Source organism: Ovis canadensis, chromosome 10 (genome assembly GCF_042477335.2).
Source record: "Ovis canadensis isolate MfBH-ARS-UI-01 breed Bighorn chromosome 10, ARS-UI_OviCan_v2, whole genome shotgun sequence".
NCBI classification, from domain to species: domain Eukaryota; kingdom Metazoa; phylum Chordata; class Mammalia; order Artiodactyla; family Bovidae; genus Ovis; species Ovis canadensis.
In genome coordinates this window covers 31,165,865-31,310,043 of record NC_091254.1, presented here as the reverse complement: position 1 = coordinate 31,310,043, position 144,179 = coordinate 31,165,865, and the positions used below count along the sequence as shown (strand labels likewise).

Here is a 144,179-nt window from a genome sequence, read left to right as displayed (position 1 = left end):
TTTATTTAGTAAAAAAAAAAAAAAAAGAAAGAAAGAAAATGCATGTAAGTGACTTATGCTGAACATGCTTTTCTAGAAATGTTGAGCCAAAGCAATCAATCAGACACGGACTATTGCATGGTGTGACAGTCACTATTCAGGTGGCTACTGCAATATACAACTTAAATTTAGTATACTCTACGTCACTTTTGGAATATTTTCCTCAGCTCATCTCCTTTCCTTTTAGCAGTTAGCTTTGAGAGTCACTCCTAAAGCAACATGGTAAGTATTGATATAATATCATTCAATTAGAATAATAATAGAACAGGTGCACCCAGTTCTGAATGAGTGGTGATTTAATCCAGGGGTCCCCATCCTTTTTGGCACCAGGGACAGGTTTCATGGAAGACAATTGTTTTTCCACAGACCAGGGAAGGAGAATGGTTTGAGGATGATTCAAGTGCATTACATCTAATGTGCACTTTATTTCTGTTATCATTACATCAGCTCCACCTCAGATCATTAGACATTAGGTCCTAGAAGTTGGGGACCCCTGATTTAATCCACAGAGAAAATATATGATGGAAATCTGAGATGCTATGAGGCTATCTTAGGAAGAATCATCATTTTGAAATCTGCTAAGGAAAAGTATCCCCGCAAAAGTGAGGGTAGGAAAGATATGATGCTCTTAGAAGAAAGATGGCAGCACTGGGCCAGCTCACACTCAACCCTATGCTTCCAATTATGCATTCAATTTAGTTGAGACAGAATTATGCTCCAGAATAAGGCTTCCTACTTTGGATTTCTTTTTTAATGACTATACTGTGGCCTGCCCAGGAAGACTTCTCTTTGACAAGTTGAAATAGAAAACAAATAAAGGAAAATAAATATAATCCCAGTCCCTAAAATGAGGTATCTACACGTACATACTTGAAGCAGAAAAAGAATGGCAATAGCAATCCAAGTTGACTAATAAATTTTAGAAAAAGTGATAAAAATCCGTAAGAGTCATCATAACAAAAAATAGTGATAAAATTGGTGGTTAAATAGAAAATAGAGTTCTTGGTGAATGTTCTGAGTTTAATCTCATAAAACATCAGCTTACTATGAAGATACCATGTGGATTAATGCAATTTAAGTACCAGAACGATTTTTTAACTATTGGATCAAATATCATTCAATTTACAAGAAAGCAAAATAGACGGGAAAGCAATAGGTCCATGTCTTCTGTATATTAAAAAATTCAAGAATTTGCAACAGCAGTGATGCTATATATCTAACAACCAGTTTTACAGAAAAGAAACTGATCTGTAGTGCTTGCCTATTTCCATGGTGTAAATATCATTGCCGTGGCAGATTTCAGCCTGCTGACACAAGTCACCAATTAGATTTGGAAAAAGATGGGCACAGTTGGTTCCTGCAAACTGGTGCAAGCTATCTCTGGCACACCACTGAAACAGAGGGCAATGGGCAATATATCATGTGAGTTCTAGTCATAAAAATAGCTCTATTACGTATTTATAGTCTGTGGAAACAGTACAGCTTAGTCTCTGCTGTTTATATATTTGGGTGATAAACCCTCCCCATTTACTATTGCATGGTCATACGCACACAACAAAGTTACAGTGGTCCCCTGAGCCGCAGCTTCATTTTTCAGTTTCCCAGTTACCCACGGTCAACCACAATGGGAAAATATTAAATGGAAAACTGCAAAAATAAATAATTCATAAGACTTCAATTGTGCACCACTCAGAGTAGCAAGATGAAAGCCTGCACTGTCCTGTTCTGTCCCACCGGGGATGTGAATTATCCACTCGTCCTGCTTATCCCACCCATTAGTCACTCATTAGCCATCTGGCTCTCAGACGGACTCTAGGTACTGCAGCTCTCATGTTCAAGTAACAATTATTTTACTTAGTGATGGCCCCAAAGTCCAAGAATAGTGATGCCGGGACTCCAAGCATGCCAGAGAAAAGCTATAAAAGTGCTTCCTATCAGTGAACAGGTGAAAGTTCTAGACTTAAAAAGAATCCTGTACTGAGGTTGCTAAGATCTATGGTAAGAATGAAGCTTCTGTGAAACTGTGAAAAAGGAAACAAAAATTCAAGCTGGTTTTGCTGACATACCTCAGACTGCTAAGTTACACCTGTGATGTGTGACAAGTGCCCAGTTAAGATGGAAAATGCATTAAATTTGTACAAGAAGATACTTTGACAGAGATAAACACCACATTCGCGTAACTTTACTATACCATATTATTGTAATTGTTCTGTTTGTAATTACTGTTGTTAATCTCTTACGGTGCCTAATTCAGAAGTTAAACTTTATCACAAGTATGTACACAGAGGAATAAACAAGTATATATACATATATGTCCATGGAATTCTCCAGGCAAGAATACTGGAGTGGGTTGCCATTCCCTTCTTCAGAGCATCTGCTTGACCCAGGGACTGAACCCAGGTCTCCTGCATTGCAGGCGGATTCTGGACCAGCTGACCCATCAGGGAAGCCCTAAAACTACTTAAATGAATTTTTATAATTGTTCTATTTTATAACTAGTTACTGTTGTTAATCTCTCAACGTGCCTAATTTAGAAATTAAACTTTATCACAGGTATGCAGATATAGGAAAAAAAAAGTGTGTGTATATATATATACACGTGTGTATACACACACACTCACACACACACACGTGCCATGTGTGCTGTCACTTCAGTCATATCCAACTCTTTGTGACCCTATGGACTACAGCCTGCCAGGCTCCTATGTCCATAGGAGTCTCCGGGCAAGAACACTGGAATGGGTTGCCATACCTTCCTCCATAAATACTCTCACTGTCTGTGGTTTTAGGCATCCCCTGCCGGCATTCTTGGAATGTATCCCCTGTGGATGGGAGGAACAATTGTATTTCAATGTACCTAGATTTACTTTTCTATACACACAATGTGCATAAGATTAGTATTCGCTCTATACTACATAAGAATATAGCAATGCATGTAATCACTTGGCACAGGGCCTAGTACATGTGCACTGTGTGTGCTTAGTCGCTCAGTGGTGTCTGACTCTCTGTGACCCCGTGGACTGTTACCCCCCCTCCAGGCTCCTCTGTCCATGGGGATTCTCCAGGCAAGAATACTGCAGTGGGCTGCCAGGCCCTCCTCCAGGGGATCTTCCCGACCCAGGGATCAAACCCAGGTCTCCCGCACTGTAGGCAGATTCTCTGCTGTCTGAGTCACCAGGGAAGCCCCAGGTACATAGCATAAAGGAAAAACTTACATATTCAGCTATGGATAGAATACACTCAAACTCCTTAATATAACCAACATGTTCCTTTCCTAGCTACCTGGAAAACCACATCCCTCAGCTTTCTTCTCTTACACCCGCTTATAGCCAATGACCAACTTTAGTTCCCTGAACAGGCTCAGCAAGTCCAGACCTTGGTTTGTGTTATCCCCCTTCCACTTTCCTCCTGAGTAAATACGTATTCATCCTTTTGCTGCTAAGTCACTTCAGTCGTGTCCAACTCTGTGCGACCCCCTAGACAGCAGCCCACCAGGCTGCCCCGTCCCTGGGATTCTCCAGGCAAGAACATTGGAGTGGGTTGCCATTTCCTTCTCCAATGCATGACAGTGAAAAGTGAAAGTGAAGTCGCTCAGTCCTGTCCTACTCTTTGTGACCCCATGGACTGCAGCGCACTAGGCTCCTCCGTCCATGGGATTTTCCAGGCAAGAGTACTAGAGTGGGGTGCCATTGCCTTCATCCTTTAAGTTCCTGCAAAAATCTTTGACTCCTCTGCCAATCTTTCCTTGACCACTTAGTTCCTCGATCTTTATCTTTATAATTGGAATATAACTGTTTTACAATGAAATAAACCAACTATGCGCATACCTATCCCCTCCCTCTGGAGCCTCCCTCCCACTCCCCACCCCACCCTCTAGGCCATCACAGAGCACTGAGCTGAACTCCCTGTGCTAAACAGCAGCTTCCCACTAGCTGTTTATTTTACACATGGTAATGTGTACATGTCAATACTACTTGCCCAATTTGTCCCACCACTCTCTTCCCATCTAGTGTCCACATGCCCATTCCTCCTGTAAAATTAATCACTCCTTTCCCCATGCTTCTTCATCCCTTGCTCATATCTTCAACACTTATCATATTGTATCTTAATCATTTGTTTATGTATGTGTCCACCCAATACCATAATTATTTCGTAAATGACAGTCTAGTGTCTTGATAATAGGTTAGCATACTCCTCTTTATACCCCAAGCCCCTGATAGAGTGCTTGGCCTAGTGCCTCACATATTTTTTGATGAGTTATTGAATAGAGTCCAAACAATAACTGAAGAACAAGAGAAGAAACACAAATTGAATTCCCTTAAGCAAAACTAGTATTTATTAGAAAGTAATAAATTCAGACAGCTTGCTATATTCATTGGGGTCTAATTAGAAAAAAACCCAGTAATTTGAATAAGGACAATACCAATACCAAGAATTGTTACCTGTGTAATAGGTAGTTAATTACTGAAAGAAGTAAAAGAAAATGTTAAGATATAAAAGGGTAGCCACTTCAGAAAGCTGTTGCCACTATTAAGCTCAAAGAAGTGAATAGGGAACCTAGAAACTTAAAGGAGGGGTCTTCTCCCTGCAAGAGAGCGATTCTGACATTTGAGAAGGAACTGGCGGCTGCAGAAACACATAGGCACTAACCAAGGTGAAGAAACAGGCTCCAGGCTACTTGCCAGAACCATAGGCAAGCGACCCACTGAGCTCTGATCTGCTTGACGTCACAGGAGAAAAAGAAGAAACAGAAGGAAAAAGGTCCATCTCACAGTATCTTGCTGTCCTTTCCACAGCACCATCTATTGGCAGAGCTTAACATCAAGAAAGTTGGTAAAGGATAAATGCAGCCATATAGTCAAAGCTATAGTTTTTCCAGTCTGCATGTATAGATGTGAGAGTTGGACCACAAAGAAGGCTCAGTAGCAAAGAATTGGTGCCTTTGAATTGTGGTGCTGGAGAAGACTCTTGAGAGTTCTTTGGACCACAAAGTGATCAAACCAGTCCACCCTAAAGGAAATCAACCCTGAATATTCATTGGAAGGACTGGTGCTGGAGCTCCAATACTTTGGCCACTTGATGCAAAAAAGCAACTCACTGGAAAAGACCCTGATGCTGGGAAAGATTGAAGGTAAAAGGAGAAGAGGGAAGCAGAGGATGAGATGATCAGATAGTATCACTAACTCAAAGGACGTGAATCTGAGCAAACTCTGGAAGAGAGAGGAGGACAGGGAAGACTGGTGTGCTACAGTCCATAGGATCACAAAGAGTTGGACATGACTTAGTGACTGAACAACAAATGCAGTTGACAAAGCCTATATCCATTACCAAAAGTTAGGACAAACAAAGAGTAGCTTTAGGGCTGAGAAGTAACTGATAGCCAGCACATCCCTGCAACTGTAATAAGTGCAACAAAAACCAAGGACCGCTGCTCAGGTGCTAGGAGCAGGGACTCAAACCATAGCATCTTGCCTCTCCAAGGCCCATCTTGCTCTTCTCTTAGCAAAACCCTCATTCTACCTTTCAACCACAGATGGGCTCTTTCATGAGTCAGAGATCATGAACACCATCACCAGCCAGAACATCCTTCCCACATCAAGACCAAAGTGGAGGCTAAGGATTAGAAAGGATCCTGAAGAATTTCTGCCGCATTATAAGTAAACTCTGAAGGAATTCTGAATCATGGTCCCAGACCCGTTGCCTTCTTTAACGAGTTTCTGTGCCCAAGAGTGTGTACAACTCCAGTGTCTTAAATAACACGTGCTCATTTCTATAGGGAGGAGATAATGGGCTCTAACTGTAGAAGCACATAGGGAGGACAGAGAAAAAGGAAGAGCTCCCCCAAAACAAGGTGCAGAAGACAAAGTAACAAACACCTGCTTCAAATACTTCAACAGCATCATCGTATGCCTCACTTCTCTCTCCTTCAGGCTGTTATTTAAGATCCTGCTGCAAAGCTCAGTCTGCAGATCTACTACTCAGCAAGTCAGTTCTGCTTCTACACAACCTACTTGTTCACTGTGTTTGATCTCTTCTGCTTCCATTTCAGCAATGACAGAAATAGATGGCCAAGGGCTGGTGGTGGACACCATGATCAATCACCGTGGAGTGAGTCATAATGCTGCTCTCGTTTCCTTGCTGCAGCTTCTTAATTCAGGGTGAAAAGAATTTGAAAGGCAAGTTAAAGTTTCATAGACAAGAGATAATATGTTTAAAATTAAAAACCTCCTTTATAGAGAACCAATCATGATTATGACCAAGGGGGTTTTTATTTAAGGAGAGGAATACCCACTTAGACAGTACCTCATTTAGTGAGTCCAATTTATTCATCTCATATATGATTTTAAAAACTTTCAAAATTGTTTTACTGAGCACTTGGACGTCAGTTAGAAATGTGATTAATTAAATTCCCTTAAACTATAATTATAGATTAAATATGGTTGATTCCTTTGAAGGTATTAAAGTATCTAAAATAGCAAATAACTGAAATTCAGTGATTCCAAAATTTATAATACCTGAACATTAAAGCTAGTTATCAAAATGCTGAAAAAAATATTTAACTTCGTTTCTTCTTGCCCCGTACTCTGACACATTGCTAGTGCTATTTTCAGATGCTCTTAAGAGTTTTGGTAATCTAACCAGACACAAAAGAAAAAGATCATAGCCACACAAATCAAGGTTGCAGATTCTAGTTGTTGGCTAGGAAACTCTGCCTTGGGACCTTGATCTGACTGTAATGATCACAGTGATTCAAAGAAGTGACACTGAGCATCATAAGCTGAGTCTTTTTATATAGCCATGTTTTAAGTTTCATTTATTTTAAGTTGGTGCCTTTTCTGAAAATGATGTATTCTTCAACTTTTGGATTTCTTGGTCCCTAATCCCTTGGCCTGTCTCTATGATATATGAATCTAGTCTATTTGCATTATTATCAAAATATATTTTTTCTAGAATCTTTAAAATTTTAATTACTAGAGCTATCTAGGGATTAATCTCTATGAATATTTCACCTCTTGAGCTGTTAGACTCAAGAGATTGGGCTACTAGAGATTAGGCTACTTTACTAGAAATGAATTTTTGAAATTTCCATCTTCATGATCAACAAGTCAGATTAACTTTTATATTTAATTTGCTGGTTATTTCATATGATCACAGTTCAGTTCAGTTCAGTCACTCAGTTATGTCTGACTCTTTGTGACCCCGTGAATCACAGCACAACAGGCCTCCCTGTTCATCACCATCTCCCAGAGTTCACTCAGACTCACGTCCATCGAGTCAGTGATGCCAGCCAGCCATCTCATCCTCAGTCATCCCCTTCTCCTCCTGCCCCCAATCCCTCCCAGCATCAGAGTCTTTTCCAATGAGTCAACTCTTCGCATGAGGTGGCCAAAGTACTGGAGTTTCAGCTTTAGCATCATTCCTTCCAAAGAAATCCCAGGGTTGATCTCCTTCAGAATGGACTGGTTGGATCTCCTTGCAGTCCGAGGGACTCACAAGAGTCTTTTCCAACATCACAGTTCAAAAGCATCAATTCTTCGGCACTCAGCCTTCTTCACAGTCCAATTCTCACATCCATACATGACCACAGGAAAAACCATAGCCTTGACTAGACGGACCTTCGTTGGCAAAGTAATGTCTCTGCTTTTCAATATGCTATCTAGGTTGGTCATAATTTTTCTTCCAAGGAGTAAGTGTCTTTTAATTTCATGGCTGCAGTCACCATCTGCAGTGATTTTGGAGCCCAAAAAAATCAAGTCTGACACTGTTTCCACTGTTTCCCCATCTATTTCCCATGAAGTGATGGGACCAGATGCCATGATCTTTGTTTTCTGAATGCTGAGCTTTAAGCCAACCTTTTTGCTCTCCTCTTTCACTTTCATCAAGAGGCTTTTTAGTCCCTCTTCACTTTCTGCCATAATGGTGGTGTCATCTGCATATCTGAGGTTATTGATATTTCTCCTGGCAATCTTGATTCCAGCTTGTGTTTCTTCCAGTCCAGCATTTCTCATGAGGTACTCTCCATATAAGTTCAATATGCAGGGTGACAATATACAGCCTTGATGTACTCCTTTTCCTATTTGGAACCAGTCTGTTGTTCCATGTTCAGTTCTAACTGTTGCTTCCTGACCTGCATGCAGATTTCTCAAGAGGCAGGTCAGGTGGTCTGGTATTCCCATCTCTCTCAGAATTTTCCAGTTTATTGTGATCCACACAGTCAAAGGATTTGGTATAGTCAATAAAGCAGAAATAGATGTTTTTCTGGAACTCTCTTGCTTTTTCCATGATCCAGCAGATGTTGGCAATTTGATCTCTGGTTCCTCTGCCTTTTCTAAAACCAGCTTGAACATCAGGGAATTCACGGTTCACGTATTGCTGAAGACTGGCTTGGAGAATTTTGAGCATTACTTTACTCGCATGTGAGATGAGTGCAATTGTGCAGTAGTTTGAGCATTCTTTGGCATTGCCTTTCTTTGGGATTGGAATGAAAACTGACATTTTCCAGTCCTGTGGCCACTGCTGAGTTTTCCAAATTTGCTGGCATATTGAGTGCAGCACTTTCACAGCATCATCTTTCAGTATTTGAAACAGCTCAATTGGAATTCCATCACCTCCACTAGCTTTGTTTGTAGTGATGCTTTCTAAGGCCCACTTGACTTCACATTCCAAGATGTCTGGTTCTAGATTAGTGATTACATCATCATGATTATCTGGGTCGTGAAGATCTTTTTTGTACAGTTCTTCCGTGTATTCTTGCCACCTCTTCTTAATATCTTCTGCTTCTGTTAGGTCCATACCATTTCTGTCCTTTATCAAGCCCATCTTTGCATGAAATATTCCCTTGGTATATTTAATTTTCTTGAAGAGATCTCTAATTTTTCCCATTCTGTTGTTTTCCTCTATTTCTTTGCAATGATTGCTGAAGAAGGCTTTCTTATCTCTTCTTGCTATTCTTTGGAACTCTGCATTCAGATGCTTATATCTTTCCTTTTCTCCTTTTGCTTTTCACCTCTCTTCTCTTCACAGCTATTTGTAAGGCCTCCCCAGACAGCCATTTTGCTTTTTTGCATTTCTTTTCCATGGGGACGGTCTTGATCCCTGTCTCCTGCACAATGTCACGAACCTTATTCCATAGTTCATCAGGCACTCTATCTATCAGATCTAGGCCCTTAAATCTATTTCTCACTTCCACTGTATAATCATAAGGGATTTGATTTAGGTCATACCTGAATGGTCTAGTGATTTTCCCTCCTTTCTTCAATTTAAGTCTGAATTTGGTAATAAGGAGTTCATGATCTGAGACCACAGCTCCTGGTCTTCTTTTTGTTGACTCTATAGAGCTTCTCCATCTTTGGCTGCAAAGAATATAATCAATCTGATTTCAGTGTTGACCATCTGGTGATGTCCATGTCTAGTCTTCTCCTGTGTTGTTGGAAGAGGGTGTTTGCTATGACCAGTGCATTTTCTTAGCAAAACTCTATTAGTCTTTGCCCTGCTTCATTCCGCATTCCAAGGCCAAATTTGCCTGTTACTCCAGGTGTTTCTTGACTTCCTACTTTTGCATTCCAGTCCCCTATAATGAAAAGGACATCTTTTTGGGGTGTTAGTTCTAAAAGGTCTTGTAGGTCTTCATAAAACCATTCAACTTCAGCTTCTTCAGCATTACTGGTTGGGGCATAGACTTGGATAACTGTGATATTGAATGGTTTGCCTTGGAGATGAACAGAAATCATTCTGTCATTTTTGAGACTGCATCCAAGTACTGCATTTCGGACTCTTTCGTTGACCATGATGGCTACTCCATTTCTTCTGAGGGATTCCTGCCTGCAGTAGTAGATATAATGGTCATCTGAGTTAAATACACCCATTCCAGTCCATTTTAGTTCACTGATTCCTAGAATGTTGACATTCACCCTTGCCATCTCTTGTTTGACCACTTCCAATTTGCCTTGATTCATGGACCTGACATTTCAGGTTCCTATGCAATATTGCTCTTTATAGCATCGGGTCTTGCTTCTATCACCAGTCACATCCACCACTGGGTATTGTTTTTGCTTTGGCTCCATCCCTTCGTTCTTTCTGTAGTTATTTCTCCTCTGATCTCCAGTAGCATATGGGGCACCTAATGACCTGGGGAGTTCCTCTTTTGATATCCTATCATTTTGCCTTTTCACATTGTTCATGGGGTTCTCAAGGCAAGAACACTGAAGTGGTTTGCCATTTCCTTCTCCAGTGGACCACGTTCTGTCAGACCTCTCCACCATGACCACCCGTCTTGGGTGGCCCCACAGGGCATGGCTTAGTTTCATTGAGTTAGACAAGGCTGTGGTCCTAGTGTGATTAGATTGACTAGTTTTCTGTGAGTATGGTTTCAGTGTGTCTGCCCTCTGGTGCCCTCTTGCAACACCTACCATCTTACTTGTGTTTCTCTTACATTGGGCGTGGGGTATCTCTTCAAGGCTGCTCCAGCAAAGCACAGCCGCTGCTCCTTACCTTCGACGAGGGGTATCTCCTACTGCCGCCGTTCCTGCCCTTCAACGTGGGATAGCTCCTCTAGGCCCTCCTGCACCTGTGCAGCCACTGCTCCTCAGGTTGCTCCTTCCGCTGCAGCCCTGGCCTCGGGCGTGTGTGGCTCCTTCCAGCTGCTGTCCCTAGCCTCGGGCTCGGGGTGGCTCCTCAGGGTCACCGCCCCTGGCCTCAAGCGCAAGGTGGCCGCCCCTGTAGAGCTCCTACTTTACACTGGATTCCTTTCCTCCTTACACAGAAACGTGTGTGTGTGTGTGTGTGTGTGTGTGTGTGTGTGCCCGTGCACAAAAACTTTAAAACTATCCAAATATATCCCTGCTCCTTTTATATGATAACTATTCTTCGCACACTTAACATCAACCTTTTTTACTCCGGGTATTAGAAATTAGCATCTGTAAAAAGCCATAAATTTATAACTATTATTATTATTTGATGCAAATTTCTAAGGGTTACTGTTGCTGAGTCCTCTTAAGTAGATCTCCTCACTCTTTCACTGCCCCTTACATCTCCAAAAGCATTTTTGCTTTCTGACAAGAGACTATTCCACACATAGATTGATTATTTTCCTGGCTTAAGGAGGAAATCAAACACCTCCACGAGATCTGGTCCCTTCCATGCAGAGGACAAAATTGGATATCAAACAAAATCTGGACACTAGGGGTACAGTATAGAAATGATGATGGGCAAAAGAAACACTATTGGACTTTTTTTTTAAATGTCTGAGCAGGAATATGTATTTATCTTAAAAGTATGACTTCAAGTTAATTTTTGCAATTTAATGTATTGTATTTTCATTCCCACCTTTCCTTATAATACGCTTTTTCATCAACCACTAGGATTTGTTTCTACATTGACTTAAGATCTCAATAGTTCAAAAAAACAAAAAAATAAACCTCGGAAAGGATAAAAGTTTAAGATTCTGCATTGCTTATATATCCAGAGGATATTTTTATGTAACAAACTGAAAGTAGAGTTATATGAGTAATTTTTTAAGCAAAGTATAACTCAGAAGTAAAGAGAATTAGGAAATAGAGTATGGTTCAAGATTTTGGAAAGCAGGATTACAATATAAGAGTGGGAAATCCATGTCTGTGGTTCTAGACAAAGAATTATCATTCTTCATCTTTCTTCTTTGTAAAAATATAGAGCAGCAGAGGTTGGAGGACTAACTGAAGAGAAAAATATGAAACATGTTCACAAAATAATTCAGTCAATTTCATGAGTCCATGGATAATGATGGTAGATAAATCATTCTTACTCAAAGGAAAATTTTACTTATTTTTGTCACAAAAATATTTATTTCAAAATCATCTATTTGTTGAAAGTAATGCCATGGATGATGCTGTACTACTTCATTTTGTATTCATGAATGTAATAAAATTTGATTCAGGGAAGATGGTGGCAGTGGCAATTTAGTTTTTCTTAAATTCTTCTTAAGAAGAATAATCCTACCATTCAGAAGACTGAGATCACGGCATACAGTCCCATAACTTCATGGTGGATATATGGGGAAACAATGGAAACAGTGAGAGACTTTATTTGGGGGGGGGGGCTCCAAAATCACTGCAGATGGTGACTGTAGCCATGAACTTAAAAGAGGCTTGATCCTTGGAAGAAAGGCTATGACCAATCTAGAGAGCATATAAAAGAGCAGAGACATTGCTTTGCCAACAAGGGTCTGTCTAGTCAAGGCTGTGGTTTTCCCAGTGGTCATGTACAGATGTGAGAGTTGGACTATGGAGAGGGCTGAGTGCCAAAGAGTTGATGCTTTTGAACTGTGGCATTGGAGAGGACTCTTGAAGGTCCCTTGGACTACAAGGAGATCAAACCTAAAGGAGAGTCAATCCAAAAGGAAATCAGTCCTAAGTATTCACTGGAGGGACTGATGTTGAAGCTGATACTCCAATGCTTTGGCCACCTGATGCACAGAATTGACTAATTGGAAGACCCTGCTGCTGGGGAAGACTGAGGGCAGGATAAGGGGATGACAGAGGATGCAATGGTTCGATGGCATCACCAACTCGATGGACATGAGTTTGAGTAAGCTCCGGGAGTTAGTGATGGACAGGGAAGCCTAGAGTGCTGCAGTCCACGGGGTTGCAAAGAGTTGGACACAACTGAGCGACTGAACTAACTAACTAACTAAATTCTACTATTTAAAGTAGGCAAGTAGCCAGAAAACAAAGACATGATCAACATCTCCAACAAACTTAGGTGGCAAAGTATTTTCATACACCCCACAGTAAGGGCTGGTATAAACAAACTTTTAGTAACTGTAAGATACACAGAGCATCTGCATCATAGGAACCATAAGAAAGAACTGGGTATCCTCCACAGTCTAAGACTACCATTCTAAAATAGCCAACAGAAACTCACTGGAAATTCCAGAAGGCCAGTGTGAGAACAGCAGCTGGCATTGAGTGAATGTTGCATAGTCCAGTGGTGGGTGAAGGTGTGGGCCCTTGTGGTGAGTTTTGAAGAGACTGGGGCAGTCTGTGTCCCATGGACTCAAAGTCAACTGCCTAAACTCCCTTACAGGACAAAGTCCAACACTGAGCATGAAGTGCTAGGAAGAAAATCCAATTGAAAGACACAAGGTCAACGGAGAAGAACGAAGGAGGTGCTCACGTAGAAGCTGGACCTGAGAACAGAACCAGGAGATCGAGAAGACCCACGATACTTTGTGTGGGTGCAGTCAGTCATGTCCAACTTTTTGTAACCCCATGGACTGTAGCCCACCATGCTCCTTTGTCCATGGTGTTCTCCAGAAAAGACTGCTGGAGTGGGTTGCCATTTCATTCTCCAGAGGATGTTTCTGACCCAGGGATCAAACTCACATCTCTTCACTGGCAGGTGGATTCTCTACCACTAGTGCCACCTGGGACTTTGTAACCCTACATAAAAGAGTTAGAAGGGTTAACTGTGGAGCAGAAAGTTAGAGACGTTATCTTGAATGAATAAGTTTAACAAAACTGATTTTATATAAAAATAAGCAACAGAAAAGGAGAGATCAATCTCATAGCAAGTTAATTAATGCACATATTAAGTTAATATGAGAAAAAAAAAGTAAAAATGTGCCCCTGTTACAGTAAGAGATACAGATGTTGGAAAGCAAACAGGATATCTATGGAAAGATAAATATATCAAACCAACTTTGATTTTACACAGATCTAAAGGGTTTGTGGTATTTTTCTCCAGAGAATTGGAAAATGCCACAGGACAGACATCAGAAGCAGAGCAGCCATTCCAAGCAATGCAGATACAATCAGCCCAAGAATGAACAATATCCCTCAATCAGCCCAAGAATGAACAGAATGTTTCAAAGCAGCTGCACATGGCGTAATTTTTATTTCTGAAATGAAGATAGCTTTATGCTTGGCACAGAGATCAGATTAACTTTGATTACAAGGAAGCTAACCTCTATCGATGGGCTTCCCAGGTGGCTCAGTGGTAAAGAATCCACCTGCCAGTGCAGGAGACGCAGGTTTGATGCCTGGGTCAGAAAGATCTCCTGGAGAAGGAAATGGCAACCCATTCCAGTAGTCTTGCCTGGGAAATCCAATGGACAGAGGAGCCTGACGGCCTACAGTTCATGGGGTCACAAAGAGTTGGACACAACTGAGCGACCTCTGTAGAGATTCCCTTAGAGAAATCTCTAACAGATTTCTTTCCAAGGAGACAGGTATCTATGAGAGTTGAACTTCAGCAAGTTTACAGTTATTTTAAGAGATCTGTGTATCTTACATGTTAGTAAGCAAATGCTTATAGACTGAAAGAAGATGTCATCCACATAAAATGTTCTGACTGTTCAAATATGAGTAGTTGATTTTATATTTAATAAAATTCTGAGTATTTCAAAAATTACTGAAGTCAGCTTTCTTTAACATTTAAGAGATGTTCATGTATGTTCAAATAAATGAGTAGATTTTCCCCTACTTTTTATGTTGAACAATGTTAAAGCTACAGAGCGACTGGAAGCACAGCACATAAACAGCCGTCTGTCCTTCACGTAGATTCACTCATTTGTAACATTACTGGCAATATAGTTCCATTCTCTCTCTCTCTCTCTCGGGTGCTCATCGATGACTTTTTTTTTTTCCATTTTCCTGATATATTTGTAAGTGAATTTTAGACTTCACCTCTTCACCTTTAAACACTTTAATGTCTCCTAAGATTAAAATTAAGGAGATATCAATTCTACGCAACCACAATATGACTGTCATGCCCACTGAAGAGGAGAAAGAGATGGGGAAGGAGGGGGAAGAGAGACACTGAATTTAAATTTTAACAATTCCTAAAAATATTTTAAAAGTTGGGGTTTTTCCTCTGACCCGGGATCTAAATAAGATTCAGAAAATGAACTTGGTTGCTTTTCTTTCAGTCTCTTTTAACACAGAAGTGTACCCTTTTTCTTATGGCATTGAGTTTTTGCCAGAGGCCAGGCCAATGGTCTTGTAATAGAATATGTCATACAATTAACTTGTCTGATTGATGAATCCACTGACTAAAAGATTCAGGTAATATATATATATATTTTTTTTTTGCAAAAAATGTTACAGGGGTGCTATTGTATACTTATTTCACTAAATCAGGACACATAATAATCATTGTCTCACAATAAGGAACATTAATTTGATCACTTGGTTAAGTGAATCACAGCTTATATTCTCCAATGCAAAGAAATATTCACTTCTGCCTCTGTAAATCATGTTATCTAATTATCAACAAGGTATTAGCAAATTGAATGCAACAGCACATTAAAAAGAATCATTCATTATTATCAAGCATGATTTATCTCAAGATAGCTCAACATACACAAATCAATACATGTAATACACACCACATTAACAGAACAAAGGTAAGAATCACATGATCATCTCAACTGATACAGAAAAAACATTTGGCAAAATTGAACATCCTTTCATGACAAAAAACAATAAGCTGGGTAAGAAGGAAGTTCAGTATAGAAGGAATATTACTTAGCATCAGTTCAGTTCAGTTCGGTAGCTCAGTCGTGTCTGACTCTTTGCGACCCCATGAATCACAGCACACCAGGCCTCCCTGTCCATCACCAACTCCCGGAGTTCACTCAGACTCACGTCCATTGAGTCAGTGATGCCATCCAGCCATCTCATCCTCTGTCGTCCCCTTCTCCTCCTGCCCCCAATCCCTCCCAGCATCAGAGTCTTTTCCAATGAGTCAACTCTTCACATGAGGTGGCCAAAGTACTGGAGCATAATCAAGGCCATATACAACAATGCCACGGTTAACATTGTGCTCAGTGGTGAAAAAATATCCTTTCCTCTAAGATCAGGTACAAGGCATAGAATCCCACTTTTTGCCATTTCTATTCAATAGAGTATTGGAAATCCTACCCAGAGTAATTAGACAAGAGAAATAAAAGGCATTCACATCAGAAAGGAAGAAGGAAAATTGCCTGTTTGTAGCTGATTGATTTAATATAGAGAAAACTCTAAAGACTTCATTTTAAAAAAACTATTAGAATAAATCAATTCAGTAAAGTTGCAGGGTACAAAATCAACATACAAAAATCAGTTGCATTTCTATACAGTAAGAGTGAACTACCTGAATGAGAAATTAAGGAAACAATCCCAGTTATAACAGCATTAAAAATCAATAAAACACTTGGAAATATGTTTAACCAAGGAGGTGAAACATGCGTACAACAGAAACTGTAACACATTGATGAAAAGACTGAAGAAGATACAAATAAATGGAAATAGATCCCATGTTCTTGGATTGGAAGAACTGATATTGCAAACACGTATACTACCCAAAGTGAACTACATATTTAATGAAATCTTAATCAAAATCTCAACAGCAGTCTTTACAGAAATAGAAAGAGATTACTCTAAAATTTGAAATCACAGAAGACCTTGTATTAATATACTCAAAGCAATCCTGAGAAAGCACAAAGCTGAACCCATCACATTGCCAGATTTTAAGCCTTATTACAAAGTGATCAAAACAGTATGGTACTGGTATATAAGTAGGCACACAAGGCAGGGGAATAGAATAGAGAGCCTAGACATAAACAATACATATAAGGTGAACTCCCAGCAATCTTGATTCCAGCTTGTGCTTCTTCCATCCTAGCATTTCTCGTGATGTACTCTGCATAGAAGTTAAATAAGCAGGGTGACAATATACAGCCTTGACATACTCCTTTTCCTATTTGGAACCAGTCTGTTGTTCCATGTCCAGTTCTAACTGTAGCTTCACACAGACTTCTCAGGAGGCAGTCAGGTGGTCTGGTATTCCCATCTCTTTCAGAATTTTCCGCAGTTTGCTGTGATCCAATCAAAGACTTTGGCGTAGTCAATAAAGCAGAAATAGATGTTTTTCTGGAACTCTCATGCTTTTTCGATGATCCAGCGGATTTTGTCAATTTGATCTCTGGTTCCTCTGCCTTTTCTAAAACCAGCTTGAACATCACATACTGCTGAGGCCTGGCTTGGAGAATTTTGAGCATTACTTTACTAGCATGTGAGATGAGTGCAATTATACAGTAGTCTGAGCATTCTTTGGCATTGCCTTTCTTTGGGATTGGAATGAAAACTGACCTTTTCCAGTCCTGTGGCCACTGCTGAGTTTTCCAAATTTGCTGGCATATTGAGTATAACACTTTCACAGCTTCATCTTTTAGGACTTGAAATAGCTCAACTAGAATTCCATCACCTCTACTAACTTTGTTAGAAGTGATGTTTCCTAAGGACCACTTGACTTGGCATTCCAGGATGCAAGGAGATCTAACCAGTCCATCCTAAAGGAAATCAGTCCTGAATATTCATTGGAAGGACTGATGCTGAAGCTGAAGCTCCAATATTTTGGCCACCTGATGCAAGAACTGACTCATTTGAAAATACCCTGATGCTGGGAAAGATTGAAGGCAGGAGGAGAAGGGGACAGCAGAGGATGAGATGATTGTATGGCATCAGTGACTCAATGGACATGAGTCTGAGTAAACTCTGGGACCTGGTGATGGCCAGGGAGGCCTGGCATGCTGCAGTCCATGGGGTCGCAAAGAGTCAGATACAACTGAGTGACTGAACTGAGCTGAACAGAATAAGGTTCTGAATTGGAACTGAATAAACTCCAGTACTTTGGCCACTTCATGCGAAGAGTTGACTCATTAGAAAAGACTCTGATGCTGGGAGGGATTGGGGGCAGGAGGAGAAGGGGACAACAGAAGATGAGATGGCTGGATGGCAATACTGACTTGATGGACGCGAGTCTGAGTGAACTCCAGGAGTTGGTGATGGACAGGGAGGCCTGGCGTGCTGCGATTCATGGGGTCACTAAGAGTCGGACACGACTGATCGACTGAACTGAACTGAAGGAACTGAACTGACTAATTTTTAACAAGGGTTCCAAGACCACGCAATGAAGGAAAAGGACAGTCCCTTCAATAAATAGTCCTGGGAAAACTGGATATCCACATACAAAAGAATAAAACTGGACCTCTATCTTACACCACTAACAAAAATTCAAAACAGATCATCTAAACATAAAACAGTATAACTGCTAGAAAACATAGAGAAAAAGATTCTTGACATTGGCTTTAGCAAGGATTTCTTGGATAAGACACCAAAATCACAAGCAACAAAGACTGCAATAAGTGGAACTAAATTGAAGAGCTTCTGTGTAGCAAAGAAAACAATGAATTGAAAAGGCAACCTACATAATGGAAGAAAATATTTACAAACCATACAGGTGATAAGGGCTTAAAATTAAAATAAATATTAATAACTCATAACTCAATAACACATAAAGCGAATAATCCGATCACAAAAAAAGGCAAAAAACCTGAAGACATTTTCCCAAAGATTACATATAAGTGTCCAATAGGTATATGCAAAGATGCTCAGCATCACTAGCCATCAGGGAAATGCACATCAAAACCAATGAGTTATTTCCTCATACCTGGTAAGATGGCTTTTATCAAGAAGAGGTAAAAATTCCTGGTAAGAATGCGGAAAAAAGAGAGCCCTTGTATACTGTTGATGAGAACAGAAATTGCAAGCCATAGCGGAAGACAGTATCAGGTTTCCTCAAAAAATTAAACATTCAGCTATCATATGATCTGGCGATCCCATGCCTGAAAGATACATTCAAAAGAATCGAAACCAGTAGCTGAAAGCGATACCAGCACTCCCATGTTCATTGCAGTGTTATTCTCAATAGCCAGCTTACAAAAACAATAGCCTAAGTGTCCATCCACGGATGAATGGATTAAGATGTAGTGTATATTTACGTATATAATGGAATGTTATCCAGCCCTGAGAAAGAAGGAAATCCTGACAGTGTGACCTTGAGAATGGACTTTGAAGGCTAAGTGACAGAAGTCAGGCAAGGAAAGACAAGCGCTGTATGATCTCACTTATGTAAGGTGTCTAGAAAAGGTGAACCCATACACAGCGGAATTGCGGTTGTCAGGGACTGGAGGTCTGGGGAAATGCAGGAAATGTTAAAGGTACAAACTTGAAACCAGTAAGTAAGTTCTGAAGATCTAATACACGATATCACAATACAGGTAGTAACAATCCAGTATTACAAACTTTAGAGCCGTAATACAAACTTTAGATCCAGGAATACAAACTTTATATTTATAAATATATAAATATATTGTGGGTGCTTGTGCTCAGTTGCTTCAGTTGTGTCCAGCTCTTTGAGACTGCACGGACTGTAGCCTGCCAGGCTCCTCTGTCCGTGGGATTTCCCCGACAAGAATCCTGGAGTGGGTTGCCATGCCCTCCCGACCCAGGGATCGACCTGCATCTCCTGCATTGCAGGCAGATTCTATACCATTGAGCCCCTGGGGAAGCCCCCATAAATATATCAAACAGACACATTATATACCTTAAAATTACACAATGCTGTATGTCAGTTACATCTCAATATTTTTAAAGGTCAAAAAAAAAAAAGTTATCTAAGGGATGATATTTCAAGACCACGTGAATTTCCTGTTCCCAACAAACATTGACCATTAGCTTAAATGACTATTGATATAATTCTGCTGGAAGTACCAAGCCAGTGATTTTCTAACTTTATTCTTTATGCATTTATTTGGGCTTCCCTGATGGCTCAGTGGTAAAGAGCCTGCCTGCCGATGCAGGAGATGTGGGTTCAATCCCGGGGTTGGGGAAGATCCCCTAGCAAAGGAAATGGCCACCCACTCTGGTATTCTTGCCTGGAAAATCTCATAGACAGAGGAGTCTGGTGGGCAACAGATCATGGGGTCGCAAAAGAGTTGGACATGACTTTGCAACTAAACCACAACAACAATGCATTCACTTACTAATGATCAATAGAAATTAAAAAAACTACTGTGATTTGAGAGTACAGGTCTTCAGAGAGCTTAGAAGCCACTTTGTTTAGGCAGACATGAGACATTAGGCTCAAGATTATATAAATGTCCCACTTCCCCCACAAGCTCACCACACCACTGCACAGGACAAGTATCTTTCCTATTAGAAGCTCTGATGATTGACAGCCCTGCTGTCTGAATTATTTGCAAAGATTTCATTATTAGATTTAATAGGGATAAACATAATTTTCTTTAAAAAACTAGAACCTCTTTATTCCTGACGCTTAATATTAGGATTTTAGAAAGCTGTATGAAGTAACTGAAAAAGCCAGCTTAATCTAGTCTGTGAAAACACTAAGCAAATGCCTCTACAACCTCTATCTCCATACATGCTGAGAGCAATGAAATTTTAATATCTGCTGCCTAATTTATCTTTATTTTCTTTAATTTCTGATATATTTAACACAAAGACTACACGAGGTCAAGTTGTTAAACTCTTGTACAAGACTGGTTACTTTATAATTTGTGATTCCCTGGATCTTTCTTGAAAATCAGCCAGAAATTGCTACAGGTATCGAATTTAGCAGTTTGAAAACTGCACTCAAGGAGAAGAGGGACCATCTTCACTACGGAGATCCTTCAATAGGTTCTCATGTAAGAGCCTGACCTACTCATATTCAATGCCAAACCAAGGTCAGCATCAGTCCTGACCCTGTGAGGTTCACAAAAGCATACGTTCAAACAGGGGTTTCATTCTTTAGAAATGTCTCCACAATGTGTATAACAAGTTTTTTGTTGTTACTGTAAAGATTTCAAGATTTACTATCAAATCTACCTGCATGATTAATGAGCCACTCTTTTCTAATAAGGAGTCATCTTCTCCAAGGGAGACAGATGGTAGATATTCAAAATACAACAGAAGTCCAAGGTCATTATAGTCAATAGTCCATATCTACCTTCTGGATTCTGCTGTGTGATTTTTTTTATTTTCATTGTTAATCAAATTTGAAGGATAATAATGGAGTAAATATTTGCTTGTTGAAAACATTAATTTGTAGGAATTATGAAAATAAAGTAAGTAAAAGTAAATAATCCTTGAATGAAATTTAGAAATGGTTGAAATCTGGGGGTGGATCCTGAAAAAGGGCCAGCTTCTTGAAAGAGTCAGTTCCTAGGCAGGTTGGTAAGAAGTCCGGGGTCCCCAAGGAGGAGAAAGGAGTCTGGGGCTCTTGAAGCAGAGATAGGGGTCTAGAATTTTCAAGGAGGAGGAAAAGACATTTTTTTTTCTCTCTACATTCCTTAGTCTTAGTCACATAGAATGCTTTTTTTCTTTAAGCCCGGAACTGATGATTAACCAACAAACAACTCAGTTTAAACTCTGTCCTAAGGATTATATAACAACAATATATCCTGCCTGAGGACAGTTTCTCCTTCCTAAAAACCTTCTGGCTAATCCAGTTATCTTAAAATGTATATTATGGGAGTGGGTCCAGTAAAATTTCTACAACCTTGAGACATTCTTTTGATTTATTGTAATAACTAACTTAAAAAGTCTATAACTCCCTTTGCTAAAGACTAGCAGGGGGGCACTCTCTGGCCCCCTCCTGATGTCTATGTCAGAAACTTTCTCTGTCCCTTTTTATACTTCAATAAAACTCTGCTATACAAAAGCTCTTGAGTGTTCAAGCCTAGTCCCTGGTCCCGAAGCTAAATCTTCTTCAGAGATCACGAATCCAACACAATTCAACATAGGGTATCATTCTCAAACAGACAATGCTTTTTCAGAAAAGCCCTTTTTTCAGATCAAAACAAACATCCTAATAAATTTTTAAGTAGATTTCCAAGTATGTTTCAAACAGAATTCTTCTATATAAACATCCAACTGTAACTAGCAAGTTCACAAAATACATAGAAGTTGGCTTGTTAAAAGCAAAATGCATTTGTTCTTGAAATCTATCCTTTGAGTAACTATAAACAAGTCATTCATTTAAGACTCTCCACCTAACATTCAGCTTGGATTAGCATGGTTCTTACCAGAGTTCTTACTCAGAATCATCTGGTAAGATTTCATTAAAAAAAAAAAAAAATGGTGATGTACCCTGACGTTCGTTGCAGCTTCACATTGCCAGGACAGGGAAACAAACAAGATGTCAACAGACAGATGAATGGATAAAAAAGTTGCAGTACAATGGAATATAACCCAACCATAAAAAGGAATGAAGTTGAGTCAGTTGTAGTGAGGTGGATGAACCTATAGACTGTTATACAGAGTGAAATAAGTCAAAAAGAGAAAAATAAATATTGTATATTAAAGCATATATATGGAATCTAGAAAAATGGTACCAATGAACCTATTTGCAGGGCAGGAATAGAGATGCAGACGTAGAGAACAGACTTGTGCACACGGATGGAAGGGGAGGGTGGGGCAAACTGAGAAAGTAGAATTGACATAAAGACACTACCATGTGTGAAACAGCTAGCTAGTGAGAAGCTATAACATAGAGAGACCAGCTTGTTGTTCTGTGATGACATAGAGGGGTGGGATGAAGGGGTGGGGGGGTGGGGGGGTGGGGGGGTGGGTGCTATTTCCTACTCTAGGGGATCTTCCATACCAAGGACTGAACCTGCATTTCCTGCATTAGCAGGCAGATTCTTTTCCACTGTACCACCTAGGAAGCCCATAATGCACCTATAATGCTGTATGAAATACAACCAACTTTGTGTGAGAAATTGGATTTTAATCTGGATTACTTGGAAAGTCTCACTCCCACCTTCCCCAAGCAGAAGGTGAAGACTCTAAGAGTCCAGGAGGGCAGGGAGTGAGAACACAAAGGGATAAAATGACCACAGGACACTAGGGGCCTTCAAAATGTGGAACAGAGCATCTTTTCCAGAACAAATTTCTGGGGATATATCTCAATCCTGCAGTATCCATGATATCCTGTCCTTCAGGAAACCCTTCCTTCCATGGTAGCACATGATGTGAAAGGCCATGGTTTTCTCCTCTCTGATGTCCTTTAGAACCTTTTCTTTCCTCCTGAAATAAGCATCTGAAAATTTGGAAGTGTCGTAAATGGCACTTTTTTGTGTGTGTGCTAGAAACCATAGGAAATTAAGGAATTTTAAAACCTTGTATGTCTTTTGTAGTTTCTTCTTTTCAAGTACATCCTTTGAAGAAAGTTAAATGTATATGATCAGACCCACCTTTCTCATAAAGAGATGAGGAATTCTTTGGCTAACGATCTTGAATCATGAACTTCCAGATGTTCAAGCTGGTTTCAGAAAAGATAGAGGAACCAGAGATCAAATTGCCAACATCCGCTGGATCATCGAAAAAACAGAAGAGTTCCAAAAAGGTGTATATATATATATATGTATATATATATATATATATATATATATATATATATACACACACACACATACATATATATACTTATGGCTGATTCACATTGTTGTACAGCAGAAACCAACACAACATTGTAAAGCAATTATCCTGCAATTAAAAATAAATTTTAAGAAGTACATGTGCTGAAACACATACCCAGGCACTCAGAATTACTGGAGATTTACTAGAGTCAGGAATATACATATTTTAAAAACTCACCCAAATGATTCTGAGATGTACTGCCATTTGGGATGAGTCAGTGGAGAGAGTAAACGTAGATAGGTTCAAGCAAATATTGCCTAACTAGTTAGACAATCTGGAGAAAGACACTGAATATCTCTGAACATCCTTTCATCTGTATGTAACTGAGCCACACAGCCATGAATTGTCATCAAATATCATATTTCACTTTTTAAAACCATTTTTGTAACTGTTTTAATTCTAAAAATCTGTCCACATATTTAATGTTTCATTTTTATTTTTAAAAGTTATTACTAAAGTCAAAGTGAGTCTTACAGTAGTAGTATCCTAGCATGAGGAAGTAAGAATTAGACCCAATGAAAATGCCCCAAAGTTGATGGTACCGCTAGCTACTGTCTCTCTCTGCTGCACCTCAGTACCAGTCAAGAAGGGCCTTAGAATCTTAAGAAAATTCAGTCTTAAAAGTCAAGGCAGGCCATTTGAGTCCCTGAAAATATGAATCTTTGTAGGAATGACACCTAAATTAGCGTAAAGTCCTTTTTTGGGGAGGAGGTACCATCTTGGAATGTGATCTTAAAAATATGACCTTAAAAATAAAAGTACCCAGAATTCATCCTAACCAAAATTTCAAGTCTCAAATTCAAGTTCTTATACAAGTTCTGCCTCTTTATACCATCTTCAAAAGACCCGTATGTTCTTGCTTCTTTGTCTTAATTACCTCTCCTAAGATACTTTTCAGGTGGGTAGCTAACCTTCATGTGCTTGGTACCATCACATATTAATACTGTTCATCACATTCTATTGAGGAGGAAGAGCTTTCTAACAGTAACACTGGAACACCTGCAGTAGGGGCTTCTCTTCCACAATGTACTGCTACGGGTTGTTGGATTATGACTTCTCTCAGAGTATTAGGTATCTCGAAGGAAAGTTATGACCGACCTAGATAGCATATTCAAAAGCAGAGACATTGCTTTGCCAACAAAGGTCCATCTAGTCAAGGCTATGGTTTTTCCAGTGGTCATGTATGGATGTGAGAGTTGGACTGTGAAGAAGGCTGAGCGCCAAAGAATTGATGCTTTTGAACTGTGGTGTTGGAGAAAACTCTTGAGAGTCCCTTGGATGGCAAGGAGATCCAACCAGTCCATTCTGAAGGAGATCAGCCCTGGGTGTTCTCTGGAAGGAATGATGCTAAAGCTGAAACTCCAATACTTTGGCCACCCCATGCGAAGAGTTGACTCACTGGGAAAAGACTCTGATGCTGGGAGGGTTTGGGGGCAGGAGGAGAAGAGGACGACAGAGGATGAGATGGCTGGATGGCATCACTGACTCGATGGACACGAGTTTGAGTGAACTCCAGGAGTTGGTGATGGACAGGGAGGCCTGGCGTGCTGCGGTTCATGGGGTCGCAAAGAGTCGGACACCACTGAGCAACTGAACTGAGACTATGGGGAAAGAAAAATCCATTTACTAACCTTACAGCTTCTGCCAGGAGATCAAGGAACTTCTGGAGCCCTCTCCAGGGTCAAGGGCTTTGAAGAGCATCACCCGAGTCCCTTCATGAGTAATCTCAGCCCACACCTTCTACCGAGTGGTTGTGGAGATTAAATGATAAGCTTTCATATGAAATTATTAAACTATTCTTTTCACAAGAAATGCTGGTTTCACCTATTCTTCTTTCCTTCCTTCGTTTCTTCTTTCTATCCTTTCTGTTCTTATTATCAGCTCCTCAAAAGCTCCTCAAATAAGAGTTGCTGAAAGTAGGGTTAGCAGAGAGGCCTATTGGACAAATCAATGAGAACCCCAGACCACAGCCTCCTATCAGCTTCCACCAAAAGTGAAATTCTTAGTAGAATTTCAAGTGGAAGTCTCAGAATCTCTGCAGATGCCTGCCTTGCACAAGACTGACCAGACTTTGGTCTGAAATATAAAATCGAAAACTGCATTTATCCTGACAGATCTCTCGAAATCAAGACAATACATCTCTGCCAATGCTCCTTGGTTCTTGGGATCTCAGAAAACTGTTTCTGTTCTCTTGATGACAGTAAGTGGGATAATATTCAGGCCTGAGAGGCAGCCCAAGTAGACCCTCATACACATTTGCTTCCACACTTGAGCATTAGTTGAGTTTCTCTGGTCCAAACATACCTCTAATTGAGTGTCCCCAGTGTTGGCCTGGGGACAATTGTGAAAGAGAATGTTTCTGATTAACCAGGACTGAGATCAACAAGCTTTGCCATGGTAAACAGCAAAAATACTGTGCTGCTATGTCTATATGAGTTAGTAGAAATGTCAGTCTTGTACTATGAAATCGACATTGAACAAAGACACAGACGTTGGCAAGAAGAGTGTAAGACTGCAACTTAGCCTATAACTCAAGTAGTAATTCTTTAGCACTTAAATGCCTAGTGGAGTATGATACAATAGATGGGAACATCACAGTTTTTAAGTGACTCAAAATAAAATAGCTAGTCACTCTTGAGACGTATCATCCATGCTAGATTTCAACATCGAAATGATAAAAGAAAACATTTTATATTTCCTATGGCTGTTCCACATTCCTACCAGATAAACATCCTCCACTCAGTAAGCCTTGAATTCATCATCTAAAACAGAGACTGGCAAGCCATGATCCACGTGCCAGACACCTATTTTAAAATAGAATCTTCCTGGAACACAGTCATACCATTCATTTGTGTATTGTTTACGGTTGCTTTTGTAACGGAAGAGTTGATAGGGCAACAGAAATTGTGTGACCAACAAGCCTAAAATATTTACTATCTGGCCCTGTAGGGAAAAAAATAGTCAATCTAAATTCTAAGCAAAAGTTTCTGGCTCTGGGTAAGATGGAGTGAACAAACTCCTCGCTGTCTCTTCCACTGAATTCAGTTTTAAAACCTGGACAGAATATACAAGGAAACGATCAGGTGACGGCAAAGTAGTGGCAAGTGGGTTGGTGAGAAAGACTACAGTTCAGAGTAGTACCAAACCAGTGGTGGGTCTGCCATTGTCTCCCCTGTATTTGGAAACCCCATCATTTGTTCCCCTGTGTGGATGCAGCAGGGGACATCCATTCTGACCAGGATAACTAAAGCCCCAGATTTCTGGCCAAAAGTCTGAAAAGGAGATCCCCCAGAAAGCTAAAAAGTACTGAAGAGACTGTAGTGGTGAACAAGCATCAAGTGACTTCACAAAGTTTATTAATCCTAGGAACACCCCGACCTGCGTACATATGGACAAGATCTTAATCAGAAAATAAAATATTTTGAGAACTGGTCCCAGGCTTGTCACTGGCTGATGCACGCATGGCGTACATTCAAATCCTGCAAAGGCTTTGAAAGCTGAGTTGACATTAGAACTACAGAGCAATGAAGGCAATTTTAAACTTCCAAATGAAACCTGATTAGGCATCCAAAAAAAATTTTTTTTCAACATTCACTGTAGGATTTAACAAGACCCATAATCTCACAACCTAATATTCAAAATGTGTCAGATTTAATCCAGAATTACTGAGCATATGAAAGACCAAAAAAAAACCATCTCCACCTCACATGGGAAAGAAAACCTACAGACATCAACACCAAGATGAGATGGATATTAGATGTATCTGACAGACTTTGAGGCAGCTGTTATACAAATGCTCCAGCAAGCAAGTCTAAACACTCCTGAAACAAATGAAAAAAAAATTGAAAGGCTGCAAATCAACAGATAAATAAAATCTGAAATTCCAGAACTTAAAAACACAATAAAAGAAATTTAATGGAAAGGACTAAGAGTTAAAATTCTCCTACCAGAGTCACTAGGATACTTTTTTTTTTTTTTCCCTTACAACCCATACAGACATCCCTTCACCAAAACAGTATAAATAAAAGCTCTGGGTCTCAAATTCTATAAAATTTCTCTAAAGATCCATTGTTGCTCTTTTGAACTACCTTTAAAATAAGCTTCAGTTCAGTTCAGTCACTCAATCTTGTCCAACTGTTTGAGACCTCATGGACTGCAGTGTGCCAAGCTTCCTTGTCCATCACCAACTCCTGGAGCTTAAACTCGTGTCCATCGAGTCAGTGATGCCATCCAACCATCTCATCCTCTGTCGTCCCCTTCTCCTCCCGCCTTCAATCCTTCCCAACATAAGGGTCTTTTCAAATGAGTCAGTTCTTTGCATCATATAGCCAAAGTATTGGAGTTTCAGCTTCAACATCAGTCCTTCCAATGAATATTCAGGACTGATTTCCTTTAGGATGGACTGGTTGGATCTCTTTGCAGTTCAAGGGACTCTCGAGTCTTCTTCAATACCGCAGTTCAAAAGCATCAATCCCAAGGGCATTCAGCTTTCTTTATAGTCCAACTCTCACATCCATACACATAGCCTTGACTAGATGGACCTTTGTTGGAAAAGTAATGTCTTTGCTTTTTAATATGCTGTCTAGGTTGGTCATAACTTTCCTTCCAAAGAGTAAGCAGCTTTTAATTTCATGGCTGCAGTCACCATCTGCACTGATTTTGGAGCCCCCAAAAATAAAGTCTGACACTGTTTCCCCATCTATTTGCCATGAAGTGATGGGACCAGATGCCATGATCTTAGTTTTCTGAATGTTGAGCTTTAAGCCAACTCTTTCACCCTCCTCTTTCACTTTCGTCAAGAGACTCTTTAGTTCCTCTTCACTTTCTGCCATAAGGTTGGTATCATCTGCCTACATGAGGTTATTGATATTTCTCCCAGCAAGCTTGATTCCAGCTTGTGCTTCACCCAGTCCAGTGTTTCTCATGATGTACTCTGCATAGAAGTTAAATAAGCAGGGTGACAATATACAGCCTTGACATACTATTTTTGGAACTACTATTTGGAACCAGGCTGTTGTTCCATGTCCAGTTCTAACTGTTGCTTCCTGATCTGCATATAGGTTTTTCAAGAGGTAGGTCAGGTGGGCTGGGATTCCCATCTCTTAAAGAATTTTCCACAGTTTATTGTGATCCACACAGTCAAAGGCTTTGGCATAGTCAATAAAGCAGAAATAGATGTTTTTCTGGAACTCTCTTGCTTTTTCCATGATCCAGCGGATGTTGGCAATTTGATCTCTGGTTCCTCTGCCTTTTTTAATCCACCTCGAACATCTGGAAGTTCCTGGTTCCCGTACTGTTGAACTTTGGCTTGGAGAATTTTGAGCATTACTTTACTAGCGTGTGAGATGAGTGCATTGTGCTGTAGTTTGAACATTCTTTGGCATTGCCTTTCTTTGGGATTGGAATGGAAACTGACCTTTTCCAGTCCTGTGGCCACTGCTGAGTTTTCCAAATTTGCTGGCATATTAAGTGCAGCATTTTCACAGCATCATTTTTGAGGATTTGAAATCGCTCAACTGGAATTCCATCACCTCCACTAGCTTTGTTGGTAGTGATGCTTTCTAAGGCCCATTTGACTTCACATTCCAGGATGGGTGATCACACCATCATGATTAACTGGGTCGTGAAGATCTTTTTTATACAGTTCTTCTGTGTATTCTTGCCACCTCTTCTTAATATCTTCTGCTTCTAGGTTCATACCATTTCTGTCCTTTATCAAGCCCATCTTTGCATGAAATGTTCCCTTGGTATTTCGAATTTTCTTGAAGAGATCTCTGCTGCTGCTGCTACTAAGTCACTTCAGTCGTGTCTGACTCTTAGCGACCCATGGGCTGCAGCCCACCAGGCTCCTCCATCCATGGGATTTTCCAGGCAAGAGCACTAGAGATCTCTAGTCTTTCCCATTCTATTGTTTTCTATTTCTTTGCACTGATCACTGAGGAAGGCTTTCTTATCCCTCCTTGCTATTCTTTGGAACTTTGCATTCAAATAGGTATATCTTTCCTTTTCTCCTTTGCTTTTCACTTCTCTTCTTTTCACAGCTATTTGTAAGGCCTCCTCAGACAGCCATTTTGCTTTTTTGCATTTATTTTTCTTGTGGGATGGTCTTGCTCCCTGTCTCCTATACAATATCATGAACCTCCATCCATAGTTCATCAGGCACTCTGTCTATCAGATCTAGTCCCTTAAATAAGTTTACCAACCACACATACAAAAAAAAAAAAGCTGTTATTTTTACTTTATGGTTATATATTAGATTTACTTGTTTGCTTTAAATAAAACTGGTATCACCAAGCTCTGTTTTTCATTATAGGCAACAAAGTTTCTGGCTAATACATGTCAGATATTTGCCACATTTACTGGGACATTTTGTGCCAGTTATAATGTATCAAAGACAACTGGGTTGTATCAAGAAGGTAAAGAGCTAATTGGAAAGAGTTTCTATCAAAAAGAATGAGTGCAATTGATTGGAAAACAGTGGACTTTTAAAAACCCATGGATTGATAATATTAATGTTAAAATAGGTAAAGGGAAAGAACAAAAAACCTCATTTAACAACTTTGGAAGTAACTGGGTCAATAATTCCTTATTTTAAAAGTTAACAATTAGAAATTAAGAGGAAAGAATTAGTCATTCTACCTTAACTTACATAAACTGTATTTCAGGATAACTAAATAGTCTTGACTGATGATGGAAAGCTGTTTCTTTAATCAAAATACTTTAGCTAAATCACGTAGGGAGGAAAAACAGATTTAGAAAATTACAATTTTGTAGTCCTTAAGTAAAATAATTGAGCCAAGCAACACAATCAATGGAAAGAAATCATTAAATGGAGAGTTGATGGGGAGCTTAACAATGGAGGGATCAGGATTTCAGGATTAAAACAACTGGACATCACTATCTTATGCGACGCAACAGGAGCATGTAGCATCCTTCCTATAAAGTATTCTTGCCAAAAATGTGGAGCCAGTACCAAATCAAGTGTCAAAAGCTAATGCTAATTTATCCAAGCAAAACAAAACAAACCAAAAACAAACAAACAAACAAACAAACAAACAAATTCAGAGAGTAGCATGAAATACACATATTACCATGCATAAAAAAGATAGCAAGTAGGAAGCTGCTATGAAGCACAGGGAGCTCAGCTCAGCGCTCTGTGATGACCTAGAGGGATGGGATAGAGGTGTAGTGGGAGGGAGTCTCAAGAGGGAAGATAAGTGCATGCTTATGGCCAACTCATGTTGTTGTATGGCAGAACACAGCCACACACAACACAATTTTATGTATGTACACAACACTGTAAGGCAATTATTCTCTAATTAAAAATAGAAAATTTAAAAAGCAAACACAAAAAACAGGAGCTAGACAAACAAATTACATGACACCACAATGAAGCAAACAAAACTATTCTAAAATTGGGAAATTCTAGACGTTTCTGTTGACAAGTCATTGACCAGGTGTTACAACTAATCAAAATGTCATGAAAGTGAAAAATAAGGATGGGGTCAGTATAAATGAAAAGAGTCTTAGGATACATAACATCCAATGAATAGATCTTTCTTGGATTCTGACTTGAAGGAAAATTGCAAAGAGGCTTCTTTGCACCTTTGAAATGATGGTACTGCATAATATTAAGGAATTAACATTTTATTGACAATGGCACTGTAGTTATATTTAAATATATCCTTTTTAGAGATGTACACTGAAGCATGAAGGTATAAAATGACTGATGTCTTATATTTGACTTCTACCACTTCAGAAATAGAAAAAAAGAAAAAGCTTTAGACAAAGCAATATGGAAAAAATTCTGATAACATACCTTAATGTTGAATATACAGAAATGAAGCGACTTAGCAGCAGCAGCAGCATACTAGTCACTCTACTTTTCTGATGTTTAAATTTTTTTCTTAAAAATATTTTCACTAAAAATTGCTACTGATTAAATCTTAAAGATACTCCGAAATCTGTCAGCTAAGTTCTAAAAGCATCTCTGAAATAACAAAAGATTTGGGTGCATTTGCACCCTCATTCAGATATGTGGTTGTTCTCCCAAGGTGCGTATTTTGAAGGAGCAAAAGTAGCAAAACTCTGAGCTCTAAGTTCTAATGTATTTTCTTTAAACTGCAGACACTTTTATCTGTAATCTTAACATGTCTTATTATTCACCATAGGTAAAATCATCACATCTTTTTAAAAACATCAAAGCCCAGATCCTCCATTGATAATGGGAAAGAATATGAAGTGGAAGAGAGAACACTATCTGAACCGCATGACCATCCCGCTCACCCAGAGATTTACCTTCTTATTACTTATAGCTGCTCCAAGGGGGCCTGCCACTCCTGTTTAATATTCTGACCTAGGTCACCACAGGGGCTTCCCTGGTGGTTCAGTGGTAAAGAACACACCTGCCAATGCAGGAGAGATAGGTTCGATTCCTGGGTCAGGAAGATCCCCTGGAGGAGGCAATGGCAACCCACCCCGGGATTCTTGCCTGAAAAACCCCACAGAAAGAGAAACCTGGTGGGCTACAGTCCATGGGATGGCGAGAGAGTCGGACACGACTCAGCGACTATAGGAAAACAACCATGTCCTAACGTATGACCCTTTTCTTACACCCTCAAGTAAAACCCAGTCAATGCTGAAACATTTACACAAGATTTTAGTTAAAAATTGGGAATAAAATTATACCAGGAGTAACATAAAACTAGATCAGGGCTGCTCACAGAGTGGCCGTTGAACCAGCAGCATCAGTATCACTTGGGAGTCTGTTATGAATGCAAATTCATGGACTCCCACCCCAGACATACTGAGTCAGAATATCTGGGGATAGGGCCCAGGAATCCTTGCTTTGAGAAGTGTTGGTATAATTATTTTATAAGTACAAGTTCAAGAATCACTGAACTTGATAACCTCTAGAGATTCTGATTCAGTTGGTTTATGATAATCATCCTCAAACTTGGCAGCATATTAGAATTACCTGGAGAGCTTTTAGAATTCCTTACACCCAGGACTTACAACAAACCAATTAAATCAGAACCCTGGGGTATATTCCAGACATCAGTAGCTTTTAAAACTCTCCAAAGAATTCCAATGCACAGCCCAACTTGAGAACCATTGGTCTAGAATATGGCATGATCCAGACATCAGTATCTTTATAGAGCTCCAAGACGATGCTAAGTGCAGCCTGAGTTGAGAACCAACGAGTGATATAGTTTAAATTCAAGGTACATCAGTTTCAACAAGGGGTATTCTAAGTCATCTCACTATCTGCTTTCACACATCAGGGGTCATTTTTTCCCCTCCATGCCAGGAATCCCCACAAGCACACCTTGATGCTAAAAAGTCCAAGGAAATAACAGTGAAGATGGTCATTCTCTCTTCTCCCTTTTTGTATGTGCCTTTCAAGTTCTGATGATTTGCCTTCCACAGATGTATGATGTCAGGAGTATCAACCTGACTTTGAGAGGCCCCACTTCTTACTCACAGGGAGAACTTATCCAAAAGACTTCAATAGAAATTGTATCAGAATCTGCCTCAACACAGTAACTTCAACATTTGAACATGAGACACTAACTTAAAATAGTAGATAAAACAGTTCATGTTACCTATATATACCAAAAATAATGCAAATAAATATTTCAGTGTCCAGAAAGAGAAGTAATTAAAGATATACATATACTATACATACGTGTAAGTTGCTCTGTGGTTTATACTTTAACTGATAATAGAGCCTATGGGAATTAAATGCTTTAAATTTTCAAGTTTTCTGAGAGCTTTAGATTCTAAAGAATAAATCTGTCTCTTACTGATGCCATTCTGAACTACCACCAGGGCGATACCACCATATAATGAACTGTACTTGAGATTTACACAGACCTTCATTTGAACCCAAATCCACCACTTACTAGATATATTGAATTAGTGATCCTGAATGAGGTATGTCCTCTGTTTGAACTTTGATTTCATGTATAAAATGGGAATAATAATAATACCTATCTTGAAGGGCTTTTAGGAGTATCCATATATGTGATACACTAACAATTTGCTTACCATATGATTTGTGATCAATGATGAATATTTATTATTGTTTCCAGAATACCCATGTCATTTCATGCCTCCAGAATTTTGCCACACTATTTCCTCTGCCTGGAATGCCTTTCCCTTTTGTTAACCTGGTTCATTCAACTAATACATATTTTTTTAATATTTACTATGTGCTGGATCTTACTAGGCACTGAGGATAATTTAATTCTTCATGTAAAGACAACCCAAATTGACAAATGCTATGAAGAAAAACTATAGGATAAAATTCAAGTGGACCAAGGGGGCCTTCTAGTCTGAGGTGTCATCAAAGAGTGACAAGGTTAAAAGCATGGACTGTGGAGTCACTTCTGACTCTGCACTCCACTCATTGTGTGACCTTGGGCACATTACTTCAACCTCTGTGTTCTGCTTCCTTAGTACTTAACATATAATGTTGGGACAATTAAATGCTGGTCAAAGAGCATAATATCTGGCATATAGCAAGTACTTAAGTCTTAATCCAGTGAAAATCATCTTGCCTTTAAGTGTTATTTTTCCTATGAAATTTTTCCTACCATTAGTGAGCGCATATAGTAGAAACACTATAAGTGTTGACAGAATAAATTCTATATGTACTGCAAATAAGTCAGAAGTTTACATCAAGTTATATATAGTATTTCAGCTAAGTATGGAAGCATTCATTTGGCCATCTAGCTCAAGGTCTTCCTTTTAACTTCCATATAATAACTGCTCATATATTCCACTGGCTTCCTCTCTATAACAGTTTCAAAGGGAAGCTAAGTTTTAACACAGAAAACAGATTCTTTGTTTGAGGATAGCCTTTCTAAATTTATTTGTGAATTAATTTTGTACCTGTCCATAATATTATCTTTTAACTTATAAAGTTATACTTATCAATGCTTAATTAATTTGATTTTCTGTATATGGCTATTATTAAAATTTCTACTTTATAAAGAAATAAATTACAGCTCAGAGGCTAAGTAACATGCCCATGTGCATAACTAGTAAATGGCACAAACTCCCTCAAACATGTTTCCAAATTTCATGACCTTTCACCTTCTTTCATTGCAGCTGTAGACCAAAAGACCCTTGTCACACTTAAACCCATCAGTTTTAGTAAATGATTACCAACATCTGCTAAACACTCCAAAGCCTGAATCTGTCTTTATGTTCAGATGCCAATGTTCCACTACAACTAAGCCCCCATATAATTAGATTATGTCTAGCAAATCAGCTTTGATATAATTATAACAAGAATAAATCTTAACATTTATATGTATTATATGCCAAGCACCAATCAAAACACTTTACAGGCATCATCTTTAATTCTCTCAACACCTCTGTAAGGTAGCCAATACCATTACTCTATTTCACAGATGAGTAATTTAAAGCTTAGAAAGGTTAATCTAAGCCACAGAGTTCAATTTCCACCTTACATTCATATTCAAAGCACTAATTTTTAGTTGGTTTTTTTTTTTTTTTCAGTCTTCTCAGCCTATCTGTGTTCTTGGTTATGGACATAATAGCATTTTAACATTTCCTATTCCCAGTCTTCCCTGTTGCTGGAATTGTAGTTTCCTGCTTCAAGGTTATTGTTCTTCTTTATCATAAATTGCCTGTAAGATTTTTCCACTGAAAGGGTACGAGACTGGCTTTGAGAATCTCGCTGTTGAGTTGTCAGGCCCCATTCCTAAAAATTGTGTCTATCAGGGATCTGAGGGTAGGTGGCTAAGATATAATTCCTAAGCTATGCCTCTTTCTTAGCTGGTTTGGATTTCGAAGTCCATGAACTTAGCTGGATTTAGAAGTCCATGAACCAAAAATACATCCCCACTATGACTCTCAAGCAGATAAATGCAGAATACCCAGAAATTAGCTTGAATCAAGTCATGATGACCCCTAGGCACCACTTACAAGTTGAATAGAAATTGCTGAGCTATTGTAGCACCATCATTACAACAGCTGGGGAAATGTGCTATTAGTTATTGAGTATTCCAGATGGTCAGTCAGACTCATGCATCACAATAGAAGTTACCATACCAGCTAAGTCTTGGATCAATTTACAGGTAGGAAATTGTGTGTAATCCAACCTCTACAGGAGCACAGATCCCTAAGAAATGCAGAATTTAAGGAAGGAGAGAGGGGAGACAAGGCAGATATGTCTTGGCAAATTCAAGATCCCCACCCTCTTCCATCTGCTGAGACAGGATTGCTTGAAGACAACTATTGCTGGGGCTAATCAGCAAGCACACAAAGGAACCATTGGCAAGACCACATACCATTAAAAAACTTTCTCAGGAAGAACATAGGCAGGAATAAATCAGACCTGAGTTATGTGTGTGCCACTGAATAGTTACTGGAGTATTTAATCTTGAAGGTAGCACGAATTTTTGGAAATCACATAATGTTTTGTAGAACAGGGCATTAGAAGGGGCTTCTTGGTGGCTCAGTGGTAAAGAATTTGCTTGCAATGCAGGCGACACAGGAGACATGGATTTGATCCCTGGGTCAGGAAGATCCCCTGGAGGAGGGCATGGCAACCCACTCTAGTATTCTTGCCTGGAAAACCCCATAGACAGAGGAGTCTGGCAGGCTATAGTCCATGGGGTTGCAAACAGTCAGACACGACTGAAGCATCTGAGCACGCAGCACACACAGGACATTAGAAGCTACACGTGCTCTCAAATCCACAAAAGCCTCCATTTCTCTGGCAAGATAGTAAATGGCATTTAAAGGATTAGGTGGCAAAAATGTCAAAAGTATTATTTAAAATAACATGAGAGAAGTATCATGCAGATAAACAGACTTGGATCCCCATCTTACATCACCCACAAAAATTAACTGGATAGATTAAAAATTTAAAGACTTAACACTATAAAATTCCTAAAAGAAAACACAGGAGGAAAATCTCCTTGATATTGGTCTTGGCAATGATGTTTTTGGATATAGTGCTAAAAAACAAACAAAAAAGACAAAGATCAACAAGAGACTTTGGTACAGAGTGAAGTAAGTCAGTGAGAGAAAAACAAGTATTGAATAATATTGCTTATATGTGGAATCTAGAAATATGGTACAAATTAACTTATTTGCAAAGCAGAAACAGACACACAGACATAGAGGAAAAATGTATGAGTACCAAGGAAGGGAGTGGGGAGAAGTGGGACCAACTGGGAGACTGGGATGGACATATATACACTATTGATGCTATGCATAAACCAGATAAATAATAAGGACCTACTGTATAGCACATGGAACTGAGTGCCCTGAGGCTAACTAAATGGGAAGGAAATTCAAAAAGAGGGGATATATGATTCAGTTTGCTGTCCAGTAAAAACTAACATAACATTGTAAAGCAACTATACTCTAATAAAATTTTTTAAACACCAAAATAAGAAAGAAGCCATTCTGCTTTTCTATCTAGCACTGCCTAACACTATAACCCAAACTCGGGGGCTTAAACAAACTCTTTGGATCGACCTCATAGTTTTGTGGGTCAGGAATTTGGAGAAAGCCTGTCTGGGCAACTCTTCTGCACTCTGATAGCATCACTGTGGATCATTCATTGGTAGTCGGCTAGCAGTGGGTAGGGATAAAAGGTCCAATATGTCCGTGTTCACACGCCTGGCACCTTAAGGTGAGGTCTGCTCACCTTCTTCATGCATCCTCAGAGCCTCTCTGAGGGCCCTTCGGCAGGGCAGTCTGACTATGTGTTGGATTGGCCAAAAAGTTCGTTCGGGTTTTTCCATATGATTGAATAAGCTTGAACGAACGTTTGGCCAACCCAATACATGTGGCCCAGGGGCCTAAAAGTGAGCATTTTAAGAGACAAATAGAAACAATGGCCAGACCCGGAGCTGGTATGGGGTCACTTCCCCAAACTCTATTGGCTGAGACATCACAGGCCAGCCCAGATTCAAGGAAAGTAGGCCCACCTCTCCACCTCTCAATGGAGCCATCTTTCATCTGCTACCAAAGAAAACAAGTTTGGTCCAAGGACAAGTAGGTGTTTTCCAAGGAGAAGATACTTTGCACGTTTATAGAGTGCGCTATGCAGACTGCCCGATCACCCAGGCATATACACTGATTTTTATGGAGGGGAGCTGCAGAACAGAATGAGCATGAAAGAAAGTCCTCAGGGTGTTTGTAGAAAATTGAGGAGACTAACAGCTCTACTTCAAGAGAAAACATGGCCCAGGTTGAGGTAGAGTGTCTTGTCAATGTCAGACATGGAAGAGACCGGGAGCCACTTGGACCCTAAGCCTCCCTTCTGCACCACAGCCTAAGGCAGGCAGGGTACAGTCATCCCACACGGCCACCCCATTACCTCACACAGGTAAGGTGTCCACAACCCCAGACCTCAGGGAGACGGGCTGATTTTGTGGGTGTAGAATGAGTCAGAGAATGCACTTCTGTTTATACTCTTATGATCTCCCATTTCTGTTAAGGAAACATAGGGCCATTGCTTAAAAGCCAGTTACTTTGAACTTCTACTGAGAACACAGAAGCAAAGTTTGCCCCCCAAGTGGGCTTGTACACATTGTGAAAGCAAATGATAGTCATTCAGTCGTGTCTGACTATATACCCATGGACTATAGCCCACAAGGTTTCTCTGTCCATGGACTTCTCCAGGCAAGAATATGGAGTGGGTGGCCATGCCCTCTCCTCCAGGGGATCTTCCTGACCTAGGAATCAAACTTGGGTCTCCTGAATTGCAGGCAGACTCTTTAACAACTGAGCTACCAGGGAAACAAGGAAGTACGCACTGTATGAATGGAAATAAGCAATTCCCAGTGAATAACAGAGAAAAGGAGACAAGGGTGGCAGAGGATGAGATGGTTAAATAGCATCACCAACTCAATGGACATGAATTTGAGAAAAACTCCTGGAGATAGTGAAGGACAGGGATGCCCGGTGTGCTGTAGTTCATGGGGTCAAAGCAGCAAGCACGACCTAGTGACTGATCAATAATATTTAGTGACTGATCAACAAACAATGGATTTCTTCCTCATTTCGACATTATTGCCAGTCTGTCTATTCAAATACTGCAGTAAAATGTTCTTGTGGATATAGAGGTAGTTTCTTGTTTCAATTGGGAGATTTTCCTTTATATTCGTGAGAATGTAACACGATGGGTTCCCAGGATGAAAGTGGGTTCATTCACAAAGCAGACACAGTCTGCTCTCATAGTCCTACAGACTCAATTACTTTACAGGCATCTCAGCACCATACCAAAATCCATGCACATGGCAGCCAGCATTGACAGTATCATTTCTTTTAGAGGTGAGTGAAAATAATAATCTGAGGGAAGAAACTAAAAGAAAAAATATGTAACAGACATATTTCTCAGCTAGTTTCCTCTCTTAGTATGTCCACCCCTATTCCAAGCAGAAATGGAAATCCTATATGACAACCAGAACATTGTTTTTGGTTACCATTCTGATCATCTGACACCCTTGGCATTTTTTAAAATACGTCATTTGTTAACCGTGTGATATAATATGAAGCAATGTTAGGACTCTGGCAGATGCAACTGATAGAAACTCAAAATCACATGACCTTAAGCCTAAAGAGGGAATTATTGGCTCAGGAAACCAACAACTCTAAGGGAGGATGCTCTCAAACCCAGATATATCTGGAGGCTTGAGTGATGTTGTTCACACTCTTTTTCTTCACCTCTGGGCTCTGCTTGTCTCCACTTCTTTTTATATATTTATCTCATTCTTTCCTACTGGAGGCTTACAGGTTATTCCTCAAAAGCAAAAGACATTCTGTCTCCTAGGATCAATATTTAAAACCTCATAAGATTCATTCCACTTTAGTCCTCTTCCATCCTATATCCTCTCATCCAGTAGTGAGAGACATAGGGGTCCCATGATCAGCCTGCCTGGGTCCTGTGACCACCCCAAGGTCAGCAGGCAATATACAAGGTCCATCAGAATCCTGGGCTTAAGAGAGAACAGTTTCCTCACTGAAAGATGGGCGCTGGGCAGTCAAAAACACATGTCCCCATCACATGATCAATCCTGTGTTTGGTAAAACTAGAAAGCATGTGTTAAGAGATGGGATTGGGGGAAGAAGTAAAAAAAAAAAAAAAAACTAACAGTTTCCAATGCAAACAAAAGATTTTATTCATTTATTCTTTTCTATGCCACTCTAATCGGCTTTTATTTTGTTGTACTTCCATTCTATTCTATCTTATCTTAATCCCCATGTTATTCTACTTTACATAGAATGAGTTTAATGTAGCTACAACTGTCTCTCTCATAACACTTTCAGTGCCCTTGCTATGGAATCACTCCTATCCTACAAGCACACTGCCGCGTTTCCATCAGAAGTGGGCCCACCTACAATTTAAGTACCCTGAAACTACCTGGATCCACCCAGATCACCCAGATAACCTCCCTGTCTCAAGGTCCCCAGGTTAAAGATCTTAGTTTCATCTGCAGTTTACTTCCCCTTCACCATTCAATGTATTTCCAGGTTCTAGGGTTTGGGACATGGACATGTCTAGGGGTTGTTATTTTGCCGACCACAGACTCCAGGGCTGCCTGACCCTGGATGACTTGCCGAGATACTCTTGTGATGAGGACTTTTGCTTCTTCTTCCTTCAGTCATCTTGATTTACTTTTTAAGTAAAAATATTTCTTAACAACCTCAAAAGAAAAAAAAGTGAGAGAGAGAAACAGCCCTCCCCTCAGCCCCTGCCAATCCCCTCCTGCTCTGCCAACTACTGCAGTTTCTCAGCTCCTCTTTATAGTCCCAAGCTCCTCACCAGGACCTGCAGAGCCCCATGCGATCTGACTGCTGCCTGTTTCTCCAACCTCACATTTCTTCCCCTCACCTCTTACTCTCTTCTCAGTCCTTGTAATCAGACTTTCTTCCCACTCACATCCCAAACAGACCTCTCATCAACAAGGTCATAAAACAGTATTAATTTTGTGATTCTCAATTCCCAGTCCTCTCTTTGGTCATGCCTCACCATGGTGCTCCCTGGTCATCTCGGAAGACCTTCCTCTCTTGGACTTCACAACACATTTCTGTCCTGGGTATCCTTCCATCTCAGTGGCTGCTCCTCCCCACTTTCCTGTGCCAGCTAGCCCCCTGCTCCCCAGTTCTCTTACTGACTTCTCTCTGGAGCACCTTGAAGCTCAGGCGTTTTCTTCTCTTCATCTCGATTTACTCTTTAGGCAATTTTCTCCCAATCCTATGACTTCAAAGATCACGTAAATGGTGAGGAATCTCAAATTTATACTCCAGCCCTAATCCCAATTCCAGGCTCATATGTGCAACTACTTAATATCTCTATTTGAGTGTCTAAGAAGAACCTTGATGTAACAAATTTAATATTTGCTCTCCATCTCGATATATGCTTCTCCCATAACTTTTCACATATCAGCAGATGGCAACTCCATCTTAGTTACCTGGGTCAAAAACTTCAGAGTTATCCTTGACTCCTATTTTTCTCTCACACCTCACTTTCACACCATCAGCAAGTCCTGGGTCTACCTTCATAATATATCCCAAATCCAGTGACACCTTATCACATTCACCAACACCAGCTGGCTCAAGCCTAGATTATTGCAGCAATCTCCACCTAGACTTTCTGCTTCTCCTCTTGCTTCCTTCAGTCAATTTTCTATCCAGCTCAAAGCATTCTTGTGTTCTTAGGCTCCACACTTCTTACCAGGACCTGCAGAGCCCTACATAATCTGATAGTTGCCTATTTCTTCAACTTCATATCCCACCAGTTTTCCCCTCACTCCCTTCACTCTAGCTCCACTGGACTGTCTATTGTTCCCCAAGTAGCCCAAGTCAATCATACATCTAGGATATTCACATTTGCTTGGAGCCTGGTGGGCTGCCGTCTCTGGGGTCGCACAGAGTCAGACACGACTGAAGTGACTTAGCAGCTCCCGTTAGCTCAGATGGTAAAGACTGCTTGCAATGCAGGAGAACCAGGTTCAGTCCCTAGATTGAGAAGATCCCCTGGAGAAGGAAGTGGCAACCCACTCCAGAATTCTTGCCTAGAGAATTCCATGGACAGAGAAGCCTGGAGGGATGCAGTCCATGGGGGTCACAAAGAGTCAGACACCACTGAGCCATTAATACTTTCTCCCTGGAAAGCTCTTTTCCCAGCTTCCCAGGATTCTCCTGGGTATTCAGCTCTTAGCTCTAATATAACCTCCTCAGAAAGATCTTTCCAAAGAATACCATCTAAAATACTCCCCACTGCTCTCTATCCTCTAACACTATTCCATTGTTTTCCTGGTCAGTCATCATCACCTGGCCCAACCTTTACATACTAGTGTGTCTATGGTGATCTACCTTCCCAGATAGAATGGAAGCTCTATAAGGGAGAACCATAATTCCATCCTGTTCATATAAGTATGGCTCAGCAGTAAAGAATCCACCTGCCAATGCAGGAGAAACAGGTTCCATCTCTGAGTCAGGAAGATCCCCTGGAGAAGGAAATGGCAACCCACTCCAGTATTCTTGCCTGTGAAATCCCACGGACAGAGGAGCCTTAGCAGGCTACAGTCCAGAGGGTCACAAAAGAGGTGGACACGAATTAGTGACTAAACAACAACAATTCACATAAGTATACCCAGCACCAAGAGCACTGCCTGGATAGTGGGAGGCCATTAATAAATAGTTAACAAATGAGGAAAATGCCGGAGGCTGTTTAAGAGAAACTGGGTGGTGGGAGGGGAGGAGAGAATGAAGAGCTGTCAGGGTAACTGGAACTGGAAAGAGGTTACAGAAAACATCCTTCTTTTCAATTAGAGCATTTTTATCAGACAGATAAAATCTAATTACATTTGCAGGAATCTAACTGATTTTTAAATACTGTTCAAAAGGCACAGCAAACACTGTAGAGAATGTCAAACTCCTGACAGGAAAATGACAGTTGAAATTTGTCAGGAATATGTAATGAACATCTTCTGCCGGAGGAGGCGATGATTAATAGATTGTATTTTAGAACTAATAGGTTGAAGTGATGCATATGGAATTTGATGGTTTCAAAGATGTACAAAGATGGTTATATGGTATTTCTTCCTCATGTATTGTTAAAGATTATTGATATTCATGATTTATTTATAATTTAAAGTTTCTCTCTTATAATCAAAAAGAACTATTCAATACCTCACGCCTCTCCATATTGAATTTGTTCATTTACACACAGTTCTCAGACCTCCCAAGTATTGCAGAACTAAATAATTGGCATCTCTTCTCAAGAAGGGAACACATAAGGAATCAGGTAATAGTTCTTAAAAACTTTAAGAGTATAGATATATACACATATATATATAGATAGAGAGAGAAAAATCATCTCTCAGAATAGCAGCCTGCTTTCACTCTCCCAACTGAGTAGGTAATGAGCCCCAGGACTACTGACCTCCCTAAAGATAAGCAGAACAGATGTGGACAACTGATCCCCAAATGGACCATTCAGATGGTCTCTGCCTATAATCCTGAGATGGTCTTCAAAAACTCCAGCAGGAGAATTTTCACTTGCAAGAATAAAGAGTAGACATATTTTTTTTCCTATTCCTTCCACTAAGCATAGGTAAAACCCCTAGATGCCATATATAAAATGAACATAACACTCTGAAAGGTAGAAAATGGGTGTCAGAATGCCGAGGGCCCATAAGACCTAACAATGCAACACACAGGTGGTGAGCTTCTGGGTTTTCTTTTGGTCTCATGTAACCCAAACCAGTGCTGGAGAGAACAGCAAGCAACCTGGAAACACCAACAGCAATAAACAAACAAACAAAAAAAATGCCTCAACCAGAGCCTCTCTCAAGCCAAAGGATCAGGAAAGCAATAGCTTAGGAAGACAGAAAAGCTTTAGATAATAACCACTCTACTTTGCACACCAAAAAAGTAAACTGTGGTCCCCATTTTGTAAACATAGCAGTCGTCTTTAGAAATAGGGGTTGCAGTGGTAAAGAATCTGCCTGCCAACGCAGGAGATATAGGAGATAGATTCAGGTTCGATCCATGGGTCAGATATATCCCTTGAAGTAGGAACTGGCAACCTACTCCAGTATTCTTGCCTGGAGAATCCCATGGACAGAGGAGCCTGGCAGTCTACAGAATCACAAAGAGTCAAACACAATTTAAGCATGCACACATCACCAAAGGAACTTGATCTAGGACATGGGAAATACTCTTAGTACACTTAAATCCCCCACATACAAACAAGTTCTGCTCCTAGAACATTTTCCTAAGTCCAAACAAGTTAGCCTTGGTACCCAACTAACACAATTAGCTACTCAGCATTATTGATTATAACTGTAAACATGCACTTGCCCAGAGTAATTAACCTATGATACAGGATGAGACTTCCCTGGTGGCTCAGACAGTCAAGCGTCTACCTACAATGCAGGAGACCCAGGTTCAATCCCTGGGTTGGGAAGATCCCCTGGAGAAGGAAATGGCAATCCACTCCAGTGTTCTTGCCTGGAGAATCCCATGGATGGAGGAGCCTGGTGGGCTACAGTCCACGGGGTCACAGAGTCGGATACGACTGAGCAACTTCACTTTCACTTCCATAGAATGAGATGGTTGGATGGCATCACCAACTCAATGGACATGAGTTTGAGCAAATTCTGGGAGATGGTGAAGGACTGGGAAGTCTGGTGTGCAGAAGTCCATGGGGTCGCAAAGAGTCGGCGACAACTTAGCCACTGAACAATTAACCTATGATATAAGTATATAATGGCACTGAGATGTTCAATTTCAATGGGAAAATCTACTGTTTTTCCAGTAGTTGAATCAAGTTGTTTTGATTCTACCTCACTATTTATCATTAGCTCATCTTCAATAATTATAAAAATGAGAGGAGAATATTTAAGGGAAACATAATTGTTTATAGGACATATTTTTTCAAGCTGGATAGCATGAAGTTTAAGTTGCTCAGTTGTGTCCGACTCTTTGCGACCCTATGGACTGTAGCCTGCCAAGCTCCTCCGTCCATGGGATTCTCCAGGCAAGAGTACTGGAGTGGGTTGCCATGCCCTTCTCCAGGCTGAATAGCATGAGTGGTCAACAATTTATATTACTGGGCTATGTGGAATTGTCCAATTAGCCTAAGCCTCATTGTTACGCACTTAGGCTTATGATCATTCTTATGTTCTCAATCTGCCCACAAATAAATGCAAAAGGTGATCCTAATCCTGTCTTAAAAATAAAAGAGAGAGAGAGAGAAATGATTCAGTCTAAGACATAATCCTCTCAGAAGCATTTTTCTCAGGTTTATTTAAAATAGCAATTATCCCTCTCTCTCATGAAATCCAGATTGACAAAAACTAGTTGCCCTAACTGTTTCAGAACATGTTTGCTATACACAGCAAGGGACACTCACACTGTTATACATTTAGCTTGATCTACTAAATATAACCAGTTTTTAACACTCTCACAGACAATAAGGGGACCACATCCGCAGTGGGTCAGTGAACTGATTGTCCATGAGTAAGGATTCTGGGATATGCAAAGGTAAGCAGCAAAAATTACTCCATTCAAAGTGAGACTGGTGAGGTTGTATTGATGACTTTGTGTGTAAATCTAATCACATTGACCTATCTCATAGCTTGTTTTATGATAGCGAAAGGTAAGCTGGAGCCTGGAGCCTGTCATGAACTAGTCCTATTGAGAATAAAAAATTCAAACCAAAAAGCAACGCAATATTTTAGAAATTAGAGACCTTGTGCTATGACGCTAAAAGAAAGAGAAAGTGAAGTTGCTCAGTCATGTCCGACTCTGCGATCCCGTGGACTGTAGCCTGCCAGGCTCCTCTGTCCATGGGATTTTCCAGGCAAGAATACTGGAGGGGGTTGCCATCTCCTTCTCCAGGGATCTTCCCAACACAAGGATTAAACCCAGATCTTCCACGCTGCAGGCAGACTCTTTATCGCCTGAGCCACCTGGGAAGCCCCATGTCACTAAAAGTGCTTTTTAAATAGGGAGATATGAACCGAAATTGCATTATGGTTGCACACGCTGTGAATACCAGGATGGAACTTCATCGTATACTCTAATCTTAAGAGAAGTCTGGACCCCAGAAATGTTACCTTCAGGCCGTTTGACATTTTAACTCAGCAAATTATAAAACCATTATGCCTGACACTTTCTGTGAGTGGGACAAGTTTCCAACTTGCTTCTGCTCCTGTGCAAGTAAGGATTCAAATGAACAGACATTTTAATAAGATGAGCAATGCTATCTGAGTGTAGCATACACAGCATCTTCCTTTCTTACCTCATAAAAGTGCTTTGTTATGGAAGCAGATTAATAGCGTAATTCTAATCCTCTCGGTCTCGTTAACTGAAGGCCCACCACACACCAGTTACTCTACTTGGTACTCTGCAGCTGTCATCATATATAATCCGCACAAAAATCCTATGAGGTAGAAGAGGAAATGGAGGCTCAGAATGATAAACCAGCCTAAGGTCACAAACCAGAATACAATACTGCTGCCAAGAAAAGTCACACACCTCCTGAATGCTTAGGAAAAGGGAGGAGAAAGATGGTGATTGAGGTGGTGGGTGAGCAGGAGAGGTGGTGGGTGAACAAGCGGGACTTTTATTCTTATTTTCTATATCTACTTTTTTTTAACTGGGAAAATACGGTTACTTTTATAATTAAACAGAAACTACTGAATTCCTTGATCTGATAAGACACTTGTATGTGTCACGCGAGTGTATGTTCCTCGATTCTTTGTCTCGTCACGACAAAGATTTGGAGTGACGGATGTTAAAGCCCCCTCGGTGTGTCGCAGCTCTCAGGTCTTGGATAGACCGTGTTATAGCTCTCGGGTCTCAAATGGACCATGTTATAGCTCTTAGACAAATCAGTGTTACAGCTCTATTTTCTTTAGAAGATAGCAGGAAAATCCATCTTCGAGGCATGAGGGCACCTCGATCCAAAGACACGAGGAGAAGAGCGCCCCAGCGCACGGGAGAGAGAGCGAGCTAGATTTGGCTCCTGCATTTATATGTTTATCTCTCCCTGGGCCAGTCCTATGTAAATTGGGCCAGCCAGGAGTGTTGTTTGTTTTACCTGAGGTCCTCACTCCAGTCCTCAGACCTTCTTTTGTTTCATTTTCACGGGCTTTTCCCTTCCTTGTCTTGTAGCCACCGCCATTTTGGACTCCTTTTCCCGTTTTACCTACTAACATATGGAAACTGCAAATCCCTTAAAAGCAAACACACAGCCTGCTCGAAGTAAATACTAGATAGAACTGAAGAGGGTTAAAGTAATTTATTCTTCTTTCAAAACAGTGAAAGCTAAAACCAGAGAACGGTTAGCAAAGTATAAGTAATGTGATTGTATAATATGTATAAAGTAGCATTAGAGTACAAGGAATGCACAGATACCCTGTATAAAACATAGAAAAGGTATCTAGGGAGGATTTACCATTGTTCTAACATTAGAAAATGTCAATAAGTCTCAGCTTCTGCTGCACAAGTATTTCCATGGAGTTTTTGTTTCTGTTTTAATGAAGAAAATTTGGCCCCATTCCAGATGCCCTGAATCTAAATTCCTAAGGTAGAATGCAGGTAGAAGCATTTTGAAAAATCTCCATAGATATTTGTTGAACAGACCAGTGACTGAGAATCCCTACTAAAATTGTTCCTTAAAAAAAATAACTCAGGGTCCTCCCCACCTACACCCTATAGTACTGCTGATTTTATTGGTATTTGAACTGCAAAGAAACAAACTGAAAATTAGAACTCAAATCTTTTCTTGCTCTGTGTATTTTGATGAAAAGTTTTGTTCTGATGACTTTTGCTTAGGAAAATAATGTGTTTGTTGTTCATTTAAAGTGAAGGCAAGACCATGTGAATTTTTTTTCATGTATGGGTATGAAAATCTTTTTTATACCAAATATCTCAGCTGATAGACTATTAATTTTTTGTATATTTTCCAAAACATTTTAGTAAATGTTTAGTGAGCATTTATATACCAAAAAATTCTCAGCAATTCTGCTCCTAAACATATGTTCAACAGAAAACACTTATTTACCAAAAAGGCATTGACTTAGCTGAATAATAACAATTCATAGTACCCCAAACTAGATACTAACCAAAACACTAGTAACGACAGAATGAGTAAGTTGTACTAGTAACAATCAGATGAGTAAGTCACACAAAGGTGGGAAAGGCATAAATCAATCAACAGCTACAGGCAACAAGGATGAATCTCACAAAAAAGATGTTGAATAAAAGTTGCCAGCAAAATAGTACATACTGCAATAATTCTACTAACATAAAATTTAATAATTGATAAAACTCATTTTGCTGTTAGAAGTAGACAGAGTGACTGAAAGGGAAAATAAAGGGGATTTCTTATATGCTGGAACTTTTCTGTTTCTCAGCCTGAGTGCTGGACACCTGGGTATGTTCATTCAAGGAAAAATGCATCCAGCTGTACACTTACAATATGTGAACTTTGCTGTAATATATTATATAGCAATATCATAAAGGCAAACTAAAACTAAAATGTCCATGGCAAAAGAAACAGCAGCCATTAGGCGGTTTAAAATTTAAAAGCCAAGAAATAATAAAATCCAAAGTATATAATTCAAAGAAAATATGATGCAATAGATTAAGAAAAATGGAGACACGGGTTACGATTCCAACACCAGCATGGGCGTGTGAGATTAAACTTGGACATACCTCTTGACTTCTGAGGGGCATCTGTGTCATAGACTTACTTCACCTCTCTTGCAGAGTTGCTCCCAGGACTATATGACATATACGTAAAGCATAGTACTTGTCACATGGTTCTATAAGCATTTATTTCTCTTCCTTGGTTTTAGAATAAGATATGACTGTAAGTTTCAAAGACAGCTGCTGGATGAATGGACAAAGAAGCTGTGGTACATATATATATACACAATGGAATACGCTACTCAGCCATAAAAGGGAACGCACTTGAGTCAGTTCTGATGCGGTGGATGAACCTAGAGCCTATTATACAGAGTGAAGTAAGTCAGAAAGAGAAAAACAAGGACCACGTATTAACGCATACATATGGAATCTAGAAAGATCGTACTGATAAACCTATTTGCAGGGTCGCAGTGGGCTTCCCTTGTGGCTCAGCTGGTAAAGAATCTGCCCGCAATGCGGGAGACCTGGGTTCGATTCCTGGGTTGGGAAGATCCCCTGGAGAAGGGAAAGGCTACCCACTCCAGTATTCTGGCCTGGAGAATTCCATGGACTCTGTAGTCCATGGGGTCACAAACAGTCGGACACGACTGAGTGACTCTCTCAATGGAGATGCAGACATAGAGAAAGACTTTCGTACAAGGGCCAGTGGGAGGAAGGAGAGGGTGAAATCAATGGAGATAGCAGCATGGGAGCGTATACACGACCATACATAAAATAGATAGCCAATGGGAATTTGCTGTGTGACTCGGAGAACCCAAACTGGGGCTCTGTAACAACCTAGAGAGGGGGAAAAGGGTGGGAGGTTGAAAGATTCAAGAGGGAGGGAACATATGTATGCCTATGGCTGATTCATGTTGATGTATGGCAGAAATCAAACCAATATTGTAAAGCAATTATCCTTCAATTAAAAATAATTTTTTTAATTTTATTTTTACTTTATTTTACTTTACAATACTGTATTGGTTTTGCCATACACTGACATGAATCCACCATGGGTATATACGAGCTCCCAACCCTGAATTCCCCTCCCACTTCCCACCCCATATCATCTCTCTGGATCATCCCTGTGAACCAGCCCCAAGCATTCTGTATCCTGTATCGAACACAGACTGGCACTTCGTTTCTTACATGATAGTATACATGTTTCAATGCCATTCTCCCACATCATCCCACCCTCTCCCTCTCCCTCAGAGTCCAAAAGTCCGTTCTATACATCTGTGTCTCTTTTGCTGTCTCACATACAGGGTCATCATTACCATCTTTCTAAATTCCGTATATATGTGTCAGTATACTGTATTGGTGTTTTTCTTTCTGGCTTACTTCACTCTGTATAATCTGCTCGAGTTTCATCCATCTCATTAGAACTGATTCAAATGTATTCTTTTTAATGGCTGAGTAATACTCCATTGTGTATATGTACCACAGCTTTCTTATCCATTCATCTGCTGATGGACATCTAGGTTGTTTTCCATGTCCTGGCTATTATAAACAGTGCTGCAATGAACACTGGGGTACATGTGTCTCTTTTAAAAAGACCTCTGCTGTTATTCTTAAATGCAGGAAGAGTACATAACCAGTAGTCTAACTCAACATCAGTGTGGACAAGTGTACTACAAAGAATGTCCATGCCAAGATAGAATTAGACAATTTCAGGGGATTTTTTAACATTCCAACATTACATGCCTTTCTAGGATGGGAAAACAAATGGTAGGTGGTGACTAAGCTACCAGACAGACAGATATGTATATATATTGTGCTGCCTGAAAGAATATCAGCTGTGACAGAGTTTTTAACAACCAGGAGCTATGATCCTGATTCAGTTGAGTGTCACTGTAACAAGTGTCATTGAACATTGAAGGAAGAAGTGATGATCAAACTCCAGGAGCCAAATTCCAACGCAGCAAGGGAAAAAAGAAGACCTGTATATTAAAAGATTTTGCACTGCATGGCAATTGGCACTAGCATGTTTCCATTTAAATAAGGCAAGTCAGTATCAAATTTGACAAGAGCTAGTGTATTGTTAGGCTTGGTGCATTGACTGGCCTCAGGAAGCATCACTATGAACAAAGCTAGTGGGGATGATGGAATTCCAGGTGAGCTATTTGAAATCCTAAAAGTTGATGTCATTAAAGTGCTGCACTCAATATGCCAGCAAATTGGGGAAACTCAGCAGTGGCCAGAGGACTGGAAAAGGTCAGTTTTCATTCCAATCCCAAAGAAGGGCAAAGCCAAAGAATGTTCAACTGGACAACTGCATTCATTTTACAAACTGCTGCTGCTGCTGCTAAGTCGCTTCAGTCGGGTCCAACTCTGTGTGACCCCATAGATGGCAGCCCACCAGGCTCCCCCATCCCTGGGATTCTCCAGCCAAGAACACTGGAGTGGGTTGCCATTTCCTTCTCCAATGCATGAAAGTGAAAAGTGAAAGTGAAGTCGCTCAGTCGTGTCCAACTCTAGCGACCCCATGGACTGCAGCCTACCAGGCTCCTCCGTCCATGGGATTTTCCAGGCAAGAGTACTGGAGTGGAGTCCCATTGCCTTCTCCGCATTTTACATGCTAGCAAGGTGAAAAGATCAAGCCCCAAAGCATAAGACAGAAAGAGGAAACAGCCTCACTAACCTCATATTTCTACACAGTCATACTCAACCCCAGAAGACAGGAAGAGAGTATGTACAATGCCCTCCTACAGTAGCCGGGAACATGGAAGCAATGGAAATAAATATTCACTGATGAACGAATAAAGAAAATGTGATGTTCACGTGCAATGGAATATTATTCAACTTTTAAAAAGAAGGAAATACTGCCATTTGTGACAGCATGAATGGCCACTGAGGCTCCCGCAGTGGCTCAGTGGTAAAGAACCCGCCTGCAATGCAGAAGGTGCAGGAGGCCTCTTGTTCAGTCCCTGGGTCGGGAAGATCCCCTGAGGAGGGCATGGCAACCCACTCCAGTATTCTTGCCTGAGGAATCCCATGGACGGCGGAGCCTAGCGGGCTACAGTCCACGGGGGTCACAAGGAGTCGGATGTGACTGAAGCGACTGAGCAGGCACACATGCAGTGGACCAGAGGACATTGTGTTAAATGAAATGAGCCGGATCTAGAAGGACAAATGCTAGATGATACCACTTACATAAGGAATCTAAAATAGCCAAACACAGAAGAAGGCAGAATGGTATTGGCAGGAACTCAGGAGTAGACAGTGATGGGGAGCTATTAGTTGAGGGGTACAAAATTCAGTTATACAACGTGAATAGGTCCTAGAGATAGGTCCTACTGTACTCCACAGTGCCTAGAGTTAACAGCTCTGTGTTGCATACTTAAAAATTTGTAAAGAGGGTAGATCTTAAGCCTCCTTATCACCCAAAGGGAAAAAAAAAAAAAGGTAAGAGGGCAGGGGGAAATTTTGAATGTGGTAGATATGTTCATGTGTATGTTTATCACTGTATCTATATCATAAACATAGATATGGCTGATGGTGTCACAGATGGGTACTGATCACCAAACTTATCAAGTTGTATATATTAAATATGCACGGCTTTTTACATGTCAATCATACCTGAAAAAGGTTATGTATCTCACTGACACAAATACATACATACACTCACACACATGGGCTTCCATGTGTGGCGCTAAGTGGTAAAGAACCTGCCTGCTAATGCAGGACACTTAAGAGACATGGGTTCGATCCCTGGGTCAGGAAGATCCCCTGGAGGAGGGCAAGGAAATCCACTCCAGCATTCTTGCCTGGAGAATCCCGTGGACAGAGGCTTCTGGCGGGCTACAGTCCATGGGGGGTCACAAAAGAGTCAGACATGACTGAAGCGACTTAATGCACACATATAAATACACACATAATGTTCTCAAGGAAAGAAAATGTGACAAAAATTTTAGACTAAAGTGTAAAGATAGAGTAATGTTTTTGAACTATTAAACACTCAGGGAATACAGTTTCATGACTTGCTTTTTTAAGAACCCACTAGAGAACAATCTTCAATCAACCAAGAGATAACTAGACAGCAATGGCAAAAATAGATGTTGACAAGCATTCACCCCAGCAAACTGTAGGACTAAGCCTGGAGCAGGTGTGAGGACTGTGATCACAAAATGGATTTTGTTATTGGGCCCCAGAATCATTTAGAAATGATATAATTAACACAATTGGAAAAGTCAGAAAGAAGGTAAGAATGTGAAAGAAGAATAAGCACGCTGATTTTCTCTTCCCTCACAGATATTATGTAAAGCTGATAAGTAAAGGCACGCGTGTGTGCATGCTGAGTCACTTCAGTCGTGTCTGACTCAGAGCAGCCCCATGGACTGTAGCCCGCCAGGCTCCTCTGCCCATGGGATTCTCTAGGCAAGAATACTGGAGGGGGTTGCCATGCCCTCCCTTCAGGGGTTCTTCCCAACACAAGGATTGAGCCTGCATCTCTTACATCTCCCAGGTACACATACACTTAGAGTAAGAAGAGCCATAAAGACCTTGTTCACAGGCACAGCTCTGCACAAGTCCTGTGTGTTACATTTTCACGGTGCATTCGTACGCCAAGTTATTTTCTCCAAATACATTACAGCCTTTGACTTTTCTTTATGGCAAATTATCTAGAGGAAAGCACTTGATCTTTGTAGAGAAATTATGTGGAACCAAGTTTTTAAAATGCAGTTAAAATGAACATTGATGGAAACGGTAAAAGCAGAGAATCTCCAACTGAGGGATAAAGATACTCCAAGGAGAAGTCAGGGTTTTAAGTGAATATGATTGTGGCTTCCAAAAACTGTTATATTTCTTGGCCTTGAAAGTTAACACACAAATGAAAAGAAATTTTCATAAGTAGCAATACTTCACAGACATTATATTCACAGATACCTTCATTAGAATAATTCTGCTTTATAGTTAGTCATTTTATTAGAGCCCAACAGTGGTTCATAAAATGTGAAAATGTCCGAGCTGCCAATTTAAAGAACCCTGTGTTAGATGTGGGGAAAATATTAATAAATTGTTTGTAGAAACATAAGTATATTATTTTAGGTATTTGGTGGTATCTTTGAAATTTAACATTTTCAATACTAAGACGTGATTTAGCCTGTTTAACAAGATGAGAGCAGTCAAATGAATCATAGTGTATCCTTCACTAGAATTCTATTGCCTAAACGTTTTAAAGTTATACATATAATTAAAGCTTTAATATATATACATATATATCATCTAGGCTTCCCAAGGGCTCAGTGGAAGAGAATCCACCCGCCAATGCAGGAGACACAGGAGACGTGGGTTTGGTCCCTGGATGAGAAAGATCTCCTGGAGGAGGAAATGACAACTCACTCCAGTATTCTTGCCTGGGAAATTCCATGGATAGGGGAACCTGGTGGGCTATAGTCCATAGGGTCACAAAGAGTCAGAAATGACTGAAGTGACTTATAGCATGCCTTATCCTGGAAAACACAGTCCAGAGTAACTTGGGACAGAAAATAGAACAGAAAGAGGAATTGTATCTCAGTGGATAGCGTGGCCTTAGGAGAAGCTACATTGCGGTAACATTCTTTTCCATTTCAATAGTTATGGGCCCTTTCAGATACTTTAAAAAAGGCCCTGAGGAGTTTAACTGCCTGAATTATCAATATCAGGCGAAGAGAGGGAACAATAATTTGGCTATAAAAAGTGACCTCATGAAGGTGAAAACTTGCCTTTTCTGCTATACTGTTATACTTCTGAGGAAGTCAATACTTCATATTGACTTATCTAGGGCTATTGAACCCACTGGAATTGATGAACCCAGTGTACAATTCACTCATTTAATCCCATAAAAATTCAAGACTCCCTTTCTACCACATGGACACTCACCACAAAGAAGGGAGAGCTCTAATCTGGGTCAAGACCAAGGTCACAATTAGGCCATAAGTGCTATTTAATAAAAGATACAGTCTTCATTGAGAGGAACAAAGAGGTTAAACAATCTATTCCAAGCAGTGAGCTCTGATTATTTGCTTTTTAGATCAGTGTATTTTCTCTCATAGGCTGTTTTTCTCATAGCACTAGTTTGGGAAAATTGACCCAGAGGGTTTCTGTTTCTTGGAAAGTACCTCAACCGTCCATCTCCCCACTCCCACTGCCCTATCTAGAACTTGAGAGGAACACAGAAGAACTATCCAAGAGGCTGTTAGGCATGACTGACCCAACAATTTAACCCTCACAGCCCATGTGGTTTAGTCTGGCTCACTGTGTTCCCTAGTTACGAATAAGAAGTACATTTTCCTGGAATATTCCTTTAGCATATACCACAGACATCTAACTGGGTGTCTATGCCCACAGTTGAGACAAAATTTAGAATCCTGCTCAAATATCTTTGAGATTCAACCAACAGACATATGTGAAATTTTATGAGGGCAATTCTTTGGGACTAGCAAAAGCACTGCCTCACAATAGCTTTCTTGTCTTGTTTGAATTAAATGTGTTTTCTTTGTTTTTGTTTATGTTTTTAATATAAATTTATTTATTTTAATCGGAGGCTAATTACTTTACAATATTGTATTGGTTTTGCCATACATCAACATGAATCCGCCACGGGTGTACAACGTGTTCCCCATCTTGAACCCCCGCTCCCACCTCCCTCCCTGTACCATCCCTCTGGGTCGTCTCAGTGCACCAGCCCCGAGCATCCTGTACCATGCATCGAACCTGGACTGGTGATTCGTTTCACATATGATATTATACATGTTTCAATGCCGTACTCCCAAATCATCCCACCCTCGCCCTCTTCCACAGAGTCCGTAAGACTGTTCTATACATCTGTGTCTCTTTTGCTGTCTCACATCCAGGGTTATCCTTACCATCTTTCTAAATTCCATATATGTGTGTTAGTATACTGTATTGGTGTTTTTCTTTCTGGCTTACTTCACTCTGTATAATAGGCTCCAGTTTCATCCACCTCATTAGAACTGATTCAAATGCATTCTTTTTAATGGCTGAGTAATACTCCATTGTGTACATGTACCACAGCTTTCTTATCCATTCATCTGCTGATGGACATCTAGGTTGTTTCCGTGTCCTGGCTATTATAAACAGTGCTGCGATGAACATTGGGGTACACGTGTCTCTTTCAATTCTGGTTTCCTCGGTGTGTATGCCCAGCACTGGGATTGCTGGGTCATAAGGCAGTTCTGACTGAACTGATAGCAGTTCTATTTCCAGTTTTTCAAGGAAATCTCCACACTGTTCTCCATAGCGGCTGTACTAGTTTGCATTCCCACCAACAGTGTAAGAGGGTTCCCTTTTCTCCACACCCTCTCCAGCATTTATTGCTTGTAGACTTTTGGATCGCAGCCATTCTGACTGGCGTGAAATGGTACCTCATTGTGGTTTTGATTTGCATTTCTCTGATAATGAGTGATGTTGAGCATCTTTTCATGTGTTTGTTAGCCATCTGTATGTCTTCTTTGGATAAATGTCTGTTTAGTTCTTTGGCCCATTTTTTGATTGGGTTGTTTATTTTTCTGGAATTGAGCTGCCGGAGTTGCTTGTATATTTTTGAGGTAATTCTTTGTCAGTTGCTTCATTTGCTATTATTTTCTCCCATTCTGAAGGCTGTCTTTTCACCTTGCTTACAGTTTCCTTTGTTGTGCAGAAGCTTTTAATTTTAATTAGGTCCCATTTGTTTATTTCCAATATTCTGGGAGGTGGGTCATAGAGGATCCTGCTGTGATGTAAGTCCGAGAGTGTTTTGCCTATGTTCTCCTCTAGGAGTTTTATAGTTTCTGGTCTTACATTTAGATCTTTAATCCATTTTGAGTTTATTTTTGTGTATGGTGTTAGAAAGTGTTCTAGTTTCATTCTTTTACAAGTGGTTGACCAGTTTTCCCAGCACCACTTGTTAAAGAGATTGTCTTTTCTCCATTGTATATTCTTGCCTCCTTTGTCAAAGATAAGGTGACCGTAGGTGCATGGATTTATCTCTGGGTTTTCTATTTTGTTCGTCTTGTCATTTTTTTTTTAAAGAAAGAGGTTATCCTTTTGCTCTATAGTAAGCACCTAAGTAATAATATATTCATTCTCCCCAACTCTAGGATATGCCTGGTAGTAAAGTAGATATATCAGGAAACAAACTTACACTTTTCGGACACTGACCAACTGGAGTACTATTTGCCTCTCCAGTGAGAATGTACCAAGTGGCCTCCTTGTGACCTGAAATGTGTGCAATGTCTCTTAAAGTACCTAAGTATGACTTGGGCACCAGAGCCAATCTGATGGAATAAAAACACACAGGAAAAAAAAAGGATAAGTATTACCGAGTATTACCTTCTACTAACAGTGAATAGTCACTGTTTTACTAGTCTGGGCAAGAAATCTTTGTTTGACAAAAGGGTCCGTTCCATACAGTCCCCGTGAAACAAGCACCTTGCACTCATCTCTCCCGACAGGTATGGGCAGGCACAGGTCCCAGACTGGCCACCAATTCAAGGGCTCCATCCCCCCAGCCAGAAGAATCTGCCTGTGATCCAGAAGACCTGGGTCCGATCCCTTGGTTGGGAAGAGCCCCTGGAGAAGGGAACAGCTACCCACTCCAGTATTCTGGCCTGGAGAATTCCACGGACTGTATAGTCCACGGGGTTGCAAAGAGCTGGACAGGACTGAGTGACTCACTTTTCATTCCCCTAGCCACCATGACTGGTTCAGAGATGGGCATGTGACCCATGGAGGTCCAATCAGGGTCTGTCCTGCAGGTAATATAGGAGTGTCACAAAGTTAAATCACAAATTATGTAAATTCAGAACTGCCAACCATCATCTTTCCCAGTCGCAGGAAGGAAGTCAGGTGTAGCCGAAGAGAATCAGGTCGACTGAGAGGAAAACATATTTCAGGGACAGAAACGGCCTGCACCTTTTTGGCCACCGGGTCCAGCCATGTCTGAAGTATCAGTTCCATTCCTGGACTTTTCAATTACATGAGAATCTCCTTTGATGCTTCTTTGTCTTGGATTTCTTCCATTTACCAATAATAATCTTGAATAATACAACTGCCATGCTTAAAAGAGGAGCTATTTTTTTTAACATCTCACCTTGAAGCCAGTGTATCTCTGTCATCTTCAGAACATAAGATCATTCCTGGTTCTCTTCTTATGACCTTTAATTTGTTTAAATATTTTAAAGTAATTTTGTTTATAAACCTAACACATACATGCTTCAGAGAATTTATAAAATCCAAAGTAAACATAAACAAGAAAAAATGACTCTAATTCTTGACCTGGATGATTACTGTGAATGCTTTCATGCATTTCCTTTCAGTCTAGGACCACGCATACGTGTTTTTTAAAGCTGAGATCACACCCTATGGAATTTTTATCCCGCTCTTATTTGACACATGAATAACTTCCCACGTAATGAAATGCTCTTCAACTATATGACTCTTAAAGCTAAATGCTCTTTCCTTTGCCTTCTCTCCTCCCTGAAATATCTCCTTCCCTTGGCTTCTAAGACTAAGGGAAGAGAATATTTCTGTTTTTCCTCCTTCCTCACCACGCCTACACCTTAGCCTCCCTGAATGGCTCTCAGTTCAGTTCAGTTCAGTCGCTCAGTCATGTCCGACTCTTTGCGACCCCATGAATTGCAGCACGCCAGGCCTCCCTGTCCATCACCAACTCCTGGAGTTCACTCAGACTCGCGTCCATCGAGTCAGTGATGCCATCCAGCCATCTCATCCTCGATCGTCCCCTTCTCCTCCTGCCCCCAATCCCTCCCAGCATCAGAGTCTTTTCCAACGAGTCAACTCTTTGCATGAGGTGGCCAAAGTATTGGAGTTTCAGCTTTAGCATCATTCGTTCCAAAGAAATCACAGGGCTGATCTCCTTCAGAATGGACTAGTTGGATCTCCTTGCAGTCCAAGGGACTCTCAAGAATCTTCTCCAACACCACAGTTCAAAAGCATCAATTCTTCGGCGCTCAGCCTTCTTCACAGCCCAAATCTCACATCCATACACGACTACTGGAAAAATCACAGCCTTGACTAGATGGACCGTTGTTAGCAAAGTACTGTCTCTGCTCTTCAATATGCTATCTAGGTTGGTCATAACTTTTCTTCCAAGGAGTAAGCATCTTTTAATTTCAGGGCTGCACTCACCATCTGCAGTGATCTCACCTCTAAACGTTGAGGTATCCCTGGATTCAGCTGTCCAACTGCTTCTTTGTCTGCGCAAATGTTTGGAAAATCTCACCCTATCTCATGTCTTTCAACATCACCCATCCACTGACAATTTCCTAATTTACATTGTATCCTTGTCTATCTGGACCCTTGTATACAGCACAGTCACTTGTTGGTCACAAGACATCTTAAGTTTAACACGTCCAGAACTGATCTGATATTCACCCAAAACTTGCTCGCCCTTGAAGCACTTCAATGAAGGGCAATTCCATCCTTCCAGCTGTCCAGATCTAAAAATCTAGTCACCTCTCTTTCTCATAGGCCACATCCTATCTATCCATCAGCAAGTACTCTTGACACTGTCATCAAAATATACACAGAATCTGACCATTTCGCACAAACCCATCACCACTACCCTAGTCCAAGCCGCCATCCTCTCACATGAAACGGACATCGTGCTTCCCTCCTACCCACCACCTAGCCCTCATCTCGTTCTGTCCCCAAAGCAGCCAGAGTGATCAATTTAAATCTATCTCAGAGCGTGGTATACTCCCACCCGCATCAAATGGCTTCCCATGTCACTGAAGGATGAGCCAAATCCTTTATCCGGCCTCTGTAAGGTTCTCCACAGAACTCCCAGCCCACTCATGCTATTCTAGCCACACCGGCCTCCTTGTTTTTTCTCACCCATCCCAGGCTTGCCCCACCACCTTAAGGTCTTCGCTTGGAGAAAAACTTGCTAAACAATCTTCACCCACTCCCCATATATCTGCCCGAATCATTCTATTTCAAGTCATTGATCAAATACAAGCTTCCCATAAAGCCTTCCCTGACCACGTGCTATTACAAATCTACTCCAGTCCCTACCCCAGGCTTCATTTTCTTCTAACACCTATCACTTGTAGACATTATATAACTTACTATTTATATCCTTCCACCTCACACTCTCCGGACAAAATCCACTCACCGCATCGCTCTTGTATACTTGAACATTTTCAGTGAAACTGTTCTTATTTCTTACTAAGGTCAACAACTAACCTGTGTTGCCAAATTCAATGGATTCTTCAATGCTTTCATCTAAACAGCCATCTCAAGATGGTACACTTCTTTCTGCCTCTTTGGGTTTTTTTTTTTTTTCATTTTTATTTTATATCGGAGTATAGTTAAGAGTTGGCCTTTTTCTTTTTCTTAAGACACTTTCCTCTGTTGGATTCTATGACGTGGGACTCTCCTGCTTGTCTTACCACTTCTCAAAGGGATTTTTTAATTTGCTGAATCCTTCAAACCCTTAAGATTTAGAGTATAAATGTTGGCATGCTTGGTCCAAGGCTTCTGTTCTTCTCTGTCATAACCTTTGCTCTTTAAAGTACTGTGATGTGGATTGAGTAATGACCCTCAAAGATGCCCATGTCTCAGTCCTCCAAACCTGTAACTACGGTACCTTAAAATGGTAAGTACAACTTCACAGGTTTAAGGCTAAAGGCCTTGAGACGGGGAGAGTAGTCTGCATTTTTCTAGATGAGCCCAATCTAATCATACAAATCCTTAAAAGTGGAGACTCTTTCTCAGCTTCAGAGAACCAGGGAGGTATCAGCATGAGAAGAAATCCCCTTCTAGCCTCTAGCTTTAAAGATGGAAGAAGCCAAGGAGCACAGATGTCCTCTAGAAACTGGAAAGTAAGATTAGATCTAAGCTCCCCTAGACCCTCCAACAAAAGTGCAGCCCTCTTGACTGCCCCTCTACACCTCCCTGAGTGGAGTAATCCAGGGCTCATCCCTCAAACCTCTCTGCTCTCATAATCCCATTCACTCTCTGGCCGATCTCACTGAGCTTCAGACTTCAAGTACCATCAACATACCATGGACAGCCAAGCTTATACCTCAACTCTGTACTTATGCTTACCACCACCAAAAACTCCTTAAGTGAATGAATTAAGGCAGAAATACTGTCCATCTTCACAGTATTAGCTCCTCAAACTGTCTGACACAGCACTTAGTTTTTATCTGTGAAATTAATGAATATTATTAAAACTAGACACCCGTGTTGGCAAACTGAAAAGACAGACGACAGGGTCATTAGCTCATTTCAAGCAGTGGTTTCTTTTCACACATGCCAATGGCATTAACAGAAGGCAATGCAGGACACTGCTTTCCAAGCATGCAGTGCTCAGGGGGCCTGGCTTGTTCCAAACCTCAAAACTGGAACATCCAAAGGAAATGATGGATTGATTACACACCACTTGGGAAATCTGTGAATTTTTTTTTTCTTCTCATTCTTAGACCATTAGTAAGATTTGAGTAATAGAAATCTCAGGGGCATATTGTGACGTGAAAGAACATGGAATAAATAAATTCTATGCTGCCAATTCAGAACAAAATCAGATACAACTAAATGGAGGTTAAAGTGGCCACTGTCTTTAAAAATAAAGCATAAAAGGACAGACAAAAGAAGGAGCTAGTTAGTCTATGCTTCTTTGAATAAAATCAAGTGACTACCCCAGACATCCAGTCCATTTAAGTTTCCCAGATTGCAATCTACTAAAAAAAAAAAAAAAATCAGTATACCTGCACAACAATATGAATGACTCTTACAGTCATACTATTAAGCAAAGTGAGACAGACACCAAATGAGCACGTACTGCATGCTTCCATTTAAATGAAGGTCCGAAAAGGGCATAAGGGAACTTACACCATGGTGGAAATGGTAGAGATCTTGATTTGAGTAACGGTTACATGAGTATATATTTATCAAAATGCATTAAACCATTTAAGATCTTAACAATTTAATGAATGCAAAATATAATGTGATTTAAACACACAGAAGTTTTCTGCAATGAGTACTCTGGGGGCTGGAAGGGGAGTGGGAAAAAATAGAAAACAAATGCCTTCACAGCAGGATCTCTCAGAGCCCTTAACACACTTCTGTGCACTGCTCAGTGGTAAAGAATCTGCCTGCAATGTGGGAGACCCAGGTTCGATCCCTGGGTCAGGAAGATTCCCCAAAGGAAAAAATGGCAACCCACTCCAGTACTTCTGCCTGGAGAATCCCATGGACAGAGAAGCCTTGTAGGCTATAGTCCATGGACTTGCAAAGAGTCAGACCCAACTGAAGTGACTTAGCACGTGCACTGTAAATTCCTGAGATGAGGCTACAGGATACTGTATGTTCCAGACTCAATTGCTCAAAGAACTTTATTCTGTCTTACATATATTAACATGTATAAGGCATTAATATTTCAGAACCCAGTAACTTTAGCCTGGAAAAATTCAAACAAGGGCTGCGTATACAATGCCAGTCACTGAAAACATAAAAATCAACAATTTTTAGTGAATCCCCCACAATAAACTAGTTGCAAAACACACACTTAGAGAAAGTCCTATTAAGTACTGGAGTACCTCTGCCCAAAATAATAAATTTTATTTTTATATTAGTGACCTCCAATTCCTTCTGGCAATAATTAGAGAGTAAACCCTATCTTCGCTACCTAAAGATAGTATCTATTGAAGAACTCCAAGTGAGTAGCAAGAAAGGACTCATCAATATAAACAATAATTATCTTTCTGTCTCTGTAAACCATGCAAGTCTTCCTTACGTGGCATAAAGGCACTGAAACGCAAGTTTAAAATTGGAAGTCTTAGGTTGGGCGCCTCAGGAACCCTTGTGTGTAGATTCACTAGGGAAAGCTTCAGACCAACAGCTGTAGGGAAGCAGGGCCAGCCAGGGGGAGGACTTTAACTGTGATGCAGCCACCACAAAGGTGGGGCACTCTGGAACAGGGGAGGGATCCGCTGAGAGCCGACAGCTGCCAACACTTCCAGCAGCAGATAGAGGGAGAGCCTTAGCCCTCTTATTCAGTTATATATATACACATATGCATACATATACACATGCTGCTGCTGAGTCACTTCAGTCGTGTCCGACTCTGTGCGACCCCACAGACGGCAGCCCACCAGGCTCCCCCGTCCCTGGGATTCTCCAGGCAAGAACACTGGAGTGGGTTGCCATTTCCTTCTCCAATGCATGGAAGTGAAGAGTGAAAGTGGAGTCGCTCAGTCGTGTCCGACCCTCAGCGACCCCATGGACTGCAGCCCACCAGGCTCCCCCATCCCCGGGATTCTCCAGGCAAGAACACTGGAGTGGGTTGCCATTTCCTTCTCCAATGCATGAAAGTGAAAAATAAAACTGAAGTCGCTCAGTCATGTCCGACCCTCAGCGACCCCATGGACTGCAGTCTTCCAGGCTCCTCCATCCATGGAATCTTCGAGGCAAGAGTAACATACACATATATATATATAATATATATATGTATGTAAATATACATTCTTTTTCATATTATTTTCCATCGTGGTTTATTATGATATTAAATATAGTTCCTTATGCTACACAGTAGGACCTTGTTGCTTCCTTTGCCTTTTATAAATAAAATTAATCCCGTTGGATAAAACAATGAAAAAGGAGTTAGAATTTTCTCCCTGAATCAGTTCATTTATTCCTTAACAATAATGCATCTACCAAGGACATCCCATTAGGGGACGTTATGTTTGGTACTGAAGGTACAGAGATGAATAAGAAGTTCACTGTCTAATAAGGACGACAGACATGTAAACAAGTGACTATAAATCATTCATTCATTCCACAAACACATCTAAGCACCAACTATATATACCATGAATAATAAAAACATAGTCTTTGCCCTTCTAGCGCTTGCATGCAATGTGGGACGCGTTCAAATAGAAGGTGCTATAGTCTGCCTCCGTGCAGAAAGAATGCCATGGAAAGCTTTGTAACAGTAAGCCAAACAACAGTAGTAACAACAGCAACTAACCTTTACTGAGGGTGTAAAATGTTCCAGGCAAATACATGAATCTTAACTCTCAAACCAATCCCCAGAGGTAGATATTATTATTACATCCTATTTATAGATGAGGAAGTCACAGCACAGAGAGGTTAGTAGTTTCACCCACATCACACAGGTGGTAACGGTTGGCCTGGGATTCAGAGGACATAACATTGGAACTGAGCCTTGAAAGCTGAGTAGCAATCTGCGAAATGGACACAAAAGTGGTGGGGGGAGTATTCCAGACACAGTGAACGGGAGTGAAATGCTTTAAAATCATCAGAAATTGACAAATTCATCTGCATGTAGGCCGCTGGTGGGAGCAGTGGGGGATGGGCACAGACAGGAGCCGCGTGCCCTAGGGAGACTGAAGGCATGTTGGTACAAAGTGCCACATTTAGTAATATCAGTAAGAATATTAATAAGAATTAAAGCGGCTAACATTCTTCCAGAGCAGCCAGACATAGGCTAAATATTTCTACTCCTTATCACATTTTAGTTTTACTACAATCAAATGAAGCAACTTGACTGTCTGTTACTCCTTGTGAGTAACAGAGCTGTGGCTCAAACCTGGGGAACTCTGATTCAAAAGCCCGTGCTCTCTCCGCAGCTGGCTCTGTAATACGTGGCAATCAACCCCCATCCCAAGGGAAGCAGAGGAGTCAGAGGAAGACAGGAAGGGCAGAGAGGGGTGGATTCCTGCTCCAGCCCAGGAGACAATGAGAAAGTGAAAGTGTTCATCGCTCAGTCCTGCCTGACTGGTCTGAGACCCCATGGACTGTGGCCTGCCAGGCTCCTCTGTCCATGGGATTCTGCAGGCAAGAATACTGGAGTGGGTTGCCATTTCCTTCTCCAGGGACTCTTCCTCACCCAAGTATCGAACCCCAGTCTCCCACATTGCAGGCAGACTCTTTACCACCAGGGAAGCCCAGGAGAATATGATACAGCCTTTAATCAAACAAGTGAGGGTTGTAGGCTGGAGAAGAGATTCGAGAAATGTGTACACAGAGGTGGCCCTGGAGACTTAAGATCAGGCAGTGAAAAGGAGGGAAGAGATGTGGAAAATAGCCAGCTGTCTGAGAGAGGGTGATTCTCTAACCGAGTGGAAGGATGGGAATAAGCAGGAAGAGGTGGGGGCAGAACGGGAGAGGGGGAAATGATGCTCAGGCCAACATCGCCCAGGCTAGAGATGAAAGGGCCTGCTGGGCAACTAAATATCTGAGGCAAATCCACCGTGAAGGCACAGATTGGCCAAAACCATGTTAAAGGAATGAGAAAGGAGGTGTATTTGGCTAAGGAAAATGTAAAGAATAAAAAGATGAACAGAAACCTAGAAAACCTCAACTATTCAGGAAAGAATCCATTTTCCCACATACACACAGAGAGATTCCTGACATACCTGCCTTATTTAAAAATCTGGGAAGGAGCTTTCTTACAAGTAAAGGTGACTGTTCTTAATGTTATCTCTGGAAAAACTTATTCTCTTCCCCGTGGGAAGTATTGGATTACTTCTAGGGGGTATATTTCTGCTGCAGAAAATAAGCTAGTTTAATGGGTATGTTTAAAAATTTGAAGGAAAAGAAAAAATAGTACTAATAGCTTCTCAGCGTTATTACCAAAAATCTGCTAGGCATTCTGAGCCCAAATCGCGGAAGTCAGGAATTCCACTTTGGAATAAGCTCTCTGCCTGGAAGCACCAGCGCTCTGAGGAAATACCATTCTCTGCCTTTACTTACATTCTCTCTTCACCTTTCACCCTAAACAATATCACAGTAGGGCTTACCTGCCTTAGGAATCTGTACCAAAGGCGATTTCTCCCGTTACTCTCTTTAAAATTAAAAAAAAAAAAAAAAGGAAAACTTCCCACTGTTAATATGTAGCAAATGAAAAAAAAAAAAAAAAAAAAAACAGCCCTTCTGGTCCGCCCTCCCTGACTGTTGCTACCTTGCAGTTTATGACACAGACTGAGGGAGGGCTGCCGGAGCGAACCAGGCGGCGGTGGGGAGCAAGTCCCTTGCCGGGGACGCGGGAGTCCCTGGAGTGGGCGGCTGTGCCCACTGGAAGCCCGCGACGCGGTCCGCGCGGCCGGGGACCATGTCTCCGCGCGCCCTGCCCGGCGAGCCCCGCGGGAGGGAGGGAGCACCCAGCCGGGCGGGGGCAGAGGGAGCCGCCGCGGACCTGGCAACGCTGGCACTGGCTCGACTCTCCCAGACAGTTTTGAAGTCAGCAAAACAGAAATCGAATTACTACGATGCTGGCAGTGGCCGCTCGGGGAGAAGGGACTCTCTCTGCCGGCTTGATCACCAGGAGAGATGCAGCGAGTCACAGATGAGCCGAGCGTGTCTCCCGGGCGGACCCTGAGGACCCGTGTAAGTTGCCGCGCTCTCCGGCTGGCTGCTGTGTTTTACGCTTGTGTCATTTTCTTTCTGGCTTGAAAGGCTGCTTGGCCGCCATGGAATTGTTTCGATGAGAATTCCCAGTGTGGAAAGTTGTCTGCTGATCCTTAAGATTTTTTTTTTTCCCTTTGATTAACTAAGCCACAGAATACAAGCTGAAATTCCTGAAGGCAGTCGGGGCAATGCATCCCAAGACTGACAACTATAACCCAAAGTACCACTATACTTACTATGGGATTTACCCTGGATGTGTTTTTAACAGCCTGCCGTACTGTAGGCTGCCTGCAGCCCCACTGTTTGGGATCGAATGCTATTTTAACGCTGCTGTGGCTAAACTAGTATGATCAGTGTAACCAATGGAATGAGATAGAGCTAAATGACAGTCCTGGTAGTTAACAAAACTTTTCTTTTTTTTTTTTGGCCAGGATTATATTTTTCTCCCTGACTCCTCAAAACTCAGCAACCTCTCTCTTAAAAGTTTATGCTGCTTTTTTGATCTTGCTTTGGAGAGAAAAAAAAGAAAAGAAGCTAGACAGAGGATTCTACTGAAATTGTGAAGGAAAGCACTGTAAAGAAGCCACCGCAGTTCTTTATCTTCTATTGTAATAATGGAAGAAGAAAAGCCAACCGATGGAGCCCAGCACATACGCCAGCCTCATTGTGACAGAGCTTGGGGACATAAAGCTGAATGGTGACCAGAGCCTGTAACCGGTAAGGTTTTTCTTACACTTCATCTGCTACAAGTTCCGGCTTAGAAATGGATATTCTCTGTGAAGAAAACACTTCTTTGAGCTCAACTACGAACTCCTTAATGCAATTACATGCTGACACAAGGCTCTACAATACTGACTTTAACTCCGGAGAAGGTAACACTTCGGATGCATTTAACTGGACCGTGGACTCAGAAAATCGAACCAACCTTTCCTGTGAGGGCTGTCTCTCACCACCCTGCTTCTCCTTACTTCATCTCCAGGAAAAGAACTGGTCTGCTCTGTTGACAGCGGTAGTGATTATACTAACCATTGCCGGAAACATACTCGTCATCATGGCAGTGTCCCTAGAGAAAAAGCTGCAGAATGCCACCAACTATTTCCTGATGTCACTCGCCATAGCTGATATGCTGCTGGGTTTCCTGGTCATGCCCGTGTCCATGTTAACCATCCTCTATGGTGAGTGGCATTAGCTTCCTAGCTGTACCCACATGGGTAACAAAACGCACGCATGTCATTAGCAGATGAGTCTGGGCTCAGGGGACCAACTAAGCGTAAGGCTTTGTTTATGGAGGAGGGGCTACCATGTTATACTACTTAAATTTTAAAATGAGATCACATTGTAAAAGATCGGACAAACTGTATGCTGTGATCATTGGAGAGTTTTGTGCTTTGAAACATATACAGTTTACACAGGGAGAGAAAGCATTGTGCTTAAAAGCACGTACATTTTATGTAGAATTATAAAGGTCCCAAGACAGTCCTAAAGCAATAGCATCTGTCATATCTGAATCCACTTGGTTTTCAAGCCTTTATATTCCCAACCAAATATCCCAGCCTTCGAGACAGGCCAGTTTGATCTTGGTCACACTGCTTTCAGCACTTCTAATGGAGTGGTAAAACCTTCCCAGTTCCCTTGGAATATTTACAGAGAGAACATTAGTAGTGCAGTGGGTTTAATGTTAAAATATGCAGCGTCTCCATTAGAATAAATGACTTAATGTTTTAATTGTTCCCTGCCTGAAGCAGCATTAATTTGGGGGTGTGCCTTTGAATTCTACCCCTCAGCTCTTTAAAAATGCATATGCATAAACTCCTCCCGAATTGTTTGGAGGAGGGTGGGAAACACATGGGAAGAGATTTATCTTGCCTCTTCTCAGTGGAGTTTGAAAGAGTCAAACCTCTCAGCAAGTCAGCAAACACTGGGACGACTTCAGCGGGAAGCAGAATGTGATATTCTTTCCAAATTATGAGTAATATAGCCAGATTTCTCCGTTTAAAAGTGGAAGAGGAGGGGAGATTATTGAGACCGCTGACACAGGCACACCAGCCCGTCACCTAGAGCTAGAAACAGTTTATGGGCATTTTTAGAAGGGATTTTTCTAGCTATGTCTTAAGACCTAAAATATGTGTATCAATCCATCCCCAAGCAGTATGGAGGAGGAAGGAGGTGAGCAAGGGAGCGTGGGCGTCAGGTTTGCACAGGGTCCACAGTGCTCCTTGCAAGGCCAGCCCCCGCTTGACGACTCAAAATGTCACACCAGGATGATCTGATTACATTCGCTTGTCATTTCCCAGACATCCGGGAGAGGTCCCCGCTTCCTAAAACCCTGCCACGTGGAAGGCAAACTCCAGGAGTGGGAGATGGCTCCCAGAGGGCCCATCCGGGAACCCAAGCCCCGGTGGGAGGCGGGGAGCGGTAGGTACCCCAGAGCGGCGAGTGGGGCTGGCAGATGTCAGCCAGGTTAGCAAGTCGAGTCCAGCTGGGCACCGCCGGCTCGGGGTGCAATGGTGCCCCCTGGTGGCCGAGGCTCTGTGCGCAGTTGATTCCCGAGAGAGACGCGCCTCTCCTTTGGCTGGTCCCCAGGACTCCACAGAAATGCCCCCTCCTTATCCCCACCACGGAAACCCAGACTACGGTCAGCCGCTGCCTCCTTGCAGAGAAAACTCCTCCCACGGTCAGCATCAGTTCCGACCAGGCAGCGGGTGGCTTCCTCCCAGGCACTGGGCTCTCCTTGGAGCTCAAGCTCTCTGCATATAGCATAAAAGGCGCCAAGTCAGACTTGTCTCCTGCACTTTAACTTTTCTAAACATCAGTGGTGGCGTCTTGGTAGAGATGGTTTGTGAATAGAGACTTTGTTCAGCTTTGTGGGTCCAGAGCGTGGGGAAAGATGGTTTTCATAATTTTTCTTCTTAACATGTGTGCAGATCTAACACCACGGCTTAGATTGTCATCAAAACTAAGGAAGGTTCCTATAACCATTTGATCTCCCTCTAAAACAGATACAGGAGACTGTGTGTCCCTCAGACATACCCTATCTTTTTAACATAGCAGGTGACTTCCTGCCCTGCGTCTCACAGTGGATCCTTATGGTAGCTTTAAGTCAATTTAATGTTGAGGTCCAACTTCCACCCACCCTCCTGGATATCAGGACACCCAGAAAAGCTGTTCAACTGATTCTAATGTGCACCCCTGGGTGAGAACCACTGCTCCAGGCAGTGGTTGCCCAAGTGTGGTTCCTGGACGGGTAGCATCCGTACCACCTGGGAAACTGTTAGAAATGCAATTCTTCCTGCTCCACTGCACATGCGTAGAATCAGAACACCTGGAGGCGGGCTCCAGTGGCTCATTTTAAGAAACCACCTCGGAGATTCTGAGGCTCCTTCAAGTTTCAGCATCACTTCCCTGAAACAGTTCTCAGAAGAATACCATCCTTTTCTTCACCACTGTCTTCATCCCTCCTGCCCCACCTCCTGTCCCTCCAGTTTGAATTTAATCCCCAAATTATTAGGGAAGCTTCATTTTCATGAAGGCATATACCCAGTCTGTGGAGAAGGGCATGGCAACCCATTCCAGTATTCTTGCCTGGAGAATCCCAGGGAGAGAGGGGCCTGGTGGGCTATAGCCCACAGGGTCTCACAGAGCCGGACATGACTGAAGAAACAGCATGCACACATGCCCAGTCTGGATTTTTAAACATTTCTTCATTCACACCAATAGCATTTTTGGCAGACTGCTAAATGCCGTCACTGCACAAGACTGAGCAATTGTAATAATGGCTAAGAGATGGTCTAACCTCAGGAAACCTACAGTCTGAAAAAAAGTAAGTCAATAAGTAAGTAGCTAATAGGATTCTTTGACCAGGCTCCCCTGTCCATGGAATTCCCCAGGGTTCTTTGATAGAGGAACCCAAAGTACATCACAATTCCCAACCTAAGTCATTAAAAACAAAAAGAGAAGTAGATATTGTTAGGTAGAGGAGACAGAACGAGAGAAACCCTGAAGAGACACAGCCTGAGTTTACAACACACCAGCATGATTCCAGCTATAAGTTTTCAAATCTTGCGTTCAACCAGGGCAGTCTTACTCTACTTCAGTACAGTTGATTGACATCAGGCTGCTCTGAAGTACTGAAAATATCTCATGTTGCCCTTTGCTGTTAACCATGCCTTCTCCCAGGATGAAAACTATTCAAGCAGGGTAAATTTAATGCGCCAGAGAAGCTCAAGGTCACTCGCTAATGCTAACCTTCTGCATCCCAGGGTACCGGTGGCCTCTGCCCAGCAAGCTGTGCGCTGTTTGGATTTACCTGGATGTGCTCTTCTCCACGGCCTCCATCATGCATCTCTGTGCCATTTCCCTGGACCGCTATGTTGCCATTCAGAACCCCATCCATCACAGCCGGTTCAACTCCAGAACTAAGGCGTTTCTGAAAATAATTGCTGTTTGGACGATATCAGTGGGTAAGTGGAACAGTATTTCAGACTCTCACTTCAAATGACAGTTCATGCGTTCTTTTTTTTTTTTTTTTTTTTCAGTTCATGCGTTCTAAGTAGACTTCTGTTGTGGGTTTTTGTTTGTTTTTGGGCTGAACCCTGACATCCTCAATTAATTGTTCTGTTTGCTGCAAGATATGTTATAGCATAGTAATTCTCAGCTTTGCTTTAGGAAAGAAAAATCTGTTAATGTCACAGGCAGACAACATAACTTTATATTCTTACTTTTGCACAAGAATATACATGTACACCAACAGACTCAAAACAGAATAACTGTGCTGTGTGTGGGTTCAGCACTCAGTCGTGTCCAGCTCTTTTGCAACCCCATGGACTGTAGCCTGTCAGGACCTTCTGTCCATGTGATTTCCCAGGCAAGGATAATGGAGTGATTTGCTGTTTTCTTCTCCAAGGAGATCTTCCCAGCCCAGGTATTGAACCTACATCTCCCGCATCGCAGGCGGATTCTTTGCCACTGAGTCACCAGGGGAAAACTGTGCTATAGCCGTCTTCAAACACTTTTCCCATCTTACACTTTCAAATTCACGAAATTCAAGCGCCTGAATTCCTAAATCTTGAGTTTCCCAGAGACCTCAATGTTTATAATCACTGGACTTTGTGGTCAATGTAAGAAAACAGAGCCCAATACTGGAGAATGGACAGTGTCTGGGGGTAGAGAAAGGTGCCAGGCACCATAACTCAGAGGGAGAGGTAAGGACGACGGATGGTGGCGGGACTTAGTCAAAGAGAACCCAGCACCTCTGTAAGCTTCCTCATCCTGTTATGATACAACATGCCAGAGGATTTCAACCCGCTTCACTTAGGCTGATTACACACCTTCACCTGTCACCAGTATTGATTTTCTGTCAGACGCCTAATAGTCAGAAAATCCCAGGTAGTGGAAGCCAGAGACGGCTCCCAGGCAGCTAAGTGAACTGCACCCGTCACCTCAACCGGCTCGGTTCATAACCAAAGATTCCCTGGGAGTCTTTTTTTTTAAGTTTTAAAGTTGCCAAGTGGAAACCACAATCCCACCAGGGCCACGTGGCTGCCAGTGTCTGCTCACAGGAGAAACTATGGGATTTGTTGGCAGGCTTGCCATCAAGGACTCATGGGAGTCTACTCACAGTTTTGTAGTGATAAAAAATACAAATGAATTATTGTTGAGTCACTCAGTCATGTCCAACTCTTTGTGGTCCCATGACTATAGCCCGCCAGGCTCAAGACATTTCCCAGGCAAGAATACTGGAGTGGTTGTCATTTCCTTCTCCAGGCGATCGTCCCAATCCAGGGATCAAATCTGAGTCTCCTGTGTCTCCTACATTGGCAGGCGGATTCTTTACCACAGGGATAGCAAGCACAATAACAGGATAGCTTGTGTTTTTCAGGCCCTATGGTTTTGCCTTGCTGTTAAATACATCATCTGCAGAGTAGGTAACTCCGTTCTATGGATAAGGAAATGGGTTCAAAAAGTAAACTGGCCAAAGCTAGTGAATAGCAAAGATTGTGCTCAATTGTGATAGGAACTTATTTAATTAACTTAAGGGATCACCCCTGGTGGTTCAGACAGTAAGGAATCTGCCTGCAGTGAAGGAGACTCAGGAGACGCGGGTTTGATCCCTGGGTTGGGCAGATCCCCTGGAGGAGGGCCTGGCAGCCGATTCTAGTCTTCTTGCCTGGGATATCCCATGGACAGAGGAGACTGGCGGGCTACAGTCCATGGAGTCACAACAAGTCGGACATGCCTGAGCAACACACAGATGGGAACACTAATAAACTGCACCCGTGTGATCTCAGCATTTTTAGAAGTCCTAGCTGTTTTCCATTTTAAACTTCACAATACAGTCTGAAGCAGACAGAGTGGGAGACCTTATTTTGTATTTATCTGAAGGACTGAGGAAACAGGGCGGAGAAAGGGTGTGGCTTACTGGGTCGCCTCGCCTCTCCAACCGGGTCAGGGCTAGGGCTCTAAGCTTCCAGCACCAAAGCCTGCTGTCCCTGCTGTCCCTGCTGAACTTGGTAAGTTCTTTCCTGAGAAAACAGATGCTGCTCACAAAATATGCTTGCAGTTTCTGGGCCTGTGCAACCTTGAACTCATCCTACTAGGATCAAGAGAATGCAGGATTGCTCGTACTCAATCCCAGCTGCGTGTAAAAGCTCTGGGGAGCTACTGATTTCACCGGGGTGTGTGTGTGTGTGTGTGGGTGTGTGTGTGGGTGGGTGTGTACTCAGTCACTCAATCATGTCCAACTCTTTGCGACCCTATGGGCTTATGGCCCACCAGGCTCCCCTGCCTGTGGGATTTCCCAGGCAGGAATACGGGAGCAGGTTGCCATTTCCTACTCCAGGGGATCTTCCTTAACCAAGAATCAAAGCTGTGTATCTCCTGCATTGGCAGGTGGATTCTTTACCATGGGCCACCTGGGAAGCCCTAGTAGTATAACGGCTGTTTCTTTAGCACAGCAACCAGAGACACAGTAGTGTTCAAAGCACCTTACAGGGGATAAATTGCAGAGAAGTTGCACGGGATGACAGAGCTCATAACCAGGAGTCACCCCAGGGCAATTCTGTTTGAAAGCCAACACTCTTAGTACTGCCCAAAACACAATCTGCTTCCTGCTCCTTCCAGCCATCACCCCAGGAGTCAGGCAGGCTGGAATGAGTTGTCAAGGAGACAGTCAGGAGCCATCATCCATCCATTTGGCCAAACTTTTATTGCATGGCTACTATGTCCTTGGATGCGCGTTTTGTGGTCCCTGACCATGTGGTCAGAGAAGGCAGATACAAGAAACCCTGAGGTTACCTAGGCTCTGTACCAGAATTCTGTGAGAGGTATGGCTGAGGAGTTGGTAAAGGTTAAAAAAAAGAGTCAGTTCTAGTGAAGGTGTGCACGTACTAAATTGTGTCTGTCTCTTTGCGACCCCATGGACTATAGCCCACTGGGCTCCTGTGTGCATGGAATTTTAATGTAGCATAAATATTCTCCTGAATTATTTTTTACTGTTTCCATTTCCATTGATTTTTGTTGTTGCACATTTAAATCCTTAGGCTGGAAATTTTGTGTATGGTCTAATGTGCTTTCTTCTACCAATTATTAAAGCCTTTTCAGCATCTACTGATATCAGTTTTTCCCCTTCATTCAATTTATTGATGTATTTAGTTTTCTTTCAGATTTGAATATCAAACTGCTCTTGCTTGCCTAGAATATGTTCATAAATGAAGTTGGATTTGTATAATTTGATTAGTTGGTTTGTTATTCTTATAAGGTTTCTTTCGGTGGCTTTATTAAATTTGGGAGATTTTTTTCCCTTAAGATCTTGAAATATTTAAGTAGGAATGTGCTTTAAAGGTTATATAGAATTTAATTCTAAATCTTTCTCATCCTGGTGGCTTTTAAAATGGTATCTTTAACTATATCACAAACCTCTTTAACATTTTTATCTACATTTTCTACCTTGTTTTGGGTTACTAGCTGAATGCAAAGTTTGTCTTTTGTATTGATTCATTATCATTAAATGCAATGCTTTTGTTTTAAAGTCTGCTTCATCTGAAACTAGTATAACTACGCCAGGTTTTATTCTAGGGTCTTATTTTCTAGATATATTCTATTCCATCCTGTTACTGCCAAACTCCTTTTTGACTTCATGTAAATATTAAGTACATTGCTTGTAAGAAGCATAGGAAGTTTTGCTTTTATTCAGTCTGTCTTTTAATTGTACTATTTTATTTGTATTTAATGTAACCCACATGTATTTGGATTTAAATTTACCACCTTTTCTTTTTATTTCCCATTTTTCCTATGTTCCAGATGCTTTCCATTTTTGCCTTCTTTTGCACTAATCAAGAATTGTCAATTCATTATACCCCTTTATAGAACTGTTATCTCAGTCTTCTAAATCCTTTTAGTGATTATAACATTCATTTTTTCCCCTAAAAGAGGCTAATACAATTACTTTATCACTTCCTAAATGATTCAAAAACCTTAGCATATTTAAGTCAGTTTACCCCATACTTTGTATTGTTTTTGCTAATTTCTATTTATCTTTTTAAAACCTGTAAGTCATCATAAACGTTCTGTTCACTTAGTATTTGTTCTTCGCATATTGACCCTTGCTATTGCTATTTATCGCTTATGTCACCTCTGTGATTCTGCCTGGGTTTATAGTCCTAATTCCTGAAGAATTTCTATCAGAATATCACATAGGTTTATCTCAGCTTTATTGTTTTTATAACAAACATTTTTTTTCACCTTCATTTTAAGCATATTTTTGTTCAGTATAGAATTCAAATTTGGGAGTTAAATTTTTAAAGCAAGTTATGGATGGTGTTCTAAAGTTCTAGTTTCTCTTGTTTCTTAGCAAGAACTTTGCTGTCAGACTTGTTTATAATCTACCACCTCTTACTACCCTTTCCAGCTATAGGATTTTTTTTACCACTTTTTTTCTTTTTTTTATTTCTTTGATTACATCAGCATGAATCCACCACGCGTGTACACCTGTTCCCAATCCCGAACCCCCTCCCACCTCCCCCCCCCAACACACCATCCCTATTTTAACAATTTTACTATGATGTACTTCAGTGTGGGTTAGTTTTGCTCTTATCCTGAGTGAGTGAGTGAAGTCGCTCAGTTGTGTCCCACTTTTTGCGACCCCATGGACTGTAGCCTACCAGGCTCCTCCCTCCATGGGATTCTCCAAGCAAGAGTACTGGAATGGGTTGCCATTTCCTTCTCCAGGGGATCTTCCCGACCCAGGGATCGAACCCGGGTCTCCTGCATTCCAGGCAAATGCTTTAGCCTCTGGGCCACCAGGGAAGCCCTTATCCTATGTGGTGTTTATACTGATTCTTAAATTTGTAGCTCAATGCCTTTTGTCAGTTTGGGAGAAATCTTGGTCATCATCTTTTCAAATATTGCTTCTGCTCCATTCTCTCTCCTGTCCTCCACTAACTTCTTAGACTCCAATTTCTCAAGAAGTATGATAGAATTTTTACTCATGTTTATGATTCTTAAGGGGCTTTCCAGGTGGCTCAGTGGTAAAGAGTCCGGCAATACAGGAGACACAAGACATGTGGGTTAGACCTCTGAGTTGGGAAGATCCCCCAGAGGAGGAAATGGCAACCCACTCCAGTATTCTTACCTGGAAAATTCCCTGGGCAGAAGAGCCTGGCGGGCTACAGTCCATGGGGCCGCAAAGAGTTGGACACAACTGAGCACGCACCCATGACTCTTAAACACTTTTCTACATTTTTCACTTTTCAATTCTTACTTTAGTGTGGATCATTTTACTGACTTTTCTTCTCCTGGGTTGTTAATCCCCTCACCAGCTACTTCTAATTGGCTGTTAAGCCTATGTTTGTATTCTTAACTTGGTACTAGCATGTGTTTTTAGAATTCCCACTTGATTCCTTTTTGTAGATTCGAGTATGCAGGTGGCGCTAGTGGTTAAACAAAAAACAGAAAAACCCCACCTGCCTGCCAATGCAGGAGACTCGAGATGTGTGATCAATCCCTGGGTCAGGAAGATCCCCTGGAGAAGGAAATGGCAACCCACTCCAATATTCTTGCCTGGAGAACCCCATGGACAGAGGCGCCTGGTGGGCTATAGCCCATGGGGTCGCAAAGAGTCGGACGTGACAGCACGCACGCACGCACATGCACGCACAGGCACGCACAGGCACGCACATGCACGCACGCACTCTGGAATAACTCTGTTTTCGTCTGTTTTCTTAAATATTAATCACAGGTATCTGAGTAACCTGGGAATTTCTATTTTAGAGTCTTTTTCTATTAGGTTCTGTCAGCTGCTAAGCCTGGTAATTTTATTAAATATAGACATTGGGGAAAAAAAATATGTGGATACTGTGTTGATGTTGCCATTCTTCAGAGAGCGGTCCATTAACTTTAGCAGTTAGGTCTCCTAAATCCAGCCAGGTTTAGGATGAGTTTTTGTGAGCACTGGTCTATTTTCATTTTACCCTTATACCTAGGATATATTCCTTCTTGACCTCAGATGAACATGACTTCAAGTCTCCATTTTCAAGACCTCTCAACTCTCGTTTTTGTCTCCTTGGTACCATAAGGCTGCTGCTAACCCTTTTGTTTTTTACTGGAGTATAAGTGACTTACAATATTGTGTTAGTTTCTGCTGTACAGCAAAGTGAAATGGTTATACAGATATCCACTCTTGGAGATTCTTTTCCCATATAGGCTGCTACAGGGTATGAATAGAGTTCCCTGTGCTATAGCAATAGGTCCTTATTGGTTGTCTGTTTTATATCGAGTAGTGTGTATATGTCTTTACTTCTCAATCTGTCCTTCTAACAAAGTTGGTAAATGCCTTAAAGGGAAAGGAGGCTCATACCATTACATTCACTTTTTTTCTCTTCCTTTCACTCCAGATCATAACCCCTGAAATCCTGGCTACTTTGACAGCCTTAACTCCCAATTTTTGACCACCCAACCCCACCCAAGACAAAGATTGAGGCCTTGAATTTTGCTTTATTTGACACTAATATGCTGTACCTCCTTCTTGTTCGAGTCTTTCCAATATATCTTTTCTCACCCCTTCATTTTTAATATCTTTGTTCTTTTGTTTAATATACTTGTTTTCACCGATTACTTACAGATGGACTTTCTAAACTAAAATCTGATACTCTGCCTTTTGATGATGAAATTCAGTCTGCCTACATTTACTGTGACAACTGACATAGTTGGTTTTATTCCTCTGATTTTACATTCATCATGTGCCTTTCTTTGTAATAGTTACTTTTCTTCCTCGTTTCATATGTTTGCTGACTTGCACAATGTTTTGTTTCTTTCACCCCATCCCAGTTAGTTTGAATTTCTTCTTGGCTTTTCCATTCCTTTTTTGATTATAAAAGCTGAGTCGTGTCCAACTCTTTGCAGCCCCACGGACAGTAGCCCACCAGGCTCCTCTGCCTGTGGAATTTTCCAGGCAAGAATGCTGGAGTGGGTTGCCATTTCCTCTTCCAGGGGATCTTCCCAACCCAGGGATCAAACCTGCATTTCTTGCATCTGTCTCTTGCATTGGCAGGCAGATTCTTTACCACTAGTACCACCTGTAGTCTTATCCCAAACAATCATTATACTGACATTTCTATTACTATTAATATATGTAAAATAAATAGTAACCCCACTAAATTGTTTTATTTCCTCATACATCCTGAGTCCCAATCATAGATTTTTCTGTTATTTTACTTATTTATTTTAATTGGAGGCTAATTACTTTACAATATTGTGGTGGTTTTTGCCATACAATGGCATGAAGCTAATGGCACAATAGATCCTTTTTAAGCAAGTCAAAAATGAAGAAACCATAAAGATCAATATAGACATAGCTCAATACATGAGAAATAGTACATTGTATATGGCTAAAATCAACATCAACAAAGTCAAAAGCAAACTTTCGATGTCTGGATAACAGACCAAAGAGCACCCGCATTTTGATAAAAAAAAAAAAAAATGAAAACACAGGCAATTGAACAGGGTAAAAATAAACTATACGAACAGGCAATTCACAGAAACCTAAGTTAAAATGGACAAAGCTCATGAAAAACACTCAGCCTTTTTAACAGTTATGGAAATATAGTTTAAAACAATAATGCAATATCACTTTTTACCTATTTGACTGGCAAAATTAAAATGAGTGAAAACACGCACTGCAGTTCTGGATACGGTGCCCTGTGTACCCATATTCAGTTTGTGTGAATATGAATTGTTTGTTCTTGAACAATCTAGCAAAAGTTATTAAAATTTGGCCTACCAGCCTCACTCGAGGGGATCTGTTCTACAGGAAAACAAAAGTACATGTAGGAATCTATGATAATTTGAGGGAATAGCAGAAAAGCTAGGTCATGGTTGAATATATTATTTTAAATTATGGAATATTCTGCAGCTCTTAAAAATCTTGGGTTGGGGTTATGGAGATTCAACTAGAGGAATGTCTGTGAAGTTAAGTGCAGAAAGCAGGTGCCACGCATGGTCTGGACCCATTCTGGTAAGTAACAGTAAACTGTTACTAATAGGAACAGTACACAGAGATGTTTACATATCATTAATAGCACTGAGAAACTATTAAAGGACTTCACACTTGCCAAGAAGGTAAAATTAGGAAGAATGGCAGGATTATTATATTTTCCCTCACATATTTCTGTATAATTTTTCACACAAATATGATAATAAAGTGTTTTAGATCAGGGGTCCCCGACCTCCAGGATCTAATGCCTGATATTCTGAGGTGGAGCTGATGTAATAATAATAGAAATAAAATACACAGTAAATGTGATGTGCTTGATCATCCCCATACCATCCCTCCCCAAATCCGTGGAAAAACTGGCTTTCACAAAACTGACCCCTGGTGCCAAAAGGGTTGGGGACCACTGATCTATAGGTCCACGAATGAAACCATTACACCTGCCTCATAGGAGAGAGGGCTCTGTGAGAGGTGGCGGTGGTGTTTAGTTGCTAAGTCATGTCCGACCCTTTGCAACCCCATGGACTATAGCCTACCAGGCTCCTCTGTCCATGGGATTTCCTAGGCAAGAATGCCAGAATAGGTTGCCATCCCCTTTCCTTTCTTCCTTTCCCAGGCAAGAATACTGGAATAGGTTGCCGTTTCCTATGCTGACCCTCAAAGTTTTGCAAGGATCTAACAGATGGCAAGCTTGGTAACCACATCAGAGATGACTCAGGTTCTCTTGCTCTAGGTGTCTCTGAAATTGGCTGCTTCTCCCCAGCTCCTTACAGTGACCAGCTTGGTCAGTTTACTTTTGCCAAGGCCTCTATCTAACTCTGAGGAACAATGAACATAATTACAAATTGATTCCATTTTCTATGTGTGAGTTTCTCTGGGTAAAGAAGTGATGACAGTCAAGATTGAAGCATTAGATTAAGAATGATCCTGAGCTTCTCTGAATTTCATTATAAACACAATTCCCTTGATCAGAGGGAACCATGACTTCAGCTACAATATATAAAATGAGCAAACCTCTTCCTCATCATGATTGCCTTGCTAATGCTGTATGAGAAAAGAAAATAGATGCTGTTTATTCCCTGACTGTCTTTAGCAGGTAAAAGTATATGTCAGATAGAAAATGTGAAAATGACTATTTTCATGTTGCCATATCCTGCCAAGCAAGCCAAGACACCAACTTAATTTTTTCCCTTGTGCTTATTTCATTTTAGAATTGTATTTGCAGCTCATGAGTAATTTTGAAGTATCGTGAGTATAAATAAGATTTTTCCTCCCTCAAGGCTAAGCATGACCTTGTATTTTATGCACTATTACTTTTGTAATAGAAGAGACAAGCTGTGTCAATTTATTCAGTCCTTCGCCTTCACAAACTGGGACACCACACACAGGATCCTAGACTAAATGTTTAGGTCATTGGATCCAACCTCATGCCTTCAGGCAGGCCAAACTTCCCTTCCTAGACTACGTAGATGAATGAAGCAGCTTTGAGGGACAATGAAAATGCTACATCTCATTACAGCTTTAATTTGTATTTATCTGATTAGATAGTATTTGAGCATCTTTTTATGTTTTGAGCAAATTCATATTAAGTTTGCTGTAGTTGGCTGCCTGTAGTTTTGGCTGTAGAACTTGGTGGTTATGAGCAAAAAGTCTGGAGCCACCTATCTGAATGAGTCCCCTGTAAGCCGTGTAACCTTGGGCAAGTTACTCAGCCTCTCTGCACCTTTGGTTCCTCGTGAGTAAATGACAATAACAGTACCTACATTGTGAGGTGGCTCTAACAATTGAATAAATACAGCATTTGTCTCATGTTAAAAGCTTACAACATCCTTTGAACTCCTTTCTGTAAGGTTCTTGGACTTTTCCTAACACAAAATAAGAGAATTAGCTGTTCATGTTTTCACAGTTTATCTATATATTCCCAATAGGTTGTCACTTGCCATTACTTATGGTGGTCTTTTTCCCTCACATACTTATATATATGATTTTATTTATAGATGTTCTTTTCTCCTTTATGGCTTCTGAATTTTGAAGTGTTACTAAAATTGCTTTTCCCACTACAGAGTTATAAGAGGAATTATTCCCTATTGTCTTCCATTATTTCTGTGGCTTTGTTTTATACACTTAAGTCTTTGATCCATTTAGAATTTAACCTGTGGCTTAATTTTATTATTTCTACACTGCTTTTTATACCAGCTACTTACTGTACCACTTATTTGCCCTTTGATATGCCGCCTTTATCATATACTCAGTTCTCGTATATGTATATTTGGGTTTATTTCTGAACTTTATGTTCTGTTGACCAGTCTGTTCATTGACTTACAGCATACTTTTGTTGAGATGAAATATGGCCTTTATTATCTCTTAAAACTAATATTCCCTCATTGCTCTTTTTCAGAGTTTTCCTAGCTAAAATTTTCACTTGCTTTTTTGAGTCTGAGTTTTTATTAGAAATCAACTTCTATCTAGTTCCAGAAAAGAAAATTTTATTAGAGCTGCATACAATTTTGTAAATCAATTTTCCGGACCTTTTTGCTGGCATATCTGTATACTTCTGGTCTTATTTAGTGTGTGTTTGTAAACAGCCTCAAATTCCATTTGGAATTAAGTGAAAGTACATACAGGTAACTACCAAAAATTTTAGCACTTAGGTTTAAAAAAATTACGTGTGTATTTAGGTCCAAGAGGAATGATAGTGAAATATGCATGTCGAGCTTTCCTATCATACCATATCTTCTGCGGGTGGGAAAAGGCTTGGAAAAATACAAAATAAATCAACAGAATAAAATAGGCTCAAAACCAGATGGTGTTCTGTTGCCCTTCTTAGTGGGTACACCCCTAGCTCTACTGTCAGAAACAGATGTACCTGGGGACCCCATTTGGGGTTCTCTCCTCAGACCTTATAGGTGTATGCCCAAGCCCCTTGCTGCCAGGAGTCAGCCTAGGAACTGGGTTTCAGAGACTCATCACACAACAAGGACAGGAAGGACCTGGGTTACCTGCTGTCTCTCCCACTGCGTAGAGATCACGTTGTAGTTGAGCATCTACCGAGACACTAGGCTGGCCAAGAAGTTCATTCGACAGGTTCCATACGATGTTGGCCCAAATGAACTTTTTGGCCAACCCAATACAAACAAACTGCTGAAGAATTCATCTAACTTGCCTTTCCCTCAGTTTTCTCTATCTTCTGATTTCTCTCCTGGGTGCAGTAAGATCGCCTCCCCTCTTTTCACCCCTGCCACAATGCATTAGCACATCAGAGATCCACAAAGAAGCTCTGGGTGCTGCCCCAGCCTGCAGGTGAGTGGGTTGGTGTCCAGGAGCAGTGACGCTCACAGTCCAGAGGGGCTGCCATCTTTCCTTAGGGTGCTACAGCACCAGAGAGCTGCCAAGGAGCCCGCCACACTGTCCCTGCCCTGAAACAAAGCCTCTGCAGGGTCACCTCACTGTCCACCTCCTTCTCTTGACCCCCGAGTGAAGCACCCTTTCCCTTTCCAGACACAGGTGCGAGAATTCAATGACATCTCCCCCAGCAGACCACCTCATCTCATACTTCTCATTTACTTCATCCAAATTGATCCTTCCCTCTGGGGTCAGCAGGTAGGAATCTTCACTAAGTCAGGATCAATAGCAGATCACCCGATCAATTTGTTGGAACATCACATCACAAAAAGACTGGGCTCTTAGAAGACATGTCCTTGGTTGTCCTTTAGCACACTGCCCTCCATGGATAAGAGGAGATGTAATGGCCCAAGTAGTTTAGAGCCTGCCAGAGTGACAGCTGACTTCTCTACGCATGGCAGATTCTAGCCGTAGCCATGGGACTGTGTACTGAATACAACAGCATTCGGTAGCATGCCTTCTCCACAACCACTGGAAACTGGTGGGGAAAATTCAGAAATGATCCAATGAAAAAGAAACACTTTCATCCTTTATGGACTGGGCTTTCATTGTAGACTGAATTTCTTGGCTTTTTGCTCATCATTGTTCTAAGGTGGAAGAGTTACAGGAGGGGACACAGGATTGGGACTTTTATAGCTTCTGGGCAATTACAGCAGAGAACTAGCATCCATAAATTGCCCCCTCCTGCCCTTGGGCTGCATCAGGAATTTGCAAGCTATGGAAGCATCTGCTTCCTCCAAATCTATCATTCCCTTTTGGGCCAGCAGGTAGGAAATCTTCACTAAGTCAGGAAGGGTAACAGATCATCTGATCAATTTGTTATCGCTCTCACCCTTTGTGCCCTGGTACTTCTTCCCTCGGTGGCCTGACAAAACCCCAGCCCTGGACACCCAACCTTTACTGTTGCTGGAAAAAATTACACACTGTGAATCGGGCACCACCCACCCGTGGTCTCCATGCCTGCCTGGACTCTCATTGTTTTCAATCTTTTGGTTTATCTTTAGTGGATGTATTCAAATCTTTTTCCTATTAAAGTCTTATAAACCCTGGGTACCATGCTCTGAGCAGACGATCTTATTCCCTTTCAACCTAAGAAGGGGCCATCAAGTACAATTCCTTTACTCCCACTTTCTAATTCCACTTTCAGTTTTCAGTCTCCAAATGGGCATCCCCAGAATAGCCAAGTTCTTCCACACTTTGTCTCTGCATCCTATCCCTCCCACCAGAAGCTCTGACTTCTCCCCATCTGCCTCTCTCTGAATCAATTTCATCTAAAGGTTCTGCTCACTTGCTCCACTTTGTCACCTCTGGTTCACACCCTCACGCACCATCCTGCTTTGACCTCTCTCCTTTGTACTGTTCTTCAAGGTCACCTAATTCGTAATCCAATCCGAAAGTCTGTTTCTATTTTAATAACATACTCAAGTAACACATGAATGCACCCTCAATGTGAGAAAGTCAAACAGCTCTGACTATAGAATGAAGTTGTCCTTCACCCCTCCTGCCTCTCCAGACCAGCACCCACAGGCACTGTGCTGACCTTGAACCTCACTGTGATTGCTCAATGCAGAGCATAAGCAGGAGAGGAGAGAGTAACACCAGGCAGAACTCAAGTCTCCTCCCACTGGTATATCCCGACTCTGCTTGCATTTCCGGCTGTACCCTCCAGACCCTGTTGACGTCTGCTGCAATTTCTTTGTTTCAGCCCTTTCTTCAGCTTCTTCTCCTCTCTAAACCAAGTCCCATCAGCTGTCTGTCTTCCAGAGATGCCTCCATCATTTGTGAAATACTAATAAGATGATATTTTCGTGGGTCGTTATAGTTTATTCTGATCAATGTGCTTTATCTTTTTTTAATCATTAAATGGAATTTTGGGAGTGAATAGAGACACATGGACATGTGAGCTTGGATAATATCTTGATCCAAGTTTTATTTACATATAGATAAACCAATCTTTATCTACAATCCTTTCATGCATTTAAGTGTGTATTGACATCTCTTCAAAACTGTCTCTTCAGAATCTTCCCCTCCCTCTCTGATGTGTTGCTTGTACAGTCTCCTTTTTCTCTTATTCCGTATATGGTAGTGTTCTCTCTAGATCTGTTCTCCACCTTCTCATTTTTTTATTCTCCTCGCTTTGCTGGGTCCCTTCCTTTTCCATAGATTCACCTATTAGCAGAACACTGAGGAACTAACAAATCTATATTCTAGCCCAAAGTGCTCCCCAGAACTTCAGACTCTGGCATCCAACTATGTGATGAGGACTTCTAGCCAGAAATCCCGCAAGAGCCTCAGTGTTACCAGATCAGAAGCTGTGCTCACTGTCTGCTGTTCCTCCTCCTGAAACCTCTAGTTCAGAACATGGCTAACATCTACTCGATTACTACATACCCAGAAGTCCTCCATATCTAAGCAGTTGGCTACTCCCTTGGCCTTGACTGGCTAGTCGTTTCATATATCCGCTTCTTCTCCTTTCATTCAGCCCTGCCATCTGTCCTGCTCACGGGGTTTTGAGTTTGTTTGGTGTGGTTTTTTGGGAGGCTGTCATTCTCCACCTTGTCACCAAAGTCACCCTGTGAAATAAAGGTTTCACTCAATCACTCTCCTGTTGGAAACCCTTCGGTTTGCTTGTTCCCAAAGGACTGGCTTTGCTGCCTGTAGATTATAGATCCTTACATGAGAGACACAAAGCCCCATAAGTCTGGTCCCTCCCACACCTCTGTTTCACCTACTACCATACTTTGCCTCTCATTTTATTCTCCAGCTACAATAAATTGCCCAGAATTCCCATGTCATTTCACCTTCATCTTTGCCTCTCCTGCTGCAAACGCCTTCTCACCTGCTCACTTGGCTAATTTCTACTTCTCTGTTGGTACCGCCTCCTCTGGGAAGCCTTTTTCATTTCTCGCTTCTCTCCAAGGATTAGGTATTTGCCTTGCTTTGATTCTTCCACAACTTTTAATGTAGTATCTTTGCACAAATTTTAATCATCTGTTTATTCCCTTGCTAGATGATGAGTTACCAAAGAAAACAAGAAATGAAAATATATGTACTTAATCTTCAGCCCAAGTTACATAATAGATAATGTCTTTCCATGCTTGCATGAAAAAATTAATTTCTAGAGTCAGACTGAAGGTACCTTTAAGAAATTTAGTGTATGCTTGATTTCAAAAACCTATTTTCAACCTGTTTTTAGATTGCTTTCCCCATACTTTATGAAAGCCTAACATTTATATCCAAATAAACTGCTACTTTTATTTTTCTACTTAATACCTCCCATGCTGTGGTTATTATAAAGGCCTAATTAATAAGGTCTGTAAGAAAGTTGTTGAATCTTTTCCCCCACCAGTTGATGGACTTTGGTTTGCAATTTTGTGGCCTGTTTGGGAAGTGTGGGACAGTTCTCCTCCTTTGAAGCCAGGTTCTCTCCTGTCAGAATCAACATAGCATCTCAGTGTAGTTTTTCATTGGCTGCTTTTTTAAAATAGTAACAAGAAGTTAAGTAATATATCTCTCGGGGGCCTCAAGGATGTCTCAGGCAGAATCTCATCATTGCAGCTGAACATCCCTGGGGTCTCCACATTCTGCAGTCCAAACACCACCTCTCCAAGTTCATATTTTTCCTTCCTTTACCCCAGAATTATGCCACTCTGGGGAAGCTGACTAACATGAATCCAGTTCAAATACACTGACTTATTTGATACATCGGTAATATACACCCATCTTCCTGGACCCATTCACCTGCTTGGGATTCTCCTTCCTGGCTGGGCAAGCCTCTCAAATGGCCATACAAAATAGCAATGTGAAGTAAGGGAGGGTCCACAGTGGGCCAGAGGCAGGATAAGCATGTAAGTGACATAGTGAAGCCTGAACAAACCTACAAGCACCTAGCAAAGGGCCTGACGCATACAATTTCAAGTCTTTTTGTTTGTTGTGAATCAAAATATAAGCACATAAAGGGCTTATAATCTAATGGAGCAAGGACTGTAACAGAAAACAGAACTGCCATTATAATAAAAATGCAAAGAACTCAGCAGCATTTGAGGACGAGAGAATGTTGTATAAAAATAGAAATTTGAGTTGAACTTCGAAGAAGGAAGGAATGTTGGGAAAATGGAGAATGAGACAGAACTCTCCAGAAAGAGAATAACGCAGAAGAAAGACATGATATTGCTTGACAAACAAAAGGATTGAGATCTATGAGTGTAGACAACCTTTAAAGGATATTTTTACAACAAACACTGATGAATTGCCCTTTCCCACTCTAGGGATTGTTGTTTTTCTTTAGTCTCTAAGTCATGTCCGACTCTTTTGTGACCCTGGGGACTGTAGCTTGCCAGGCTCCTCTGTCCATGAAATTCTCCAGGCAAGAATACTGGAGTGGGGTGCCACTTCCTTCTCCAGGGACCTTCCAGATCTGGGGATCAAACCCATGTCTCCTGCACTGGCAGGCGGATTCTTTACCACTGACCACTAGAGAAGCCCCCTGCCTCCAGGGTTGTCTTTAAATAAGCCAGACCCGTCATCTTGAATCAGAGCAGCTTTCCCCTGGACAGCACTGAACGAAGGCTGAAGGTTTCTTAGCTCTCAGCCTCTTTCAATATTTCATCTCAGTCATCCAAATACTTCATTATACATTAATGTTGAGCTCTAAGATTAGCACTTGCTGGCCTTAGTCATGTTACAGGTGCTGGCTAAGAGAGGTACCTTGGACCCTCGGATAAACAGGGATATATGTTTTTATCGGAAACATTTACAAGCCTTTCTTCTAGAGAGTTGCTTCTGGGAAGACTTCTGCAGGTGAAGGGTTTCATCATTTTATTATAATCCTTCTTGGATTTCATTCTAGAAGGTGGCACTTTCTGATAGTCCCCTGCATTTTGCTCTCTTGCTTAATGAGGGGGAATGGCTTTTGTTTTGGCCACAGAATCAGGAAGCATGAAGAATGCTGGTACTCTAAAATGTCCCCCTAAACTTAGTTTCTAATCTATCCTCATATTTCTCATTTTTTAATGAAGGCTGATTACAAGAGTTAGGACTGCTTGCTATGGTGGGGTGTAGAGGTGGAGAGAAACTTCTTGCTCAATTTCTATTAGAGTGTGCCCATAAGAACCTTTATGATAAGTTGTTGTCTTAGCTTTTTAAAACATTTTCCAAAACGAATTACTTTCTCTCCCACATCTCCCTGTTTTCTATGGAATGGCTTCTTTCTCATATTCCTATTCCTTTTTAACTCCCAGATGAACCGTTGTAAAGTTTTGATGGGTGACTGTGTTTACAGGCTGTCCTCGAATGGTTAAAACATGACCAAGTTAATGCCCACTGTGTGTTATATTCAAAGAAACTATCCAGTTTCTACATTTGACATAGAAATTTGGCAACCACCCAGTTGATACAGAAACCAAAATCTGTCTATTCAGGGGTGTTCTTTTTTTTTTTCCTCTAATACAGCAATTAGCCTACCTGTTGGGTAAGGGCTGTTGCTTATTAAACTTTTGCTTCATTCCTTGAAAGACATTCAAACCTGTCTGGAGGAAATCTGATCTCCATTGATTGTCTCTGTTTGGCACACTGGTTATTGTGTCTATGCCTGTTTTAGGGACTGGCTTCTGGGCCCCTGGTAGATAGATGCCCGTGGTGTACCACAAACCACGTACCTCTGTTGTGTCTATTTAAAGACAAATAGAGATGCTTATTATGTTTCCCAGCTACCAACTCTGCAACACCTTCTTATATAGGACTCTGCCAGCATTCTGTTGTGGCTCCATGCTATTCAGGCATCATTGTTTTTGATGCGAATTGAGCCATCAAGCTTTGAATGGTTGGTATGCAAAAACCCCAACCCTGCCCTTCTATCAGTGTGTTTAATAGGTAGTCTCCCCAGGTACTAAAGGCAAGGTTGTATTCCTGTTGGTTTTGTCTCCTAAAGCCATCTATCAGACCCATATAAGATGGGGGGAAAAAAAAGTTTGTGGATTTAACCTCATATAGGAGCTCATCTATACTTGTTGATTGAATAAATAAAATGAATGATTGAGAAAAAAAGGAGGGAAAGAGGGGAAAAGGAAAGGATAGGAAAATAAATGGAGGAAGAGAAAGAGGGTTTCCTAGAAGCCTTTGTTGTTTTCCTGATAGCAAGTCATCTTTAACATGTTCACCTAAGCCTGTTTTGCATATGGGGCCTCACCTGGCAAAGGATAACACATGAAAATTTACAAGAACATCTCCACAGTAGCCTCTCTAGTATTTTCGCTTAATGTCCGTTTCCATAGAAACGGACTTGGCAAGGCTAGTCACAGAAGCTAAGAGTGAGACACATACCAGGAGACTTTCATGTTCTAACTTCAAGCAAAAGCTGAAAGTCACACGTTTGTCTAACTTGGTGCTTTAAACTCAGGAGAGAGCCTTATTAATTTGAGAAATAGTGTCATTAATGATGTCTTCATTTTTGACTATTTATGTATCTCATAAAAGTGAAAGCCACTATAGGACCAGTGTTCCTAGGGGATGTCCTCCAGGGAGTGGAGAACTCTGGATTCCAGGCATGGCATTCAGAATGAACACCCCACCGACCACCCTTTTTTCAATTAATGGTCTTAACCAGAACTTGCTCATCTGCCGGTTTTCTTCCCATTTGGCTAAACCGTTTATAAGACTGTTAGAAAAAAACTGAATGAAATACTCAAAGATGGAGACTACATAGTGAAATGATTCTCTAAGCATCCATCATAACCATGTTATGCTTCTGAAACAAGATGTAAGACACAAAAGTAATGACCCATAACAGGAAAATAATGAACCATTTTATCCTTGGATGAGAACCCATTTCTGTGAAGGATGGCTTTTCTATAAGACAACAATGGAATTGAGTTAGAGTCATAGGAAAGTGCATATTCTCAGGGTCACTCCCAGATAATCTGATTTAGTAGATAAGAAGAAGCAGCCCAAGGATTGGTGTCCACTGACAGGCACCTTAGTGCCTTACTCCTTGGAAGAAAAGTTATGACCAACCTAGACAGCGTATTAAAAAGCAGAGACATTACTTTGCCAACAAAGGTCTGTCTAATCAAGGCTATGGTTCTTCCAGTAGTCATGTATGGATGTGAGAATTGGACTATAAAGAAAGCTGAGCACCAAAGAACTGATGCTTTTGAATTGTGGTTTTGGAGAAGACACTTGAGAGTCCCTTGGACTGCAAGGAGATCCAATCAGTCCATCCTAAAGGAAATCAGTCCTGAATATTCATTGGAAAGACAGATGTTGAAGCTGAAACTCCAATACTTTGGCCAGCTGATGCGAAGAGCTGACTTATTTGAAAAGACCCTGATGCTGGGAAAGATTGAAGGCAGGAGGAGAAAAGGATGACAGAGGATGAGATGGTTGGATGGCATCACCGACTCAATAGGCGTGAGTTTGAGTAAACTCCAGGAGTTGGTGATGGACAGGGAGGCCTGGTGTGCTGCGGTCCATGGGGTTGCAGAGAGTCAGACATGACTGAGTAACTGAACTGAAGAGGAACCGCCTGAACTATCAGTTTAGAACTGGGATAGATTTTTTAATGTATATTCTCATGGAGTGCCTCACATGCACTTTAAGATTTCAGACATATGCATTTTATGTACATTTGTTTCCAAGGAACCAATGGTACAATAGTGGTACACAGAGCTGTCAACCCATGGAGTAGGGCATGCTGGGTTTTTAACCTTGCACACCCAGGGTCCATACTGTCTTTGATTCATTCATCACTAGCATAGTAGGCACTTGATAGATGCTGGCAAAGCTGACCATTCAAGAGCCCATTCCGATTTCCTCAAGCCAGGTGTGCTGGCCTTGCTTCTTTATAATCTCGTACATTATCTTGGATTTAAAATCTAAATTTAAGAGTAGTTTTCATTCCAAGTTGGTCAAAGTCACAGGAACCATCTCACAACTCAAAAAGCACCATGATACTTTAAAGCTATCATTGTACATCATGAACTTTACCAGAATTGACGAGGAAACAATTGAAGATACAAGTGAAGTAATTTCCCTGGAGTTCTTTTGAAATCATAAGACTTATCTGGGATTTGTCTAGAATTAAATTACATTTTGATAATCCTTTCCGGCTCTATAATTCCGTTTTCTACTGTTAGATCTCAATACCTAAAATTGTCAGCAAGCCACTGAACAAAGAGGCTTTTGTTCTGGCTCCAAGGGATTCTACGCAATCTTCAGAATTATGCTCAGAACAAGTTAGGTGTCAAGATTCAGAGAAAGACACTGAAACCTCTGACTGGCCCCACCAACACAGGTGGTGTTATCTGCAACTCTTGTGCATTTGCCTAACTGGAGAGTCTATTAACACTCTGTTTTGAAGTAGAGTTGGATTTTGGTGAATAAACTAAATCACAGACTATATATTAACAGAGTAATGCTAAAACTTCTTTTTTCAGAATGATTTGCTTTTCTTTTTCCATAATGATTGAATGCAGAGTAGACTATGGATTATTTAGTAACCCAGTAACCAACCAGTCCATTCTGAAGGAGATCAGCCCTGGGATTTCTTTGGAAGGAATGATGCTAAAGCTAAAACTCCAGTACTTTGGCCACCTTATGTGCAGAGTTGACTCATTGGAAAAAGACTCTGATGCTGGGAGGGATTGGGGCCAGGAGGAGAAGGGGACGACAGAGGATGAGATGGCTGGATGGCATCACTAACTCGATGGATGTGAGTGTGAGTGAACTCCGGGAGTTGGTGATGGACAGGGAGGCCTGGTGTGCTGCGATTCATGGGGTCGCAGAGTCGGACATGACTGACCAACTGAACTGAAGCAATTCAGGAGCTTAAATAAGGCCAGGAGAGGACTGATGGACCAGAAGAGGTTCTCTTTTCATCTACCATCAAGTAGAACTGAGTAAATAGTAGTCATGAAAGCAGATAGGATTTTGTGATTGATTTCCTTTTTGTTTTTCAGGTCAAAATGGACCTGTCTAGTTTATGGGATTTTAACCAATTTCTCACAAGATATGAAATATGAATCAGGTTGCATTTATAGGTCTTTTTCTACATTAAGCTTTTTCTACGTTAAGCTTCTAGCATGCAGAAAAGTCCAATTACTGGTAAATTGAAATAATTCTCACAGTGTAAAATACACTGAAAGTTAGAGGAGAGAAAGGATGACGGGTTTGATTAGTGTAATATTAATAGCAGTAATCTAACAACTTTTTAATGGGCTTCCCTGGGGGCTCAGTGGTAAAGAACCTACCTGCAAATGCAGGAGATGTGGGTTTGATCCCTGGGTCAGAAAGATCCCCTGGAGAAGGAAATAGGAGCCAACTCCAGTATTCTTGCCTGGAGAATCCCATGGACAGAGCAAACTGGTGGGCTACAGTCCATAGGGTCGCAAGAGAGTCAGATATGACTTAGTGACAAAACAACGTTTTGAAGATACATCTTCCAGCACTGAGCTCCTCTGGTTATAATACAGTGTCATGCACAGTTCAGCACAAGATATAAGAGTATGAAGACTCAGGCAACCTGGGCTACTGTCCAACTTTGACTTTTGTCAGAATACAGGCAGTGTATATTCCCTCACTTGTAAAATGAGTTTTGACTACTGAATTCCTAACTATTTAGTCATGTCAAAGGATCCCTGAAGTCTTGGCATTAAATGAGAGTATTCAGTGAGATCCCAAGCAATGTTTAATTGGAATTTAACTTGCTGCTGCTGCTGCTAAGTCACTTCAGTCATGTCCAACTCTGTGCTACCCCATAGATGGCAGTCCATCAGGCTCCCCCAAACCTGGGATTCTCCAGGCAAGAACACTGGAGTGGATTGCCATTTCCTTCTCCAATGCATGAAAGTGGAAAGTGAAAGTGAAGTCGTTCAGTCGTTTCCGACTCTTAGTGACCCCATGGACTGCAGCTTACCAGTCTCCTCCGTCCATGGGATTTTCCAGGCAAGAGTACTGGAGTGGGGTGCCATTGTTACCTTACCTTTTAACCACTGGTTTAACTCTGGTCATTAATTTTGGCCCAATTTACATTTAAGTCTTCAGATTAAAATTGAATATAATTGATACAGCTCCAGGATAAGGGGATCTAGTTCAAACCAACATTACTTTGCACGATCTCTAATTACTAGAGATGCAAAGTATTGAGCCCACCAATATATTTCACTTTCCCTTTAATCAAAAAAAAAAAAAACAAAGCAAAAGCATTAGAAATATTTTATTCCTAGAACTTTTTGTTTTGACTCCCACATAAAATGTATTTTAGCAAAGATAATATCGCACATACTATATACTACATCCTGACATTTCACATAATGTTGTATTAATGTATTTTTATTTTTCCATATAGGCTTTAAAATTAAGATTTTAATGGCTACAACTTATTCCCTCATGTTGCTGTTTTAAAATCTACCAGCCATTTCCCCAATTCTGTTTCTAGTTTTGACTGATAAAGTAGTGTATTCAAAACAGTGGTTTGGCATATAGTATATCTTATTCCATCCTTACAGTAGTCTGTTTGTCCTTTTACTTTCACTTGCCTATAAATTACCTCAGATATACTTCCTTTGGTCCCAATAAATTTACTTTTTCAGTTTAAACAAGCCTTTGACCCATTTAGAAGTTAAATTTAAAAGTCAAAAATAAAAGGCATGTACATTTAAACAAATTATGGTTAACAAATTTGCCATTTAAAAAATATAATTTAGGAGTGTTATATTCATAATCTCATGCAACCATTACCATTATTTATTTCTAGACTTATCCCCGCAAACAGAGACCCTGAGCGTTGAGTAATTATTCACCATTCCCTCCTGCTCCAGCCCCTGGTACCCTTCAATCTATTTTGTCTATGATTTATCCATTCTAGATATTTCACATAAGTGAGATTTTATTTATCCTTTTTTGTCTGGCTTATTTCACTTAGCATCTTTTCGACTTTCATCTATATTATAGCACGTATCAGAACTTGATTCTTTTTTATAGCTGAATAGTCATTACATATACATTTTGTTTGATTTATGTGTTAGACTGTTGGCCTGTTTCCATCTTTCAGGTTTTGTGAATAATGCTATAATGAACATTGGCATACAGAGATCTGTTTGAGTACCATTTACTGCGGAGTGTAATTGCTGGGTCATATGACAATTTTATGTTTAGCTCTTTGAGGGACTGCCAAATGGTTTTCCATAGTAACTATTTTACATTCCCACCAGCAATGTACAAGGATTCCAGTTTCTCTGCATCATTACCAATGCTTATTTTTTGTTTATAATAGCCTTCCTCGTAGTTGTAAAGTGTTATCTCATTGTGGCTTTGATCTGCATTTCCCTAATGACAAGTGTTATTTCACATACTGACCTTTGCATATCTTTGAAGAAATGTCTATTCGAGTCTTTTGTCCATTTTAATTAGAATGTTTGAGTTTTAGGAGTGTTTTATATACCCTGGTTATTAAACCTTTGTCAAATACAGTTTGCAAATATTTTTTCCCATTCTATGGGTTGTCTCTTTACTTTCTTGATAGTGTTTTTTGATGCGTGGGATTTTGATGAAGTCCACTTTTTTTCTTCAGTTGCCTGTGCTTTTGGTATCATCACTATCCTCTTAGTCTTGTCTCCATTTTTACTCCACATTCCTTTCAGTGACTTTATTACCACAAGTATTACTGTCAAATAGTAAACCAATAGTTATCTGAGGGTAAAAAGTAAAGACTTAAAAAAAGTTATTTTCCTGTAATTTCTTAAGATATTTTAAAACAAGTATTGAAACTTCTGTGTAGCAATATAAATAGCTGATAATTTTTCCACCTTTTAAATGGCAATCTTCCAGTTGTTAGTGAATATAGATGTGGTTTATAAGTCCTTTTGGATACTTCAATGATGAATAGCCATCCTAGACTTCCTTAGGGAAGTGCTTGAAGATAAATATTGAAAATTGTGTGTAATGGATAAAATAGAAACCCAGCAAAATATAGGCTCTTTAAGGTATTCTCCCTGTGAGCAGATTCTTTCAAAGAACTAAGTATAGTAATTACACATCTTTAAAGATGTGATTTCCTCATTTAAAGGGAAAAAATTCCAATGGTATTTTAGGGAAATGCTAGTCTGCAATTCGAGTAGAAGTGTGTTTTCAGTCATGAAAACAGTCAAGTGTTTTCACTTGACTTTATGTGTTTTTAGTCAATTCCTCCAAATACATCTTCTAAATAGCATTGTTCGTAGCAATGCCTTCACCCTCAAAGACCTTGTACAAATGTTAAATCTCAATCCCAAGCTGTCTGAGTTTTGGCTTCCATTTCATCTTCAGACTCCTTTTCCAGCTGCGCAGACCCTTCAGTAATTCCATTCAGCATGCCTCTCTGACCCAGCTCTGGCAGCTTTGCACATTCAGGAATGCTGAGCTTTCATATAATTCAAATATTATGTACTCCCTGAAGTCTGACTTCTTAGGGAAAAGACATCCCCATAACTTTACAGAGATGGAAAGAAAAGATATTTGAATATAGAAACAGAATGTTCACTGATGACATAAAATTGCGAATTTAACAGACTAACTAGATTCCCAGCTGCCTAAGGAAACCAGCTGCTTAAGAACTGACCGTCTCTTTGCAGCAGTGCCAAGACAATTGATGAACTATCTTTTTTGTTTCTTACTTTTTCTGGATATTTTTTACTTCAGGCAGGACAAAGTTAAAATTTAGACTTTAGGAAACTCAATTTGTGTATAAGCTTTATCATCAGTTCTCACGTTCCCTTAACTATTCCATTGTTCTACCAAAATCACTAATTCATTGAGAAATTACATGTGATGCCTAAAGGGTGCATCTTAAGATTCTACTTTCCTTGCAAGGTATCAGGCACAGGTTTACCTGCCAGAGTTTCACAGATGCTGGCAGATGGCATGAGAGTTTTGGACCAGAGGTTTCTGGCAAAAATAGGCAGAGTATCATCATTTTCTTGAGCTGGTTGCCTGAGCCTTGTTTCACACAGGGCAATGGAACCACATAACAACCACACACAGTACACTACACTGTGAGTAAGGAATCTGCGTGTAACAAACCCAAATCCTTTATGATAAGCAGTAAGCAACCTTCCCTTTGCTTCAGATGGATACACTATCTCTATCATCCAAGGCTGTTCACTATTCAAACATCCTTGATAAGATATTCCAGAGGAAGAGCAGCTCAAAGTTCCACGGAGAATCGCCTGCACAATTTTATAATACACTGTATACACGTTTGTATACATAATGTTACATCATAATGTTGATGTAAATTCATAAGTGGTAGATTGCAGAATAAGACACATTCAAATTGAAAATGGCCCCTTCCCTGAGACTGGCAATTTGTTAAGATTTGGTGGGTAGCCTTCACTTTCCAGGATGAAGGTCACCTGTAACCAGCTTGTAGTTAGTTTAGATGCAAGATATCTGCTAGCTAACTTTGTCTACTACATGCCTAGCACAGAGTAAGCATTTTAAGAGTAGCTGTTGTCATTGTTATTAGTTCCAGGCAAGGGTCAAGAGCTAGTTTTTAGTTTCCTGTTTTCCTGTGTTTAGACTCCATTTGGAAAGTTCTTCTCAAGATAGGTACATGTTCTATTGCCTCTTAAGCCTTTGCTCAAATGCTTGTTTCTTGCAAGACCTACCCTGATCTCCCCAGAGAGGTTATCCCATTCTTTCTTATCCATTCATTTCACCCAGCTTTCTCTCCCCACCACCTGATTTTATTGTCTTTTTAATGCATTTACTTATGTTTTATCTTCACCCAAAATGTATGCTTCATGAGGGTAGGGGTTGTAGTCTAGTTCACTGATGAATCTACAACCCCACACACTGTACCTAGCCCATAGCTGGTGTTCAGTTGTTCGATCGCTCAGTCATGTCCGATTCTGTGCGACCCCAAGGACAGCAGCACCCCAAGCTTCCCTGCCCTTCACTATCTCCCAGGGTTTGCTCAGACTCATGTCCATTGAGTCAGTGATGCCATCCAACCATCTCATCCTCTGTCGTCCCCTTCTCCTCCTGCCCTCAATCTTTCCCAGCAACAGGGTCTTTTTCCAATGAGCCGGCTCTTTGCATCAGATGGCCTAAGTATTGGAGCTTTGGCATCAGTCTTTCCAATGAATATTCAGAGCTGATTTCCTTTAGGATTGACTGGTTTGATCTCCTTGCTGTCCAAGGGATTCTCGAGAGTCTTCTCCAGCTCAAAGAGACTAAGTACCTAGTCTGGGTTTCATAACAAGGCTGTACTGTGCTGTGCTTAGTCACTCTTTGTCCAGCTCTTTGCAACCCCACGGACTATAGCCTGCCGGACTTCTCTGTCCATGGAATTCTCCAGGCAAGAATACTGGAATGGGTTGCCATGCCCTCCTCACTAACAAGGCAGGACTTGTCAGATGCAGGTCTTCTGATCTGACGTTCATGACTACTGCTGCTAGGTAACACTTTCTTTCCTCAGCTTCACACCTACACTAAGACCTCTAGGCAGGTCCAGGATAGCTCTAAGAGCTGAGAGACCTCAGAAAAAGGAGGGAGGCAGACAAGGAGAACTGTGAGGCCAGGCTAAGGCTGAAAGATCGGTCAGCTTCACCGGTAAACAAATCAGGGAGTGGATCACCTGATCCCACTGTCTCTACAGGAGCCGGCCTCCTGGGTTAAGAATCCAGATGCTGAGCCCTGGAAATGGGAACTGTCAGAAGTCTAATCTCTCCAAGTCAGGACTGCCTGTAGTAATCAACACTTTATAGAGAATTTTAATCTACAAAGCAATTTATAAAACTCTCACAAATGAATCCTCTTAGGAGTTCCAGCATGTGGGCAAGATACAGATAGCAGAACTTAATAATGAAGTGTAGACAGCATAAAGGTCTCATGAGATGGCTAGAGGAAGCATGTTCCCATTGCTGCTAACATGTTTCAGGTGTGCTTCAACTGGTCTATGCCTCCTCCAGTCAGTGAGAAATGCTGATCAGCATTCCATATTGCAGGTTTATCCCCTCCCCCTCCTGCATCAGCACAGGTATGTGTGTGTGTATATAAATATACTCTAAGTAAATGACCCCAAATTACTGGGTTCACCAAAAAGTTCATTCGAGTTTTTCCATTACATTTTACAGTAAAACCTGAACTAAATTTTTGGCCAACTCCAGAAAATTTTGCCTGGAATCCAGTAATTCTGAGTTATCTATAAAATAGCCACTAGACTAATCTATTGCTATTTTAAGGCCCTATGTCCCTTGATGGCATTTCAAAGGGTTGGCTCCCTGGTCCTTAAAGACATTCCTAGTTGTAAGACTTGCAAGAGGCTTTGTAAAAGATTTAAAGCTCAGAGTCAGAGAAAGAATTTACAACTGTACAAAAGAAAATGCTTTAAGGGAAGGAAAGGGAATGTCTTTCTCCTTGTTTTTAATAAGGAGAATTTATCCTTTTGATTTTGATATGTATTTGCCCTTAATGTCTATACAAGCAATATACTGACTCAAAGTTGTATAGCCATTCATAATGTGACCTTATTTGACTGTCGGGAAAATGTCATAATTAAAGAACTTAAATTACAGAGTTTTTAAAAGAAATGTTTACTTTCAAATGCACATGATAAAATAGGGTTATACCAAAGAGAATCAGTTCAGAGGTCCTTAATATTTTGAGGAGTAAATTGAAAAGTTGTATAAATTAGAGATTTAAGTCATTTACACCGAGATGACCAAGTGCTTAGAAGCATTCTAAACATTAATATTTCCACCAGTAGCTTGTTTTCTTTGTGAATCAAATGTCATTTTATAAGTAGTATCAGTATTTTTCTACATAGTCCAAGATAGGGCTTTCAAATACAGAAAGTAGTATAATTAGCCAAGCAAAGAACTTAATTTTCCTTGACTGTGTTACCTTACTATAGGTCTTTGCCTCCTTTTTGTGCTATTGAAGATGTTGCATGTAACAATCATATGCTCTCAACTTCTGTTATAACTTAGGAAAATTAACACCCTTTACTGCTTTATTAAAAAGCTGGTTTCAATACTTGGTAAGATTCATCCTCAAGGAAGGGTCACACCATCATTTACTTGAAGGAAAATTCCAGCTGCTATTCATGTACTCTGTAGTTTATTTTCATAAAGTACCTTCATGTTAATCAAGTGGTCAGAAAAGTGTCAAAATTTTTACGTAGTCATTAATCTGTGCACCTATTAACCCAGTCAATTTGTAGATAAACACTTGAACGCTCAAACCACCGCAAGTTTGATGCCTTATTCAAAATTCTGAGATAGAAGTTGTGTAAATAAAGATCTTTAATAACTTTTCAATGGCTTCCCATCACCCTTTGGATGACTTTGAAATACTTTCTTTAGGTTTAAATGCTTAGACGTGTCCTTTGGCCCTCGGGGACCTGCCCATTTCTCCACCCTCACTTCACCCCACTTGTTCTGTGTCTCCCTTAGGGTCTGCCTGCTCTTTCCCCAATTAACAGGCTCTTTGACTTCAGGGCTGAAATATCACCCATCCTTCACTTCAATTCCTACTCTTTCTGCCAGTCTTGGCTCCAAATTTTGTAAAGTAGTATACTCTACCACTGAAGTTCTCACCAATTAGAGGAAGTTCTTAGAGTTATCTGATCCAACAGATGTTTTGTTTTAGGAAGGCTTCGTTTGCTAGAAGTCACTAACTACAGTGACAGACTTTATTTTGGGCGGGGGGCGGGGGGGTGGGGCTCCAAAGTCACTGCAGATGGTCACTGAAGCCATGAAATTAACACTTGCTCCTTGGAAGAAAAATTATGACCAACCTAGACAGCATATTAAAAAGCAGAAATACTACTTTGCCAACAAAGGTCTGTCTAGTCAAAGCTATGGTTTTTCCAGGGGTCATGTATGGATGTGAGAGTTGGACCGTAAGGAAAGCTGAGTGCAGAAGAATTGATGCTTTTGAACTGAGGTGTTGGAGAAGACTCTTGAGAGTCCTTGGACTACAAGGAGATCCAACCAATCCATCCTAAAGGAAATCAGTTCTGAACATTCATTGAAAGGACAGATGCTAAAGCTGAAACTCCCATACTTTGGCCAACTGATGCAAAAAACTGACTCATTGGAAAAGACCCTGATGCTGGGAAAGATTTAAGGCAGAAGGAGAAAGGGGTGACAGAAGATGAGATGGCTGGATGGCATCACTGACTCAATGGGCATGAGTTTGAGCAAGCTCCAGGAGTTGGTGATGGACAGGGAAGCCTGGCATGCTGCAGTCCATGGGGTCGCAAAGAGTTAGACACGACTGAGCAACTGAACTCAACTTATTGGAAAAGACCCTCATGCTAAGACTGACGGCAAGATCAGAAGGGAGCGACAGAGGATGAGATGGTTGAATAGCATCAGCAACTCAATGGACATGAGCTTGAGCAAACTCCAGGATAGTGATCAACAGGGAAGCTTGGCATGCTGCAGTCCATGGGGTCACAGAGTCAGATAAGACTGAGCGACTGAACAGCAACAACTGCAAGACAATCTATTGTTTTCTTCTGAAGGAAGTTGCCCCTGCACATATCCAGTATTCATTATCTCGGGCTCTTTGGCCCTATATAAAGGCACATGACAAACTGACTACCATTAGGTCATTAGTGATCCAGGAAGTTTTGGCAACACAGATTAAACCAGAGAAGGAGCCTTCTATTCAGAATTGCAGGAGGGCACAACAGGCTTTTCCACTGCTGAAAAGTAGCACTTGGAGAAGGAAAAACAGTAATTTCCCCAGAATAATTCATTCCACCTGCTTCAGCACCCATAGGACTTCTATCTGGGATAAAGTGTTAGTTGATAAGAGCTAATAGGTTCTAAGTTATCAGCCCTTTCAGAAATGGGTGCGTTTTAAGCAGAGAGTGCCAGAAAGATCAAGATGCTCAACAGATACAAAGAAATGAATCTGTGATGGGAAAATCTAGGGAAAGTAGGAAAGAATTTGAGACCTTCCTTCCCAATGTCTCCTAAACTGTATTGCAAGAGCAAGTTTACTCCTTGGCCCAAAGCTGACAGGGGAGCCCCAAGGATTAGTGAAAGGAGCTGTGTGGATATTTGATGCTGGGTCATATGTCTGGAGGTAAAGAAAATTTAATAATGGTTTTGGGGACAAGGGAAGACATTTATCACAGTCTAGAAGTATGTCAAGAGAGAAGGAAGCTGCTTAGAATAAAAAAATAAAATCCTATCCTTTGAGAGCCCAAGCTCCAAGTTTCAAAAAATGCGAACACTCAATCGGATTTCATCTTATTCTCTTTTTCTTGCTTCTAAGCCTTTCTCCTCCATTTCACTCTGAACCTGGTTGCTTTCTTCATTTTCTCATCTCGGTTCAGTTTCCTACCAGCTGTTAGGAAATAACTAGGACCTTTTAAAAGGATAAATTATTTTTTCCTCCTGCTTAGTTTCCCATTTCTGCCTACCACAAAAACATCTGGTGAGTCTAATTTTAAGTAATCAACCTTTTCAACATGGTGATTAAAAGATATATATCTGAATTTGCATTCATTTGTAGAAATGCTTCCTGGGAGCCATTCATTTTCCATCAAGCTCCCTGTGGTTTTCACTACTTCCTGCCATCCCCTGGTGGTCAACCTGCCTGAGTAAGCAGCTCTATTTCACCCCCATCTCTTGCTCAGCAAATGTGAAACCATTAGCAAATGTTAATAATAGTAACCCATCAGACTTCATTATTTCAGTAATGGAATCTGTCAAGGTCAGACACTGATAGCTGTTAATGACCACTTTGTTGACAAACAGGGGGTAACTAAAACAATATTCATTTTAAGCAAATAAAATATGTTCTGATTAAGAATTCATTCACCCCAGTTGGAATCCAATTAACCCAGCTTCTGCTGGAGAAAGGCTCACTCAGATCTCTCCACTTAAGAGTATGGTCACAGAAACAATATAGTTTTAAGTGGGACTTCTTTCAATAAGTCTTTTCCTCTTTAGAAGCAAAGAGCTTTCCTTCATCCAAAAGAAAAATAAAAGGAGATTGTTTGGCAATCCTTCTTTGCCCCATCTCAGGCCCCAGCACACAAATGCACACCCACAGATCTTCCCGCCACTTTTCCATCATTGGCCCCATGTGCTTGTGTGCTAATTCGCTTCAGTCCTATCCAACTTGTTGTGACCCTATGGACCGCAGCCCACCAGGCTCCTCTGTCCCTAGGACTCTCTAGGCAAGGATGCTGGAGCGGGTTGCCGTGCCCTCCTCCAGGATACTGGAGCGGGCTGCCGTGCCCTCCTCCAGGGGATCCTCCCGACCCAGGGATCAAACCCGAGGCTCTTACATCTCCTGCGTTGGCAGATGGGTTCTTTACCACCTACGCCACCTGGGAAGCCCCGTTAACACCATGGTTTTAATTTGTTCATGTTACCATTGAGGATCTCTTTTTCGTGTAGGGAGGGCTACATTGTGTAGCATGTGGGATCTTAGTTCACCAACCAAGGGTCAAACCCTCACCCCTGCATTGGAAGTGCAGAGTGTTAACCACTGGACCACCAGGCAAGTCTTCGGATCTCTTCTTAATTAGTATGGAGGTTTCCATGTATAACAGAGCAACATAAACTTAGGCCTCCAGTTAGAAATCCAGACAGGGGAACAGTCAAAATCCTCACTACTCTTCATGACACAGATACCAACCAAGGACCCTATAGTACAGTGAGAAACAAATATGTAAACAAAATATAATCTGAAGCAGATAAAAAGGGCTATGAGTGAATGGGACATAGTACCAATATCACAACAGTAATAATGGTAACCATTTAGAGAAGATGTTCAGAAAAGACTTGGAGCATTTTTATTTCAACTGAAACTTGGAAAATAAGTAGCCACATAGTAATATCTTGAGGCTTTGGACAAATCATTAAAAACTTTGTTGCAGAGATTTGTGTGTGATTATTTGGGAGAGGAAAATGCCTACAAATGGTAAGTTATAGTAATATTTTCTTTTTTCCCATATGTTGAGTACTGCTGTCTCCTTGGAGAAAAGTAGTTTTTCAGAATGAAATAATTCCTGATCCTTAATATCGATAGAAAAGGATAATATGACATCACTGCAAGTTCTTCACTGCAGACAAAAGTTATCAATGTTTCTTGTAGTGAACAAAAATCCCAGTATTTTAATAATTCATGAGTTCAGTAGAATGAAAACCCAAGGGTTAAGGTCCATCTGTCCTCCTTTTCTCAGTAGTTACTTTTTCCCATCACCCGTCTTGTCTAGCCTATGAAGTGGCCAAGTCAGATCCCTGAACATCATTCTTGCCATTGTCCTTGCCTCCCAGAGTCCATAGCTGAGTCTTTAGTCACTTTGGTATCGCCTGATTTCATTCCTTTTTTCTCCATCCCCTCTGCCTGGGCATCCATTCAGGACTTTACCTTTGACAGGAATAGTGCTATATTATCTAAAGTGGTCCAGCTTATTCCCATTTCCAGTTCACGCTTGTGTTAGTGCCCAATCTAATTTGTAAAGCACAGATATAACCGGGTCTCTCCCCTGCCTAGAATCTGATTGGCTTCTTCCTGGTTCATCGTGCATCAGGTGTGACATGGAAAGCCCAACAAGAATTATTTCCTGGGACTTGCCTGGTCCAAGAGTTCAGACTTCACCTTCCAATGCAGGGGGTACGGGTTTAGTACCGGATTGGGGAGCTGAGATCCCATATGACTCAGGGCCAAGAAAACATGAAACAGAAGCAGCATTGTAACAAATTTAGTAAAGACTTAAAAAATGGTCCACATCCAAAAATATATTTAAAAAAAAATTATTTCCTGCCTTTCTACTCCATCTCAACCCCTCTGTGTTACCTGCAACTCCTCATTGTGTTCTGATCTCTTTCCCTAAGATGCTCCCCCTGTCCGGGGCATCTTCTGCCTCTTTATTATGATCACTGCTCTTCATCCTTCAAGGCTCAACTCAGCACCCTCTTCTTCCTAAGATCCTCCCCGACAACTGAGGTGCTGGTCCTGGAGGAATCCTTAGCACCTTCCTTGTCCAGACTCCTGCCTGTTAACCAAGCAGTTCCTCTTGGTTGTGCTCTATCTCCAAGTCATTGCATCCAAAATTGACATTCCTTTCTCCCTAAAACTTGTTCTTTTCTAGTTCACATTCCATGAGGGGCAGGGACCACCCCACAGAGCTAAAAACCCTCAGTCTTCATTTTTCTTTCTGTCCTCACATCCACACCTAGTCACTTTGATCTACCGATTCTTTTAATGTTTTATTAATCCCCCACTTTCTTTGGCTCCGCAGCTGTCACTTCTCACCTTGTGTTCGACACCAGCCTGTTTACTGGACTTCAGTTCAGTCGCTCAGTCGTGCCTGACTCTTTGCAACCCCATGGACTGCAGCACGCCAGGCCTCCCCGTCCATCACCAACTCCCGGAGTTGACTCAAACTCATGTCCATTGAGTCGGTGATGCCATACTGGGCTAGTTCCCTTCTAATCCATTTTCCACGCTGCCAGACCTTTCATCCAATCATTTCCATTCTCTGCCTTAAGTCATTTAATGGCTGTGTGTCCCCCTCAGGATAAAGTTAAAACTTCTCCAAATGGCCTTCAAGACCATTCACAAGGCCCTTCAAGATGCGACTCTTGTGTACCTCTTCAGGCTCATCTTTCCCTGCAGGATCCTTACCTCATATTGAATTACTTTCACTTCTTATTACATGCTGTGCTTTCCTATCTCTAGGAAATGTATTCAGTTTGTCTGGATAAAGCCTTCTTTTTGAGGTCTCAAGTTTTTGGTCACTTTCTGCAGAAAGCTTTCTTGATCTGATCCCCAAATCTAAGTGTCTCTCTGTGCTCCCTGTTGTACCCCCAAACTGCTGCCACCATAGAATTTCTTACCATTGTTAGTAATTCTTCCCACTGAACTGTAAACTCATAGCAGGGACTGCTTCAGCCAAGGGGGTATCCCTGGGGCTCAGCATCATGCCTGACACTTAGGAGATATTTGAAAAGTATTTTCTGCATAAATGATAAGTCATTAAATGATGATAGCCCTTTAGCCTAAGTTACAAGCCTTTTCATAAGAAACCCTGATCCCAGGATGTAAATTTTGGGTTGACCAAAAAGTTCGTTTGGGTTTTTCCATGCCATCTTGTGAAAAACCCAAGCAACTTTTTGACCGACCTAATACTTTGTGAGTGCTTCCATAAGAACCACCATACAAGCCCCATTCACTCTAATACTTTGTGCTGAGAGTTGAAGAGGTTCTACTAGAGAAAGGCAAGCTGATCTTACCTTTTTACCAATTACAAGGCATTTATAAGACCTGTAGGAGAAGGCAATGGCACCCCACTCCAGTGTTCTTACCTGGAAATCCCAGGGACAGGGGAGCCTGGTGGGCTGCCGTCTATGGGGTCGCACAGAGTCAGACACGACGGGAGCGACTTAGCAGCAGCAGAAGACTGTATTCACCCTAAAGCTAACCCGAGCCACAAGGGAAGCCCAGAAGTATTGGGGTGGGTAGCTTATCCCTTCTCCAGTGATCTTCCCAACCCAGGAATCAGATTCTTTACCAACTGAGCTCTATCAGGGAAGCCTCTGTATTCACATAAAATATCAATATTCCATAAGGTTGAAAGATAGCCAAGCCCCACATCCATTTAGAAGACTCATTTCTATTCAGAACCCTGCAATTTTTACCTTCAGTTTCATAGGTTCATAGTGAATGAAGTAACATTCTTACATCTTTACTTTCTATCTGTCTTTGTTGGGAAAAAGAGGTTAAGTAATAAGGTTTATTAAGAGTTCACTGGAAAGATAAATGCAAGCATTAGGTACAACTTTATTTCAAGTCCTTTCTAAATCACATATTAGGTTGATTAGAAAGCCATGAGGGATTACTGTTTTATTTTAGTGAGCGATTTTTATAGAGAAGAACAATTCAAATTGAGTACTTTTATAAGGAGGTTAAGAATCATATTGGTAGGACACAAATGCCTGAATTTTGTTCTTAACCCATTATTCAGAACACTATCATTTTCCAAGGGAAATTTATAACCAGAGATGAAGCAGGACAAAAGATTGCTTTGTTCTACCCTCTTTTGCCCTAAAATCCAATCTCTTATCTTGAATGTCAAGAAATATACCAGCAAGGAACAAGCTGTAAGACTAAGACAATGGTGACTAGAGCAAAGACCATTTTTCCCCAGAGCCCAGGTTTGTTTAAGACTTTTGGTGACTTATTTTTAGAGACTCCATCCACATAATCTTAAAATGTAAGTTTCGTCCATTGTGGCATATTAATGTAGCTAGGTAGCGAGCTCAGCACTGATAGTTAGAGATTACATTGCATAGACACTAGATGTTCATTTTGAAAAGGTTACATATTTGAATTTTGGATCCTTTTTTCCAGGTCTTACAATTTTCATAGGCCCTTCAGAACACTAAAAAAGTCTCCAACTTCAGACCTTTTTAGGGAAAGCAAGCTTTGCATTTCTGTCCCCAGGTACAGTTTGTCTGTCTATATGGAATAGAGAGCAACCAATATCATAAGGAAAAGGCCAAAGAAACTGGTGACCAGGATACCCCCAGTAGGGAGCCCCTTCCCAGTCCAGACAAGGGAGAGACAACCCTCCATACCACCCTAATGAGGTTTATTTAGGGGTCTCACACACACAGAAAGAATGTTCTGTGTTGGATCATGTGACACTGACCTTTCCGAAGATCAAAGATGGCTAAATAGCAACATTTTCAGGCTTCACCCTAACAATTCAATGAGTGTCCTTGAACCTAACTGATCCGTAGCAATCACTTCTCCCAGGAGGCAGAGTGAGGGTAAAGGGGTGTATTACTTTTCTAGGCTGCCATACCAACGTACCACAAACCGGTGACTTAAATACATTTGTTTCACAGTTCTGGAGGCTAGCAGTCCAAAATGAAGGCCTGGGTGGGACTGGTTCCTTTTGAAGGCCAGGGGGCAGAGTCTGTTCCACGCCTCTCCCCCAGCTTCTGGTGGTTTGCTGATAATCCCATTTATTCTTTGTTTTGGTAGATGCACCACCCAATCTTTACCTTAATCTTCGTATACTGTCCTCCCTGTGTCTGTCTCTGCATCCTAACTTCCCCTCTCCATAAGGTCAGATATACAGGATTAGACATAGGGCTTATTCTAATGACCTTCTTTGAACTTGATCATCAAGGCAGTCTATTTTCAAATAAGGTCATATTCACAAATACTGGGAATTAGGACTTCAACTCATTTCCCAGCAACACTCTTTAACTCATCACCTTAAAACAGGGGCAGGGGGCAGCAGGGTTGGGGGGTGGGGGCCACGGGGGCAGGGAGGCAGAAGGTAATCTATGATCACTTGACCAGAGGCTCTGATCTGTTTTTCCCTTGAGTGTTATCTAATGTTAATTTTATGACCACATACCTGAACCTAGGAGTCTCTGCTGACTTCTCTTATTAGTGAGGTATACCATAAAATCCCTGGACAGATCCTAGATAGAGCTGAAGTAGGGCCAGACCTGGAATAGTGATATTTTATTCTAATAGAGGTTCAAAAAACAAGAAAAGAAAGAAAAACCACCACTACTGGAAGTCCTAACAATAAAAGCCAACTCTAGCAGTGTCTGCCTCGAGCCAGTACAAGCCTGAAATAAGCTAAGTAGCTTATTTCTATTTCGCTTCTAAATAGTTCCGCAAGTTCTATTATGTGCCTTCTTGTAAGCTAACAAAAAAGTCTAATTAACTAAATTCTAACAAAATCTAATAAGCAATCCTAACAAAAGGGAACACTAAAGGTATGACTCACAGCCACCAAGAAACACCTAAGCCATTTGTAACGCCACCTCGTCTAGGATTCTTTTATTCTCAGCGCATTGATCCCCCTGTAACACATTATGTTACTGTTTCTGTCCTCTTCACACCACAGGAGTTCAAGTTCAGCTAACATCTGTGGGCATCTCCTGAAAGATGACACTGCGGGGGAGGGAGGGTCTTTCCACTTCGTCTCATTAAATCCTCACAACAACTCTGAAGGACAAACTTGTTAGGTAAGAATCAAATCCCAGGGCTTCCCTGGGGGCTCAGTGGTAAAGAATCCACCTGCCAGTGCAGGAGACATGGGTTCCATCTGGCCAGGAAGATCCCACAGACTGCAGGGCAGCTAAGCCCGTGCACCCCAACTACTGAAGCCCATGTGCCCTGGAGCCTGAGCTCTGCGACAAGAGAAGCCGCCGCAGTGAGAAGTCGACACGCTGCAACTAGCGAGCAGCCCCCTCTCACCTTTGCTGCAACTAGAGAAATGCCCAGGCAGCAGTGAAGACTCGGCACAGCCAAAATAAATTAAAAAAAAAAAAAAAAAAGAATCAAATCCAAGGCTTGGCACTGTGTCCGGAGTCCTGAGATACCACCACCACCCACCCACCCCCTAATCTGATAGGAAAATGCACGTGGTGCTGATGACCACAACCCGTCTAGCTTAGTCTCTCAGGCTGGCTCCCCTTTATTCTTCCAGATGTAAAAGTAAAGAAGAGCCTCAGGGCGCTGTTACAAAGGCAGACCCTATGGAACTGGAGACTATCTCTGCCCAGCCTAGCAGAAGAAGGTTATTAATGACTGAGGACTAGCATAAAAGCTACAGCAAACCTCTAGGAAAACAGGTTATCAGGTCCACGCGTGGGAGACACGTGATCTAGAGAGGAAAGCAGTGAGAGCCACAGACGGGGTGGAGGGCTCCCTTAGGGTCTCCCCACCACCCTGGGCAGAGGCTGCTTCCCTGGTGACCAGGCAAAGCAAAGAAACCGCAACCTCCGCCGGCACCTTCTCCAGCCAGTGGGCTTGTTCAGGCCAGCCAGGGCTGGGGCTGCAGAGCTTGGCCTCCACAGCACATGAGAATCACCTGTGGGGTTTTAAAATCTTCTGTCCCGGGCCTCACCTAGGGCTCAAGGTCAGACAGTGGGCTCGGCCCAGGTGTTAGTATCTTAAAGCTCTGAGATGTTTTTAACGTGCCCCAAGGTCGAGAACATTGAACGAGAGCATGGGGGAAGCAGGGGATCTGGTCCCTGAGCTCTCTCTCCTCCTGCTCCTCCCAGCCCGAGGGCCAGGGGAGGGCTACATCAGCAGCCCACACAGGTGCTCATAGAGGCATCCAGGCAGGTTATGGACAAACAGGAACTTTGGGTGCACATTTTAATGCTAGAGATTGTCTGCACTAAAGTCCTTCTTCCTTCCCAACCAAAATCACCAGGAGGCATATGGGCTAGGGCGTGAGCTGTGTAACCCCTTCTGTTGTCTCCATAAGCTGCGGCACAAACTCAAACAAAAGATACTTCGGCCTATGAGAAGCAATTCGATAAAGGGAATGCAATAATTCAGAGGTAACACAGCGTACAAAGGAACAGCAGCAACCACGCTGATGGATATGGGAAGAAAAAAAAAAAGCGGTAACATAAGAATCCTCAAGAACTTTATAAAAAAAATTTAAAAGTCTTACACTGTTATGAGAAAATAAGACAACTAGTTAAAAACATATGTAACATGTTCATATTGGGATAATTTGACATAGTTAATAGCACAACTTAAGATACTAGTTTTCCCCTAAATTAAACCCACACTTTCAATTCAAAGATCAAAAGGATTGGAGGAACTTGACAAAGTTGTTGTCACTGTTTATGGGAGAACAAAATCCATCACATCCATGGCTTGTCTGAGGAAGAGGAAGGACCAAGGACGGAAGGCACTGCTTCCCAAGCCCAGCCTCCCACCTATTTATTTCCCCCCACCCCCCACATGACCACATCTGTGAATGGCACTTTCATAACATAAATAAAGGTGAAAAGCAATGCCGCTTTTCATATTCTGGAATAGTTTGCTTCCTCACAGGACAGTTTAAAAATTAACACAGGAGCCTAGATGAGCATCAAAACTCATGAAGTTTTGAAGGATTCATCAGGTGAATCCCACTCCAAACGCACAAAAGTAATGCCATTGAAACAGTGAGGGCAGGGAGGGCTGTGCACAAGCCAGGGCTGTGCCCATGACCTGGAGAGCTCCGCCCCCCCAACCCACTGACCGTCTCCCCGAATGTGCCGAGTACAGCAATACCCAAGTGTACGAGCAGGAACCGCTGCAAGCAATGTGTAAGCAATGTGTATCCTTTGCTGGGGCTGCAGTAACAATTGTCACAACTGAGCAACTGTTTGGTCAGATTTTTTAAGAAACACATGAATGTATTACTTCCAGTTTCAGGTAGAAGTCTAAAATAGGCCTTACCGGACGGAGTTAAGGCATCAGCAGGGCCACATTCCTTCAGGGAGCTCAGGGACAAAGTATCACCTCGCCCCTTCCAGCTTCTAGAGGCCAATGGCTGCCTTCTCCAAAGACCTGGTCGCTCTGATCTGACCCTCCCCCTCTCTCTTCCACTTTAAAGTCTCCTGTGATTACAGTGAGGCCACCTGAATGAACTGGGATTCTCGCCCTGGCTGAAGGTCAGCTGACTGGCATCCTTAATGCTCACCTGCAACCTTAGCTCCCTTTCGCTGTGAAACAACATATTCAGGTTCCAGAAGTTAGATGTGAGTATTTCAGGGCATCATTATTCTGTCCCCCACAAAATGTTTCAGTGCAAAACTTTAGTGGGCTGGAATTTGTTAAACCATGTCTCTGCTACTATCACAAAGTTTAGAAAAGCAGTGAGCATATAATCAAGAAGTTCACAGTTTACTTGGCCGTATCCACCACTACTCAACATGCCCAAAAGGTTGTAAAAGGAGGGTCTCTCTCCCCCTTAGTCTAAAACCATCCTACCCTTAAAAACTAAGTGGAAAAGTGAAAATGAAAGTCACTCAGTCTTGTTCGACTCTTTACTGCCCCATGAACTATCCATGGAATTCTCCAGGCCAGACTACTAGAATGGGTAGCCTTTCCGTTCTCCAGGGGATCTTCCTGACCCAGGAATCAAACCGGGGTCTCCTGCATCACAGGCAGATTCTTTACCAACTGAGCTATCAGGGAAGCCCAAACCTAAGAGGACAACTGAGGAATTTTTCAGAAGTCCCTGTTTCCAAGGTATAGAAGTTATCTATATGAGAAGTGTTCTTCTGGTCTGACTTATTCTAAGAGTTTCAATTTTAACATGTAACTGGCAAATTAACTTCTTGGACCATAAAGACAGCTTAATGCCAAAGAACTGATGCTTTCAAACTGTGGTGTGGACTCTTGAGAATCCCTTGGACAGCAAGGAGATCAAACCAGTCAATCCTAAAGGAAATCAACCCCCGAATATTCACTAGAAGGACTGATGCTGAAGCTGAAGCTCCAATACTTTGGTTACCTAATGCAAAGAGCCGATTCATTGGAAAAGACCCTGATGCTGCGAGCGATTGAAGACAGGAGGAGAAGGGGGCGACAGAGGATGAGACGGTTGGATGGAATCTTCAACACAATGGACATGAGACTGAGCAAACTTTGGGAGATAGTGAAGGATAGGGAACGGAGAAGGCAATGGCACTCCACTCCAGTACTCTTGCCTGGAAAATCCCATGGACAGAGGAGCCTGGAAGGCTGCAGTCCATGGGGTCATGAAGAGTCAGACACGACTGAGCGACTTCACTTTCACTTCTCACTTTCACGCATTGGAGAAGGAAGTGGCAAGCCACTCCAGTGTTCTTGCCTGGAGAATCCCAGGGACGGGGGAGCCTGGTGGGCTGCCATCTCTGGGGTTGCACAGAGTCGGACACAACTGAAGCAACTTAGCAGCAGCAGCAGCAGAAGGATAGGGAAGCCTGGCATGTTGTAGTTCATGGGGTTGCAAAGAGTTGGACACGACTTAGCGATTGAACAACAATATAACTTTGTAGAAGTTAGAATAAATGAAATCTTACTGAGTAGCAATTTTATTATCACTCACTGAAAATACAGTCTGGGAGAAATCAAAACCCAAAGTTCTTCATCTCAGGCTTCCTTAAACCGGATGGGAAGTTTAGAGGTCTTGGCCAACCAGCGCGTGCGTGCGTGCTCAGTCACTTCAGTCATGTCTAACTCTTTGTGATGCTGTGGCCCATAGCCCACCAGGCTACTCTGTCCTTGGGATTTCCCAGGCAAGAATACTGAAGTGGATGGTCATTTCCTCGTCCAGGGGATCTTCTCTGATGAGTTGTTGATAAAAGACTGGGAAGCTACAAAGCTCTACAAACCTAGCAGTTCAAGGAGAGAGTGGCTAAGACAGGAGGGAGATACAGAAGGGTAGCTTAAGTTAGAAAAGGGGGTCACTGGTTGGTGACTTTCCGTGTCCCCCCTCCTCCAGGGACACTGTCAGAACAAGAGTTTACCTATCTGTGTGGCTATTGCATTGATCTGTGTCCAAGGGGAGTGTGTCTGCCACCCATGCTGAGAAAGACCCTGCTTGATCACAGGACTTAAGAACCAAATTAAAATGTGTTTGAGCCTTCTGGTAGAAACAATGTCAGTTTATCAGTACAGGGACAATGACCCCAAGAACATGGCAAGATGAGAAACCTATAAGAGATGTGAGTAAAGAAGAATCCACTTAAAAGCACTTTAATTTTTTTTTTTTTTCCACCAACAGGAGATGCAGTTTAGTTACACCAGCAGCTATGGGGGCAGGGCAAATACACAATGCAAAAAAAAAAAAAAAAAAAAAAACCTTTTTAAAGCTCCAAACCAATGCCAAGCTAATTGAATAATGAAAAATTGGTCTGGCGTACAGATGTTTTGTTTGGCTTGCACAATGTGTTTTTTTCTTAATTGAACCTGATTGTCCTTAGACACTGTTCAGCTTACCAAGCACTACTCTGCCATCCTCTTATACTCCAACACAGAACGCAGTTATATGACTACACCAGTGCCCTACGCATTCAAGTTTACACCTATTAGTATGTAATTTCCAGACTGATCTATGTATTAAATATTTGACCATGTGCTGACTGCAGGGGTGACAAAGAAAGAGGACAGTCGCAGGAAGAAGAGGAAAGTAGCAAAAGGCCGAGAATTCCAGCACTGTCTGTCATCTTTGAAAAAGGCATTTCCCTGCCCCTAGCCCAGTGATAACAGCTGCAAATCGTAGCATAGCTAGGTCTGGTGAGATGGGTATCTGGCATAGTCATAGCTGGCCATGTCTTCCAACAAACCTTTCTGTATTTGGAGACATTCCCAAGAGGCAGAACTCAAATTCCCAGCCTTCCTTGCTGGTCAGACATTGGCTCATGGCCCAGGTTCCTCCAAAGAGCAGCATTTGTCAAAACTGTGATATGGAAAAGAGCAAAGTAAAAAAAAACAGAATGTCTTTGCCAGCATGGAGGTAGCTGAGGCGTCAGGTTCCCAGTGGCAGCAGAATTGAGTCCCTGGTAGAGACGTGACATTGATGAAGCAGGAAGCTCTGATACTTAGTGGACACAGAAAATAGAAGTTTCCTCATCATACCAGGCAGATCTGCAATGAAACTTTGGTGGTTTCAACCACAGCAGAGATTTTCACATAGAATGAAGGACTCTGCATGTTAAGAAAGGCTGTTGAACATTTTTCTCTGTTATTTCTGTCTGCTAGACAGAATAAGACTTAACAAGTTAAGACCTAATATTTACTATACCAACAGTAGAGCAATTCTCATTTATAGTCCTCATGAGAATTCTTTAACGGGGATACTATTAAACAATCCCCCATTTTATGGAAGAAAAAGCTCAGATGGATTAAGTGGTTTGCTTAAGGTCACAGGGGATCCAAACTTGAGTTTTCTGAGTTGAAGCTGGTGGCTTTTTCTTCTCCATCAGTGGTTTTCAGTGTGGATTCCAGGGATGTCTGGGACACTTTCAGGAAGTCTAGCATGCTAATACTATTATCATCACCAACATCATCATTGTCATCAACATTGTTATCATCATATCCAAAGGAAATAAGATCACTGTCCTGAAGAGATGTCTATACCACCTCCCCAACATTGTTTGCAGCGTTATTCACAACAGCCAAGATATGGAAACACCTAAGGGTCCACTGATGAATGGATAAGAAAATGCGGTGTGTACAGATATAGAGGGAATATCGCTCAGCCATTAAAAAGGATGAGATCCTGCCTTCTGTGACAACATGGATGGACCTTGACGGCATTATGCTAAGTGAATGTCTGGCAGAGAAAGGCAAATACTGTATGATCCCACTTGTATGTAGAATCTTGAAAATTGAACTTTTACAAACAGATCAGAATGATGGTTGCCAGGGACTGAGGGTTGGGGGAAATGAGAATTTAAACTTCCAGTTACAAGATGAATAAGTTCTGGGGATCTAAGGTACAGCATGGTGACTGTAGCTAACAATACCATATTGTACATTTGAAAGTTACTAAGAGCACAGCGCTTCAGTGTTCTCACTGTACCAACAACAGAATGGTAGTTTTCTGAGATAAAGGATATGTTAACCAACCTTATTGTGGCAAACATTTTGCAAAGTGTATGTGTATCAAACCATCATATTATATACCTTAAACTTACACAGTGGTATATGTCATATATCTTGATAAAGTTGGGGGAAATGAGGTGTCATTTTCTTTTTTCCCTTTCATTGTTTTATGAGGGTGCAGTGGAATTTTCCAGAGGATACGTGGCATGTGATGTAACAGGCTGAAGAAGAAGCATGTGTGAGAATCCAGCTGTCGTCCATTAAGTCAGACATAAAAGAAATTTCCAAAACGGCAAAACAGAGCCATTCTTCTCACTGTTGCATTCTGGAAAACATAATTATTTTTCATAAAAATGTTATTTATGTTAATACGTAATGGGTTATTAGTTTTGTTTTTAAATGGATTGGTAAATTATTATTGTAAGTGTTCTCAGCTTTCTTTTCTAACACAACAAGTATTTATAGATATAACCCACAGAAACAAAAACTCTCTGGAGTCCCTGATAATTTTTCAATGCGTGAAAGAGTCTTGAGACCGAAATACTTACGAAGTGCCATCCTGCATTGTTGTTGTTAAGTAGCAAAGTGGTGTCTGACTCTTTTGTGACCCCATGGACTATAGCCCACCAGACTCCTCTGTCCATGGGATTTTCCAGGCAAGAATATTGGAGGGGGTTGCCATTTCCTTCTCCAGGGAATCTTCCCGACCCAGGGATCAAACCTGCATTTCCCGTGTTGGCAGGCGGATTCTTTACCACTGATCTACCTGGGAAGCCCACCATCCTGCATTATACCTGCCTTAAAAAAATATCAAGATTTACCTTAACTGCATTTTAACAATTTGATGCCAGGGCTAAACCTAGATTTTCTGCTTATCCTCTGTATGCTCTTCCTCCCTAGTCTTGATTTGGATTGATGAGTTCGTGAATGACAGGCAAAAGTCTTGAATCGTAGTGATTATAGACGTAAACACCTTCTTCCTGTCAGTTCCTAAAGTACCTAGTTCTCTGTATGTTCAATTAATATTTGATCACTGGATGAATGACTAACATAGGTTGCTATCACAGAGAGAGGAACTGCTTCTTGTCGCTGACAGGCACGTGCCCTTGCTCCTGAGTTCACAGTTGCATGCCAAACACAACTGAACTCAGCCCTGGCCAGTGCTCCCTGGCAGGTGTACTACAGCCCTGTGTGTTCAGCAATAGGATACCTGCCCCTCTACCTTTGGACTTGACCCCTGTCCAGAGTCTGATCACCCACAAAACCCAGCTGAACCACATAGTCTCCTACACAACTCTTTCCCAGAGACACTAACCCACAACGACCCTCACATTCTGACATTGCGGAGGAGTGTTCATCCACATCACCTGCTTCGCCTCCTGGTCTCATTCCATCCTGCACTGCTATCTTCTTATTTATTTAATTTTATTTTTTTAACTTTTTATTTTAATTGGATTATACCCAAATAACCTCAGGTATTCTTGCCTGGAAAATTCCACAGACATAGGAGCCTGGCAGGCTACGGTTCATGGAGTTGTAGCGTCGGACACTCTACATACTGAGTGCATACATATAGCCAAATAACAATATTGTGATAGTTTCAAGTGGATAGCAAAGGAGCTCAGTCATACAGACACATGTATCCATCCTCACCCAAACGGCCCTCCCATCCAGGCTGCCACATACCATTGAGTAGAGTTCAGTGTGCTATGCTGTAGGACTTTGTGGGTTATCCATTTTAAATATTGCACTGCTGTCTTTCTAAAGGCTCCCCGGATAGCTCAGTTGGCAAAGAATCCGCCTGCAATGCAGGAGACCCCAGTTCGATTCCTGGGTCAGGAAGATCCGCTGGAGAAAGGATTGGTCACCCACCCCAGTATCCTTGGGCTTCCCCTGTGGCTCAGTTGGTAAAGAATCCACCTGCAATGCAGGAGACCTGGGTTTGATCCCTGGGTTGGGAAGATCCCCTGGAGAAGGGAAAGGTTTCTCCCATCCAGGCTGCCGCATAACATTGAGTAGAGTTCCGTGTGCTATACAGTAGGACTTTGTGGGTTATCCATTTTAAATATTGCACTGCTGTCTTTCTAAATCACCTGTGTCTATTTTGTTTTCCCCGCAAGATCTTAGGCTTCACAAAGGTTCTCAAAGGTCTTCTGTGGTATACTCAGAGTATAATGAGTCAAGCTTGGCATACTCAAGCATAATGTCAAGGACATTATAATAACTGCTATCTTAAAAGTTTAGAAGATAATTCAGACACAGGACCTTGTTTTCTCACCAAGGTCCTATAGGTAAGTCAGGAAAGGCCTCTTTTTCTTATCTCCACCTTACAGAGAGAGGCGTCACAATTAAGCAGTCTGAGGTCACCCAGCTAGTGACCGACAGAGTCGGGATGCAAACCTGTGTCTTGTGATGCCTTGTTCTGTGTTTTCTGCACCGTCTTGTGCTCTGGTTTCCTCATATGTACCTGTGTAATTTACCTGAAGGAGAACTTTGATAAAAACAATAGCCCTAGATCTAGGTAATGAATCAGAACAGACAGGAAGAAACCCAGGTCTCCTGATTCTCCCTCGGACACTGCATTTCACAGCGTCTTTTCCCTGTGATCATAGCTGTTCAGATGGTCAGCTCATGTGCTGGTTAATTCTCTATGTAGTTTTCTCAGCAGGTATACAAGTTAAGGACCCCATAATTATCTTATTTCCCTCTCTCTGCCCTAGGTGGCTAACTGGCAAACTCATTTATTGTGTTTTTCTGACAAAAATGATGGATAACATTATGAAATAATCCAGTAAATTCAAGTTATGTCTATAAGAATTATTATTATAATTTACCTTTGTAATCCCTCATCTTTTCTCCTCTTTCCACTCATTCATTCAATCAGCCCCACAAGCATTTGCCCAGACCCAAGGATGAGCAGCGCTGCATTAGCTGCTGGAGGAACCTGCAATGAGTAAAATAATTGATGTCACATAACCGATTATCATAATGAGATTATCATCTCATGGTTGAAATGGCAATTCTAGAGAAAAATTCTAAGGCATTAGAAGCGTGGGTGAGCTCAATATACATGATTTATGGAGGTGATGAAGGTCTATAGCAATGCAGGAGATGCAGAGACCTGGGTCCGGTCCCTGGGATGGGAAGATCCCCTGGAGGAGGGCACAGCAGCCCACGCCAGTGTTCTTGCCTGGAGAATCCCATGGACAGAGGAGCCTGGTGGGCTACAGTCCATGGGATAGCAAAGATTCAGACGCAGCTGAAGCAACTGAGCACGCACACTCACATAAAGGTCTATAAAGGAAAAAGGCTCTTATTTTAGAGAAAAACAATTAGGGGAAGGCTTCATACCAGGGGTGTCTTAAGTGATGTCATGAGATATGTCTTAAAAGAAATGTAGACTATGGTCTGGGAACATGATCTCCGTCTATAGCCCCCAGATCACCCCCAAATCATCATACAGTCAAAGTGAAAACAAATGTAGCCACAAGACAAGTTGCCTTGCTCCACACACCCAGCCAGCTGCCACCCCAGATCCTTGCTACAGAGAAATTCTGGAGCCCCCCTAGGAGCTGGCAGAGCATTTCAGGGGAGAGAGTGGCATTGTAACTGATGTGGGGCAAAATGGAGAAGTGAGACTGTACCTTCCAGATTCTGCGTACAGAGCATCTTCCTTCCCCTGAGGTGCATCCCCAGATATTCTCAGTATTTCTCTCCTACAATGTGCTTCTTTCCAAGGCCTGTGCCCTCAGGAGTCTCTCCTGTTATGCACTTCTGTGTTTCCACAAGTCGAGCTTGGATTAATAGGTAACCCTCTGAGGTGCTGCAGGTACACAGAATGGTACCCTTGCTCCAGCAGCAGGACACCGCCATGCCCCAAGTACACCACTGGAAGAAGACACAGCTGGGAGCAGGCAGATCCACCAGCTGAAGAGTCAGTTCAGTTCAGTTCAGTGCAGTCGCTCAGTCGTGTCCGACTCATTGCGACCCCACGAATCGCAGCACACCAGGCCTCCCTGTCCATCACCAACTCCCAGAGTTCACCCAAACTCATGTGCATCGAGTGGGTGATGCCATCCAGCCATCTCATCCTCTGTCATCCCCTTCTTCTCCTGCCCCCAATCCCTCCCAGCATCAGAGTCTTTTGCAATGAGTCAAGTCTTCGCATGAGGTGGCCAAAGTATTGGAGTTTCAGCTTCAGCATCATTCCTTCCAATGAACACCCAGGACTGGTCTCCTTTAGAATGGACTGGTTGGATCTCTTTGCAGTCCAAGGACTTGCAAGAGTCTTCTCCAGCACCAGAGTTCAAAAGCATTAATTCTTGGGTGCTCAGCTTTCTTCACAGTCCAACTCTCACATCCATACATGACCACTGGAAAAACCATAGCCTTGACTAGACGGACCTTCATTGGCAAAGTAATATCTCTGCTTTTTTATATGCTATCTAGGTTGGTCATAACTTTTCTTCCAAGGAGTAAGCATCTTTTAATTTCATGGCTGCAATCACCATCTGCAGTGATTTTGGAGCCCCCAAAAATAAAGTCTGACACTGTTTCCACTGTTTCCCCATCTATTTCCCATCAAGTGATGGGACCAGATGCCATGATCTTAGTTTTCTGAATGTTGAGCCTTAAGCCAACTTTTTCACTCTCCTCTTTCACTTTCATCAAGAGGCTTTTTAGTTCCTCTTCACTTTCTGCCATAAGTGTGGTGTTATCTGCATATCTGAGGTTATTGATATTTCTCCCGGCAATCTTGATTCTAGCTTGTGTTTCTTCCAGCCCAGCGTTTCTCATGATGTTCTCTGCATATAAGTTAAATAAGCACAATGACAATATACAGCCTTGACGTACTCCTTTTCCTATTTGGAACCAGTCTGTTGTTCCATGTCCAGTTCTAACTGTTGCTTCCTGACCTGCATACAGGTTTCTCAAGGGGCTGGTCAGGCGGTCTGGTATTCCTCTCTCTTTCAGAATTTTCCAGTTTATTGTGATCCACACAGTCAAAGGCTTTGGCATAGTCAATAAAGTAGAAATAGATGTTTTTCTGGAACTCTCTTACTTTTTCAAGCCATATGTAATATCCTCCTGAACAGTTCAAGATATGACATAAAGAAGACAGAGAACACCACATGGCTGTGTCAGAATCGAGAAAGGTGAATAATGACATTAAGACCAGATCACAGAGATCTTATAGCGTGGACTCAAGCATTAGGGACACTGTTTCTGCACACGCCTTCCAAGCCCAGAGGCCCTGAAATGAGCTGTCACATGTGAAATTCATTCTTCAGGCTTTCAGAAGGAATCACCCCAAAACTATCCCTTTTTAAACACATGGAAGAAAAGATATAGTTCTTCGAAGATGTATGTTGGGCAGAGATGAAATTTTGTAAATAAACCTTTGCTTTTGAGCACATGGCTAAATATATGGTCTAGAAAAGGACATTTTTCTGTTGATGGATAGTGTGATGTCCACTTATTATCAATACAGATGACAAGTTGAATGAAAGAATTTGAAAAGTTTCTCTGTTGTATTCCAACAAGAAAATGAGACTCTGATCATTTTTTTTTAATTCCATCATATCATTCAGATTCTATCTGGGCTTCATGACATATGGTCAGGTGATGAAGATGGTGGATAGACACTGATCCGCCTGGGATGAGGCACCTGGATGGACTTCCAGGCGTCCTGTCCATGGCTGAAAACACACCTTCAACAAGTCAGAATGCAGTCCCTTGACCTTTCAGTGCAAGATGGTCACGTTAAAAGCACAACTTCATTGAGGGTGAGGGTGGGGGGTAAATCAAGAGTTTGGGATTAACATATATACACTACTATATATACACTATTATATAGAACAGATAATCAATAAGGACCCACTGTACAGCACAGGGACCCTACTCCATATTCTGCAGTAACCTACACAGGAAGAGAATCTGAAAATGAATGGATATATGAATATGCAGAGCCAAAGCCCTTTAGCTGTATACTTAGTTACTATGTTGGGGCTGTTTAGTTGCCCAGTTGTGTCTGACTCTTTGCAACCAGATGAACTGTAGCCCACCAGGCTCCTCTGTCCATGGGATTTCTTCCCAGGTAAGAATACTGCAGTGGGTTGCCATTTCCAGCTCCAGAGGATCTTCCCAACCCAGGGATCGTACCCGCATCTCTTGCATTGGCAGGAAGATACTTGACCACTGAACCACCTGGGAAGCCCTGAATCAACTGTACACCAACATAAAATAAAAATTAAATTTAAAAAAGCACAACTTCTCAGCTATAAACACAATGGGAAAGGAATGAGGGTCAGAAGAGCAGGAGGTCACCTTTCTAGGAAGCAAGGACAGGGAACCAAGGGCACCAGCTTGGGCGGTGAGTGCACAGCTGCATGGACCGCAGGCAGACTTGGAGCATTCCTTCCAAGAATCATATATGGACTGGGGCAGAATACAAGCTTGAAAGACTTTTCGGACATTTAGTCATAATAGTTAAAGAATTGCAACAAAGATTTGGGGCTTCACATAATAACCTCACTCAACATTTTTCTCCCCCAATTAACTACTACTCTCCATCAATTCTCTACGTTGCCTTGCTGTTTGCAGCAGGAAGTTGGCCTGAGTCAGTTGGAAAAGTAATAGATTTATTTAATGAAGGCAAAGGGCAGAATTGTAAAGTTTTACTTGATTTGGTTTTATTTCACAATCCACACTTTTTACTGCACTTTTAATCCTATACATCATGGGTTCTTGACACCGGTTGTAGATTAAGATCAGCTAGGTGTTCTTTTGTTTTGATAATAATATCCCGGCAGGACCTGAGCATTAGTATTGTTCAAAGTGCTAACGTCAGAACTTCTGGGAATGGAGCCCAGGCGATGAAATTTTCAAAAGCTCCCTGGGTAATATTAATATGCACGCAAGGTTGAGAATAACTGCAATGTAAAAAAGAAACGAGGTGTTGATTATAAGGATGTCAGTTTTAAAATGTCTGGCCTCAAAGATAATGTCTCACTAGAGAAAGTTTCAACTTTGAGAGTAAAGAATGAAAAAGAAAGCATCAAGATACAGAGGATCATTGGGGATTGTGTGTGTATGTATTCTGTAGGTAGGGCACTGATATAATTCAGGGGTTATTAACAGCCTTGGGAGCAAGAACGTTTCTGATAATCTGATGAAGGCTCTATCTTCTCTAAAACAATGTACATATACATAAATTTTGCAAATTTTAGGGCTATCACCATGTTCCTACAACCAATGTTAAGGACCTCTGATAAAGTCATAGACTGTTATAACTACCATAAAAGGAACAAATAAGCAGGTAAAAAAAAATCAACCATAAGAACTGAAAAACCTAAGACGGGTCTTGATTTTGCCCCTAAATTGCTGTGTGATTCTAAACAAATGACCTAAGCTTGCTAAACATCAGTGTTTCTATAAAGTGAAATGTTTGTCTGCCTATAGGGCAGTGTGGATAACATTTTTACAATTTTGTAAAAATAAAATCAATTCAGAGTAAATGAATAACTGTAAAACTACTTTGAAAAGCTACAGTTTATTAATAGAGATATGCAGCGGGCTTCCCTGCTGGCTCAGGACCTCCCTGGTGGCTCAGACGGTAAAGCATCTGTCTACAATGCAGGAGACCTGGGTTCGATCCCTGGGTCGGGAAGATCCCCTGGCGAAGGAAATGGCAATCCACTCCAGTACTATTGCCTAGAAAACCCCATGGACAGAGGAGCCTGGTAGGCTACAGTCCATGGGATCGCAGAGTCGGACACGACTGAGCGACTTCACTTTCACTTTCTCTGGTGGCTCAAAGGCAAGGAATCTGCCTGCCAGCGCAGGAGACATGGGTTTGATCCCTGACCTGTGAGGATCCTACGTGCTGTGGAGCAACTAAGCTCACGTGCCCCAACCACTGAACCTGTGCTCTAGAGCCCAGGAGCCACAGTTACTGAGTCCACGTGCTGCACCTACGGAAGCCCGGGAGCCTCAGAGCCTGCGCTCCGCCGATGGCGAAGAGAAGCGACCGCAATGCACTCGTGTACTGCGACTAGAGAGCAGCCCCTGCACGTTGCAACTAGAGAAAGCCCAAGCAGCAGTTAAGACCAAGAACAGCCAAAAATAAATAAATAAATAAGATTATTTAGGGAAAAACTGAGAAATTCAGAATTTATCTAAGAAGAAACATACTATTTCCTGGGTAACTGACATGCATATCTGGCTTTCCCTGTTATGTACATCTGCCTCGTTAGCAGACCACCGATTTATAAGGAATTCAGCAACTCTTGGGCAGACTCAGAGCTATATTAGAAGCTCAGTACTAGAAGGATGGTAAGTCCCAGCCCCAGTTGGCCTATATATTCAACCTATCTCTCCCTACGGTATGATGAGTAGCCTGCAGTTACCATGCATGGTGCTTTCTCTCAAACTGCAGGTAAATCCATTCCTATTACTTTTTAAAAAAAAAATGTATTAAAATGCAAAGGAAGAGTAGTAGTTTCAGGAAAAAGAAACCTATGAAGCAAAATTTGGTCTTTGAGGTCCTGTGGATTCCCACTGGCTCCCTATCAGAGAATCTCTGCTTCTTCTTTCACACAGAAACACTGTCTCAGAAATACCTTCAGTCCCAAGATATTAAAGTGTAAAAATCTAGGACTGAGAATAAAGTTTGCTTTTCACAGTCAGTGCTGCAGAGTTAAGGCCATTCACCCTGACTGTGGTAAGATGTTAACCAGAGGGGCAAACTTTATAGGCAAATTCTAAACAGGGTTACCCTAAAAGAAAGATCACCAACCAAAGCCTTCATGTTCCTGGGTGTCTAAGGTTCCTATTCACTTCATTGTCTTAGTCTTTATAAAAAGAAAGAAGCAATGTGCAAGGAGGATCTGATAGATACTGAATTTCGTTTGTTGTTTTCCACTCCTCAGAAAAATATATTAAGATGCAGAGTAGCTCGCACTACTGTCTGTCTGTTCATAAAGGAAAATGCTTTATGTGCAGAAATTTCAAGTGAGAGGAGATCTCAGGTCTTCAAAAGCAGCTATTACCAAACAAAGCAACCAGAAAATTAAAGCGCTGTAGATGGCTCCTACCACAGCCTTGGCTGTCTGCCAGCATCTCTGGCTCTCCTGGTAGGAGCATTTTTGAATTGCTTATTGTGTCCACAAAGTCCCTCTGAGTGTTCTGCTTCTTTGACGTAAAATTCCTCCCCCTCTTTTACAGACTATTACTTTCACTGTATAGTTAGTCTCTCCCTAAACCCCTGTTTACCATCTACTCTGAGTGAGGCACTGAAAAGAACGGTATATGAGAGCATTCAAGGTGTTTTTGTTACATTCAAAGAGGAACGGCCATTAAAGACCCAAGCACTTCATTCTGTCCCTCCTAACCAAGGTCCCCCAAGTTGAGGACCTTCCTGTGCCTCTTGCCCCACCCACTTTACAGTAGCTCTTCACCCCAGACCTAATGGAGGACTCTCGGCTTCCATGATCATTCCTCTCCCTCCCTGACCACAAAAGTTGGGCCATTCTGGAAGGGTGTGTGTATGAGAGAGAGAGAGAGAGATAAAATGTCTTCTCCCCAAACAAGGACACACATTTGAATCCCAAATGATTGAAAATGATTGATGAATTTGGTCTCTTAAGCAATCCTATATTCTGATTAATTGAGAACTGCCACTTATATAAATTACCAGGTCACAAACAAATAGGGCAAGAGGCTCTCAAGGTGGTAACTTCCTCTGTATTAATCAGGAAAATGCACAGCTAAGAGTTGAATAACAAAATCATACACGTTTTTTGGATGGTTGGTATTTTGTTTCTGTGTATCATGACAAATCGTAATGGCTGTAATTCATCACATTAGAGAAGCAATCAACAGTTCTAGCTGGACAAAATTAAAATTGATTGAGACCCTTCGTCACCCTGGCAGAAGATAATAATTACATCATTATTTATTAACTATAGAGCCAAAAGTCTTTTTAATCTCTTTTGATTTAAGATCTATTATACATTAAAGTGGGCTTCCCTGGTAGCTCAGTTGGTAAAGAATCCACCTACAATGCAGAAGACCCTGGTTCGATTCCTGGGTCGGGAAGATCTGCTGGAAAAGGGATAGGTTACCCTCTCCAGTAGTCTTGGGCTTCCCTGGTGGCTCAGCTGGGAAAGAATCTGCCTGCAATGCTGGAGACCTGGGTTCAACCCCTGGGTTGGGGAGATCCACTGGAGAAGGGAAAGGCTACCCACTCCAGTATTCTAGCCTGGAGAACTCCATGGACTGTATAGTTCAACTGGTCACAAAGAGTCGGACACTACTGAGCAGTTTTCACTTTTTCATACATTAATGTCCCGAATATACAAGCAAAGCAAAATATGACAAAATTAGGGGAAAATCAAGTGAATGTATTTAATCTGAATAATCCTGGGAAAAGGCTGCTCTTGTGTTTACATCCCATTGGCAGAACATCTGCTCTGCACTGAACACTGCCCTAGGTACTCTGTATCTTTGGTTCATTTTATCCTCACCACATCCAAGGAAGCATGTTGGTTGCATCCATTCTAAGTAGTGAACAACCACACTAACAAAGGTCATGTAGATTAACACAGGATACACCTTCTACAGTTAGTGCAAACACCTAGAAAAACAAAACACTCTTCTTAGAAACCACATCTCAACTTGCAGGGGAGCAATGGAGACACAGACCTAGAGAACAAACTTGTGGGCACAGTGAGGGAAAGAGGGTGGCACGAACTGAGAGAGTAGCGTGGAAACACATACATTGCCACGTGTAAAATAGGCTGCCAGTGGGGATTTGCTGTATGACACAGAGAGCTCAAGCCGGTGCTGTAGCAATCTGGAGGGGTACAATGGGGTGGGAGGGGGGACGGAGGTTCAGGAGGGAGGGGACATATGTATACCTATGGCTGATATACGCTGATATATGGCAGAGACCAAGACAATATTGTAAAGCAGTTATCCTCCAATTAAAAATAAGTATTTTTTTCTAAAAAAGTCTGTTGAAGGATAAGCAAAACTGGTATGTATCCAAAATCTCAGAGGATGTTCCTGTTGGAACCACATTTCTTTCATCTCTTCTTGGCCCACAGCATGTTCCCAGAAACAGGCCAGGGACAGAGAGGAATGAAGGAAATGAAGAGTCATCAAGCACACCGAGTGTCCTTAAGAGTAGTTCTGATGTCATTTATCTCCACCTTCCAAGAATCCTGGGATGGCCTTGCACAGACAAGTGACAGACACTGCCCGTTCAGCCTGTGACCATAATGGCCAAGGTCACCAAGGAAGATTTGCGTCCAGCATTACAATAACTCAAGCTGATGTACCCTCCTTGCAAGGATGGCCAGTGTGAGGTGACATGAGGTTAGGACAGTCCGATCCCTGGTTGGATGGAGATGAGCTCAACGGAAGTTTTCTGCGGATAGCAAGAGTCAAGCAAGCAGTAGCTCCTGGCATGGGAATGAAACTGTTGTTGGCTGGTTTGTGACCACTTTCAGTTCAGTTCAGTTCAGTCACTCAGTCGTGTCCGACTCTTACTGACCCCATGAACCGCAGCACACCAGCCCTCCCTGTCCATCATCAACTCCCAGAGTCCACCCAAACCCATTTCCATTGAGTCGGTGATGCCATCCAACCAGCTCATCCTCTGTCATCCCCTTCTCCCCCTGCCCTCAGTCTTTCCCAGCATCCAGGTCTTTTCAAATGAGTCAACACTTCACATCAGGTGGCCAAAGTATTGGAGTTTCAGCTTCAAAATCAGTCCTACCAATGAATATTCAGGACTGATCTCCTTTAGGATGGACTGGTTGGATCTCCTTGCAGTCCAAGGGACTCTCAAGAGTCTTCTCCAACACCACAGTTCAAAAGCATCAGTTCTTCGGCACTCAGCTTTCTTCACAGTCCAACTCTCACATCCATACATGGCCACTGGGAAAACCATAGCCTTGGCTAGACGGACCTAGTTGGATTAGAGGCCAGCTGTTGCCTTTATTCCCTCTGTGCCTTCCTCTGCCTGAGCCTAACAACTCTAAAAGCTCCCCAAATTTGAGTGAAAAGGCAACTTGACCGTGGACTCAAATTCCCATATATTTGGCTCATCCTGTCCCCAAAACTTATATGTGTCAATAAGAAAAGCCTGTGGCTGCTAATTTGTTTGTAACTCACCCTTCTGAATGCTTTACTTACAAAATTATTATAAAAAATATATAATAACTTTTATGGGACATTAGGAATGTGGATACCAACTCTGTATTTAATAATATTAGAGAGAAATATTTAAATTTCTAGGTAGGAATGGGAATGGTATCATGATAATATCAGGATTTTTAAGAGTGCATGGCTTTTATAAACACACACTAAAATATTTACAGATTGAACGATAGGATGTCTTGGATTTGTTTCAAAATAACGTGGGAGGGTTGCAGCAGGTGGGGATATGGGTGAAACAAGATTGGCCTCCAGCTGATCATTGTTGAAACCAGGTGATAGGCTCACTGTGCTGGATTTTGTGTGGTGGTGTTTGTATATGTCAGAAGTTTTCCATAATAAAAATCTTTTTTTAAAAAAAAGAATCAAAACAGGTTAAAGTTACTTTAAATTCACATTATAAAATCATATTTTTCAAAAATGATTAAAAACAGATGCAGTTTTATGATTTAACATTAAATGAGATTTAAAGCTATACATAAAATATTGCCTGCATATATATATATATATATATATATATATATGCACACATATGCATGTAAATGGAAAACTAAAACTACAGAAAAAGCAAATTATGGGTGCCCCTGACTGGCGAGAATACATGTTATTATTTGTACCTTGTTACTTTTTTTTTCATTTTCCTAATTTTCTAGAAAGAAATACATTGTTTTTAATTTTGTGAAGTTATTTGTATAACTCATGCTCATGATGCATAAAGTGAAAAACAGAGTTATAGAATTGTACATGAAGTAGAATCTGAGTTTGTTTTTAAATGTGTGTGCACAGTGTGTGTATGTGTATCTAAAATAAACATCATCAAATTGTTAACGATGATTATCTCTGAGTGGTGGCATCATTGGTCTTTTTTTTTCTTGGTCTGTTTCTTCTTCAGTAAATATCTTTGTCTCAGTCAGTAAGTATAATGTTATAATCAGAAAAACATAGCATAAGAAAAGTTAATTTATTGCTATTTCTTTATAAGTAAAGGATTGTCTATGTAGGACAATATAAATATAAGGAACTATATAAAGTATACTTAATGAAACAGATAAGTAAGTCCAAGGGAATTTTAATTCTCTTGAAAGTATATGTTAAGCTTTTAAACAATGCTGATATAAAATTGTTCTAACAGCCACCATTATGTGGTAATGCTCTTGTCTTCATATACTCACTTCCTTAATAATCGTGGCTCATTTTCCATCCATCTCCAGGTATATCCATGCCAATCCCAGTCTTTGGGCTCCAGGACGATTCCAAAGTCTTTAAGGAAGGGAGTTGCTTACTGGCGGATGAGAACTTTGTCCTGATTGGCTCTTTCGTGGCCTTTTTCATTCCCTTAACCATCATGGTGATCACCTACTTTCTCACCATCAAGTCGCTCCAGAAAGAAGCCACTTTGTGTGTGAGTGATCCTGGAACACGGACCAAATTAGCTTCTTTCAGCTTCCTGCCTCAGAGCTCCCTGTCTTCGGAAAAGCTCTTCCAGCGGTCCATCCACAGGGAGCCATGCGCCCACGGCCGGAGAACTATGCAGTCCATCAGCAACGAGCAGAAGGCTTGCAAGGTGCTGGGCATCGTCTTCTTCCTGTTTGTGGTGATGTGGTGCCCCTTCTTCATCACCAACATAATGGCTGTCATCTGCAAAGAGTCCTGCAACAGGGATGTCATCGAAGCCCTGCTCAACGTGTTCGTTTGGATCGGTTACCTCTCCTCAGCAGTCAACCCACTGGTGTATACACTGTTCAATAAGACCTATAGGTCGGCCTTTTCCAGGTATATTCAGTGTCAGTACAAGGAAAATAAAAAACCATTGCAGTTAATTTTAGTGAACACTATCCCAGCCTTGGCCTACAAGTCCAGTCAACTCCAAATGGGACCGAAAAAGAATTCGAAGAAAGATGGCAAGACGACAGATAATGACTGCACTATGGTCGCTCTAGGAAAAGGGCATTCTGAAGATGCTCCTGCAGACAGTAGCAACACAGTGAACGAAAAGGTTAGCTGTGTCTGATGGGCTGGTTGCCTTAGCAACCGTGGAGGGCAACCCGGAGTCCGTTTTCCCTCTCTGGGAGGGGAAAAACACTGGGAGACTGGAGAAAATTAGGCCAGTCTAGTGGAACCAACAGTAATATCTATATGCCTCATTTTATTCTGTCAATGAAAAGCAGGGTTCAATGCCACAAAACGTGCACTTCAACAATATTCTGACAGCATTTCAGCTGTGAGCTTTACAATATTATTTTTAACATTGTAAATGATGTGTCTTTAAAGTAATTAGCTTTTATTGTATAATTACAATGAGGCCATAAATAAATCTAAATTATCTTCTATTTTCAAGTGGAAACCTCGCTGCTATGATGTCAGTTGATGGCATGAGTTGGGTACCTTTTGCTGTAAATAAAAATAGCTCTAAACAGTGAAATATTGGTTACATATAATGGCCTCTTACATAAAGAAAAATTCTCTGTAAAACTTGCCATGATACATATTTTGAATGACAACGACAAAAAGACACTAAGGACAGTGTTATGAAATCTGTATTGCTATGATACTTAAAAGAAACACTTGACAACTTTTTCATTCCTGCTTTTTCATAGATGCCATTTTGAAATATTCACAGAGCTGCTGGCATTTGCTGCACTTCAAATTGTTTCTTCTCAGAAGTGAACAAGATTTTAAATGTTGTGTAGTAACTATTGCTGCTTTCTCTTCTACTACTTGGGCTTTATTCTGAATTTCTAATGTGGTCTTGTTTAGTGTTTGCTCTCCTAGGTAAACCTATCAAAAGGATAATCAAACATTACCGATACATTTCTAGAAATTGCTTCTCTTAAACAGCACAGTAGAAGTGTTTGGTATCTTGCCCTTTAATGATTGCATTGCGCATGCGCTCCTCTGAGCAGTAAAGCAGTATTGATGTAACTGTCAGGATTGAGGCACAAACTCAGGTCGTTTGGCTACTGACTGCAGTAGGGTCTTGTTCAGTTGCCCAGTCATGTCCGACTCTTTGTGACTCCATGGACTGCAGCATGCCAGTCCATGGAGTCTTGGGACAACTCTGTAAAATACAGTGACCCTCCTGTTGGCATCCAATGCTTTCAGATCCATGTATGTTATTTACTAAAACTGCTCAGTTTTGGATTCACAGTGGGTGATTGAGTGTACACTAAGTGTGAAAAAATGCCCTAGGTATAAAGTTAAAAAATAATTAAAACAAGATCTTTGCCTTTAAAGAAAACTAACCTAATGACAATGGTTCTTATCAAAAATAGTAATTAACAGACATTTAGAGAACCAGTTCAATTTATTTCTTTCTCATCTGGCTCCGATGAGGTTTGTTTCCACTCTGAGGGTCATCTTGTCAGTTTCCTGACCATTTGCCCATGAATACCCACCAAATAAGGAGGGAAAAAATACCACTGAAGGCCAAAATCTGCAGATTAATCTAGGAATATGCACTTCAACCTTGACCCCAACTCTGACTACCAAATACTGAGCGAAATTTTTGTTCCACTTTCCTAAAAACAAGCTCATTTATTACTCACTGACACTGGACTCTCTACCCCTAAAAAAGTGGTAATGTAATATTTTGTAGGAAAGTTTGCTAAAGAGGCAGAGATGAACAGCAGTTAATTCACCTTGATGTTACATTACTCTAAGTTAAACTCTACTTTCTTATTGGAATAGATGTTAAATATGTTATTACCATACTGAAGCCTCTGTATGAGTCAAAAATAGTTTTCTGCTCTATGACATTTGAAAAAATACTCTGTTTGAAACCTAAAGAATGTGGGAAATATCACTGTGTAATTTGGAAATGTATTTAGGGCTGTCCTATTAATAATTATGTCCTTTTAAGTACATTGAAAGGTGTCTTTTTCAAAGCTAGAATTTATGGTAAGCTGCTAATATCTAGGCTTCATTTGAACTGAACTATTTTAATGATTATACCATACTAACTGATACAAAGGTTGAAAAGTCTCTGCTCTAATGTATTTTGCCTTAGTTTATATCTCGGCCCATCTCATTATATAGTAAAGACTACAGATTCTACACCCATATACTCAATCTTGGTCAGAATGAACATAAATACTGCCTGATATGTCTTTTGACTACATATATATTACAAATGTGTCTGTTTTTCTCTCCATAATTATCTCTTCACGTGTATATAGACAAACATGTATCTGTATACTTGTACAGACATGTTCCCATGCACTTTAATCAATATTTATATATTTATATGGAGGAAAGCAAGAGTCATTACTGAAAACGTTTAGGATATACACATGTGTGCATGTTTGTATGGTGTCAATTTAAATGTGAATTTCATGTTCTAACGTTTCTATGATCTTCCATTGCTGTCAAAGCAGATTAAAATGTAACAGAGGTGTCAGCTCTTTAAATAAACTGGAAGTTGACCTAATTTTGTGGGAAGACTAACACAATTCTATGAGGGTGATGAAAGCAATGTTCCTTTTACATACTTGATTGAGCCTAAATAAAATGGTAATTTTGGGTTCTTTGTTAAGTCTGGGGACTTCCAGATTACTAAGTTTTGTGGGTGTCTTGGGTGGTTTTTTTTTTTTTTTTTTTTTTTGCCCCAACACACAGCTTGCAGGATCTTAGCTCCCAGAACAGGAATTGGACCCACGCCCTTGGCAGCAAAAGCACAGGAATCCTAACCATTGGACCACCAGACAATATCCACTAAGGCTTTTTAACATACCTCTTACTCCAGTGAAACAGTCCTTGACTTATTTATGGATCTGTGATTAAAAGAGTCATTCCTAGTCAATATTAAAGTAGAGTGACCAATCTTATTTTACTGTAAGTTGAATGTAGATTGTTCCACATTTAAAGAAAAGAATTAAGTGTCATAGAGAAATCTGTTTAAAACATGCCTAATCTACTTGGGCACAGCACCATCTCATGGTCATTTTTTAAAGTGCTACCATAGAAAAATTGAACTAAGTTATTGTAACTGCTTTTGCAAAAGGTGCTTTCTCCACTTGTGCATCAATGAAACATATTTATAAAGTGCTAAATTATTCTGTGCCGTATGGAGCACATAGAATGAAGATTATTTTATGTTATGATTTTAATCAAGGCTAAATCGATTTTGAGAAAGAATAAATAATTGTAAATAAAGTATACTCAAAAATAAAGGCAGTTTTGTGAGTCTATCGCTGTGTCTGCTAAAGAGAGTTGCCTGAAACCTCCCAAGTGATCAGGCTGGGAGCTCCAGGTACCATCCAGGTATTTGGAGAGTACAAAGCCTGTGCTTCTGGAGCTCAGTCGCAAGAGCTAGGACCCTCCCGGTTGAGTTAGATTTATGGTGACGGTCCAGTTTCTAGTTATCTGTAGCAGACAAATGCTCCATGTTTTATCACTATATCTGGTCCCACCTGTGGGTACACCTGCCTGTGAGTATACATATACAGGTGTACCCAAAGACATCGGTACACACACACACACACACACATTTTCACATAAGCTAGTTTCAAGAATTATTTAAAGTCAAGATGCAATATCATTGAATAAACAGGAAAGTTGCTCTGATTCATCATTTCACCTCTGAATGTAGGGGAAAGGGGAGTAGGGATAACAAGGATCTTTTCCAGGTATTTCCAGCTCCATGTATTGAGAACCTGTCTTGTGTCAGGCAGTAAGTTGTTTGCTTTGCTTGCTTCACCTGATGGAATCATCACAAGCCTATAGGTACGCATTATTATTCCCTCTTTTTCACAGATGGAGAAACTGAGATTCAGAGAGATTAGTAACATGCCTTGAGGTCACACAGTTGGCAACAAAAGTGATGAGTGCAAGCCTGGGTCATCTGACTCTGAAACAGAAACTCTGTCTCTGCTCAATTTGGTGTAGGAGAAAGAACACTGGACTTAGAACCAAAAGATACGAGTTCCCATCTTAGCTCTCTATGCACTGATTATTTGAACCTGGACAGGTCATTCCCTGTGCCTTGATTTCAGTGTCTCTAAAATGGAACTACTAGTACTTGTCTTGGCTAACTAACCACATTGCTTAAATGAGGTCATGGCTATGGCTGTGCTTGATAACCTATGAAACACTATATAAATGTAGATGTGTTGTTATTAAAAAGAAAAAAAAAAGCCTCTATACATTATTAGCCAACAGAGCAAATTCTAGACAAAACTAGGGGCTAAGCAACATTATTATTCAACAGCTTCTACTAGCCTTTCTCTGAATGCTTCTCATTTTTTGACAACTATTCGTTTCTGTTTTGTTCTTACCACAGTGTAGAATTCCCTTCACTGGTTTTCTTCTATTTACATCAAAACTTATTTATGTTACGCACCATTCCCTCTAGTTTCTTCCCTTTTCTGGAGCGCTAGTAAATAATTCTAACAAGTAATTCGGGCTTCGCAGGTGGCTTGGTGGTTAAGGAATCCACCTGCCGATGCAGGAGATGCGGGTTTGATCCCTGGGTCGGGAAGATCCCCTGGAGGAGAAAATGGCAACCCACTCCAGTTTTCTTGCCTGGGAAATCCCTTAGACAGAGGAGCCTGGCGGGCTACAGTCCATGGGGTTGCAAACAACAAATAAGCAACTCAAGCTGATAACTCACTGTCTCTCACAGATCCCTCCAGCTGCCCACCACGAGGAGAAACCAAAGGCAACAATTTTAAACACCAGAGAGACGAGGCAGGAAGAAATCTGAGGGCAAGAAACATCCTCCCGGTATCACTCAAATGATCCACAGAAAAACACGTGCCTTCAGACGCTTCGTAACTTATATAAAGTTTTATAACTTAACGCTGAGCTCTAATCCACAGTAACAACGATGATTTTGAAAGAAACATCTGTGACTTTAACGATGTCATTCTAAACTGAGGACAGTGTAATATTACTAAGCTTTCTCTTAATGGCTATTTTCCCCAGTTGTTGAAAACAATTGGCACAGTGTGAGAGTAGTATGTTAAGTTTTACTTGAGGCAAAATGAGGACTGCAGCCCAGGGTATTGCATTTCAGACAGACGTGAGAAACTGCTCCAAGGAGGTGAGGGTCGAGTTAGCACGTAGAGGAGTTTTGCAACAAAGGGCAAGTAACCAGGAACATCAAAAAATTCCTGTTAAATAAAGAAAGCAGATATGTCGAGTTAAGGAATTTAGCGCTTTTCTATGTATTGGAAGATGCAAGAGTCTGGGCTTACTGAAATCCTTCCTTTGGTACACTCAGCTATCTGGGGCCAGTATCCTGTGTTTTCACAACTGAAATTTGCTCAGGGCTCAACATAGGGAGTGGCTGCAGTCTGATGGCTGCTAGATGGCTTGTATTCTTTCCTTCCTGAGTTTCCTCAGGGCTCACCAGCACACGGTGGAAGGCTGTAGTCACAGATGAGGATGACACCCTTGTTTATTGACATGGCAGGAAAGATTCCTTTTCTCACAGCAAATATGCAGTAGAACAGAACTTCTTTGTTAATTTTTATAATTTTTTAAATGGTAAGTTTTATCATTTTGCAGGCAGTTTGCAAAAACAAATAGCTTCCCCATTTTCCCTTAGTGACATTCCCATCAGTCTTGGTTCTGTCTTTGGTTTTTGATATTTAACACCAGATGCCCACCTGAGCCAGCAATGTTACTGGGAGTTTTCACATCCAGTTGGAACCTCAGGATTTGCTATGATTCCACTGGAGCAGAAGACTGAGACAGAAAACCTCCATCTGCTGCTAACGTCTGACCTTGGTCTTAGCTGAAGCTTCTTTTCCCTCAAGTGTATAATGAATACTTGGAATCAATGATCTTTGCAGAGTCTAAGGCTATGCTACTCTGAGTGCTAGGGAGTCCAGTCAAGGCTTTGATGAACCAAGGCATAACTTCCTGTGCAAGGAATATTCCAGAACCCACAATTTTCACATTTTCTTAAATTCTTTAGATTAATTTCAAATAAAAGACAGCTTTAACTTTTATTTGGGGATCTTCTGAGAAAAATCAAATTGTCAATGATTTTAGGAGTTTCTAAGAAATGAGACCAAGAGTCTGATATCAATAGGAAGGATTTCTGCTGTGGCATTTTTCTCAAAGTCAGTCCCCATCAAGTTGCTCTTTTAAACAGCCCCCAGGCTCCCTGAAGAACAAATGTTCCCACTATTCGAGTCCTTGAAGGGTTAAAATTTCAAAGCCCAAACAGGTGTAGAAGGCACAATGCAGAGAAAGCTCTCCTTTTTAAAAGCTAGATTTTTGTTGAAAATGATCCAAGGTCATTTAAGTTTTTATTTATAATTAAGATTATGAGGTCTTAAAAATGTGCTTATTCTGGCTTCTAGAGAAGAGTACGATTTGTACTTCCTATCTTACATTGATTTCAGATATTGAAAGGTAATAACACGCTATTATTCAGATGATCTTGTCTTAGCTGAGGTGACCCCAAGTGCAGAGCTGAGACAAGGACTGGGATGCAAGTTGTTTATGTGGGAAATGATGCCAGGAAGCAGAAAGAAATAAGGAAGATGTAAAAGTCTAATTAAGGGTATGGTATCAAGGAAACTATAGACAATTAGGACCCAGTTCCACCAGCAGTAGGAGACAACTTGGAACTCTGCAATGCAGGCAACTGAGATCAAAGGTGAGCCAAAGATACCTGGTCAGGATCTTACTTGAGCGTTTTATTCAGTTGGTAATTAATCATGGTCAGCTTCCCTGGTGGCTCAGCTGGTAAAGAATCCGCCTATAAAGTAGGAGACCTGGGTTCGAGCCCTGGATTGGGAAGGTCCCCTGGATAAGGGAAAGGCTACCCACTCTAGTATTCTGGCCTGGAGTATTCCTTGGACTGTATAGTCCATGGGGTCGCAACGAGTCAGATACGACTGAGGAAATTTCACTTTCAAAAATCATTACGCTTCCTCAATAGAAAATGGTATCATTATAGTCGATAACAATTTTTAAATAAAGATATCTTCATACTACATGATCACATCTAAATTTATTCCTGAGACCCTCCAACCAGCATGCATGTTTCATACAGAATCGGTCTCAGAACCACGCTGCAGATAATTCTTTTCAACTCTGCCGAGACAGTTATGGACAGTCATTATCATTCCTACAGGAGCTGTAGAAGACCTAAAAAAAAAAAAAGTACTCTACAGTCTAGATATGTAAAAGAGAAATTCTTTGTATGAGTTCCATTGAAATGGAAGTATTGAAATGGAAAGAACAGAAAGTAACATATTCAATATATTTAAGAGCTAGAGGAGCCTAGATACCATGCAGTTCAGGCTATTTATTAGCAGAAGTGGTGATGAAGAGTCAGAAAATCTAAATAAATTATCCAAGGTCACCTGACCTAGTAGCATCCAAGTCAGCTATGGGATTCAGGCCTCCCAATCTCTACTTTTCTCCTTATATGAACAATAGATCTAAGAAGGGTCCAGTGATTTATGGACTATGTGCCTTATTTGGTCATACCACTAAATATATACTAAATCAAGTTCAGATACCAGTGTTGCAACCTCACTTACTCTCTCAACAGGTTTATTAGCGAGGCCTACTATGTGCATGTTATACCTAAGGCATCGCTAAGTGTAAGACTACGAATGCAATTCCTTTTTAAAAAAAATAATAGAAATAAGATGTTTCAAGAGAAATTATCCTGACTCCTTTATAAAATTTATGTTGATTTTGTGGAACTTACTTTGTCAAAAATTGGCCTAAATAACTTGTGAATAACTTCACACAGCTACCCAGGGATGCCTCTCGTGAGACTGCGTTTGACAGAGGTCCCCTGCAGCAATGCCACCACCATTGGCAAAAGTGTTAAGAACAGCATTTGGAAATTAGTTTTAAAGGGGAAAAAATTAAAATTAGATAAAATGTTCAATATCACCATCTGCAGTTTCCACTACTAAAATCTGTATTAGAAGATGCATGGTTCAAAATAGAGTATATAAAAAGAGACTATCCTGAAGATGGGAATTGAGTCAACATAGAAAAGCAAATGAAGAAGAATTTCTTTTTAAATAAAAGGAAAAAAATTTAAAACAATGATAAAAATTAAAACTAATTTGCTCAGCATGCACACATTTAATACTTTGAATTTGCCTCTTTGACCTCTAAAATGAGACGTATCTACAAGTATTTAATCTCTAAAAATGAGATGATGGTTTTTTTCTAAATTAGCAGGAAAACAGAAAATAGTTATTCATGAATTATTTGAGTATGACACATTCAGGAAAACGACATTTTCAAGACTGAAGAGAAAGAAGAGTGATTTGCATGAAACTGTATGTTATACTTAACCTTCAAGTATAATCACCAGAGGACTCAACTATGGTTAATTCATCCCTGCAACTGTCTGAAGTAGAAGGTGGAATCTATTACTCACAGTTGGTCCTCTACCCATTCACCAGATACATCAGACCGAGTCCAGAAATCCATTAAGACCACTCAAAAGGAGTTCAAATCGTAATCATGATGCAAATAGCAAGTTACTTCAATTTATATTAAGTATATAAATAAAATATTGAAGCTATGGGTGTACTTATCTAATTTTCTTTAAGAAATTTGTTTTAATGACTTTGAAAGACAAACTATTTTCCCCTTGGAGAAGAATACTTTTTATTTAAATTTAGTAACAGCTTCTATTGCTCATGGCTTTGAGCAGTCATACTTGGTGCTAAGAATTCAAATAAAGTACAACTACCCACTTATAGGTAGATAGGTAGGTGTGTCTATAAATGATAAATTAGCAATGTTTTGACATTTGGGGGAAAAACAATGAAATTAAACCCAAAACTTTCACCCAACCTTCCTTACTATAGGCGAGAAAAGTCAAAAGAAGATACAGATGTATTTACTTATTTACATTCTGACAACCATCTATTTATCTCATCATAACCAATGAGGAAACTGAATCTGAGAGGGAAATTAGCTCAATTTCACCAAACTAAGGAGCAGAATTCAAAAGCAGATCTGTATGACTTAAGTTTGTACTGTTTCCTGTTTCTAGTATGCCAATGATCAGAAAACATTTTCAGTAGAGTCAGTCAGTTCAGTTCAGTCGCTCAGTCGTGTCCGACTCTTTGGGAGCCCCATGAATTGCAGCACGCCAGGCCTTCCTGTCCATCACCAACTCCCGGAGTTCACCCAAACTCATGTGCATCGAGTCGGTAATGCCATCCAGCCATCTCATCCTCTGTTGTCCCCTTCTCCTCCTGAGCCCAATCCCTCCCAGCATCAGAGTCTTTTCCAATGAGTCAGCTCTTCACATTAGGTGGCCAAAGTATTGGAGTTTCAGCCTCAGCATCAGTCCTTCCAAAGAACACCTGGGACTGATCTCCTTTAGAATGGACTGGTTGGATCTCCTTGCAGTTCAAGGGACTCGCAAGAGTCTTCTCCAACACCACAGTTCAAAAGCATCAATTCTTCGGCACTTGGCTTTCTTCACAGTCCAACCCTCACATCCATACATGACCGCCGGAAAAACCATAGCCCTGACTAGACAGACCTTCATTGGCAAAGTAATGTCTCTGCTTTTGAATATGCTATCTAGGTTGGTCATAACTTTTCTTCCAAGGAGTAAGCATCTTTTAATTTCATGGCTGCAATCACCATCTGCAGTGATTTTGGAGCCCAAAAAAATAAAGTCTGACACTGTTTCCACTGTTTCCCCATCTATTTCCCATGAAGTGATGGGACCAGATGCCATGATCTTCATTTTCTGAATGTTGAGCTTTAAGCCAACTTTTTCACTCTCCTCTTTCACTTCCATCAAGAGGCTTTTTAGTTCCTCTTCACTTTCTGCCATAAGGGTGGTGTCATCTGCATATCTGAGGTTATTGATATTTCTCCCGGCAATCTTGATTCCAGCTTGTGCTTCTTCTAGTCCAGCATTTCTCATGATGTACTCAGCATAGAAGTTAAATAAGCAGGGTGACAATATACAGCTTGGACGTACTCCTTTTTCTATTTGGAACCAGTTTGTTGTTCCATGTCCAGTTCTAACTGTTGCTTCCTGACCTGCATATAGGTTTCTCAAGAGGCAGGTTAGGTGGTCTGGTATTCCCATCTCTTTCAGAATTTTCCACAGTATATTGTGGTCCACATAGTCGAAGGCTTTGGCATAGCCAATAAAGCAGAAATAGGTGTTCTTCTGGAACTCTCTTGCTTTTTCAATGATCCAGTGGATGTTGGCAATTTGATCTCTGGTTCCTCTGCCTTTTCTAAAACCAGCTTGAACATCAGGAAGTTCATGGTTCACATATTGCTGAAGCCTGGCTTGGAGAATTTTGAGCATTACTTTACTAGTGTGTGAGAGGAGTGCAATTGTGCAGTAGTTTGAGCATTCTTTGGCATTGCCTTTCTTTGGGATTGAAATGAAAACTGACCTTTTCCAGTCCTGTGGCCACTGCTGAGTTTTCCAAATTTGCTGGCATATTGAGTGCAGCACTTTCACAGCATCATCTTCCAGGATTTGAAATAGCTCAGCTGGAATTCTATCACCTCCATTAGCTTTGTTCATAGTGGTGCTTTCTAAGGCCCACTTGACTTCACATTCCAGGATGTCTGGCTCTAGGTAAGTGATCACACCATCGTGATTATCTTGGTCATGAAGATCTTTTTTGTACAGTTCTTCTGTGTATTCTTGCCACCTCTTCTCAATCTCTTCTGCTTCTGTTTGGTCCATACGATTTCTGTCCTTTATTGAGCCCATCTTTGCATGAAGTGTTCCCTTGGTATCTCGAATTTTCTTGAAGAGATCTCTAGTCTTTCCCATTCTGTTGTTTTCCTCTATTTCTTTGCATTGATCACTGAAGAAGGCTTTCTTATCTCTCCTTGCTATTCTTTGGAAGTCTGCATTCAGATGCTTATATCTTTCCTTTTCTCCTTTGCTTTTCGCTTTTTTCTTTTCAAATAGCATATATTTTAGGTTGTGTACGCCATATAAACTGTCACAGCCATTCAACTCTGCTATTGTAATGTGAAAGCAGCCACAGACAATAAGCAAACGAGAGGATGAGGCCGTCTTCCAGAAAGACTGTATTTACAGAAACAGGGTGTGGTCCAGACAAATCCCACTGGCCACGGTTAGCCAATCTCTGAATTACACCATTCAAGAACAATAAAAGCGATTACATCTAATACTATGGGCTTCCATGCTGGCTCAATGATAAAGAATCCACCTGCCTAGGCAGGAGATGTGGGATCAATCCCTGAGTCAGGAAGATCCCCTGGAAAAGAAAATGGCAACTCACTCCAGATTCTTGCCTGGGAAATCCTGTGGACAGAGGAGCCTGGCTATAGTTCATGGGGTTGCAAGAGTTCGACATGACTTAGCAAATTAACAACAGCAATACGGACTACAGACTTCGTAACTGTGTATTTGAGCCCTAATTGAAAGCCAAGTATTGCGTCAGGTCTTTAATATATCATTTTATTTAATTCTCATAAGATCAAAACTATATGCTTAATACTATCATCATCTGCATTTTGTGTATAAGGAAACTGGAGATTAAGTGACATGCCCCAGCTCATACATAGTAACTAACAGAGTCAGATTTTGAATCAATATTCATATTCTCAGTTATTTGTTCTGTTTCTTCCCTAATTCAAGAATGCAAGAGTGGGAATTCCCTGGTTGTCCAGTGGTTAGGGCTCTGTGCTTTCACTGCAGGGAGCATGGGTTCAGTCCCTGGTTGAGGAACTAAGATCTCACATGCCACACAGCACAGCCAGAAAAATAAAGTAAAATAAAAACAAAAAAAAAAATGCCGGAGCACAGCACCATCAGGCCTGAGTCTGCCTGGCTTAAGTTAAACTGAAAAATGAAGCTCAACAGAACTCTAATCTTGAGACTTTAAGCAAGCTCCGGGAGTTGGCGATGGACAGGGAAGCCTGGCATGCTGCAATCCATGGGGTTGCAAAGAGTCAGACATGACTGAGTAACTGAACTAAACTGAACTGAACCTTGTGAAGGCACAGTTTTTCCCAAAGTACCTAACTTACAATACAGGTTAAATTAGACTTTGCTGAATAAACATAATTTTAACCCATAAGGACAGTTCACCATCAACAAGATTAGTTCTCTCCATAAATGATGGTTCTTGATCTTACATGATACAATTGTGATAGGTGGATTGTTTGTTCTCTTGGTTCACCTTCATGCCCACAGAATATAACATTAAGTTCCTCTTAAAGGGGAAAATAAATAAACCCTATGCCTTTCATTCAGTAAAATTAAGCCCCAAAATAACTTTCTTGTATATCCATTCTATTTCTTGCACTAACAAATAAAACCTGAAGGGGGAAGATACTATTTAAAATGAAGGTTAGACCTGCTAATTTGTTGAAAAATCTCCATCAAGTTCCTCCATCAGTTAAGGAGTTTATGGTCAGGATACACACAGGAACGAGCAAGTGGGAATCACTGATGTCTAAGAGGCCCCACAGAAGCCCAGAAAGAAAAGCACAGCCAGCTCTGTACAAAACCTAGGGCCGCCTGAGGTTGCACAGGGCACCTCCATGGGAGTCAGCTGCTCTCTCCCAGGCCGCTCCTCTCTGTGCCCCTCTTGCTTCTCCAGCTCCTACACTGACTCCCTCCATTTCCTCCTTCCTTTTTGCATCCTCACTCATGATCTACTGTGACTGCATTTGTCTTCCACACCTGCCACTCATCACTTGATCTTTTCCATACTCCTTGGTTCAGATTTCTAAGAGAGGGTGACCAGGTTGGTTGAGGTTCTCCCTGTCGGGGCAGAGATTTTGTTCTGAGCCTCTCTTATAGCCTTCTCACCAGAGTTTGGCCAGATGCCCCAGTCCAACCAGCTGTGGTAGGTGGAGCGGAGTGTTTCCCTGCTGGATCCCTGGACAGAAGAAGTTTTCACACAAGGATCTAAGAAATGTCAGTACTGTGTCTGGTCAAAACCCTCTCCAAAAAAAAGAGAACCTATCGACTCTGCTAAGGGTTGTTGTCTCTTTCAAACAGCACTCCCATTTCTTACTTCACTTTTTGCTACCTTCCAGGACAACTATTTTCAATTTCCAATCTGTTGTCATTGTTTAGTCACCCAGTCATGTCCAACTCTTTTCAGCCCCATAGATTGCAGCACGCCAGGCTTCCCTGTCCTTCACCAACTCCCGGAGTTTACTCAAACTCATGTACATTGAGTCAGTGATGCCATCCAACCATCTCATCCTCTGTCGCCTAATCTATAACAACAGAACATTCACACTTTAAAGAAAGTCACCAAAAAGTGAGCCAGCCAAGTTTTCTCTAATGGCACAATCTGCAAAAGAGTCATTGCTAAAAATATACAGAAGCTGAAATGTGAAGTTCAGGGAATACAATGAACAGGAGATAAACTAAGCTCAATGATGCTTCTCCAACACTTGCCCTGGGAATCATGATTTGATGACCTCAACAAGCAATCATAGCGCATTGTGATTAAAATAGCCATGTTACAATCTGAAGAAAATTAGGCAATTCAGGAGGAAAAATCTGCCAAGCCTCAGGAAGGAGAAAGTCATTTAGTATCTGAATTAGAAACATTCATGTCATTGGGCTGACATAGTCCTTCAACCATCTAGTCTCCTGATGTTTTGAAGAATTACCTAGGAGAGGAAAGGCACAAAATGATACACAGAACTGCAGCCCTCAGCCAGATGCCAAATTTATACCTGTGAGTAGAGAAGAGCATGGATGTGATTATCTAAAAACCAAAACTCTGAGAAAAAAATGAATTAACTATAGGACATTAGTGAAACAAGCTAATAAAATATTTCCCCCTGCCATGCAAGAATTGTTTGAGGCTGAGAATTAAGAACTCCTTAGGCTCACAAAAACAAGAATTTACATAACAGAGCTTGGGAATCTTGTGTTAGTGAATTTTGCAATGATTTAAAGTGCATGGGAAGGCTATTAAGGGAAAAGTGAAAGTGAAGTCCCTCAGTCATGTCTGACTCTTTGCAACCCCATGGACTGTAGCCTACCAGGCTCCTCCATCCATGGAATTTTCCAGGCAAGAATACTGGAGTGGGTTGCCATTTCCTTCTCCAGGGGATCTTTCCGACCCAGGGATCAACCAGGGTCTCCCACATTGCAGGCAGACGCTTTACCATCTGAGCCACCAGGGACTGAAGAAGGGAAGGTTATATTTTAAACTGAATGCTAAAAGATTTAGGAGAGTGCTTGAATTTCATAGGCTTGAGAATTACATAGATATTGCTTCCAAGTCTGCCTCTGCAGTGAATACACTGGAAAAATGAAAAAAAAAAAAAGAAAAGAAAGAATCACTTAACCTCTGTAAGCCTCATCTGTTAAATGGAGATGATATTGTCTTGTGGCATTGTAAGAATTAGAGGCAGAGCCTTGAACAGGATTTTGCCTATTACAGAACATGTGATGACATGAACATTACTAGCTAAAGAGCAAAGAGGTAACTGCTTGTTAGGAAGACCTACCTGACTATATCCCACAGAAAGAGGGACAGAAATGAAGCTGAAGGTATCTCTAGAGCTAACAAACTATGGGACTTCCCTGGAGGTCCAGGGGCTAAGACTCCATGCTCCCAATGCAGGGGGCCCGGGTTTGATTCCCCCCTGCTCAGGGATTTAGATCCCACGTGCTGCAGCTAAGATCCAGGGCAGCCAAATAAAAATATGTTTAAAAATCATAGGCAAAATTTCCACATGATGTCTGACAGCCTGTCAAACTAATCTATCCCCTTGTTGGTTTTCCCTTGGTGTTCATATAATAGGGTGAGTTATCAAGAAAAAGAAAACTAACCTACTGTAACTTGGGGTTCTTTCAACAATGTGGACTTAAAAAGAAGGCATCTCCTTTTCTTACCTGCATCTGTCTCTAAAGGTCTGAGGCTCCTTTCCAGAGGGGTCTGGTCCACAGGGCTGTTTAATGCACTGAGGCATGTCACATCAGATGCAGAGAGGCTGGGAGCCAACACTTTAAACTGCAGTTGGGAGTGACGGCCTGTGCCAAGGTTTCCCTGAGACTCGGGGAATTAAAGGGATGAGCGCTCATACAAGCAAGAAGAAGTAAGGAAGGCCTCTGTCAGGCTGCTGCCGAAGGGCAGAGAACAGAAAACCAGGCACCCTGATGAATGAGCAGCAGGCCTGATGCTGACATGGAGAGAGAGGACCTCCCAGCCGGCCTCACTGCACAGCGCAGACACCAGCACCTTGCGGTTTCTGAATTATGACCTCTGGATTCTTCTAAAGTAAGAGGATTCTTGTTCCCCAGCATCAGTGGCAAAACTGGACTTTCACCAGCCTCTGACAGGGGAAATCAGGAACAGATTTCTTTTTATTCGGAAAAATAGGTGATTTTTTTCCCCCTCAATTGTATAGGGCCTTCCCAGGTGGCGCTAGTGGTAAAGAACCTGCCTGCCAATGCAGGAGACCTAAGAGACACAGGTTCCATCCCAGAGTCGGGAGGATCCCCTGGAGGAGGGCATGGCAACCCACTCTGGTATTCTTGCCTGGAGAATCCCATGGACAGAGGAGCCTGGCGGGCTATAGTTCATTGGGTCGCAAAGAGTCAGACACTACTGAAGCGATTTAGCATGCATGCAGGATTGGACCCAGGAATTTAAAGTTTGTACAAGAACTTGTTTCTTCAACAATTAGTCCTTGAGATACTTTCCAGAAAATACCTGAAAGTATGACTGCACAACAGTTATCCATTCCTTCAATTAACTGTTAAAAGCACACTGACGTACTGAGTTGGATGCTGAGAATACAGAGATGATGGAGGCAAAGTCCCTGCCCTCAGGAAGACCAGAGCCTACTTAGAAACACAGATAAAACCCACAAGAGTTTCATCAGAGCTACGCAAGCATCCATCTAGCATAGCATCGGCCACGCTAGTGATGTGAAGAAAGGAGTGATGGACTGTAACTCAGTAGGGCTGAGAAACTTCCACTGATGACCTGTTTCATCTGCATCGTAAACAGTACGGATGAATTCACCAAGCTGACCTCAAGGAAGGGCACTTAAATATTAGATGAGCCCAAAGGTGGGAAAGTGAGGAAGTTCAGTGACCTGTAAGTCTCACGCTGAGAGCGAAGGGGAGAGAGAAGCAACAGAGGCTGAGTGCAACTGTACAGATGGGGGCTGAGTGCAACTGTACAGATGGGGGCTGGGCCAAAGACACCCAAGTGAAGTGAAGGGAAGTGAGAGTGGTTCAGTCGTGTCTGACTCTTTGTGACCCCATGGACTCTACAGTCTATGAAATTCAGGAATATTGGAGTGGGTAGCCTTTCCCTTCTCCAGGGGATCATCCCAACCCAGGGATTGAACCCAGGTCTCCCACATTGCAGGTGGATTCCTTACCAGCTGAGCCACAAGGGAAGCCCAAGAATACTGGAGTGGGTAGCCTATCCCTTCTCCGGGGGGATCTTCCTGACCCAGGAATCAAACCAGGGTCTCCTGCATTGCAGGCAGATTCTTTACCAACTGAGCTATCAGGGACACCCTGAACTGGAAACTTGCACTTTGGGAATCTCTCCAGTGGGCAGTGGGGAGCTATTATGAATTAGTGAGATAAAATGTAATCAAATTTGCAACTCTGATCGCTCAGGCGCCAGTGGGAGACCCAGTGGTGTTGAAGGTGGAGGCTCTGATGGTTGCAACTATACAGCCCAGGGCTTTATTGAAAGCAGTGGTAGCAGAGGTGAAGAAGGACAAAATGTGGAAATTGTTTGCTAATGAAAGGGATGAAACAGAGATGGGAGAACTGTAGCTCCAAGCCCTCAGGAAACCATTAAATAACAGGCTCACCACCTTTTAACCTGAATTCCAAAATTCTTTATCCTCAATTGTAACGCCCTAAAGTTCTGGACATTAAAAAATAATTCTTAATAACAGATTTGGTAGCAATACCTGACCTGACCTAAAGTCTTTTGTGGCAAAATCTACCCTGAGTTGAAATGAGGCAGCATAATTTTTAGTTATCTGCTTGGTGTGACTATTCACATGTTTCATTGCAGAAATTTAAAGTATGTGATTCCTGAGAGCTCATCTAGAACCTGTTGGAGATGTATGTTATGGAATGTATTGGGTTTGGATCACCTTTCCAAAACCAAAACAGCCTAAATTCATGAATACTAGCAGCAGAGAGAAGACACCCAAAGAGGTATCTATGAATATAGTGGAGACAGAAAAAGAAAAAACTCATTTTGGGTTTGGGTTTAGGACAATAAAGATTATCACTATCCAGAATGACAAAGAAGGAGCCCCCCAAGTTAAGGAATGTTCTATAGGAATTTAAGAATTTTCCAGAATGACAAAGAAGGAGCCCCCCAAATTAAGGAATGTTC

The 144,179-nt window shown here is 41.3% G+C and overlaps 1 protein-coding gene across 1 annotated transcript; it reads left to right on the top strand.

Annotated features, from left to right (window-relative positions):
* The first annotated feature begins 64,939 nt into the window (after nucleotides 1-64,939).
* Nucleotides 64,940-129,400, top strand: HTR2A (5-hydroxytryptamine receptor 2A). The gene is made up of 4 exons (XM_069601313.1): nucleotides 64,940-65,378; nucleotides 65,831-66,574; nucleotides 69,659-69,859; nucleotides 126,081-129,400. Exons 2-4 carry the CDS (start codon nucleotides 66,163-66,165, stop codon nucleotides 126,878-126,880), a joined length of 1,413 nt encoding a protein of 470 aa, XP_069457414.1. The 5' UTR covers nucleotides 64,940-65,378; nucleotides 65,831-66,162; the 3' UTR covers nucleotides 126,881-129,400.
* The last annotated feature ends 14,779 nt before the right edge of the window (nucleotides 129,401-144,179 follow it).

Excerpts from the sequence above, each read along its gene's own strand:
- HTR2A (XM_069601313.1), top strand. The coding sequence starts at position 66,163 with ATGGATATTCTCTGTGAAGAAAACACTTCTTTGAGCTCAACTACGAAC. Across the intron at positions 66,575-69,658 it reads CATGTTAACCATCCTCTATG|GGTACCGGTGGCCTCTGCCC; the intron begins GTGAGTGGCATT and ends TCTGCATCCCAG. Across the intron at positions 69,860-126,080 it reads TGTTTGGACGATATCAGTGG|GTATATCCATGCCAATCCCA; the intron begins GTAAGTGGAACA and ends ATCCATCTCCAG.